Genomic DNA, 109,114 nt, shown 5'->3' with positions numbered 1-109,114 from the left:
ATATTTGGTACATCAATGAAATGTATCCCTTCTTTGGTGCAATCACAAGAACAGATTCAAATTTAGTCAAATCAGGTAAAATCATGTTTCTTCCAAATATTTGTTTTACTAGAGATCAAAGTTGATAATCAACAAATAAAGAATTCTCATTAATACCAAAATCTTCCCTCGTTTGATTAAAAGATAAAAATTGACCTTCCTTAAAACAATCTCCTAAGTTTTTTATACCTTTAGATTTCCAATGTAATAAGCATTGATTATACATTGAAAAAGGAACAAGTTTGGTTATTATATAATGGTGTTAAAGTCAGTAATTTACCCTTAGAACCTATCATTCTATTTTTCCTCATCCATAACTTCATTAAATGTTTTAGTATAGGCACATTATATTGTTGTAATAAATTTAAATTCCACCAAAACAAAAATTGATGTGTTTCAAATTCAGAAATATTTGCCATCTCAATTTTAGCCCAACTAGGGGGCCATTCCAAGTTCATTAATAAACTAATAAATTTAAATTGAGCTGCCTCATAATAATTTTGAAAATGTGGTAAGCATAATCCCACTAATGCATATTTCCAAGTTAACTTATTCAAAGCTACTCTCGGAAATTTACCCTTCCATAAAAATTCCCTAACCATTTTATTTAAATCTCAACAAAAAAATCTTATTAAGTAAGCACGGAATTGATTGAAACAAATAGTGTATACGTGGAAAAATGTTCATTTTAATTTTATTTACTCTTCCAATTAAATTTATAGGAAGATCCTTCCACTTAATCAAATTAGCTTTCATCTTTTTCAGTAACGGTACATAATTTAATTTATATAAAGATTGATAATTAACATCCACATTTATACCCAAATATTTAATTCAATCAGTCCACTTCAAATTAATAATATTCTTATAAACTGAATAATCTCCTTCATCTATCGGTAAAATTTCACTTTTTTCCCAATTAACTTTATATCCAGACAAAGATCCATATTGTATTAAACATTCCTTCAAATGTAAAAGTGACTGAGCTGGGTTTGTTAAATACACCAATACATCATCAGCAAATAGATTAATTTTATACTCCTCATCTAAAACTCTCATATCTTGTATCTGTGTATTTTGACATATCAACTGTGCTAAAGGTTCAATTACTAATGCAAACAAAGCTGGAGACAAAGAGCAACCTTGTCGAGTTAAACGAGTTAATCTAAAAGGTTCCAAGATCTGACCATTTGTCAATACCCTGGCTATTGGTTTATTGTATAAAGCTTTAATCCAACCAATAAAAGAGGAAGCAAAGTTAAATTTCTCTAAAACTTTAAATAAAAAGTTCCACTCAACTCTATCAAAAGCCTTTTCTGCATCAAGAGATACCACCATCGGATGGTCGGGACACTGTTGATGTTTATTAATGAAACTAATTACTCAAAGAATATTATCTGAAGCATACCTATTCTTTATAAAACCTGTTTGATCAACATGTATCAACTTAGGTAAAAAATTAGTCAATTGATTCGCTAATACTTTAGCTATATTTTATAGTCTACATTCAACAAAGAAATTGGTCTATATGAAGACACCTTTAACGGGTAATTAAGGCACAAGAGCATGATTCAGGTAAATCATAATGTTCCTTAATCTGTCGTAACACATCTCCAAACACTGTAGATAAATCATCATAAAATACCTTATAAAATTAAACCGAAGACCCATCATCACCAGGTGATTTTCCATTCAGCATTTCCAACATAGCCGATTTAATTTCCAAATCAGTAAAAGGAGCCTCCAGCTCCAATATGTCTTCTCCTAGTACCGGTAATTTCAACACCAAAAAAAAAGAGTCAATCGAACCGTTCTCCTGTTTTTCCTCAGAAGTATATAATTTCTTATAAAATGAATAAAACTCATCATTAATCTCACGAGGTTTGTAAGTAATAGTCAAATTCCATCTAACTGGATTATTAACCCTTGATACCGGTTCTTTCTTTAACTGCCTTGCAAGTACCTTATGTGCTTTCTCACCCCATTCATAATAACGCTGTTTAGATCTATTAATCAAACATTCAAATTGATAAGATTGCAATCTGGATTTTCAATCTAGTCAACTCTATCTTCTGATTTTCTGTCGCATCTCTCTGAAATTCCTTTTCTAATTGATCAATCTGTTTCTCTAATTCAAGACCCTCGGTCAAATAGTTCTTTTTAACCTTAGAGGTATAACTAATTATTTGACCTCTCAAGTAAGCTATCATAGCATCCCACAATATAAATTTACTCTGAACAGAATTAACATTTTCTTCCAAAAAGAGATTAATTTGTTTCTTAACAAATTCAATAAATTCTGCTTTTTTTAACAACATCGTATTGAATCTCCAACGATAAGCTACACAAACTTTTGCAAAACTCTCATAAGTAAAATACAACAAGGAATGATCTGAAATTATCCTACTTTTATATTCGGCTTGCAATATTTTCCCCTGTAAATGTGCCGATACTAAAAAAAAGTCAATTCTAGAAAAAGATTCATGTCTAAATGAATAAAAAGAAAAATCCTTCTCTTTTGGGTCAAGTCGTCGCCAGATGTCCACTAAATTAAAATCTTTCATCAAAGCTCAAATTTGAATTGCCATTTTAGATTTTTTTTAAATTTTTTGGAAATTTATCTAGTAAAGGTTGCAAAACACAATTAAAATCTCCTCCAACCAAAACATTTTCATTAGCTTGTCCCAAAAGCAGAAATGCATGTGAAATAAATACTTCAACATCCACATTCGGTGCATAAATATTAAGTGAAGTCCAAAATTCATTAAAAATCTTACAATTCAACTTAAGAATACGTCTTGCATTCATTTCCATTGATTGTAATTCAAAAGATAAATTTTAATGTATCAAAATTGCTACTCCCTTAGCTTTAGAATTAAATGAAGAAAAAAAAACATGTCCAACCCAATCCCTCTTCAATTTTATACTTTCTTTTTCATTCAAATGCATCTCCTGTAAAAAAGCAATATCAATCTTCATCTTTTTAATGTAAGCCAAAACTCACTTACGCTTGATCAGATTATTTAATCCTTGAACATTAAAGGTGGCAAATTTCAAATTCGACATATCTGATATAATTACTAAATACCAAAAATAGTCACAAAATTAATAATAACAAAGAAAAAAAAGAAAAATTTTCTCAAATAAAATATATAGGTCCTCCAAATAGAAATAATATTTGTTAATTAAAAAAAAACAAAAATAATCTACCAAAAGGTAGTAACTCCCAAAATAAAACTGGGTGTGGATTACCCACTAATGCAATCCCCTCTTCCCCAGCCAGCCAGTCAGAAATATTCAGCCTTAAGATTCCAGTCCAGATGGTGAACTAATTTCAAGAGTAGATTAACTCTTTCCATTCCCATTCTTTCCATTTCTGCCATTTTGTCCATTTCCAACTCCATCAGGTTTTCTTTTAGGAGATAATGGTGGACTCTTTCTTTGTCCTCTGACATCCGGTAATGAATTAGCAAAAACCTCATGCTCACTCTCAAAGAAGGGAAACTGATAGTTTCCATAAAACACTTTCAACTCAGCAGGATAACGAAAAGCAAATTTGTAACCTTTATGCCATGAAACATCTTTAACTGAATTAAATTCACGTCGGTTCTGATGATATCTTGACTCAAATCAGGATAGAAGAAAACTCTACTATTCTGGATTATCATTGGAGCTTGTCTTTGTCTTCCATTTTGAACTGCAAGTCGAAGAATTGTCTCTCTATCCAAACAATTCAAACAACGAACTAGCACAGCTCTTGACAGCTGACCAGATAAAGGTGGTCTTCTTAAAGCTCTATGTGCTCTTTCCAATACCAATCCATCAGGAAAGGACTCTTCCCCCAACATTTGGGGAATCCAATTTTTAAAAAATTTAACGGGATCTTGACCTTCTATACCTTCTGGCAAACCCACAATTTTCACATTATTTCTTCTGCTTTGATTTTCCAAATAGTCCATTTTTCTTGTTAACTCTTTTTCCCGGGCTCCTAAATCTTTAACTGATTTTTCCACCTTCACTACTGTTTCTGTATTGAATTGTACCTGTTGTTTACATTCAGAAAAAGAAGCTTCAAATTTTTTGAAGTTTTTGCCTTTTTCTTTAACTTCTGCCTTAACCACATTTAAGTCTGAAATTATATCAGTATTCATTTGAACCACCTGATTCAATTGACCAGAAATAACATCCAGATAAGAAGCAATACCTTCAAGCATCATATAAACAGGCTGAAGTGCAGTTTGGAATGCAGGATCCAGTTCCATGATTTGTAACTCACTTCCTTCCAGCTCTTCTTCCATTTCCTGTACAGTGGCAGAATAAGGTAAGTCCTCTTCTTCTTGCTTTTCCAAAGGTAGCATTCTGATCGTTTTGATGCGGGTTTGGACACCCAACGATGACTCCCCGACTTCCTCAGGGGGTTGTCACTGTTGTCCCCCCGCAGACCATTTTTTTATAAAATTACGGAATTCTCCGTAGTTAACAGCGCCACCCAAGCGCATAGTCACTGTAGACTGCGTGTCTGCCGTCAGGATCTTCTTCCTCCGCACTCCTGTCTCTTCCAATGGGAGAGTTCTTTGTAGCAGGCCTCCAGAGTCATGCCCGATTTCTCGGGAGCGTGCTCCTTCCTCCGCAGAACAGGTCGAACCAGCGCCATCTTGAGACTGGTGAGTAACTGTTACCTTAGGTTTTGAAGCTTGGGGATCGCTGAAAACGGATCCGAGGCTGTTCCAGGTTGTTTAGGCCCCAATTCTTCTGCACTTCGAAACTATATTTTCTTTTGTAACTGAGACTTAGTTTTTTTTACATTAGTAGCCATAATAGCTCACCAAAATATCAAACTAAAAATTAAAGTTTTAAAATTAAATATAAAGGGTTAAAAAACGGGCATTTATAAATCTGACCAGAGAGGGCAGGGATTACACGTCTGATCTTTACACCATCTTTCCACGCCCCATGTTCTCCTCTTTCTATAATGATTTTTCTTTTTCCCCGGGAGTCAGGGGTTATATTTGTTAGTTTCTGATGACTGCATGTATTTTCATGGTTTGACCACAACCCATAAAATGGAGAATAGTAATTCTTATTCTTCTGGCATTTTGGGGAAGGAAGGATTTATTATTATTAAATCTTTTTTTTGTTAGCTTTTTTAATAAGGTTTGTATTTTGAATAAGTGAAGTGATTTTGGATTGCAGATGATGACATCTCAGACCAATTTATGGGAATTCTTCCTGAACAGGAATATATGATAATAACTTGTTAAAATCTAAAGATGAAAATAATGGGTAAAACAGTTAAGATATTGAGTTTTAATATTAATGGGATTAATGGACACATAAAAAGAAAGAGGTTTTATCACATATCAAGAAATTAGTAGATATTGCTTTTTTTACAAAAGACTCCCTTAACTGAAAATGAACATTTAAAATTGAAAAGAGATTGGATAGGCCAGGTATCTTACTTTACAATTAATTCTAAAGCAAGAGGAGTGGTATTTTTATTTTTAAAAAATTACCAGTTAAAATTCAAGATGTAATTACAGACCTGGCAGGAAAGTACCTTATAATTGGATAATTTCAAATATTTTCTGAAGAATGAAATTTATTGCACCGAATTTAGATGATCAGAAATTTATACAGGATACTTTTAAAAAATTTAGTTAATATCCATGAAAATGTTGTGGTGGATGGTGATTTTAATGTTTGTCTAGAACCTATATTGGATAACTCTTCAAGAAGTATAGTGAAATCAAAGATGGCTAAAACATTATTATCTTTAATGAAAGATTTTAATTTAATGGATATAAGGAGAAAAATGTATCCTAAGGATCGGGATTATTCTTTTTATTCTAGCAGGTTTGATACATATTCTAGAATTGTTTTTTTCTTGCTTTCTGCTCAAAATTAATCAAGAGTTATTGGTGTGGATTATAAGCTTAGATTAATATCTGATCATTCTTCTCTTCTGATTGAGTTGGAATTTGCAGGAAAACAACATTCATCTTATAGATGGAGATTGAATTCTTTATTATTGAAAAGACCAGATTTCTGTTTATTTATAAGATAACATATTCAGTTGTTTCATGAAACTAATTTATATTCAGTAGAAAATATGTTTGTTATTTGGGATACATTGAAAGCCTATCTATGAGGGCAAATTATGCTATTATTCAAAACTTAAAAAAGAATATATGAAGGATATAGATAAAATGGAAAAGAAAATAGCTTTATTGGAAAAGGAAATTCAAAAACCATCCTCCGAGAATAAATATAGAACTTCAGTTGATAAAAAATTACAATGTAATACAATGTTAACATATAGAACAGAGAAAATGATATGTTCTAAGCAGAAATATTAAGAGTTAGAGAATTATCACATACAGTTCTGGTTTGGCAATTAAAAGTGGAACAATCCTCTAGAACAATTAATGCAATACAACAGGATAATGATTAAGTGATGCATAAACCACAAAGAATTAATTATGTATTTAAGGAATTTTACAAGAAGTTATATAAGATGAAGAGGCTATTGATGATTATTTGTCACAGTTGTCAATACCGTGTTTAACTCAAGTAAGTTTAGATCAATTAGAGAGTCCTTTCACTGAGCAGGAGGTTTATGATGCACTTACTAGTTTACAAAATGATAAATCTCTGGGTGAAGATGGGTTTCTAGCTGAATTTTTAAAGATTTATTGATTCAATTGTTTATGCAAGTAATAGGACAGGCTTCTAAACAACATTGTCTTCCAGAAACGTTATGATAATTATGGTTATACCTAAAAAAGATATAAATCCATTAAAGCCTACTTCTTATAGACCTATATCTTTGTTAAATGTAGATTATAAAATTGTAGCAAAAGTATTAGTGAATAGGAATAATGAATATCTTCCTGATTTAATAAACATTGGCCAGACAGGCTTTGTTAAAAATAGACGAACTTCAGAGAATATAGCAAGGTTATTAAGTATAATCCATTTAGCTCAGAAGAAAGAAGATTTGAGTCTTATTGTAGCTTTAGATGCAGATAAAAGCTTTTGATAGGTTAGAGTGGGACTTTTTATTTAAGGTGTTAAGTAAATTTGGTTTTGGTGCAAATTTTATAATTTGGATTAAGGTCTTATATAGAAGTCCTAAAACTAAAGTGATAACAAATGGACAAATATCTCAATCTTTTAATTTAAATAGATTTAGTAGGCAGGGGTGTCCTTTATCACCAGCTTTATTTGATTTAGCCATAGAACCACTTGCACAAAAGATCAGAGATAAATCAGTTATAACATAAAATTAGTTTATTTGCAGATGATGTACTAATTTATTTAACTCAACCACAAACATCATTACCAAGACTTTATAGCCAACTGTAAGATTATGGGAAAATTTCAGGATATAAAATAAATTGGGATAAAAGTCAGTTAATGGAACTCATAAAAGGAGATTGTTCACAATGTAGAAAAGCGGTTCATTTTAAATGGACAGAGAAGATTAAATATTTAGGTATACGTATTGATACTAATTTGAAAAAATTATATAAATTAAATTATGTTCCAATATTTAAAAAGGTAGAGGAAGACTTAAAGAAATGGGTAAGTTTACTAAATACGTTAATTGGGAGAGTTAATTGTATTAAGATTAATGTCTTTCCACAAATTCAATATTTATTTAAAACTTTACCTATATTTTTAACTCAAAATTATTTTTCAAAATTTAAATAAGCAAGTTAAGAAATTTCTTTGGAAAGGGAAAATGGTAAGAAAATCATTAGAAAAATTAATATGGAAATTTGAACAAGGAGGACTACAAATTCCCAATTTTAAGAATTATTACAGAGCAGCACAATTAAGGTTTTTAGTTTCTATATTTGATAAAAAAAATTAGACCATCATGGGTGGATATTGAACTAAATAAGATAGGAACAGTTACACCAGTTGAGTTTATTTATAATTGGGATTCTAAATCTAGTGTAATAGATAAGGAAGCTCCAATATTAAAACATTTGTTGAATATTTGGAATAAAGTTAAATTAAAAACTGATGGAAATATTCTTTCACTAAAAACATCATTAATTAATCCCTTATTGATTTTTTCAAAAGCTAATCCTTTTTTAAATATATGGTATTATAAAGGAAGCTCTAAATTTGGGGATTGTTACGATAATAATAGATTGATGTCTTATGATCAATTAATGATTAAATAAAATACATTATTTTGTTATTTTCACTTGAGGGCTTATTTAAGAAAGAAACTCGGATCAGAAATTATTTTAAAAGATCCTTCAAATTTGGAACAAATTATGGTTGATGGAATGATTAAAACATTTATTTCAATTGTATATATATTATTACAAGAACAGATGCCTTAAGTAGGCTTGTTTAATTCAAAAGAAAGATGAGAAAAGCTTGTGTAATGACAAATACTATTAATGTATGATATAGATTACTTCATTATAATTTTTTATACCAACTGTATATTACTCCTCAAAAATTGAGTAGATGGAGATCTAATTTATCGGATTAATGTTTTAGATGTGGAACAGAAATTAGAACTTTTATTTCCACGTGGTCTTGTTCAAAAGCCAACCCCTATTGGGTTTCCATTAGTAAATTTTTGCAGCAGATAATGGGAGTGAACTTTCCTTTAAAACCTGAATTAATTATGTTAGGAAATTTTGAAAGTGTCACTCCTAAATTATTGCTGTCAGATTTTCAATTAAAATTTGTTAAGTTGGTTTTAGTAATAGCAAGGAGATGTGTTGCTTTAACATGGAAATCTGATGTTTCATTAACCTTAGGTAGATGGCATGCTGAGATTCAAAGCTGTATTCCATTAGAAAAAAATACTTTAATTTAAGGGATACATATTCTTTATTTTGCAAATTTGGGATCCGTATGCTAAAATTTAAATTATGATTTTTTTTAAATGTATTTTTCCTGATCAGTGAAGTTTTCCCTGAAGGTATAATAATTTTATGATGTTTTTGAGGTCTCCGAGTGTCAACTGATGCAATCTGATTTAACTATTGGTAATCATTTTATAATGAAATATCACATATTTTAGTTTTGGGATTAGAGTAGTTTAGGGGGAGGGTGGATTAATAAGGGGGTTAGTTTTTATTTGCAGTAGTTAGTTTTATTTGTCTTTTTTCTTTTAGATTTTAGTTTTTTTATATATAGTTTCAGCATATATTTGTTAACATTCTATTATGTTACTATGGTATATTATTATTAATTATGAACTAATCATAACATAAACCTGTGACAGAACATATTTATTACAACCAAAACATCTTTATCTGGAAACAGAAAAAAGGGGGGAGGGAGAGGTGGGCACGTTGACTCACCAATTCCCATTGCTCGAATAATAATCATCAAACTTCGCACAGGTTGTACATTGGTTTGCTAACGTGAGAATTATGTAGTTCAGTGGTGTATCCCCTTCGGATAGTCCAACAGACCATAATCAGTTCAATGAGTCCCCCTTCCACGGCTTTATTAAATCAGCCATGTGTGGGATGTAAGCTGTGACACTCTGCCCCTCTTAATTTGAAGGTTTGTTGCAGAACCTTTCAAAGGTTTCCTCATTACTCCATCCCACCTGGCGGAGGATATCCCATAGAGGGATATCGGCCCTATTTGCTGCCGAAGTCACTGGTGCTCTAGTTGAATGGGACCCAAGCTGAGAAATATCCACTCCAGCCACTCTCATGTCCTCCCACAGCCATATGGCCAATGCCTGGGAGGTATCCCGCTGATGCGGTTTTATATAACATATAAAGTGATATTTCTCAATTAGACTAATATCTTTTGTACATACAACGCATCTTTTAAAATAATCCAACTCACATAATCTTTTATCTTCTCTGTATGCATACAATGAAAATTTTGTCCCAATTCTCCCTTGCCTGTCATGTTTCAAAATGTCTGTAACTTGAATGCTTACACAGATATAGTCCATATGAATGTGAGACAAAGTTTGTACCCTCTTGGCTGATGTCAAAGCCACCAGCATTATCAGCTTATGGGACAGGCTATGCAATTCTAAACAGGAAGTTGGTGACAGTAGCCTTAAATAGTCCAAAACAATTTTAACGTCCCAAATTTCCTTATATCGGGGTACCGGAGAATGCAAGTGGAACACTCCTTTCATAAATAGAGGGTGGTTCATCATCTCATGCTCAGAGTCCTGGAACGTCAAAAAATCAGCCAGTGCACTCTGCTGTATTCACTGCACTGTAGCTGGCCCCCTCCACAGAGAACATATCGGTTAGAAAACTCAGTACGCCTCCGATAGAGGCTGACTGTTCATTCAGTCTGATTTGGGCACAGTACCTTTTCCATTTCCCCACATAGGAAGCATACTGTTTCTGAGTAGACTTTCTCCAAGATGCCCACAGGATGTCCAGAGTTCTAGGCTGCAGAGCATTTATGTCGATCCTTGCTCTCCAGTCCTACAACTTAACAGACTTAAATGAGACAATGGATGAGCTATCTTTGACACCGGTTGTATTACCAGACCTCTGCTTTTTGTGAATACCAACAGACTCCCCACCATAATCCTAAGGAGTACGGGGAACCAACATTCGGAAGGCCATATTGGCACTACTGGCAATCCTAAGGCACCGTCTTCCTGCAACTTATTCAGGCATCTTTCCACCACGAACGGGAGGAATGCATAAAAGTTATATTTTGACCTGTCTAGGGTAAAGGCATCAATGGCCTCCGCTTGGGGATCCGGCAGCCAGGACACAAACCTCAGAACCTAGGCATTAAGCCTAGATGCATATAAATTTATCTCCAACATGTCAAAGATGTCTGCTAGCAGTTTAAAAAATTTCTTACCGAAAGTCCACTCAGTGCTATCATTGAATTTTCTGGACATCAGGTCCCCCTGTATGTTGATCCAACCAGGCAGGTAGGCGGCAGTAACCTAAATGTTTCTTTGAATGCACCAGTGCCAAGTCTCAATGGCTAACTTGTTACAGGAATGAGATTTGAGACTTCCCATATTATTGAGGTAGGCCACAGCTGAAGTGTTATCTAACCTCAGCAGTACATGAATGTCAGCTTCCCTCGCACAGAAAGACTTTAGTGCTAGAAACCCTGCTAGTATTTCCAAATAATTAATGCTTGATTTAGAGGCCTCCCTGAACTCTATGTCTGTCCATCTTCCCCCAGTAGAGACCTTTAGATTCGTGGCTCCCCAATTCATTGGTCAGAGCAGCATGGTTTTATGAAGGGAAAATCATGTCTGACTAATCTTATTGAATTTTTTGAGGATATAACTAGTAGAGTGGATAGGGGAGAACTAGTAGATGTGGTTTACCCGGATTTTCAGAAGGCTTTTGATAAGGTCCCACACAGGAGATTACTATACAAACATAAGGCACATGGTATAGGGGATATGGTATTGAGGTGGATAGAGAATTGGTTGACAGATAGGAAGCAAAGAGTAGGAATAAATGGGTACTTTTCAGAATGGCAGTCAGTTACTAGTGGGGTACCATAAGGCTCAGTGCTCGGACCCCAGTTATTTACGATATATATTAATGATTTAGATGAGGGAATAGAAATCAGCATTTCCAAGTGTGCAGATGACACGAAGCTGGGTGGGATTGTGAGCTGTGTAGAGGCTGTTAAAGAGTGTGCAGGGTGACTTGCACAGATTGGGTGAGTGGGCAAATGCATTATAATGTGGATGTGTGCGTGGTTATCCACTTTGGAGGAAAGAATGGGTGGGCTGAGTACTATCTTAATGGTGTCCAATTAAGAGAGATGCAAAGAGACCTGGGTGTCGCTGTGCATCAGTCATTAAAAGTGGGCAGGCAGGTGCAGCAAGCAGTATAAAAGGCGAATGGTATGTTGGCGTTCATATCAAGAGGATTCGAGTACAGGAGCAGAGAGGTATTGATGCAGTTGTACAGGGCCTTGGTGAGACCTCACCTGGAGTATTGTGTTCAGTTTTGGTCTCCTTATCTGAGGAAGGACATGATTGCCATGGAGGGAATGCAGAAAAGGTTGACCAGATTGATACCAGGGATGGCGGGACTTGCATATGAAGAAAGGCTAGAATGACTGAGCTTGTACTCGCTGGAGTTTAGACGATTAAGAGGAGATTTAATAGAAACGTTCAAAATTCTTAAGGGATTTGACAGGCTAAATGCAGGAAGATTGTTCCCAATGTTGAGCAAGTCTAGAACCAGGGGTCACAGTTTAAGGATAAAGGGGAAGTCCTTTAGGACTGAGATGAGGAAGAATTTTTTCACTCAGAGGGTGGTGAATTTATGGAATTCTCTGCCACAGGAAGTGAGTGAGGCTGATTCCATAGCTCTATTTAAGAGAGAGTTAGATTTAGTACTTGTGACTAGGGGGATCAGGGGGTATGGAGAGAGAGCTAGAATAGGGTATTGAGTGGATGATCAGCCATGATCAAAATGAATGGCAGTGTAGGCTTGAAGGGCCAAATGGCCTACTCCTACACCTATTTTCTATGTTTCTATTAACCTTTGCCACTGGCATCTGACCTAATCTCCAGGTCCACCTTTCATGAGCCCTCTGCAGGCTGTCCTAATCTCTGCCATTTTATCCTCTGGCAGGGTAACTTTCATGTCTTCTGTATCAATAATGAAGCCGAGGAATTTTAACCTCTTAGTAGGCACCATGTACAAGAAACCCCACATGGCTTAATAATCTCGATGTGGCTGCTACTGCCCTTTTAGTTTCCTCAAATGATCTGCCCATGATAAGAGTATCGTCTTGGTAACCCATTACCATGTGCCCCTCTTTCCTGAGCCGAGCAAACACCGGGTTCAGTAACTTGGTAAATGACTGGGTGCCAAGCTCAGCCCATTTGGCAAAGCCTTACACTGCCATAGCTCTTCTTTCCAGGAAAATTTCAAGAACTTCCTGTACTGTGGGCAGATCGCGACCGAATAGTATGCATCTTGCAAATCTATTGAGGCCATGTAATAGCCATCAGCAACACAAAATATATAGTATCCATTTTAAAGTGCCAGTACATGACATGTTCGTTAAGATCCAATAGATCCAGTATCACTCTAGTGCCGCCACTTCTTTTGGGTCACGTGATGATGTTTGATACAAACTCATGTTTTTCATGGCTACAATGTTCAATAACATTTTTCTTTTTTAATGCCATGATTTCGGCATGTGCAGCCTCCGTCAGTTGTGGTCTGCGCATATATGTATATAGACCCTTCCTCCTTATTGGAGGGGTTTTCTGTGAATCATATTCAATTTTATACCCCTTCACTGTCTGCCAAATAGAAGCAACAGTAGTAATATTACACAATCTATCAAAGAATAGCATTAATCAACTGCCAACCGTTAAAGCCTTGCAATTATCAAGTGCACTCAACTATAATTGCGTAGCGTTCACTTCCTCGACCCGCCTTGTCTGCTGGCTGATGCATTCTGGGCCCACCTCCGCAAAGCATTTTGAGCGGGAAAATTCTGCTGCCGCTGTCTTCATGGAGAGCGTTGCCCTAAAAGAGACCTGCTGGCTGTTGCTTGGAGCAGGAAACCGCCTCAGATAACCCACTTAAATTCCCCTGCATACTTGCGATAGGGGTGAAACATAACAGGTTCTCTTGCCTGTGCTCTTGGCCCTCTGACCATGCCAGCCACTGGCTTCTGCTGCTCTTTCAAATCTTTCACCTGTTTGTTGAGATCATCACCAAAAAGAAATTTTGTTACAGGGTTGGATGGTCTGCACAAATGAGCATACCTTACATTTAGTTTGGGCTTAATCAGCTCCTTCCTGAAGGCATTCACTTCAGAGTTTGCATGGGTAACAGCCCCAGAATGTCTTGTTGGGTCTCTGGTAAATCGTGTGAGAGCATTTGTGCAAATGCAGTGATATCTTTAACCAGTGACCCCTGTAGTCTTTGCAATTTCAAGTCTTTTGCCCTTGTGGGAACCTTCAAATTGTCCCATAGAACGGGATTTACCTTAGACACCTCAACTGAGGGCAGTTAACAGGGTGGGGGTACTTCTTGATAGATTCTCCTAAAAAGTATTCAATACCATATAAGTTATTGATCCTGCAATATCATCCTCTAGTGGCTGGCCAATACCCCTCGGTATTGCAGACATCATGACAATAGTTGATATATTCTCTTCCTGGCTGGCCTGAGCAGTGCATGGGGATTTGGGGGACTCAGCCTCTATTACCGGCCCTTCATCATCTTTCCATGCATAATCATTAATGTCCTCCCCCTGCTCTGATGGTGTAGGAAACTTACTCACCATGACCGTCCAATTTATCCTCCAATTTATCCAGACGACACAGAATTTCATTGCTGGTCGAGGACTCTACTCTCTTGCAGGCCTTACTCTCAGACCCCGATCAAGCGGGTGCCTGTCGTGCAAAGACCACACCCTTCTTCAGACTTTTTCTGGCGGTTATTCTTGCCCGCCAAGTGAGCGTGCTGCTCCTCGCAAGTCAACGGATATAATGGCTGCACACATGCAGATGAGATCTCGCATTGGCGAACCAACGTACACTGCAAAGTTATCAAAAGCCTATCAAAGAAGAGATATTAAAATAATGCTTGAAAGAAAGAGGCAGAGTTGGAGAAGCAAAGAGATTTGGTATCCAATAAGCTAAAGGCCTGGCCATCAAGCTCAGAGTACCTTCAGCCCACTATTTACATTCAGCGAAGATTTAAAATATAACAATGAAGAGTATGGCAGTGAACCATTATTGAGAAAGTAAGAAGCAGTTTGCAGAATATAATATTTTCATTTTTAAATAAGAGCATAAATCACAGCAAAATAATAATAATATATTTACAGAATTCTATAAAACAACCTGTTGCAATGCACTAAATTACGGTCAATTTTCTGACAAGGTATTGTCCTTTCATTCATAATATCACAGATAAAGGATAGATTGACCTTGGAAATAATTCAAACTATTTTAATTTCAACAAGAAAGCTTGCTTTTTTAAATATACTGGTAAGTATCCATTGCAGCACAAATTTGCCGTATGAATTCACTGACCATTTTTTGGGTGTCACTGTTTCAGATAACTTTTGATTAACAACCCTTTTAAATAAGTTAAATTCCAGTCGTTTATTTATTTATATTTTGCTTAATCAAAACTAAAAGTAGATCAGTAACATAGACTCCAATAGACAAAATCTGCCCAACTGAAAATGAATGTGATCTTTTACCTTGAATTATGTCTAATGACTTTGTCCTCACAATTTCTGAATCAAGATTTGATTTTAAACCCCATTTATAATTTAGTTTAATCTCCAGTTCAAAATGTAGAGGTTTGTGACGTGTTATAGTACAGATTCTATCACCAATGTGCATATGTACCGATGGTAGTGATGGGCTGAGAGTGTAGCCACACCTTCTGGCAGGTCTCAAAGGATTGCTCTTAGCCAGACCAGGTCATTCTGGACTGGTCCACCTATTTGTGATATGCTCCAGTCTTTTAGTTAATGGTTTGGATCAGCAAGTCTTTGGTTCTTTCCACGCGCGACATTTATTTTGCCACATAATGTTGAAAAGTATCCTAATTCTTTTGCATTCTTTCAATAAAGTAACAGTCGTTTAAGTTTCTTCAGCATACTGTATGTTTAACAATTCCTGGAGATGGTGGGATTCAGATAATTTTACTGCTTTTTCTCATGAATCACAGCAAACATTTTTAAAAAATCAGATATTAAATCATGGATTATTATTTAAAAGAAGCCCAGTGTATTTCATTTTTTAAATCGAGGAATATTCACCAACTAAGTTCCATAAACAGAACGGAATAAAGTGCTTGATTAGAAATAAAATGCAAGTGTTGATTTGACGCCATTGAGAGGTTTTTTTTTGTGGAAATGTGATTTGTTGTCGTTTGAACCCCTTCCTTGTGGGCGGCCCCCCACACAGAGGCTTGGGGCAGGAGTTTAAAGGCAAGTTGGGAACAGCTGGTATCGGACCCGCCTCCAGTCAAGTTCTTCTCAGAGCAGCCCCACTCCGGGCAACATGAGTCGCTCACCCGTGCCTGCTGCGGTCTTTGGATCAAATTCGCACAATGGTCCCAGAAACGCAAAGAGCTAACTCGCTGTTGTTCGGCAGGAGGGTCCAAGGAAGGAGAATGGGCTGCTGGAGGGTCTTAACCCCAACATCTGTCTTCGTTCTGGCCTCCGGTAAGTGAAGAAATAATACACCCTGAAGATTTAAGAGGGTAGGGGTCGTAAATCAGAGCAACTCTTTTCCATCGTTCCCCGCTATTTAACGCAGAAAATGTAACTCCTCGCACTTTTCACAAATGTTTCCAATCCAAGGAAGAATCCTGGGGTTATGATCGTGTTTGGGACGTTCTCAATATTGAGACCAGATTTTTTTACACCGAGACATTTCGGTGCCTTCTCTATTCCCGACACAGGTTCTGCATGTAATAGATCCCGGCAACGGCTGTCCTTGACTTGAGTTCAATCTCCCCAACTCAGAAGGGAACACAAAACAAAGGGGAAGTCTCCCTTTGGAATGACTGCCTGGGGTTTTTTTTTAATGGAATCGTTTCAATGACCGCACTTCGCCTCCGGTTGGGAACATTTGGCCACTTTATCGAACATAAATTGGTCGTTTTTGCCGAATCGGAACGAATACTTGTACTGGTGCACATTTTCTTAAAGTTAAGAAAAAGTAGTGCGATTGCCAGTCGCTCTTTAACGCCTGAGCACAGAGTAAATTACTTCCCGGCAAGCGCCCAATGACTCGAAGTAGGTTATGAGCTCCCGGGGGACCCCAACTTGAAGGCAGAAACTTCAAGCTGTTGCTTTAATCAATACAGATCCCAAATTCACCGGACTTGATGGATTATGTAAATATCTGCAAACAAAACATCCAAATTATGATTTAAAAGAGCAGGTAGTTTTTTTTAATGGGGGGGGGGGGCGGGAAAATCAATGTATCAATTTTACAATGGAGATCTGCATTGTGTGAGCCAGTCACCAATTCCAAACCAATGGTACCCGTTCGCGATGGAGAGATGAAATCAACCGAGTCACTTCCACTTTGCTCATTTCGGCAATATCAGGGTGGATTAATTTTTTGCTGGATTCCCTGGGTTTGGCCAAAGGGTTGACAAATCTTGGCGATGTGCCCTTGATGCTGTCGTTTCAATGGTTGAAGGCAGGGACCTTCGAAGTCGGAAAAAAAAACTAAAATAACTTACTTTTGCCCTCTACCATATCTTTGCAAGATATCCAAATCGTTTACATATTTATCATGGTATGAAATGTTTTCATTTGGTTTGCTCCCACTAAACTAAATGAACGTTCTTTTCACAGATTTAAAATGTAAGATGTAAACAATTAATATTTTGTACTTTCTCAAATTAGTCTGATTTCCATACCTTCTCTGTGTCCTATGAATAAGATTCACTTTAATTATTATTTCAGATGATTACATGATATATAACAATTTAATACCGTTATTAACATAACAAAGAGTAATTAAAGATTACAATAGGGGAATTAAAGAACCTCACCCCCATTTCTTTGAAGTATGTTTCTTTCCAGATCTTCCCCAACCCCTCACTATCACCTATAACTTTAAATTTCCACGTCAAACCAAATATTTTTATTTTCATCTATCTGCATACTTAACCTGCCTGCTTGACCACTTCCCAGGACTGGTTCCATCTTTATTGGGTGAAAGGCATATTGATGTGGAAAATAGACTTGGACATTTTATACAAAGCCTCTCCTTCTCTTCTCCAATTCAATTATCTTTAGGGGAATCTATTTTGGACAATTATGATCTTCAATTTGTCATTTCTGCACAGTTCAATATTTCTCAGAGAAATAGCTATGATTTTCTAGAAGAATTCATCACGGTGGGGGGGGGGGGGAAGAAGTAATATAGTTAAGACTTTAATATTGATGTTCAAAAATAATAATCAAAATTCAACAAGATGTCTTTGAAACTTCTTATCAGGGAACAGGATGAAATTTCTATCAATAAAGACCTGGAATGTGATAGAGCACCAGCGCTAAGGTTATACTAATCGTGGATCAGCAGGGCAGGTTGAATGACCTATGATTAGCAAAGCAAGTAATTTTAAAGATCCTTTGATGCCAGAAGAAAGGAGACCAATAATAAAAGGACAAACTAAAGGGTTAGTTGAAGCTGTGGAATATGAATTTTAATGGAACCAGGTCACCCAAAGCCAACCAACATGGAGAGAAGAATGAAGAAGCTTAGGATTGGTGACAGTAGAGTGAACAACAAGACTGCAGACTGTGTTAACTTTTCTCCAGTTTTCTCTTTTTTAAAAAAAAATTAAACATACAGCCTGGTAACAGGCCATTTCATTCCACAAGTCTGTTCTGCCCAATTTACACCCAATTAACATTTCATAAGGCATCATCCTTGTAAATCTTCTCTGCATCTTTCTATAGCTTCCCTATTCCTTCCAATCAGAACTGAGCACAGTACTCCAAGAGGGGTCTTGAGTATAGCTGCAAGATTACTTCTTGGCTCCTAAATCCAATTCCTCAATTAATGAAGGCCAATACACCATATGCCTTCTTAACCACAGAATCAACCTGCGCAGCTACTTTGAGCGTCCTATGATCTCTGACCCCAAGATCCCTCTGATCCTCGACACTGCCAAGAGTTTTACTCTTAATACTATATTCTGCCATCATATTTGACCTACCAAAATAAACCACTTCATGCTTATTTGGGTTGAACTCCATCTGCCACTTCTCAGCCCACTTTTGCATCTGATCAATGTCCTACTGTAACCTCTGCACTATCCACAATGTCCTCAGCCTTTGTGTCATCAGCAAACTTGCTAACCCATCCCGCTACTTCCTCATCTAGGTAATTTATAAAAATCATGAAGAGTAAGGGTCCCAGAACAGATCCCTGAGGAATGACACTGACCTCTGTGCAGAATATGACCTGTCTAAAACCACTCTTTCCCTTCTGTGGGCAAGCCAATTCTTGATCCACAAAACAATGTTCCCTTGGATCCCAAGCCTCCTTACTTTCTCAATAAGCCTTGCATGGAGGACCTTATCAAATGCCTCAATGACATCCATATACACAACATCTATTGCTCTTCCTTCATCAATCACATCCTCAAAAAATTCAATCAGGCTCGTAAGGTATGACCTGGCCTTGACAAAGCCAGATTGACTATTCCTAATCATATCATACCTCTCCAAATGTTCATAAATCCTGCCTCTCAGGAACTTCTCCATCAACTTAACAACCAGTGAAGTAAGACTGACTGGTCTATAATTTCCTGGGCTATCTCTACTCCCTTTCTTGAATAAAGGAACAACATCTGCAACCCTACAATCCTCTGGTACCTCGTCTGTCCTCATTGATGATTCAGTGATCATTGCCAGGGGTTTAGCAATCTCCACCCACAATAGCCTGGGGTACATCTCATTTGATCCTGGTGACTTAACCAACTTGATGCTTTCCAAAAGCTCCAGCATATCCTCTCTCTTAATATCTACATATTCAAGCTTTTCAGTCTGCTGCAAGTCATCACTACAATCACCAAGATCCTTTTCCATGGTAAATACTGAAGTAAAGTACCTCTGCTATTTCCTTCAGTTCCATACGCTCTTCCACACTGTCACACTAACCCAGGCCTTCTCATGGTCCCTTCTGGCTCTCCTAATTTCCTTCCTCTTAGCCTTATAATCTTTTAGATCTCTAACATTGCCCAGCTCTCTAAATCTTTTGTAAGCTTTTCTTTTGTTCTTGACTAGATTATTTACAGCCTTTGTGCACCACAGTTCCTGTACCCTACCATAACTTCTCTGTCTCTTTGGACGTACCTATTGCAGAACTCCACACAAATATACCCTGAACATTCACCACATTTCTTCCATTCTTGTCTGAGAACATCTGTTCCCAATTTAAGATTCAAATTTCCTGCCTGATGGTCTCATAATTCCCCTTACTCCAATTAAATGCTTTTGCACCTTGTCTATTCTTATCTCTCTCCAATGCTATTGTAAAGGAGATAGAATTATGATCACCATCTCCAAAATGCTCTCCACTGAGAGATCTGACATCTGACCAGGTTCATTTCCCAATATAAAATCAAGTACAGACTCTCCTCTTGTAGGCTTATCAAGAAACCTTCCTAAACACACCTAACAAACTCTACCCCCAACTAAACCCCTTGCTCTAGGGAGATACCAATTGACATTTGGTAAGTTAAGATCTCCCATCACGACTACATCTATCCAGGATCTGTTTCCCTGTCTGCTCCTCGATATCCCTGTTCCTATTGGGCGGCCTATAAAAAAATTACCCAGGAAAGTTATTGACCCCTTCCTGTTCCTAACCTCCACCCAGAGAGACTCTGTGGACAATCCATCCATGTTGTCTACACTATGTATGATCAACAGTGCCATGCCCTCACCACTTTTGCCTCCCTCCCTGCCTTTCTGAAACATGCAAAACCTGGAATTTGAAGTAACCATTCCTGTCCCTGAGCCATCCAAGTCTCCGTAATGGCTAACACATCATTGCTCCAAGTACTGATCCACACTTTAAGCTCATCCGCTTTGTTCACAATACTCCTTGCGTTAAAACTGACACATCTCAAACCGTCCATCTGAGCGCATCCTTTCTCTATCTCCTGCCTATCCTCCCTCACCCACTGTCCCCAAGCTTTCTCTATTTGTGAGCCAACCTCTTCTTCCCCAGTCTCTTCAGTTCCCACCCTCCAACAATTCTAGTTTAAATTCTCTGCAGTAGCCTTAGCAAACCTCCCTGCAAGGATATTGGTCCCCCGGGATTCAAGTGCAACCTAGCCTTTTTTGTACAGGTCACACCTGCCCAAAAAGAGGTCCCAATGGTCCAGTTATCTGAATCCCTGCCCCCTGCTATCTCTCAGCCATTTATCCTCCATCTCATTCTATACTCACTGTCACTTGGCACAGGCAGTAATCCTGAGATTACTACCTTTGCAGTCCTGCTTCTCAACTTCCTTCTTAACTCACTGTAGTCTTTTTTATTTCAGGACCATTTTCCTATCTATCTCATTGGTACCACGACTTCTGGCTATTCTCCTTCCCACTGCAGGATATCTTGGATGCAATCTGAAACATCCAAGATCCTGGGAGGAAACTACCATCTGAGTTTCTTTCCTGCATCCACGGAATTGCCTGTCTGACCCCCAAACTATAGAGTCCCCTATCACTACTGCCTTCCTCTTCCTTTCCCTACCTTTCTAAGCCACAGGGCCAGACTCTGTGGAAAGAGAATCAGTTTACATTTCAGGTTCTTAATCCTTTGTCAGAGTAATAGCTTTGTCTGTTGGGTCAGTCATGCATGTACAACAAAGGGGAAAACTCATCCTTTTTACCTCTTCTTACCATTCAAAGAAAGCAGTGGTTCATTAATACTTCTTGCAACCAATTGTCCACAATTGTGGTCTCCTCTGCACTGGAGAGATTAAATGGAGATTATATGATTGCTTTACATAACACCTGCATTCAGTCTGTGGGTGTGACCCTGAATTGATAGTTGCCATCAACTTTATTTTCCCCCATCCCACTCCCACCCTGATCCTTCCTATATTTTTACAATGAGTCCCAACATCTTTGAGGGACAGTATCTTATTTGAGCAAGATGCCAGCACCCACATTCAATGTTGACTTCTCCATCTTTAGGTAATTCTCTTATTTGTGTTTGCCGAGCTGAGGTGGTCATTTTCCTGTCCTCAGTTTTTCCTCTTTCTGTTGGAATGGTCTTCCTTGCTGAGCATGTCCTATAGCCTGTAACAGATGAAGAAGCTGCCCATTTTAAGTCATTTGGTCTTGCTACATCAGAGATATTCTGTTTGTTCTCTCTATCCCTACCTCACCTAACAGAAAACTAACTTTCTTTCTGTCCTTTTCATTTCTACCAAAGGTCCCTGGACCTGAAAAGTAGCCTGTTTCTTTTACCAGATGTTAAAATGAAGGGTTGAAAATTTTAATGTCATATAATTAAGTACATTTACACAGGTATAAAGAAAATCTTATTTGCTGCAGTTTACCAGGTACATAAAACTCACTACAATTTAGGAATAATTAGCACACAAAATAGCATGAAGAATAAAAATAAATATAAATGGAAGAAAATAATGCATATTCACTGTTGGCCAGTAGTGCAAAACAATGTGCTGAGCTTATAGTAAAAACAACTATGTTGGAGAAACTCATGAGGTCCAACAGCATACTTAATGACAAAAGTAATGATACATACCAACATTTTGGACTTGAGCCCTTCTTCAAGGTATGAGCAAATTGTAGGCAGGTGCTTCAATAAAATGGTAGGAGGAGGAGCACAGGTCCAAAGGCAAGATGTAATAGGTGGATAAGGGAGGGAGCACACACCGGCAAACAAGGAGAGGCTTTGTGAATGGAGAAGGAAAGGTGAAGAGCTGGAGGAAAGGAGGTGCTCAATTAAGCAATTTTTTTTTTTTTTTAAATAAATTTCCGCCCCGCCCCCCACCCCCAGTCTGCATCTAGTTTATCTGATGTAGAGAAGACTACAACCAGAGCACTGGATGCAGTAGATGACTCACGCAGAGCCACAAGTGAAGTGTTGCCTTGCTTGGAAGGACTGTTTGGGGTCCTGAATGGTGGTGAGAGAGGTGGTGTGTCGGCAAGTGTGGCACTTCCTGCGGTCACAAGGGAAGGTACCAAGGGGGTGATTAGTGGGAAGGAATGAGTGGATGAGAGAGTCATGGAGGGAGCGGTCCCTACAGAAAGTGGAGAGTTAGGAAAGGGGGATCATGTTGTAGGTGACAGAAATTGCAGAGTATAATATGTTGGATGTGGAGGCTGGTGGGTGGTAGGTGAGGTCAAGGGGAATTCTATTTTTGTAGCATTTAGGGGCAGAGGGTGCAAGGACAGATGTGTGGGGAATGGTGTAGATGTGGGTCATGGCCAAGTTGATGGTGGTAGAGATGATACACTGTCAATGACTCCAAAGCCATAGAGTGAGGAACGATAGGATTTATTACACTTTAGACTTGTAGCTGGCCCAAATCCAAGTGCTTGACTGAGGACAGGGAGAGGGTTAAAAGGGAAAAGTTACCAGGGAGCGAGTCACCAGTGAGGGACAGGCCACCTATCCATTGACAGTTATATATACACAATCTTGTATCACCACAAGAGGGAAAGCATGTTTTTGAAGGAGGACATCTTGGATAATCTAGACTGGAAGACCTCATGTTGGGAACAGATGTGATAGAGACGGAAGAATTTGAGAGAAAGGAATAGAATCCTTAACTGGGGTAAAATACAAAAGTCTGCACATACTGTGATTGAAGTAAAAACACAATGCTGGAGAAAATCAGCAGGTCAAACAGTGTACTTTATATAGCAAAGATAATGATACATAACCAACGTTTTGGGCTTGAGCCCTTCAAGGTATGGACAAAATCCTTACAGGGGACCAGATGTGAAGAAGTGTAGTGGAGGTTGTTGTGGTAGTTGGTAGGTTTGTTTAAAAAAAAATGTCTGTAGAAAGCTTGTCTCCCGAGATGGCGATAGCAAGCTAAGAAAAGGGAGAGTGAAGAGATTGTGAAGTTGAGACAGTTGATGGCCAGTTTGAATATTCCTTGAGCATAGTAAAAATAACTGAACTAGAAGCAGAATCAAAACTGTGTGAATGTAGTGGAGTAGAATTTTTACAAAGGAGTAGTTTTATTTGCTGTATTTATCAAGTTTGCACATTGTTTTGGCAAGTCCTTAGTGCTTTATCAATGAAATAATTTTCAGAAACTAGATAACATCAAGAATTATGAAATGACCCACTGTCAAACCAGTTGAATTACTGAATTTGTTTTTGATTGGAATTTTTGCATTTTCAGCATGTTGTTCTATTCTGAATTTTTCAACTATTCCTTTGACTTAAGATATCACTGAAAGATTAACTACCAGGCACTTCATTTGTGTTGTGTACCAGAAAGCTGCAACTGATGTGGTCTACAATAAATGGTTGTGAACGGAGATCCTATTGATGGATTATTTTTTGAATATTTTATTTATAAATTTTCAAACTCTGTTTCCAGTAATTGATCAACAAATTACATTTATCAATTATATACAAAATTCGCTGCTGAGTCTGAGCCATTTTTTCCCTTCCCTCGCCTCTCGTCACGCTCAACAGATCACAATTAAGCGCAACATTCAAGACACCCACAACAAAGGTAGGAATCACATCAGGGATTTGTCACGGTCTGACAGCCAGCACCTAGACTGTTATATTTTTCTTGACTTTACTTGATTGGGATGGAATGGATCCCCCGCCCCTTCTCAGTAGAAGGATAGATGGTAAAGGCAGGGCACTGAGACGTGCAGGTCCACATTATAACTGTTCTCCTATGAGATTTAAGTATGGTCTCAAATTTTTAGGAAGGTGTTAAATTTTTTTCCCTAAATTATAGGAATTTTTTCTCCAGGGGAACACAGCTCTGCATTTCTGTATTCCAGTGCGCAATGCCCAAGAGGGAGTCAGATTTCCAGGTAACTGCTATCCACTTCCTGGCCACTGCCAATGCGATCATCACAAATTGGATTTGGAATTTGGACCGCTTCATCTTAAGCCTTGTGTCCATCATGTTTCCCAATAGGAACAGCTCTGAGCCCTGTGGCCATTCTTTACCTATGATTTTTGTTTCTAGGATTTTGCCTAAATCCACCCAGAAGGGTTTCACCTTGGTACGTGTCCAGGTTGCATGCACAAAGGTTTCTGTCACTGTGCCACATCTGAAGCTTTGGTCTGAAATTTCTGGTTTAGCCTTATTTAATTTTTGCAGTGTCACAGATAGCTAGTGGAGAAAATTATACTGCACCAGCCTATACTGTACATTAATAATCGCAGTCATGCTACTCTGACAGAGGTCTGACCAGCACCACTCATCAATCATTGTTTCTAAGTGTGGTTCCCATATTTGATTTGTGAAGGCCTGATTTAGGGCCTTCTGCTTGGAGTAAGAAATACATCACTGAAGTGAACTTCCATGTGTTCCCCTTTTGAATCAGGGTCTCTATGTCACTGCACATCAGTAAGGTCATGGATGGACCTAATCTGTCCCTCAGGATGGATCATATCTGAAGGTAGCAGAGGAACATTTTATTTGATGAGTCATATTTATTTCTGAATTGATCAAATGACATTAGTTGTCCCAACTCGTAACACCTGACCCCCTTTAGGCACCAGGTGTCCTGGATCTTGTTGTCCATCGTCAATGTCACTAATCTATTTGGAGTTAGGGGCATTTTGGGGACACCTCTACTTTAGACCCTACATATTGATTAATTTTGTTCCATATAGAAATTGTGTTTTAATAAGGGGCTGTCTTTTTTGCCAGATAGTAGTTTAGTATCCCACATAAATAAAGTCTCCTACTACCTTTTCACCCACCATCTGCAGGCCAAGATGGTACACTTCCACCCTCAAATAGTAAGGTGATATACATTGTCTGGGCTGCTCAATAATATTTCTTAAAGTCCAGTAACCTTAAACTGCCCAGACTGAAGCCCCAGGTTAATTTTTCCCAGAGACCCTGACTACCTTTCCATTTCCCAGAAACCTTCTAACATGTGAATGTAAATTCTGAAAGAATCCCCAGGGCAGTGCCATGGGCAGAGGTACTGGAAGAGGTACTGAAGCCTCAGCAACACATTCATTTTAACACAGTTGACCCTGCCCACCATTATGATAGTCCACTATCAAATAGGTCATCCTCCTATTTAAGTCCTCATCAATTCTACTGAGCAAGGGGGTATAGCTTAGCTTTTATAAATTATTTAGGTTATTATCCACCCTAACTCCTAAATCAGTGGTTCTCAACCTTTTTCTTTCCACTCACATACCACTTTAATTAATCCCTATGCCACCGGTGCTCTGCGATTAGTAAGGGATTGCTTAAAGTGGTAAGTGAGTGGGAGGGGAAGGTTGAGAATCACTGCTCTAGACTCAACTGTTACTGAAATATTTTGCTTGAGAAAAATTGTCATTGGCCCATTTCCTTTGGAGTTATGCAATCGTGCACATAATGAGTCAATTAGGGATGATTAAAACAGTGGTTTTCAAACTTTTTCTTTCCACTCACATACCACCTTAAGCAATCCCTTACTAATCACAGAACACCAATGGCACAGAGAATACTTAAAGTGGTACATGAGTGGAAAAAGGTTGAGAAATAGATATTTGAGCCCATTTTGCAGCCACTTCAAATGATTATTTTCATGATATTGACTATGATCCCCCTTAGTAATTGGCATGACTTCACTCTTATCCCAATTGATCTTATACCCAGAGACCTCTCCATAGTCTTCTAGAGTAGAATGCAGCCTGGCCAATGAGTTTACTGGGTCTGTCAGATATATCAGCACATCATCAGCAAATAATCCTAAATCCCTTAATGTCTGAATCCTGGCAAATGGCCTCAGCCAATGGCTCCATAGCTAGTATGAATAGAGCTCAAAGTAATGGACACCCTTGTCTACTAGATTTTGACAGTGGGACCAATTTGCCCATTGGTTCCAACTCTAACCTTGGGCGTGTGGTACAATGGCCTTATCCAATTTATAAATGTTGGCCCTAGCCCCAATTTTACCAGCACCTTGAACAAGATGTCCCACTCCAGTCTGTCAAATGCCTTCACTGCATCCAGGGCTACAGTTACAGTTCTTTTATCCTTTGACTGTGCCAGATGCATTCTACTCAGCAGTCTGCTTATGTTGTCCACCACCTGCCTTTTCTTCACAAAGCCCACTTGATCCTTGTTTATTAATTTTGGCAAATGTTTTGCCAATCTATTTGCCAGGGCTTTGGCAAAAATTTAATAATAAGATTGATCTACAAGAGGGCGATGATCCATTCTTCATACAGACCCAGCATTACTTTTTGAAGTTCGTTCAAGTAAAAGTGATCTCAGATATATTGAACAAAAGCATGTGTGTTATGTTTACTAAATACATGCAGCCAGAAAGCTAAGATCATTTGCCAGCACAAATCAGCAAATATTTTCGAAAAGCACATAAGATTTGCAGATGTACTGAAGACGCATGTGCAATTAATAAATGAAATCCAGAGAAAAAGTTTCATCACCACAAAGTATCTTTAATTTTGGATTCATGGTTTTTAATTAAATATGGGTGGATTTTCTTGTCAACATAAAATTAGGTTTCATTCCTTTTACCAGGTTATCTGAGTAACTGTAATTAAGTCAATCCCAGTACCAAGTCCGTAATTACAGTACTCACTACAGATACAAAACCTATGGCCTTTTATGTCTGTGTTAACTCTTTTAGGAACAATCCATTTAATTTCTGTCTCCCGGTGTTTCTCCATATTCCTGTAATTTTGTTCTCAATCAAGTAATGATCTAATCGTTTGAAGACTAACAATGATACTACCTGCATCAACAAGCAGCACAATATATTCCAAATGCTAATAATTAGGTATATCCTTCATTTTTTTCCTCACAGATTCATCTTTCATGTGCAAAAATTATGAATAAAAATAGAGAATGCTGGGAAAACTCAACATGGCAGGCAAATTTCTGTGGAGAGAAAATCAACATTTTCAGGTTGGAACTGTTGATGGTTTTTCTGTCAACAGATGTCGCCTTATCTGCTGAGTTTTAGAATTTCTATTTTTATTTCAGATTTGGAGCATCTACAAATTTGTTAATTTTTCTTAATCTATGTCTCTGATTCTCAGCCCTTCAGTAACAAATGTTCAATTTTATTTAAATAGTCAAGAATTGAATCCTTTAATTCTCCTCAGCTGCCTTCATTTTGGAGAGAAATGTCACATTTGCTCAGTCTAACCAAGTCCTCATCCCTGCAATCAAAACCTTGAAGTCCCTCTAAAGTAGGTGCCAGAATTAGACATAGTATTCTAGTTTGTTCTCCAAATGCTTGGCATTTTCCTGGATTTAAATTTGGGCGTATATCACAGTAACAAGTCCTTGCGGCCCACGAGCCAGTGCTGCCCAATTTACACCCAAATGGCCTACAACACCCAGTGGGAGGAAACTGGAACATCCAGAGGAAACCCACACAGACACGAGGATGATGTACAAACTCCTTACAGACAGCGCAGAATTCAAACCTGGCCCTGATCGCTGGTACTGTAACAGCATTACACCAGTCGTGCTGGCCTGTGTGCCACGGTTAATTCTCAATTGTCAAAATGACCACTTCTGATCATCTCATTGTCACAGCTTGAGATGTCATGGTTTCCAACCCTGCCCTGCCTGGTTCTGTCTCCTATCCAAGATCCACATACCCATTTGGTCATGTTTTCATGTACTCCTGTTCCACCAAATTAGTATGGTTCTTTTCAGCTAGAGTAAGGCCTAAAGAATGAGCTCAGGTCCCCTTGCATAGTTAACCCACAGAGTGGTATGATAGAAGTCAACTGTATATGCTTCTTTATTGACATCAGGTCACTTTCAAAAGCTATACACAATCCTTATGAATACTGCATGACATTCTGTGTATTAACATTCCTCATTCTTCCTACTAAAATACATCGTGTCTCTTCTCCTTGTGAATTTCATCTGTCTTGTTCTATTACATTGTCTTCATATTCATCATGAGAGTTTTATCCCAATGACACCACCAGTCTTCATTTCCAGAATCCAAGCTATTGAAATTTAATTGTAAAAAATCAGTTCAGAATCAGAATTTATTGTTGTGAACAAGTCATGAAATTCGGTGTTTGCAGCAACATCTTAGTGTAAGCATTCATATTATAACTATCCTACATCACTGTAAAAATAAATAAATAAATAGTAATTGTACACGAAAAGTAAGGCAGTGTTTTTTGTTCATTGATTATTCAAGAATCTGATGGCAGTGGGCAAGACGCTGTCCTTGTGCCATTGAGTGCTCACCTTTTGGCTCCTGTCTATTTCCCAGATGGCAGCAGAGTGAAGAGGGCATGGCCTGGGTGGTGGGGGTCTTTGAGGAGAGAGGCTGCTTTTTTCAGACACTGCCTCCTGTAGATGTCATCAATGGAGTGAAGTCCTAGTTGAAGAAGTTTCTAATTTTGAAAACATAATAACCTGGAGATTCCATTGGTTTGCAGTGAAATTTCCCACACAAATCAGCAAAATTGGCCAGACCCATAGAAATGATTGAGAAATAAAAATGACCTCCAAACTACTGGCCTCTACCTTGCGGAGGCCAGGTGGCAGCATTCCTCTTACTTGGGCCTTGAACAGAACTTCACCAAGAAATATCAAGCCACTGTCTCAAGCACTATCACTGGTGTCATCACTTCTGGTCATCTCATTGTCACAGCTTGAGATGTCATTGTTTCCAACCCTGCCCTGCCTGGTTCTGTCTCCTATCCAAGATCCACATACCCATTTGATCTTGTTTTCATGTGCTCCTGTTCCACCAAACTGGTATCAACTTGCCTCAAATCCATTTTGTCACCCCGGTCCAGTTTCTGCCTACCTACATCCATGATACCCTGCATACTCTCCATCACTTCTACAACTTACAGTTCCTGGGATTTGGCTGCCTCATTTTCACCATGGATATTCAATTTCTGTACACCTCCAACTCCCATACTAAAGGTCTCAAAACTCTGTTTCTTTCTCAACAACGGACCCAACCAGTCTCCCTCCACCACCTTCCTCCAACTGGTAGAACTTGTTACCCTCAATACCTTCTCCTTTGACTCATCTCACTTTCTCCAAGACAGAGGGGTAGCTGCATGGATCCCAGCTAAGCCTGCCTTTTTGTTGGCTAAATGGAGCAATCTATACTACAAGCCTGCATTGGCAAGGCTCCTTAACTCTTTCTCCACAACAATGATGAATACGTTGGTGCTGGGTCCTGCATGAGCTTGTCACATTTATCTACTTTGCTGCTATCTATTACCTCAACTTTTGGTTTAGTCCATCTCCTGGGAACACTCTCCCCTGCCTCCATCTCAGGAGACCAACTCTCCACAGATATTTTCTACAAACCTACCAACTTCCACGGTTTCCTCAACTACACCTCTTCACACACAGTCCTCTGTAAGGATCCTATTCCTTTTCTTCAATTCCTCCATTGTATCTGTTCCCAGGATGAGGTTTTCCATTCCAGAACATCTGAGATGTCCTACTTCTTCAAAAACATAGATACTATACCATCAACTCAGTGCTTACCCACATCTCCACTATTTCCTGCACATCTTCCCTGGTTCCCTCCACCCTGAGATGCAATAAGGACAGGATTCTCCTTGTCCTCACCTTTTGCCCCACCATCTTCCTCATCCAACATATTATCCTCCACAATTTCCATTATCTACAATGTGATCCCACCACCAAATACTTCATTCCCTCTGTTTTCTGTAGGAACCACTCCCTCCGAAACTCCCTCATCCACTCATCCCTTCCCACTAATTGCCTTCTCAATACCTACCCCTGTGACTGCAAAAGAAAATCCCTGCTTTATTTGAAAATGGCATGCCACACTTCCTCCCTCACCACTATTCAGGGCCTCAAACTGTCCTTCCCAGTGAAGCAACACATCACCTGTAAATTTACAGGTGTCATCTACTGCATCTGGTGCTCTCGTTATGGCCTCCTCTACATCTGAGGGACTGGACTCAGACTGGGAGATCATTTCATTGAGTACCTTTGCTCCATCCATTGGAATAACGGACACCTCCCAGTGGCCAGCCATTTTAATTCCACACACTGTGCACTGCCAAACTGAGGCTAACTGCAAATTGGAGGATCAACACCTTAAATTGCATTCTGCAACCAAACGTCATTAACATCGATCTCTCTGGTTTCTGTTAAACTCCTCCCTGAAATTCTCTCTTCCCTGTCCCTCTTTCTCCTTTCCTCCAGCTCCCCACCCCCTTCTCTTCCCTCTCCATTCTGAGCTACCCCTTCCCCCCCCCCCCAGGTCTTTTCAGCTTTTTTCTCTTCTACCATCCCACTTAAATCCACCTACGATGCCTCTTACCTGTTAGCCTGAACTCCTCCCCCTACCATTTCCTCCCTCCTCTCCTACCCACGCCTTTTTACTCAGATACCTGCCTGCTTTTTGCTCATACCTCGACAAAGGCTCGGGCTCAAAAGTTTGCTTACCCTTTACTTCCTACTGAGTTTCTCCATCACTTGTGTGTATTCTCTCCAACGTAAATGAAGTTTCAATATTTGTGTTCATTATTATAAAGAACAATAGTCTGGAAACCAAGCCAATCTAATCATTTATCATGATAAGGTTCCTGCTAATTTGTTGACCTGCAAAAAGGTTAATCTTCAGCCAGCTAATTTTTTTTTAAGGTGCCAACAAGGCTCTTGCAAAAGATTTTAAGTATTGCTTCCAAGAAGCTGACTGCTGAATGTCATCTGGTTCCATAGATTATTCAAAGTTAAGTTTCATTCATTTAAAATCAATTTTATCTCCAGGCAATTTTTTAAAGTGCTCCTTGCCTCAATTTATTAAATATTAATAAAAATAAACCAGATGCTATTTTCAAATAAAACAGGGAATATTTCTTTTGAAAGAAAAGTTCTTCAGGGAGGTAAAAGTTCCAAACATCTGTTGGTTCGTGGAAAAGTTTACATCTAGCAATATGCAAATAAGTGTGAGAGGAATCTTGAGAAAATAACTTGCTTCTGAAAACTGAATGAATTTTCCATGCAATTGGTGCCAAGGTCACCTATTGTGTTCAAATGGAAACTCTTAACTTGTACGTTCATAATAAAATATCATGGCCTACAAATCCCAGTCCAGTTTCTCAGAATAATTTAGGCCGTAGGAGGCATCTCATTTGGTGCTGATTTAGCAGCTTCTATTAAATGATGGTATTTCTGAGATATTCCATCCAACACTATAGGAGATTATTACTCCATGCATGGGAATCCTCAACTATACAATGGACAGTGGATCACCTCAGATCATGGTATTATCCTGGATAGAACATTAATCTGATTGAAAGGAAAATGAAAAGCTTTAATTCTTTCCTCCATTCAAGCACCTATTTAGCTTTTTTAAATTTGTTTTTCCATTCTCTAATGCTGCCTCCCACTATCTCTGTAGTCTCGTCAATTCTTGATCTTTCTTTCTTCTTCCTAATACTGTCAATTCATGCGAGGCTATCTCTACTTCAGTCCAGAAATCTGTAGTTGAGGAGTAAAGCATGAAAGTCTGCAGATGCCGAGATTGAAGTAAAAACACAATGCTGGACAAACTCAGCAGGTCAAAGATAAAGATACATGAACAATATTTCTGGCTTGAGCCCTTCATCAAGGTATGAATAAAATGGTGGTGGGGAGAAGCATAGGCAAAAGGTAAAAGGTGGGTTGAGGGAAGGAGGGCACACAAAGGAGGAGGGAGATGGCTTTGTGAATGGGGAGGGAAGGGGGTTGAGAACTGGAGGAAAGGAGACCGGGGGATGGGGAAGAGGGAGAACAGGGAGTGGTCTAGCCGAAACTGGAGAAGTTGATGTTAATGCCATCTGATTGGGGAGTGCCTAGACAGAATATTCAGTGTTGCCCCTCCAATTTACATCTGAGGCCATAGACAGAGACAGATATATCAGTGCGGGAGTGGGGTACAGTATTGAAATGGGTGACCACTGGGAGATCCCTGTCACTGATGCAGACAGAGTGAAAGTGCTCAGCCAAGCTTACCCTCATTCTGCATCCAGTTTCTCCATTGTAGGCCACAATGAGAGCATTGGATGCAGTAGATGACTCCTGCAGATTCACAATGAAATGTTGCTTCACTTGGAAGGACTGTGTGGGGCCCTGAATGGTGGTGAGGGAGGAGTCCAGATTTGTTCATCTGCTTTTAACCATGGCATTTAATCCAGAGCCACAAACAAACCAACAGCCTCCAGTTCCATCTGGGTTGACCCTACCCAATTGTCCTTTCTGTGTGCAATCTGGGAGAGGAACTGAAGAGAACAATGAGAAAATGAAAGAACAAGCAAGTTGCTTGATAGAGAAATGCAGGATCATGGACACAAATAATGAAGAAGAAATGCCTTGTGACACTTTCACTGGATTAACTCCCTACAATGTGTTCTGTGTACAAATTACATTCTGGCATTAAAATTCATATCAACTATTTTCTTGAGTAGATTATCTCAAATTTAATAATTAATTTATGGAGTGAAAAGAGATTATTGACTATTTTTAACATTTGCATTTAAATTTGCAGAATAGTTTGTGCTTGGCAAGCAGAATAATAGCAAGATGTAAACTATTTTGAAATACAACCAACTAAAGAGTTAAAGTTGGAAATACTTTTGACAGCATGCCCTAGATTTCTCAGAAACTTCATTTTTCCAACACCTGCATAAGAAATTGTGAAAGATTTGCGATTTAGTAGCACCCTTCATTACTTCTGGACTTGCCAGATTGTTCCATCTGAGTTCAATTGGCTGGATTCATGGAAGATGCCTCTCTTTGCTCTGGTGTCACAGTCTCGAGATGTATCAATTCTTGGTCTTTGGACTGCAATGAAAACTGTATTCATTCATACTTGGGGCATGAGGAATTCTCTAACATGGAAGGTGGTGGAGATGCTATATATTAAAGAAGCAGATAGAATTCTAGGCACAAAAGCATCAATGGAAGCAGAGGCAGGGAACATAACATAAAGGTAGAGGATTGGCCATAATTGTGTTGAATGGCAGATGATATTTTCTGTCTTTTCTATGAAGTATTTATGGTGTTGTCAGTATATTAACAGAATTTGAGAGGAGTAATTTTAACTTGGGATGGTCTGATTTACCTCTCAGAAATGAATGGAAGACCTCCTGTCATCTTCTGCAGAGTTCATCAGCCACAGCTTTAGGGATGGAAGACAGAAGCAAGGAAATGAACCCCACATTAGGACCTAAGTGATTTTTTTTCCAGGAGCAGGTAGTGTTCTGTCACCAACTCTAAACCAGGCACAGAAACTTTTTGTGTTTTGAGAAGGTTCATTGGCTTGCCAATTTTGCACACAGGTTGAACATTTGCTGCCAGATCTCTTCCGGTGGTGCTGCAAGCTTGTACTCTGGGATATGTCCATTAAAAAATAGTGCTGAAATTCTTAATATACCTTCAATATAAAGTGTTGTCTCTCTGTACTTTCAGGGCAACCCCTCATTAAGTTGAGTTGGCATAGTCCAGGATTATGTTATGCATTGGTATGCTAGCTTCTGTGCAACATGGCCATTTTCTGATGGTGCAGCAGTCAGCACGTAACTGATGCATTAAAGCATTCCTATCTAATAGATCCACGTAGTTCACAAAGCACTTCAGAGTTTTATTATAATGCTCCTTATGGATCCCATTTTGTACGACCATGTTAAAAGAATTCTGTGCAATGATTCCCTCGTGTTGGAAGTTCTGCTGGATAGAGGCAGTGCACCACCTCCAGTTCTTGGAGGTCTCACTGGAACTTCTACACGTGTTTAACAAATTGGCTGCACTTAATGGCATCATAATTTGAACAAAAAAAATCAGCAAATCTTGTAAAACTGGGAAACTCTCAAAAATGAATTATTTGGTCATTTATTATGAAGATTTGAGTTTTCTCAGAGACAGGTAAATATTCTTATTGTCTTGGGTGGAGGAACTCTGTGAAGGATAAATTTCACCTTCTGTCTGTAATCAAGCTGCTTGGTAGATCTTTTCGGTCTTGAGTTTTCTTTATATATAAAGTTCAAGAAAGCATCATGTACACTGCAGAAGATAGGAAGATAAGACCATAAGACATGGGAGCAGAAATGGGCCTTTCAGCTCAAGTCTACCCCACCATATAATGATAAGCTGATCCATTTTGCCCATCAGCACCACTGCCCGGACTTCTTCCCACAACTTTTGATGCCCTGGCTAATCAAGAACCTATCAATCTCTGAATAAAATACACCCATTGACTGCCTCCACAACTGCCTGTGGCAACAAATTCCATAGATTCACCACCCTCTTGCTGAAGAAATATCTCTGTTTTAAGCAGATGCCTTTAAATCCTGAAGTTGTGCCCTCTTGTCCTAGACTGTTTCACCATGGGAAACAACCTTTGTACATCAACCCAGTCCATGCCTTTCAACATTCAAAATGTCTAAATGAGATTCCTCTCCCCCCCCCCTCCCCCATTCTCCTAAACTCCAATGAGTACAGGCCAAGACCCATCAAACATTCCTGGAATCATCCTTATGAACCTCCTCTGAACCCTCTCTAACGTCAGCACATTGTTTCTTAAATGAGGAGCCCAAAACTGCTCATAATACTCCAAGTGAGGTGCATCCAACTGATGTCAGAAAGTTATATTTGTAGGTTTAGACGGCACTTATGAATGAATTGGAAATCTTCAAATGTCACTTTAAATTAAGGTCATGGTCTAATGTCTTTCTGGGACCTTACAAAATCCTGGATGTAGACCATGCACAGGCCATGCCTCTTTGTGGCAACCTTCTTAACATGAACTTTTATCTACACTTGGTTCATTCTTTCCTTTAAGCTTCATCACATCTGCCTGCCTTGATTCCCCCCCACCCCCCTTCACCATTTATGTGACAAGTTATTTTCCATTATTTTGTGCTTTTCTTATGAATTGCAAAGTGGTTTTGGAATTCATTGTGGCAGTGATCCAGTCTCCAGAGGTGAAGAATATTATGTCCATATGGGTCATATTCACTGCCTTCCAATTGTGTAATATCAAGCTCATTATTGTTGACTGATTTAAGTTATAATTAACTTCACAGTCCTTCATAATATGCATTAATTTTAACATAACAATGCTTAGCAGTGAAATTTGATACAGTGGGAAACAGCTATTGCTATTCCAAATTATTGTAATAGATATTGTTTGCAGTTTTCACAATGAATTGTTAAATATGATTCCAAAATACCAGCAAAATGAGAAAGAATGCTATAATCAGTTTAATAAAATCTGAGTAAGGTCAATTTACACTTGCACCAGCATAACTCGAGATGCAAGCTTGGAGTGCACTGAAGTCAGCTGCTTTTTTTTTTCAAATTCTATTAATTTATACATGTTGTTTGCATGCCAGAAAGGACATTCCCTTAGAATTTGGTATTTATTTGTGCCAAATAGTAGGTGGGGTACCACTGGTTATCATCAGAAAATTTAGCTCCCCAAATACCTACATGCTGCTGTTCTTAAAAAAAAAGGTGAAAATACTCTTGTTTAAGGCAAATGAGGAGACAACCTTGCAACTTCCAACAAAGAGTTTCCATAAGCTAAGAGGCAACTTAATAGCAACGTGTATTTGTGTGGCATTTTTAAAGCAACTCAGCCTTTTGGCCAAGATCAAGTGTCATTCTTACAAGAACTAATAATTGGATCTGTGAGGAGTTATAGCCACAACACGGAAGAAGCCAGAAGAGGAAGACACCAGAGAGGATGTTTGAGAGCAGGAGATTGTCTGTTATGAGCTGGCCTGCTGATGCAGGGGTGGATCCTTGCACTTGGAGAACCCATCTAATACCCTTTCCTGCCATAAGCCCATCTCCACCAGTTCTATGAGGATGGCTGCAACAGGAAACTTCTTCAGCAGCACTCAGAATCCGAAATGCTGTCAGGGTGGCAGTGAAGAACATAAGGAAGTGATTGCTATTTTCCTGGGACCTCTTCATGCACAAGGTATTGATGGAATGCCTCAAATTTGAGGCGAAGGATGTCTACTGGCTCCAGTCACTGCAGTATGGCAGAGGTTGCTTCAGGAGTTCCAGGTGAAGCGGAATGTGGTTTCACTCTTGCTTTTCAAGGTGCAGGGTCTCTTCACCATTCTGATGCAGAAGGAAAAAGTGGTAATGGTGCACATGTTCAATCTGGATGTGCTTACCTTCCTTGGCCATTTTGTTGAGGGGACAGGGACCTGTGTGCATGTCAATGCTCTGTTCAGAATCTGGACTAGCAAATGACAATGAAAGTGAAGCTGAGAGAGGACAGCAAAGGGGCCATAATCCTTTCTTTGATGTTTGCCATTAGGGGGAACCCGTGGGTACCTGGTCATTTGGACTGTAAGGACAGCAAACTGTGGACCCTTATGAACAAAGAAGGGAGATTAAATTCACAACTCTAAACGTGTGTAGTGTTAAACACATTACTTGATATGTTAACACTTTACAGTACCTTGGTAAAGTCAAAGCAAATGTGATTTTCCTGCCACATCTCAGAAGCTATCGGAGGTCATCGCGATGGTGTCCCCATTGGTTGTCAGTATGGTCAGGGCAGAACAGTTGTCACTCATCTAATCTGGGCATTCTGCTGCAGGGAAGCAACTTTGCAATCACCAAGGTTAAGGAGATGGTCATGGGATGTCTCCTCATGGTGGTCCTGAAGTACCGCAGAACCCCACGCTATCCAGCTGATCAACATGAACACCTCACAGATGCCAAGTGCAAGGCTGGCCATCTTCCAGCAGCTCCCACCATTACTGGCAACATCCAAGCCAGCATCATAGATAAGGCTGGACAGTCCAACAGTGTCAACAGCAGACTAGACTCCTCCTCCAGACTCGATGCAGACAGTAAAGTATGCACAGCTGGGTAACAACTTCAGCAACCCTGCAGGTGGACCACAGCTGCAGCCCACCTGGCTGAGATCTGACGGCTCAACCAGGTACTGGATAGAATTTGTCTTCATGTTGAAGACTGTCATGGTCAGAACCTCTGATGTTATGCTGGTGTTCTTCTCTGACTACTGTCTCCTTCACACCTCCTGATGCATAAAGGAGGACCAGAGGCCAGCAGGGGACGTGGAAGCTGAATATGAAGTTACTGACCCCAGAGGACGTAGAGGAACGAAAGAAGTAGTACGCTGGTTGGAGAACCGTGAAACCCTTCTTTGACTCCCCATTGACCTGGTGGGAAGTGACCAAAGAGATGTTTAAAAGGTTCTTCATCCTCAAAGGTATTCAGAGAGCAAGGCAGAGATAGCAGGAACTGAAACAACTCCAGAATGACCTGCAGCAACTCCTCCTCCTGCAGTCAAGACGAATGGACATGAGAAAGAAATTCTGAGGTGAAGAACCAGCAACCCTTGCTATTCACCTCAGAATCCTCCAAGATCATCTTCCAATCCCCAGAGTATGAACAGTGGAGCAGGATGAGACGTGTTCACTTTTCTCCTTTTAAAAGGTTCACGGAAGGAGCTCTGTGATTCACAGCCTGAAGGAAGAGAATGGCTCAGTCACATCTTCGCAGATGGGCATTCAGAAGTTTGGCAGATCCTTTTATTCCAGCCTGTACAACACTAAGGCTAGAGACAGAATGGCCTTCCAAAACTTCCTGTTTTCTATCACAGAGGTCTTAGACAACAGCAAGTGGGAATATCTGTATCAGGTAATTACTCTAAGCAAGATGACAGACTCCATCCATTCCTATGGATAAAGTAAGACTCTCAGAAGCTATGGCCCACTGGCTGAGTTGTTCACAGCTCTGGGTCTGGGTGGGCCCAGACCTGCTAGAAGTATACAATGCTATGCTCCTGGCAGGAAGCATGTCAGACTCCATGAGGAAGGGCCTCATCACCCTCATCTTCAAACAAAAGTGAGAGAAGCAGAATATCAGGAATTGGAGACCTATTTCATTGCTAAATGTTGACTACAAAATCCTGTTCAAGGTCATCACCAATCAAATCAAGTTTGCCCTGGGAAGGTAATATACTCAGACTAGACCTGCATGGTTCCAGGCAGAAAGATCTCTGATAACCTTGTGCTGCTCAGGGATACCATCACCTATGTGCGGGACAGAGGGGTGGAAACCTGCCTGGTCAGCTAAGACCAGGAGAAGGCTTTTGACCAGATATCACACACTAACATGATGGACATGAGCTCCAAAATGGGCTTTGCAGAGGGAAACTGGAATTGGATTAAATTGTCCTACACAGACGTCTGTAGTGCAGTCCTATTTGTGTGCTGCATAGAACCCTTCGCAGAATCCATCAGGAAGGATGAGGGCATAGGCGAAGTGACGGTGCCAGGCAGTGGAGGCACTGGGTCAAGGCCTTCCATGATGGAAGATGACATTGGCATTTTCTGTTTGGATACATGATCGGGCTGGAGACTGACCAGCATATGTGGGCATTTTGAGTCCACATCAGACTCCAGGCTAAACCAGAAAAAGAGCGAGGTAATGCTCTTCGGTAAATGGTCTGACCAGCCTACCATCCCCTTTACAGTCAGGTGTGTCTATCTGAAGGTGCTAGGAATCTGGTTTGGAGAGACTGAGATGTGCAACAAGAATTGGTTGAAGCGGATGGCAAAGGTCCACCAAAATTTGGGTCTGTGGTTTTGGTGCTCCCCCTCAATAACAGAGAAGATCTTGGTCATTAGGTCCAAGGTACACTCATTTCTGCTGTACGTGGTGCAGGTATGGCCATGCCACACACCTCTGCCCTGACAGTTACCAGAGCAGTTTTCTGATTCATATGAGGGTCCAAAATGGATAGCTTCCAAAGAAGCACCATGTAAAAGTCACCAAAAAATGGGGGAAAGGGCATATTCAACATGGCTCTCAACGTGATGATCCCCAGTGTGGCATAATGTCCCAGTTAGCTGGACTTTGCCACACCACCTATCTTTCTGGAAAAGTTTTTCCAGAACAATTCATATGGCCACAAGGCCATCAGGCAGTGGTCAGCATGGAACATCCTCCAGAAACTGAGAGACAAGAACCGAAAGATCTGTTTGGGTGGGTCACTCAGCAGCATGTCCAGGAAGCCTCATCACCATGGCTCACAAGCAAGCACCAAGACTTGACCTGGTGGTTGTGAGAGGAGCCCTCCCAGTGAGATCTTTTTTGACAACTGGGACATCAGCCTCCATGTACATTGTCCTCAGGATGGCTGCGGTGGAGTGGAGACAGTTGCCCATTTCAACATTCAGAAAGAGTGTATGGAGAAGGATGCAGGGGTCCTTGTATTGGTTCAGCCCCAGTAGCAGCTTTATGGACTACTGCTGGGCACAGACACTGAGTCTGACCTCCAGAACTGCTGGAAGACCATCAAATCAGTGAAAGAAGCACTTTGGTTTTCCTGAAATCTGTTGGTCTTTCAGCATACTGAGATGTCGGTCCAGGAACGCTGCCGACTAGTGCATTCCAGGCTGCAGGAGTTTGTGCTGAGGGATGCAGTGAGGCTTGGTGCAGCCAGCCAACATGAGGGCGCTGTGGGGAAGGACAACAGTCCAGAACCCTCCCATTACTTGGAACTGAAGGGCTGACATTGAGGGGTAGAAACAGTAAGGTGCTACATTGATGGTAACAGAGAATAAATGTAATAAAGTAAATGTACATTGAAAATCCATAGATATGACTGATATTGAGTGTAAAAATACTTGAACTCTTTTTCTGTTTGTGTATATATATAAAAAAGATTCTAGATGGGATATGTCTAATGACAATGTATAGAAATGGCAAGGTGCCACAGTGGTGGGAATGGTATATTGAGAGAACAATGTAAAATGTACATTGATGAGAATGTATTGATATGATTGACACTATGAATGTAAAAAGTCTTGAATGGTTTTCTTGTTTTGTAAATATAGTAATTTATTGAATAAAGGATATTTTGGAAAGCAAAAAAATTAAAGCAACAAAATATTGCAATGCATTCTACAAGAGCATGGGCTTAATGTTCCAGTAGTTAGTTGGAGGATATTGCTTATCCTATTTGTAATTCAGAGACAGTGGTGGTGTCGAGGCTGGAGGTGAAATAATTTTCCACAGGGTCCGGAATTGTACCTTCTGGGAAACATTATGAACGTGTATTTTAAAATGTCCAAGTACCAAATTCAATCTGCGGTAGCCAGGAAATATATAGCAGTCACATGGAAGTTCAACTTCAAACTAAACATTACACGGTGGAATATGGAAATGCAGAGTTGCATTCCCGTAGAGAAAATCATGTATAATTTAAGGAGGAAATATGACACATTCATTAGAGTGTGGCTACCTCATCTGACATATATTGATATCCAGATATGACTATTCCCCTTTAGAACAAGGGAACTGAAGCAAGCCTTCCCAAGAGAGAAATGATTAGGATCAAGGAAATGGGCCGTGGCACAGATGACTTGCTCTGTTAGCCTTTTTTTTTTCCTTCCTGACCTTTGGTTATTCAGATACTTTGGATTTTTCTCTCTCCTAGGTTTTTTTCCTAGGTTTCTGTAGGGGGTCGTTGACCCCTGACCCCATCGGTATTTGAGTTTTTCATATCTGTATAATTTATATGACTTTATTCTTAGTTGTATCGGGACTGGGGGATGGAAGGGGGTGGGGGTGAGGGGGGGGGGGATAAAAACGGACTCTGTTTTACTGAGGTTGGAAGAGATTGTTTGAATTTGTAGGAGTCCATGAAAACCAAAAATAAAACATTCAAACAAAAAGATGGGAGATGAAATCAAGCTGGGTCCCACCTGAAAACATGTGCGTACTCCTGCTGGAAGAGAAATTGAACCTATATGTGCAATACACAAAAGTGCTGGAGAAGCTCAGCTGGTGACACAGCATCCACAGGAAATCAAGTGTATTGCAATACAATCACGGCGGCTGCAGACTTTCCTGTGGAAAGTGATTTTTTTACCCAGGTTATCTTGATCATTTTCAGATGAAATTGTACCTATTTGGAAATTGACCAAGACGCTCCTTTACGCAATTCATATCAGTGGGACTGATGTTTTCCTGGCATTGGCTGTGCATCCAATAAACCTCATAAATTGCCCTTCCAATCTGACATAAATTGGCACTGTTTGATGCAACCTGCTTCCTTTCTATGTACCAGTTCATTGTGGGTGTGGGTGGGTGGGTGGGTGGGGGTGGGGGTGGGTATTCTGTTCCTATGCTATTTTCTTCACATTTATTATTAATTGTCCACTATTACTTTCCCATGGCTGCTATAAAGTGCGTGCGTGCGTTGCATCTGTTACCATGTCCTTCTGTAAATAAAATCCTTCCCTGTCAAAACTGTTTCCTCACTCACAACATCCCTGGCACCAGAATGGCCATCTTCTTCTGTCCCTTCTTAAACATCATTCATAAACTCTGGTACCCAGAAATACACTTAATATTTTGACCAAGGCTTAACCAGTAACATTCTATTTTAAAAAGCAAGATTCTTCTTCAACCCACCTCATCAGTTTTCGCTGCCACTTCAATGATCTAGGAATATTAATTTCCAGGTCCTTTATCTCCTGAGCCTTCCAGAGCCCTCACCCATTTACATAACCCTACTCCTCTGTGTTCTCTCAAAATTCTTGGTGCCACATATTTGTGTGAAACAGCATTTGCCGTGAATCTAAAACTAAGAAATAATAACAGCTGAATAAACCCTATTGTAGCTTCAACTATTTTCTAATAAAGCCTTAGCTCCTTTTAGTGTATCCATGTGGTAGGGTTCCCATGGGATTTAAAGTCTATATGATAATACAAAGAGGTATTGTAAAATAGAACAGATTGGCACTTCTAACAATGCTGAATCAAAATGCCTTTTGATTCTTGGTTTTGAAAGTCAGATGATTTCAATAAAATGGTGATATATCCTTCAAAATTAGCCTTGTGCATGACCCCAGATAGCAGAACGTAATGATTTGATTGTTTTTTTTAATGGAAACCAAATAAGTTGGCAGTTTTATTCAGTGGAAATAAAACACTGAGAGGATGTTTGTCATTTGTTCCTTCTTGATGTGTGACTTTCATTGCTTTCCCATTTCCTTTCACTTTCCCCACATTGCATTTTTCCCTTGTATTCTGCTCCTTTGAAAGCTGTGCAACAAGAAGTACATTGTATAAACTGAGGCTTGAAAAAAAGTTTTTAAAAGGAAAGCAGCAAGATGGCCCTCCGTGGCTTCCCAATATCGTCCTTCTACACTCAGTACATTACCTAAAGAGCAAAGTAGCTCAAACTTTAAAAAGAGGTCAGTAGATTTAGTTGAGTCTTTTTGATGGGAGTAGTTCAAGAATGTGTGGTGTGTGGAGAGAGGGAAAGGAATTAGGGGATGTTTGGAATCTGTGTTCTTTTGCATTTATAGAAATTAGAACATTATATGGGCCCTGCAGTCCACATGGTTGAATCAACCAAATGTGTCCATTTTTCCTGTGTATGTGTTTTGCATTATGTGCTTAGCCTATGCAGCAGAATCTTGCTTCCCCTATCTTGGACTTTATTGCTATTGGACCAAGACCTCACACCATCATGACTTTGTGGTGGATTTATACAACCATAAAAGGAATTCTGACATATCTTCGAATCCTCAGAATCTGGTATGGAAGTAAGTCATCCTCGATCTTGAAGAACTGGCAAAGATTTAATCTTGAACTAAATATTGGGTTTTTTTTTAAACCTTGCTGACTGAGAAGGACTCTCCTCATATTCGGCTGCCGATGAAAGTTCGTCTTCATCCTTAGTTTTGACATGATGGAATGCAAGCCTTGGACCTAACTGATAGAACAACTTTCAGTGATGACTGGTGTCAACAGGTGATGTGAAAATATAATTGCCCTGACATTTTATTTTCTATCTGCTCAGAGGCCGAGCTATAAGCCAATGCTGACTTGTTCACTGAAACTTGTGAGAGGCTTTGCACTCAATGTCCACAAGGCAAAAGTGCTCTGCCAAGCAACTTCCCCTGGAGTACAGTACCCTCTCTACACCACCACCCCCTCCCCAGCCATAACGGCCCTGAGAAGTGCAGATGACTTCTCGTATCTCAGGAGCTACCTCTCAGCGAGGATGGACATTGATGATGACATTCACCATCTGCTTCAATGTGCCAGCACAGACTTTCATCAATGGACATAAAACCTGTTTGATGTCAAATTTTGCACAACTCTTAAGCTGCCAGGAAACATTGATCCTTGCCTCCTTCTGAGGCCCAGGAAATTTCTGCAAACTTCCCCAAATTCACTGGAAGGAAATGTTAATCAACATCAATGTCCTCTCCTGGCCAACATCCTCAACATTGATTAAACTCACTCAACTGTGTTGTGCTGGATGTCATTACTATGCCTAACGCCTGACTCCCAAGGCATACATTCCATTCTATGCCCTGTTACAAGGGATTGCAAACCGACATGAAAAGATTTCAGGATATGCTCAGTCTAGTTGAAGGAATGCAGCAACCCCACTAATTTCCTCGAAGTGGAGAAAGAGCATTTGGAATAGTAATCGAGAAGCTAAAGTCGGTGTTTTCAGCTATACACAAAAGCCCTGTGTAAATGGCAAAAGGAGTCCATCATCTCTCAAATACCTGACCACCTGGCCCATCTTCTGCCCCAGTTGTGGAAGAGACTGAATCGATGCATTAACTGCAACAATGACCCCAGAACCTCCCAAATCAAATTAAAAGCAAGTTTTCCCTGAGCCTGAATGTCTGCCCAAGAAGAGGAATAGTGTATAGGGGCAATGAGAGGAAAGAATTTCTAAAGTATTTTAAACACTTTTTAGCACAGTATGGTTCTGTCCAAAAAGAAAAAAATGAGAATTATTTATTTTCATGTGTACTAAGATCCAGAGAAAAACTTTGTTTTACATACTATCCAGGCAAGTCAACATTGACTTCAGGAAACAGGGTAGAGCACACACCACTGTCTTTTTTAATGGTGCTGAAGTGGAGCTGGTAGCGAGCTTCAAGATTTTCGGAATAAATATCACCAATAACCTGTCCTGGTCCGATCACATTGACGTGACATCCAAGAAAGTATACCAAAACCTCTACTTCCTTCAGAATCTATCCCAGCTTGGTATGAGAACTGCTCTGCCCTAGACCACAAGAAACCACAGACTGTTATAAACACAGACCAAGCCATCGTACAAACTAACCTCTATTCCAACGACTCCATCTCAGGCATTACATACACATACAAACTTCGGCAGCGTTTTCCTTACGCCAAGACAAAAATAAGGAAACTAGGTTACAAATTGTGCCCTTAAGAAAATTAAAGAAATGGAAATTAGCATTTCTAACATGTGCAAAGTACAATATCCTGTTATTATCTGCGGTTGCCAATTTAAGTAATTTGGCACAATTCCTCCTAAGAACTAATAGAACCAAGAATTAACTTAACCACAGGAAGTAACTCAAATAAAGCAACTTTTGCCTGACAGTTAATACACAGAACTGGAATGACCACAATTCCCAAACAGAATACTGTTGTTAAATATATATCTGATGAAGGAAATAAAATAGGCTGAAGTTATTCCCGTGACATCTTCCTGTCAATACCCAGCCAAATTTCCATTGACTCAAGAAAGAACATTCTGATTTGCTTAAGTTTATAGATATTAATGCATCTTTTTTTATGTCATCTTCATATCCCAGAAATTACCAATAACTAGTTGCTTTGCTTTAAAAGTCAGAAAATTGCTTTAGGAGTTTGAGATAGACAATAGACAATAGGAGCTGGAGTAGGCCATTTGGCCCGTCGGGCCAGCACCGCCATTTTAGATCATGGCTGATCATTACCATCAGTACCCCTTTCCAGCCTTATCCCCATAACCCTTAACTCCGTTACCCACAAGAGTCTTATCTAACTCTCTTTTGAACATAGTCAGCGAATCCGCCTCTACCACCCTCTGTGGCAGAGCATTCCACAGATTCACACTTCTCTGGGTAAAAAAATGCTTTCTCATCTCCGCCCTAAAGGGCCTACCCTGTATTCTTAAACTATGCCCTCTAGTCCTCGTCTCCCCCATCATTGGGAACAAGTAATCAGACTTCACCTTGTCTCTCCCCCTGATGATTTTATATACCTCAATCATGTCCCCCCTCATCCTTCTAAACTCCAATGGATACAAGTCCAGTTTTTCTAGCCTTGCTGCATAAGACAACCCTGCCATCCCTGGAACTAACCTTGTAAACCTGCGCTGCACACCCTCTATAGCTAGTATGTCCTTCCTCAAGTTTGGAGACCAGAACTGGATGCAATACTCCAGGTGGGGTCTCACCAGGGCCCTGTATAACTGCAGAAGGGCGTCTCTGTTCCTATACTCCAATCCCCTCTTTATGAAAGCCAACATTCCATTTGCCTTCTTCACAGCTTTCTGAACCTGCATGCTAGCCTTCAGTGACCAGTGAACAAGTACACCCAGATCCATTTGCACTTCCCCACTCCCTAGCTTGTCTCCATTTAAATAATACTCAGCTTTCCTATTACTTCCCCCAAAATGAATAACCTCACATTTGTTCACATTGAAATTCATCTTCCATTTAGCCGCCCACTCCTCCAGCCTGTCCAAGTCCCTCTGCATTTTCCTTACATCCTCCTCACACCCCACACCGCCACCCAGTTTCGTGTCATCTGCAAATTTGCTCATGTTATTCACAATCCCCTCATCCAAATCATCAACATAAACTACAAACAACTGAGGACCCAACACCGATCCCTGAGGCACTCCACTCGTCACATCCTGCCATTCTGAAAAAGACCCATTCACTCCAACCCTTTGTTTCCTATCTCTTAACCAATTTCCTATCCATGTCAGTACCTTACCTCCAATACCATGCTCCCTGATCTTGCCCACTAGACTCCCGTGCAGTACCTTATCAAAGGCCTTCTGGAAGTCCAAATACACCACATCCACTGGCTCTCCCGAGTCCACCCTCTTTGTCACATCCTCAAAAAATTCCAGAAGGTTAGTCAAGCATGACTTACCCTTAAGGAATCCATGCTGACTAGCCCTTATTACTGACTAAGTGTTCTGCTATTTCTCCTTTTATGATGGACTCCAATATCTTCCCCACCACTGATGTCAGGCTAACCGGTCTATAATTTCCCGTTTTCTCCCTCCCTCCTTTCTTAAAAAGCGAAGGAGTGGGACTTCCAGGCTTTGGCTCATCAGGCTTTGGCGTAAGCAGGCGTAGAGAAAGACCTTCCTAGGTAAAGTGCATTGTGAGTACCCTACCATAAAAAGGCTGAGCCATGTCCATGGGGTTGGTGCTATGCTCAAGTTGCCAGATGTGGGAGCCATGGGTGACCTCCACCCTCCCAAAAGACCATATTTGTGCCAGGTGCAAGGAGGTGGGGTTCCTTAGGGGCCGAGTTGAGGTACTGGAGCTCCAACTAGATGACCTTAGGCTCACCAGTGAGTGTGAGGAGGTTGGTGACAAGACCATAAACATTTCCACAGGACATACCTGTAGGGGATGTAATGAGACACAAGCATTTAGGAAAAAAATTAAAGAAATGGAGATGCAGCTAGATGATCTGAGGCTAATCAGAGAGAGTGAGGAATTTATTGATTCAACACTCAGGGAAGTGCTTACCCCTGGATTGGGGGGGTCAGGAAAGTGGACTACTGTCAGGAGTGGGGCAAAGTTGCTAGCTCTGTGGAGAGCACCCCAGTGGCTACAGATCTTAGCAACGAATATACAGTATTGGATGAAGTAGGGGGAGATAACCTGCCAGAGGTAGCGCCAAAGGAGACAGTGGTACGGAAGGAGAAGAAGGGGAACAAGGTGGTCATTGGGGACTCCATCGTTAGGGGAACGGACAGAAGATTCTGCGAACCTGACAAGTGTTCCCGTATGGTGTGTTGCCTCCCAGGAGCCAGGGTACGTGACGTCTCGGATAGGGTTCAGAGTATCCTGGGGGGGGGAAGGAGACCGGCCAGAGGTCCTGATACACGTGTGCACAAATGACATAGATAGATTGAAGGAGGAGATCCTGAAGAGAGACTACCGTGAGCTCGGAAGGAGGTTGAGAAGCAGGACCTCCAGGATTGTAATCTCGGGGCTGCTTCCTGTACTGTGCGAGGGTGGGGACAAGAATAATAAAATCAAGAGGTTAAACGTGTGGCTGAGGGAATGGTGCAGAGTGCAGGGATTCAGGTTCATTGACCATTGGGATCTCTTCTGGGGAAGACGGGACCTAGACAGGAGGGATGGTTTACACCTGAATGCGAAGGGGGCCAATATACTGGCAGTTAGGTTTAATAAAGCTGTCGGAGCTGATTTAAACTAATTTGGCAGGGGGAAGGGAACAGGACTGATAGGGAAGTAGATAGGAGAGAGAATATAGGGGTGGTTCCGATAGACGGTGAAACAATAAGGAATAAGGGAGCTAAAAGTGATAGGAGAATAAGAACGAATGCACCAAGAACCAAGGTGGAGGGAGAAAGGAGGTATGGCATCAAGGTATTGTGTATGAATGCAAGGAGTGTAAGGAATAAAATGGATGAGCTTGAGGCGCAAATGGCAATGGGAGGTTATGACATTGTCGGAATAACGGAGACATGGCTGCGGGAAGGGCAGGATTGGGAAATAAATGTTCCAGGGTACATGTCCTTTAGAAAGGACAGAAAGTTAAGAAGAGGAGGTGGGGTAGCTCTGTTGGTAAGAAATGAGATTCAGGCATTTGAAAGGAAGGACATTGAAACAGGTGAGATAGAGTCTGTTTGGATTGAATTAAGAAATTGCAAGGGCAAGAGGAATATAATGGGGGTCATTTACAGGCCTCCGAAAAGTAGCTCAGATATCGGTAGTAGTATAAATCAGGAATTAAGAGTGGCATGTCAAAGTGGTAGCAATACGGTAGTTATGGGGGACTTCAACATGAAGGTGGACTGGGATAATCAGACGGGGGCAGGAACACAAGAGAGCGAGTTTATAGAATGTCTACGAGATACTTTCTTGGAACAGCTAGTGGAGGAACCTACCAGGGGGAAGTCGATTCTGGACTGGGTGCTGTGCAGCGACGCAGACTTAATAAGTGACCTTGATGTAGGGGAGCCATTAGGGAATAGTGACCATGGTATGGTTACTTTTAAGCTACAATTAGAAAGGGAAATGGAAAGGAAGTCGGAAGCATCTGTACTTCAGTTAAATAAAGGGAATTTTGCAGCTATGAGGGAGGAGCTATCCAAAATAAAATGGGAAGATACACTAGCTGGGAGGACAACTGGGGAAAAATGGCAGGTTTTTATGGACATTTTTCACAGGATTCAGGACAAATTTATTCCAAAGTGGAGGAAAGGCTCTAGGAGATGCAAATGGAAGCCTTGGCTAACTAAGGAAATCAAGTGCATGATCAAGTCCAAAGGGAGTCATTATAAGATAGCGAAGCGGAGTGGGAAATTAGAGGATTGGGAAACCTTCATAGAACATCAGAGGGTAACTAAGAAAGCCATAAGAGACGGGAAAATGAAGTACGAGAGGAAATTAGCAGATAATATTGCGGAGGATAGCAAAAGCTTTTTTAAGTATGTGAAGAGGAAGAAATTGGTTCGGTCTAAAATTGGCCCTTTGAAAATGGGCAAGGGTGAAATTATTACCGGAAACAAGGAGATGGCAGAGGAATTTAACAAATACTTTGCAACTGTCTTCACCAAGGAGGATATAGGTTATAGTCAGTTAGAGGGTAGTGGTCATGCGGTACCAAGAGACTTGGGGAACTTTACTGGGGAGGTAGGGGATCTAATGGATCTCCGGATCCAGAAGCAGGAGGTTATGAGTAAATTGTTGGGACTGAGGGCTGATAAATCCCCAGGGCCTGATGGGCTGCATCCTAGGGTGCTTAAAGAGGTGGCTGTGGAAATTGTGGAGGCACTGGTCGACATTTTCCAAAGTTCCATAGATTCTGGGGAGGTCCCTGAGGATTGGAGAGTCCATTAGACTTGTATTGCATGATAATTGTGTGATCCATCAAGTGTGCAGAATATATGATGTGCGGATATGGGCTAAGATGAGATGTCAAAACCATCATCTTTATGAATCATCAGAACTTTGGCTAATATTTAATTTGGGGGAAAAATGCTTTATAGGGGATCTACTATAGTTTCATATAGTATACAAAGACAGGAAATTCCCAACTGTAAGATTGTTATTCCTGGCAATTTCATTTACTGAAGGCAAATAAGCAATAGGAGAAAAGTTCTGCCAGAAATCTTGGAGGTACCAAACTGTACTGTCCAGATTAACATCAATTGACAAATCTAATCTGGGAATTTGAGACCAGAGAAAGGATTTTTAAAATAATTTTTTCCAAGATTCTCTGGAATCTCACTTAGTCGAGAAGATACATGGACTAATTTGACTCTATTAGTTCTTAGGGGAGATATGATGAAGTAGCAATTAAATTACCTCTCTGGCAGCCAGGTTTTGGATTGTTGATCCAGAGACAGAAAATTTAAATCCCAGCTGGCATATTCAAATAATTAAATGGACCTGGAATTAAAAATGACCCTAACAGTAATTGTTAAACTATCAAAAACAATCTTGTACACTAATGTCCTTTAGGGAAGAAAATTTAAACAAATTTATCAGGTCTCCTTGATGCCTGATTCAGACCCACCAATGTGACTCTTAACTTCTTCCTCAGTCAGAGGAATTGTGGGTAAACAATAAATTCTGGCCCTTCCAGTGAACCCTACATTCTGTGACCAAATAATAAAAACAATGCTAATTACATATGCCTTATAATTTGGCCTGTATTGTATTTATTAGAACCATAGAACATTACAGCACAGAAACAGGCCCTTTGACCAATCTATTCCATGCCAAACTATTATTTTGCCTGGTCCTGGTGACCTACACCCAGACCACAGCCCTCCATACATCTCTCATCCATGTACCTATCCAAATCTTTACTAAATGTCAAAATCGAGCCACATCAACCACCTCTGTTGGCAGCTTGTTTCACATTCTCACTACTCTCTGCATGAAGAAGTTCCCTTTATTATTCCCTTTAAACATTTCCCTTTTCACTTTTAATTTGAATCAATGCATGAAAGAGGATATCTGCCCAGAAGTGAACACCAGTTCGCAGGACCTTTTTGAGCTTAACATTCTTCTGCACTTACCTAAAAATTGTTGATCAGCCTATTTCCATGATGTGTATTAAAACTGGATAATTTTTGTTCATGGTATCAATACTGATTTGTCCCCAATTTCATTGATGGGAATTGGGTTATAATATGATTGTTTGCACTGTGACACTGCCAGAAAACACCTAATTTCATGACTTGTTCATGACAATAAATTCTGATTCTGAATCACAAGCTTATTTTTAATATGACAGATGGTACCTTGGTGCATGAAATCTTTTCCAGTAGTCCATCGGGATAGGAGATCACTTGTTTTCATTCTAGTGGAGGTTGCCTTTATATGACTTCTTTTACAGTAACATGAGGGCAACCAATACACTGCAACTACCACAAGGGATTGACAAGCGAGGTTGTGAGGCAGCTGGTGATATCAGCTAACATTTATTACTGATTTGATATCAAAATGTCCTGTGATGATTCACCTCTCACAATGGGTGTGATAAGCTAGAGAAATAAAAGAATTCCAGATACTAGAACATTGAATGAACAAAGAGAACCCGGAGGGACTTGGCAGATCAGGCAGCATCCATGACTAGAAATAGTCAGTTAACATTTGGTTGATGTTATTGTCCCAAAATATACTTCGATGATGTGACTGCCAAAGTTGAATAGCTGAACATGTGTGGAAAATGTGATTGTAATGCTCGATTTAGTGGCAGATGTGAAAGTGCAGTCGAGCAAATTTGATGTTAGTTCAAGTTTATTATCATCTGCCTGTTCACATACATCCCAGTGAAACAGTTTCTCTCCGGTCCACACGATACTCAGTACACAACAATCTCTCAAACAAATATTGCTAGCTGGATGGCTGAATGGAGAGTGGAGTCTCAAAGCCACACTTCCTTAAATACCAGTCATTATAAGAGTGCAGCTGCCCTTCATTTCCCTCTGGGTCAGATGCAGCCACAGGTAATCCACTTTCTTTTCCAGAGATTGTACATTTGCAAGTAAAATGGCCAGGAGTGTGAGCCGGTTTGAGTCCTGCACAAATGCCGACGCACTTAGCTTGCTTCTGTTTCCTTGCCCACCATTTCCGTTGGCCTCTTCCCAAGTTTCAGTAGCAGTCTTCAGCTTGTTGTTGGGGCTCGCTGCCTTCATTAAATTATATTCGCACAGTACCTTCATGATCTGTCCTCTAGCTTGGAGGAGCTGCAGGTTCAGGATCTTGATTAACAGATATTGTTGTGGATGGGAATGTATTGCAGGGAACATTTTTGAGGCTAATGACATGGTTGTTGAGCGGTAGGATTTGAAGATGTCCTTGTTGACACCATCAAATCCTTCCTCCACAGCATAAAGACCTGAGGACCCAGCTCAGGTCATCACAGGCAAAATCTTCCCCACCAGCGAGAGCATTTACAGGGAATGCTGCTCTCCGAGAGCAGCAGCAATCAACAAGAATCCACATCACCCAGCACAAGCTCTGTTTTTGCTGCTCACATCAAAAAAGAGGTATAGATGCCACAAGATCTGCACCACCAGGTTCAGGAACAGCTGCTACCCCTCCACCATCAGACTCCTCAACAAAATATATTTTTAACACAGCTCCTGTGTTCCGGGGATTATTCCCATTTTCCCAGAACACGTGCTGCGTAAAAAGTTCAGAACTGGAATGAGGGAGCCATTTCAGTTCCGACTTTTTTCCTCCTAGACCTCGTCATTTTCCCAGAACGCCTGCAGTTTAAACTGCACTGCAGGCATTCTGGGACCAACTTGGGTCAAAGTGTATTGTGTACCCTAATTTTCTTTGCATATTTGTAATTATTTCAGTGCTCCCTGATCTCTCCCATAGCCCACTGTCCTGCCGGTCTGCTGCCTGCTCTCTGCTGCTGTTGGTCGTTAACCCTAACCCCACACCTAATCCTAACCAGAAACCGAACCATAGCCCTAACCCTATCTCAAATCTCACACCTAACCCTAAGGTGTGAATCTAAGGTCACACACTATGCAGACAATAAACTTACTCCAGGACCTATCAAAATGCACAACTGATCCCACTAAAAGGTAGAAACATGGGCAGGGTAATGAAACATGGGCCAATCAAAAGTGGCAGCTTATAGTGACACAGAACCTCTGAGAGAGGAGACCAGTGAAGAGAGATGATTATCCTGCTGCCTGCATATTGACAAACTAATCTGAACCCTACCAAGTCTGCCAGATTATGAGCAAACTGGTCTGTGGGCTTGTCCTCTTTGAATAGTCTGAAGCCCACTGACCCGCTCCCCCACCAACAGCCCCCAACGATAGATAGCAGTGATTAGTAAAGGATTACTTAAAGTGGTATGTGAGTTGAAAGAAAAAGTTTGAAATCCACTTCTTTTGATCAATATTTGCAGTAGATTTTCCCATGCTCTTTTATAAATTGTGTGTGTATGTACGCTCTTCTATTAATTGTTGTGTTTTAATAAAAATAATGTTTGATTGCAAACCCTTGTGTCCAGACTCATCTCTCGTGGACCTGACACTTTCTATCACAGCAATGACCAATGTAACTGTCAGAGTATATTATCACTCTAATTTTAACCTGGCCTATAAAACCGGGGGGATATTTTTGAGCTACACTTTGGGAGAAACATGTGGGTCTAACATGTTGTTGAATACGGTCTATTATACATGACATTAGACACAGATGCTAATACTGTTGAATTACACATCCCGCCCCTTTTATTTGTGGTATGCTGTCTAAAATCATGGACAGAAATGGAGATTTGCAGTTTTGGGTGTTCTTATGTGAACAACCAATGCCGGGATATCAGAGACGGTAAGTTTGTGTATAAAAAAAATCATGTGACTCATTTAAGAACATTTAATTTTGCACATTATTAAGTTTTTTCTCTGTATTGCACAGACAGTTTGTTTACATTTTTTTTGTTTACATGTGTACGTATCTTCTTGAGTACAATTTTTTGCACTACCAATAAGTGGTCATTCTTCCTTGACCACAGGAAAAAGAATCTCAGGGTTGTATGTGATGACAAGTATGTACTGTGACAATAAATCTGAATTTTACTTTGCTCCTGTGTATGAGGTCATTCTATTTCTTGCAGCATTGCGTAAATATCTTTGCATTGACATTCACCGAGTCCTCACTGTGGACTGAGGACACTCTTTTGAGCCCTTGTGAGAACAGGACTTTGTCAGATAGATTGTTGAATATGAGGTTGGAAAATTGGGCTAATCATTTTTGCCTGTGCTTTGTCATAGTTTTGATTAGTCTTCCTAATTCTATGTAACATCTTCCATCTGTGACACTCCCTTAACAAGTGAAAGCACGGCCATGCACAGCTGAAATTGACTTTAGTTGGTGTTTTCTGCCGTGAAATTGAACTTCATAGATATCCATTGGCTGAATGTGCAATTCAAGCTTAATGTAACTTTACAGTTTTATCCAATTTAATACTCTTATGCTTTTTAACTCCCAGTATTTATATTTTGGTAGTTGCCTTGGGATGTTTATCTCACTATGAAATATTTGGAGTATTTTAAACCAACATACCTGGGAGTAGAACATGGAAGATCAGCTCTAATTTTCCATTATTTAGCTTGGCTTTTCCCAAACCATCTCCAGTTGCTGGCATGCTATCTGTTCAAAGTAATAAAGTTCCCAGAGTAGGGTGACCATGGAAGATGAAGGCTCAGTGAGGAAGTTGTTTTAGCAGCTGAAATTTAAACAGCTACAATGCATACAGGAGAAATGCAAAAAAAAACAAATCTGCAAGTAATTACCATAGATCCTACTGAAGTGCATTTTGACAACATTTACACGGATACAGATGTGTTAGAACCACAGTCAGAGGAGCATCATGTGTTTAATCAGGTTTACTCAGTGTAAAATTGATTTGTGGTTTGAAGAACCTAGGGAAGTAATTTGCTTATATATTCCCCTACCATTGCTTCCCCCCCCCCCACCCCCACTCTTATATTCTACAGCACCTCTGTCCCCATCTTTAAATCCTGTTCTCTCTTTTTCCTGAATCTAGCCTTCTGCCTTCCCTTCCCTTTCTCTCTCGCTTATCATAAACACCTTGTTCACTCTTTTCTCCATTCTGATCCCCTCCCTTGTAACTGCTCCCATCTGCCTATTCCAAACCCCTTCCTAATCTGAAACTTTTTAAAAATCTGCATGTCTAAGGCCTTGGCACAGAAAGGGTGAAGGCAAGAGGTGTATAATGCAGCCTGAACATCAGGGTTGACACAAAGATAGAGGTGAGAAAGATTAGGTATCCGGATTCCTTCATTCTCAATCTGTCCAAGCCTATTGGTGACCAACATGAAGCTTATGGTCCTGGCTGTTCCCACCATTCAACATTGTCTTTCATTTGGAGTGTGACATCTTCTGCAAGAAATAGAAATGTGGTACATTGAATTCAGCAATGTTATGAAGTATTGGACAGCTGATTGCAGTTATAAAGTGTTAGAGAAATTAGTTAGTCTGTGAGAGTGCGCTGGAACCTTTGAGAGCTAATTGTTGGCAAGGGAATAATGTGAATGTGGTGAATGGGACATTATCTCAAGTGGGGGCTGCCACTGATGGGATATATTTGATTCTTGTTTGCTGATGCTTGGTCAGTGAACTTCTGTGGTTCTACAATGGGGTTACAGATCCATAGTGATCCTTTGCACCATTTGTTCCCACTGTCTTCTTCCTTTGTGCCATTTCTTTACGCACGACATTTCTCCCACTTTTCATATCATTCCTTAAGCCCTCAATGTTTCATCCAACAACCTCAGAGCCTACTGTCTGTATTGCACAATTTTTCATGTTTTTCCAGAGAAGCTTAATTTACCTCCCAAGAAACTTCACATGCCTCTCAAGAAAAATGCAGCAAGCCAGATTTGATAGTGTGCACAAATATGAGGATTCAGATTTGACTTAGCCCCTCAACTCTGCATTTTTTTCTAGATGCAGTAACCTTTCACCCTCTTGCTCATGGAGTATCTACCTCTGTCTTCAAATACTCCAAGATTCTGCTTCTCAATCTTTTGACTAATTCCAAAAGGTCACAACTTTCTGAAATAAATAAAAATCATAACCTATTAAATAGGTTAAACCTTATTTTTAAACAGGGATCCCTAGGTCTAATTTCTGCCACAAGAGAAAACCTTTTTCTCCATATTCACCCTATCAATATGTCCCAGGATCTTGTACATTTCAATCAACTTCCCCTCTCTCACTCTTCTAATTTCTATCTGATACAAATCCTAGCCTGTCTAATCTTTTCTATAGCACATCCCACTCCTTTCAGGTATTAGTCCAGTAAACTGTTTCCAACACATTAATGTTGGTTCAAATATATGAAGGCCAATATTTTGCATTGTCACCCCAATGCTCTGCATTGCTGAGTTTTGTTCTCACTTCTTACAATAAACAGTTACATTTTTCAAACTTTCCAACTTAACTTGCTGTACCTGCGTACTTATATTTTGTAAATCGTGCACTTCGCCATCTAGATCTCTCTGCATCTCACACTGTAGGCCAGTTTTAACTGCTGCAAACCACCTACTTTCTTGCCCGACTCACCCAATGAAACACACAATGAATGAAAAGCAGAGATTGGTTTATGAATGTTGTCTGCATGACACTGGGTCCAGTCCCTACAATTAATTCAAAGCTAATAGATACTCGAGATGGCAGAGATGGCAGAAGTCGACAGCATCGAGTCCACGCTGCTGAAGATCCAGCTGCGCTGGGTGGGTCACGTCTCCAGAATGGAGGACCATCGCCTTCCCAAGATCGTGTTATATGGCGAGCTCTCCACTGGCCACCGTGACAGAGGTGCACCAAGAAATCTCTTGGTGCCTGCCACATTGACCACCGCCAGTGGGCTGATATCACCTCAAACCGTGCATCTTGGCGCCTCACAGTTTGGCGGGCAGCAACCTCCTTTGAAGAAGACCGCAGAGCCCACCTCACTGACAAAAGGCAAAGGAGGAAAAACCCAACACCCAACCCCAACCCACCAATTTTCCCCTGCAGCTGCTGCAACCGTGTCTGCCTGTCCCGCATCGGACTTGTCAGCCACAAACGAGCCTGCAGCTGACGTGGACTTTTACCCCCTCCATAAATCTTCGTCCGCGAAGACAAGCCAAAGAATAGATATCACTGCAGGTGATAAATGAATGAAAAATTGTATGTATATTGTTTTACGGAGACAAATAATCCTGTGGGCGGGGGAATTATAATGGCAATATTGTTTATTGTTATACTGCAATTTAATAAGTATTTTAGTAAATTTATATATTTAACAGGGGGATTAGAAAAGTTGTTCTAAGAGCAATACAAAGGTAAATGCAGGAAATAAATGCACTTATTTGTCACTTAATATATGTACATTGGGTTGGATAAGTCTTGCACTTTTAGTAAAGAGTATGTTTATATAAACTTTGGCAACAATCCCATTTTCATGTTTTTGTTTCGAAACATAATCCACGATTAGATTTGGCTTATGAAAGGAAGGCATGAGTTCAATTTTAGTTGGAAAAAATGAACTGTCTTTAATCAGTTTTATTTCACTCTAACACTGTCTCATCCAAAGTTTTTGAAGTTTATATTTTGATGTTTTGGATTTGCCTCAGTAACATCTGGAACTTTTTCATAAATGCACAATCATTCCTTTTATGTTCGTGCAGCTTTATTAAAATCACTGAAAGCTTAATTTGCAAAGCATCATCTGGATTTAATTAGAGTTAATATGAATGATGTGGCAGTCAGAATGCAGCGGTAGTAGTAGGAGTGGGGGAGGGGTTGGAACATTTTACACCGAGAGTTAATGTTCCTTCTGACAAAATACTATAATCTAATTTAGTCAATCTTGCACTCTCATGCTGTTTCAAGTTCCTCTTAGAAACTGCTGATGTAAAACTGTCTGATTTCCTCACAAGAAGAAGATTGAACCAAGCAAGGAACAAGTAGAGTGATACAGACAAATGCAGTTAAGAGGTTGAATTGATTTTTAAATTTGACTTATATATTAAAAAAAAAATTTAGACATACAGCATGGTAACAGGTCCTTCTGGTCCATGACCCACTGCCACCCAAAATTCCCCAATTAACCTACAACCCCGGTACATTTTGAAGGGTGGGAGGAAACCAGAGTACCTGGAGGAATCCCATGTAGATAGAACATACAAATTCGTTACAGACATTGCTGGATTCGAAACCAAATCACTGGTGCTGTAATAACGTTCACACTGTTTTCCATTGGTGGGAAATCAGCTCACACCTGCTTTGCACTGTATTCATTTCCTTTTCCATTAATATCCTCACCCCCTGTTTGAGAAGGACAAGCAGGCGAGACGACCCCACAGGACGGTGACGATGGAGGCGGAGCAGTGAGGGTCTCTGAGGCTGAAGAACACCTAGGCGGTGTGCTGTTGGTGTCTCTAGGTGAGAAACCCATGCAGGCTGTAAGCTGCTGGCGACTGCAGTCAAGGTACTATCACCAGACTGAGAATGGCTGAAGGGGACCAGGTGTTGGAACTGAGATGCTGAGGGCTTCCAGATCATATCAGAGGTTTGGATCTGGAGCTCGGGTTGCCGATGGTTTGGACTGAAGGCTGTGTGGTTGTAGAGGCTGCCCGAGTGCTGGAGGTGAACCCATAATGCTCAGTGACTCCGGTGAGGTGGGGGGGGGGGGTGGGGGACTCTCTTTTGCTTCTCTTTCTCTGACTGTAATGGATGCCAGACAATTTGTGCTGATGGCAAATCTTTGTTTGCCTTACAGTAAATGAAAGGAAATTGTGTAATAACTCATTTTTTTTTGTTTTATTGCATGACAATAAAAGAATCTTAAATCTCACAAAAAGCCAGTCTATTTTATCAAGTACCCATTTATCTTTTTCTGTTGACGTCAATGTAAAGGAAAATGTGGCCACTTGATAAAATAGGATGGTCATTCGTTAAAGGGTCTTTTTTTGGCATAAATCCAATTTTAGCCCCAAGTGTTTTGATAAAAGATTAGCAGATTTGGAATGCAAACTGGTTTTTTTATTCGTTGTTATGGGCTTCTACTGAAAAAGTCCCGGGAGTTTTGTTATGTTTAATAATTCAAATGGTTTTTGATATTGATAATGTCAATATCATCCCTTTATCCTGAAGGTGCCTAAAGCTTTATTAAATTGGAAGTTCACTTTTTTAAATATTGGAATCATCCATTGTATGCTCAATGTAAAACTCTACATTATATGTTGTTGGATAAATACTGCAAATTTTGATTTGATTTGAGTAGATGACTTTGGATTTTTTAATGTTATCTAAGATACCAACATATTTCCTATTAACTTTATAAAAGTATATTTTTCAAATCTATGGTGTCCATTTTCTAAATAATTTTAGGTACAACTTCGACTCAATCACTTTCTAATCCGCCTATTCTCAAATTTCCTTTTCTCTGTTTTTCCTTCTGCTCCCTTGCTGCCGAGGGTAGGGGCAGGTGTAAAATGTACCATTTAAGTTAACGTTGACCTTTAAAACTACATCATTTTCTCCTTCCCCTTCTGCTTTTGTGTTACAATCCTGTTCATTTTAATGGACTCATAATTGCGAAAGCTTAAATGCAAATATCATTGAGAGTTTTTTCATACAAAAAGATTCAGGTCCTGTAAAGCATGTTGGTGTAGGAATCAGAAGCTCCAAAACTGTGCCATGGAATTAGGGGTCATCTCTGGAAGTGCTCATAGGGAGAGGGGAGTGATATAGGGGAAGTTGCAAATCACAGTGCAAATCTGACTCTCTGCTAGCTTTTGAATGGCACACAAAAAGTGCCTCACTGTGATACCAATAAATAATTCTAGTTCTAAATCGATTGGATTGATTAGCTAGCTGGGATAGCACCTGCTGCTGCCATTGGGTATCAGGTAAGGCCTGTAATTTGTGTAGAGGAAGGAGAAGCCTGACAATAAAAATCTTAGCCCTGCCTGAACTGTGTGACCTCATCTCGTCCCTGACATCTTCTGCCTTCTACGGGACCCTGGGGTGGGGGGGGGGGGGGGGGTGAAAGAGATTATCTCTCGAAAGGGTGAGCAGGCCTTCAGGGTTACCATCTTCCTAGAATATCAGTGGAGACACCAATGGCTCTCCTATGTCCAGGTGGTCAGCTTCTCTGCTACTGCCACTACCCTGTGCAGCTTTTTTAAAATGTGCTGCTTAAGTGCTTCACCCACCCTGCTTGGCAGGATCAACCTGTCATTTCATTGCTGGGTCCAATGATGCCAGCTAACTCTTGCTGCCAATGTGACTGCTGCTCCCGACCCATGGACAACAGTTGAGTTAGGCATGGAGATGTAGTTATTAAATCTGGAAGTGGGCACATGGTGCATGATGTTTGGGAGGCTCTTGTTTAAAATCTATTCTGTTGCAGATGCTCAGGGACTGTGTGTGGATTTCTTGTTTCTGGAAGTTTGTAATTCTTTGTTTTGCAGTTTTAAATTCCCTTGTCATTGCAAATTTCTTGGAGACAAACTTATGCAAGTGGTGCGACTATACTAACCCAATATGCGAAGACAAAGTGTGTTACAGCAATTGTACACTGAATTCTTATTGTGTGAGCTCAGAGGAAATATGTGTAGCTATATGGTAAGTGTTGCCTGTAGTTTCAGATTTGTTGCACTGAATGCCTTTTGTTTGTATAATCTGAAGTTATGACGTGTCAATTCCCACAAATGGAAATGGAACTTCCCTGTCACAGACAGTCTTGTTCTTTGTCAGCCCAAGGCTTTTATCTGTCAACATTCCTTTTCATTGTTATGGTTGACCTGTGATGAAGGACTGCTATTCAAGTGGCTAACATTTTCTGAAATTTAAAGTACTGGTAGCTACTTTCTCCAGAATATTTTTACAATAGAAACTAAAGGCTCAAGTAAGGGGTTTTAAAAAAGGCCCAATATCCCCACTAAAGTACATTAATCACATATTGAATTTGGTTTTGGAAACTGCTGTTATCAGAATGTGAAACACAAAAAATAATAATTAGTTGCTGCAGATTAAAATGTTCCATTGTACCAAAGTGTTTCAAACGCTAAAATGATCATTTAGTAGTTTCAGCACACATGGAAATTCTTAATATTGGAAAATAAAGCTCTTAAGAATTTACAGTTTTTAAATTTATCTCCTGAAAGTTTGAAACGATATAAATTGAGGGCTTCAGATTTTTGTTTTCGATGTAATGAGCAGAAGGGTACATTTTTGCATTCAGTTTGGGCATGTGATAAGATTAAAGGTTTTTGGGCTAACTGAAGAGACTGTTCGCAGGAAATCTTGAAAATATATTTTTCTCTAGACACAAAGTTTTTTTTTAAAATTGGGGACCTTACTGTAATGGCTTAGATAAATTTCAAATGGCATTTTTGAGATTGGCTTTAGCTGTAGCAAAGAAATGTTTGTTTCATGGAAAGATCAGATGGAGCTTACCTTACAAAGGTGGCAATCAGATTTGAGGCCATGCATTCCAATGGAGAAGATAACTTGTAACTTAAGAGATCAATATTATAGATTTTAAAAGATTTGGAGCCCATATTTGGATTATTTTAATTTGAAAATCTGAAACTGGTCGTGTGCGGCTGGATCTCCACATTGAATACTAAATAAATGGTTGAAGTTGTTCTCCTTGTCTCTTTTTTTTGATGGGGAATAGGAGGGTAGATTTAGGTTAAGGGGAGGGGTAGAGGGGGTGTGGGGGGAGGGGGAGGTTGTAGATTTTAAAAATTTTAGCTTCTATAGCTTTTCTTTCTATGTAACCATGTAAATTGCTTTTTGATAATTTGTTAATTTTAATTCTGTAATGGTTATTACTTTATTGACTAATAAATAAAATATTTTTTAATTATAATTTTATGAATTTGTACCAAATGACACCAGTTAAAGGTATTTTCTGAATTCAATATTCTCAGTAGGATTTGCAATTTAGTAGTAGTCGAGCCCAACGCATAGATCCAGCTGTCATTTTGGATGACAACGGGAAAAGCAGAGGCAGAGAAAGGAAGAATCACTCCCATTTCACCTTCTGTGTTCTAACGTATGTTACTATGAGATAAGGGGTGAATAATCTCAGTAAAGATTTGCAAATTGTGTATGGCTGCCATATGCAACTGAGTTCAATTGAAGGGCAAAGCACAGATGTTAATATGGTGGTTGGGATTTTCCATATTTTCATTTTAATTTTTTTCATATTCATGATTTAATCATGTTGCTGTCATTGCTACTCCATAACTAATACCAGGAGAGGCCCAGCAAATGTTGATTTGTAGAAAAGCAATTTTTGCTTCCACTTACTTTCTTTCTAATGAGCAACCTTTATTGTGCAAGTATTTCATTTAACAGTTAATTCTTTGCTGTGTTTCTTTCAAATGATTAAATTACTTTTACCTTCCCAAAGAAAAGTACCAAATCTTCATGCTGTACACATGTTCCCCTCCCTTTTGATTTCATTTGGAAAGAACAATGCCGGCAAAAAAAAGTGGAAAGGCAACCATTTTGGAGAATGGCTGTGTGATAGTACAGATTCTATCACCAATGTATCTATGGACAGATTGGAGTGTAGGATGATTGTGATTGGCTGAGAGTGTAGCCACGCCTACTGGCAGGTCTTAAAGGGTTGCTCCTAGCCACACCAGGTCATTCTGGACTGGTCGACCAACATGTGATATGCTCCAGTCTTCTAGTTAATAAAAGCCTTGGTTTGGATCAACAAGTCTTTGATTTTTTTTTGACGCGCTCTACAGGCAGTACATGCAGAAATTCAGCAACATGATCTAGGGTGAAATGCTCTCCTGTATCATGGTAAATCTTTTTGCTTCACCTCTCAGATTTGCCCCAGAACCACTGCAGTAAGAAATCCCACACAAAGCTCTTGCACTAATTGCCTTCTATTTGCAAATGTATCTCAATAACCTGGCACAAACATTTCCTTGAGATTTGCAAATGAGTAAAAGCAAATCGTGTGAACTTTTCAATTCATATTTCCGTGATATTTGAATAAACTTTTGCCTTTACTCACAGGAGGAAGAACAATGAATCTACAAGTGTACAAACTATGTGTCACTATCCCCATTTACCAGTGGAGGACATGATAATCACAACTTACAATACAACAGTTTGCCTCATGACAGAACAGCCTATTGGGAAAGGGATGGTGTATGTCTGTGGCTGTACTAATGAACAGGAATGTAATGATAAACTTATTTTCGAAGCTGAACTAAATGGTGAGTTTTTTTTATTCCGAGGAAGTATTTTTCCTGCCCACTTTGTTCCATAAATTGCATTTGTCTTTCTCTTGTTCCATGCCTCCTTTCTCAATGAGAAAACTAACAAATTCCTACAAGACAACTGATAAATGAGCAGATGAAAGATTAATATATTTGTTAATTTTGTAATCCTATCTTCATGTCATTTACCAGGGATTAAACTGTGCTGTGTATCCGTGTAAATGCAGGATAATATTGCACTTTTGAGGGATACGCATTTACAACAACTTGAACTTCACCATTAAAATTATCCAAGACTTAATGCAAAAGCATTATTAAACAAAGTTGACTGAGCCTTATAAATGAATGTTAGAGCTAATAAAAGAGAAAGTCTAAGAGGAATGTGCAAAGGAAACAATAGAGCTTGGGCCTTGTCAACTAAAAATCACAGACAATGACAATAACTTCAAAGGTAGGCAAGAGGCTAAAACTGGATGAACATGGAAATCTCAGAGGGTTGTAAAACTGGAGGAGATACTAAGAAGGAAGAGGTCAGATCATAGGGGTGTTTTTAAAAAAAAATGAGGATGGTAATTTTGAAAATAAGACGTGATTTAACCAGGAGACCGCATGGATCAGCTGGCAGAGAGCTGTTGACTGAATGGAACAGGGTGAGATTGACATTAGCAGTAGAACTCCCTCAATTCTACTGAGGCCAAGAGTTTATTGAAAAGACAAGCTCAGAGCTTTACTGTCAATTAAATGTTGACATTTTCTTCCTCTCAATCCCTTCTACCAACTTGCATATAAAAATATTGTTATAAGGAAGTGTTTTGAGTAAGTTTAGAATTCACAAAGGAAAGAGAGCAAAGATTTCTCTCATTTCTAGCTGCATGCCATTAATTTCAAATTATGTCCACTCACAAAATGTTTCGTTCATGATAAAGCTTTTTATTAACCCTTTCCCTGAACTTGATTTCTGGCATATTGATATTCTCCAGGATTTGTTCAGACTGTTTGTGTGGCTAAAGTCATTCTACTTATCAAAAGTGGAAAGAAAAATTAAATGCAGCCTACTGCTTTAGACTGTTTACCATATACAATTTTATAGATTGATTGAATGTAGGCTCTTATTGAACTCCACTTTTCAATGCTTCAATCCTCTCGAAATAATGTGCCCTCTAAATGCAACTTGCATCGAAGAAGAAATGACAGCATATCCCACTGTTAACTGGAGATACCATTCTAAACATTGATCTGTGAAATAATTGTTTTATTTCTTTAAGAATGAATGGTAGAACCACAAGCTGGAACACCATCATGTGGTGACTTCTGAGTTCCCAATCCAAATGATATTCTCACAGAGCACATGAAATTGTATTTCGTTATTGAAATATTGAACACTGTAAGAAATGAGATGCATTTTTCAAATAAAATAAAATAAATCAAGAAATGAAAGTGATTTTTCTCCTATATGCCCTTATCTTTGGCTTGGCTTCGCGGATGAAGATTTATGGAGGGGGTAAAAAGTCCACGTCAGCTGCAGGCTCGTTTGTGGCTGACAAGTCCGATGCTGGACAGGCAGATACGGTTGCAGCAGTTGCAAGGGAAAATTGGTTGGTTGGGGTTGGGTGTTGGGTTCTCCCTCCTTTGCCTTTTGTCAGTGAGGTGGGCTCTGCGGTCTTCTTCAAAGGAGGTTGCTGCCCGCCAAACTGTGAGGCGCCAAGATGCACGGTTTGAGGCGATATCAGCCCACTGGCGGTGGTCAATGTGGCAGGCACCAAGAGATTTCTTTAGGCAGTCCTTGTACCTTTTCTTTGGTGCACCTCTGTCACGGTGGCCTATATGCCCTTATAATTGCACTGAAATAAATCCCAATGTACATACTGTATTTAACAGGATAACTTGTTACTGTCTACTTTAAATAATTGAAAATTAACAGAACTGAGAATAAGTATAAAACTATTTCAATGGTTGGTGGTCCTTTAATTATGTCAATAAAATTGTGTGTATCAGGTACAGAATTCATGACCGCTATGCATTGTCTGCCATTGGTTTTGTACTTGAGGATTATTGTACGAGGTTTGTTCTGGAATTGTGTTCTTTCTCAAAGTGCAATTGCTGTTATGAGCCTAAGAAGGTTTTCCTCAAAATCAGATTTCACTCATTTTTGGGTAATAAATAGATGTTTCAGCTCCGATCCAACTGGGATATTGTCTAAATTAGTGATGGTTAACTTTTTTTAAAAAATTGCAAGCAGTATTTGCTCCCTTTTCTCTATTATTAAACACTGCCTGTGCATTTCCTGACAGCAGTTGTATACAGAGCTTGTAACTACTGCATCATACCCTCACTGAGCACAATGTACTGTGCAGGGAGCCTAATATTGGTTTCCTAAAACACTTCAATTCATGTTGACTAGATTGCTTACTACAGGGGTTTCTTCTGCCTTTACTGTGAATTTTTAAATCCCGTTTACGCCAGATTGGATCATGGAGGATGATACGCCTTGCTGATGCCAATTTGTACCTGACTGATGTGTTAGCCATCAGAAGTGCCCATTTCAATTTCCCAACCAGCCATTTGTCCACCAGAAGTCGTATTAATATACTAATAACACAAAACAAGGCCACTTATCCTATCATTGCAAAAAGAGCTGTACAGATTAGTTTCCTGATCTTGTTTTGTTATAGGCAAGACCATGTGTTGAATTTTCACTGCATTTAAAAAGCTTCTGGATCCTGCCTTCAGGTAGTGAGCCCCCATCATTCTCGGACCAAAAAATTGTCCTCGGCTCCAAACAAATTTCAGTGAAATGATGTCAATAAAATTACGTGCAACACTTTATGATCTTGTCAGGTACAGAATTCAGGACTGTCGTGCATTGTCTGCCAATTAATTTAGCCAATATGCCTTGCTTTGTTACAGAGTTTCTATTTCTGTGAAGACTTATTTAGAAAACTATACAGCACGTAAGAACAAGTAAATAAATAGGCCACTTATATCACACACTGAGTCCATTGGATTTATTGTGGACTGGACGTTTTTATTTCCCTCCAGCGGCAAACTCATCCACCATCAAAGTTTACCCCCTGGGCCAGGGGTTTCTTGTCAAAAGACAGAATGGTATTTCATCTCATTGTAAGAAAGTGGGCAACATCATGAGATGAGGAACAAAATAGAGAACCAAAGCAAATACTAATAAGCCAACAATCTGAATGATATAAACTCTGGATGTTAGATGGGATGAGTGATGATGAGATAAACAATGCCAATGTTGAAGGTATGCTGTATAGAGTTATTTTGTCCCCTCTGGGAAGAACAAAATGTAATGGTGCTCTGTGGATTCAGAAGTAAAATTTAATTCACTGAGATAACATGCTAAAACAAATTTGATTCATGATTTACCCATTAAAATATGGCACTCCAATTTCGAGGTGATTGTATTTTATTTAATGATTACAATTTTTCTCTTCTTCCAGACTATCCCATACCACAAAACAATGAGGTCATACCTGTAGCCATACTGAGCCTTCTTCCACCTCTCCTTATTGCTTTCATGGTAACAATGGCATTTTATTTGTTTCGCACTCGACAACAAAGAAAAGTGACCAAAGAGTGGCCAGAGGTAGAGCACCGAAATCTAACTAGGGCAGTTGATAGAAAATCTGGCGAGTACGAGGGAAAGTGTTCCGTGGAGACTGATGATGGTCATTCTGACATCAGCGCAACATGTGCTAACAACATCAACCATAATACAGAACTCTTACCCATTGAACTGGATGGCATAGTTGGGAAAGGTAGATTTGCAGAAGTATGGAGAGCAAAGCTCAAACACAGCACTTCAGGGCAATATGAAACTGTTGCAGTGAAAATCTTTCCTTGTGAAGAATATACATCGTGGAGAAGTGAAAAAAAGATTTTTTCAGATGTTGATCTCAAACATGAGAGTGTGCTTCAGTTTCTGACGGCTGAGGAAAGAGGAAGAGGAGTAGAAAAACAATATTGGCTTATTACAGCCTATCACAGCATGGGCAATTTGCAAGACTTCCTCACTAATCACATTCTGACCTGGAGGGAGATGTATGTGATGACCGGATCCCTGGTTAATGGGATTGCTCACCTCCACAGTGATTACACAGCTTGCGGATCCCCAAAGATTCCTATATCCCACAGAGACATAAAGAGCACAAATGTACTAGTTAGCAACAAAAAGGAATGCATATTGTGTGACTTTGGGCTGGCATTGAGGCTTGACCCATCTCTGACAGCTGATGACTTTGCCAATAGTGGCCAGGTGAGTCTCATATGATACATATGAAGAGATGAAGTGATACTGTATGCCATGTCAGTTCCGGTGTGAACAAGATGATAATTATTATCATGAAGCAGCAGAAATGGCTTTTAAAATATATTTTTATTCCTGTACTTTTTGGGGGAAAAAAAGTTACTTATGAAAGCATAACAATGAGTTTGTATCTTTTTTTAAAAAATCTTTATGCTTTCAGTTTTGCATTGTAGGGACTTTGAAGTTTACATTTGAACAAAACAATAAAGCAGCACTAAATCTCCAAAAATATGAGTATTGTGCATTTCCCTCGTTAAGCTTATTGACAGATGTTCTGGAGGGCAAAAAGCAATTCCAGTGCTTCAGGGGCTGAGGTATATTTAGTACCATAATTGTTCTGTAGTCATAATTCTTACTGACCATCATCCTTCCTCTCTTGAAAGCAATTCTATTACTTTCATATGACTTATGCTCTGGGACTCCTTCCACTCCACAGCATCCCCAGTGGTGGTTTATTATCCAAGTCCAGAAATTTTTAGATCATTATTTGCACATGCTCGGTCTGTCTCTCACTCTCTCACCAGTCCCCTTCACCTTGGTTCTCTAAGGCAAACTGTCACTTCTTAACATAAAACCACACAACGCATAAGCCAACCATTCTATATCAATCAAGAGGCCATTTTTATGTAGAAACGTGGAAAAAAGTTGTTTTTTAAAAAAATTCTGTTCTTGAAGGCGCAACCAATAAATCTTGATTCTGTCTTTATGTATTTTCCTTGTACATATACCATCTAAGAATCAATAGTGGGTAGTCTTCAGAAATGGGGACCTTGGATGCCTTTGGCAGGTATATTAAGAGCAAAAGTATAACAAGGGACAAAATTGGTCCCATTGAAAATCGGAGTGGTCAGCTTTGTATGGAGCCAAAAGAGATGGGGGAGATCTTAATTTTTTTTTTCTCCATCAGTATTCAACCAGGAAATGGGCACAGAGTGGTAGGGAAGCAAGTAAAACAAGTAGTGAGGTCATGGAACCTGTGCAGATTTAAAAGGAGGAAATGCTTGCTGTCTTAAAGCAAATAAAGGTGGATAAATCCCCAGGACCTAACAAGATATTCCCTCAGACCTAATATTTAAAATATCCTTAGCCATGGGTGTGGTGCCAGATTGGAGGTTAGCTCACGTTATTCCATTGTTTAAAAAAGGCTCCAAAAGTAACCCTGGAAATTCTAAGTAGGGAAATTATTGGAAGGTGTTCTTAGAGATCAGATTTACAATTATTTCAATAGCCAGGGACTGATTAGGGATACTCAGCTTGGCTTTGTGCATGGTAGGTTGTGTTTAACCAATATTATAAAGATGTTTGAGGACTTTATCAGAAAAGTTGGCTAAGGAAAAGCTGTGGATGTTGTCTACGTGGACTTTAGTAAGGCCTTTGACAAGTCCCACATTGGAGGCTAGTCAGGAAGGTTCAGACACTGGGTATTCATTGGTGAAGTAGTGAATGGGATTTGATAATGGCTGGATGGGAGAAGCCTGGAGTAGTGATAGAAGATTGCTCTTAGATTGGAGGCCTGTGACACCTCAGGGATTGGTACTGGACCATTGGTTTTTGTAATCTATATCAATGATATAGATGATAATGTGGTAAATGAATCAGCAAGTTTGCAGATGACACAAAGATTAGAGGTGTTGTGGATAATGAAGGTTTTCAAAGCTTGCAGAGGGATATGGACTAGGTAGTAAAATGGACTGAAAAATAGCAGATGGAGTTTAGTGCAGACAAGTGTGAGGTGTTGCATTTTGGAAAGACAAACCAAGAGAGAATAGTAAATGGTACAGTAAATGGTAGGGCACTGAGGAGTGCGGTAGAACAGAGGGACTTGGGAATATAGATACACAATTCCCTGAAAGTGGTTTCACACATGGATAGGGTTGTAAAGAGAGCTTTTGGCATGTTTGCTTTCATAAATCAAAGTATTGAGTATAGGAGCTGGGATGTTATTGTAAAGTTGTATAAGACATTGGTGAGGCCAAATTTGAAGTATTATGTGCAGCTTTGGTCAACAAACTACAGGAAATGTATCAGTGAGATGGAAAGAGTGCAGAGAAGATTTACCAGGTTGTTGCCCAGACTTCAGGAACTGAGTTACAGGGAAAGGTTAAATGGGATAAGACTTTATTCCCTGGATCATAGAAGAATGAGGGGAAATTTACTAGAGGTATTTAAAATTATGAGGGGGATAGACAGACTAAATGTAGATAGGCTTTTTCCACTGAGGGTTGGTGAGATACAAACCAGAGGACAAGGGTTAAGGCTGAAAGGGGAGAAGATTGGGGGGAAACATAAGGGGGAACAACTCATGGAGAGTGGTGGGAATGTGGAATGAGCTTCTAGCTGAAGTGGTAAATGCGGGCTCAATTTTAACATTTAAGAAGAATTTGGACAGGTACATGGATGGGAGAGGTATGAGGCAGTCAGTGGGACTAAGAAAAAAATGGTTCAGCACAGACTAGTGGGGCCAAGGTTGTCGGTTTATGAGCAGTAATTGTTCTGTGGGTCATGATTGGGGCATTGACATTTGTTTTCCCCCTGTTTCCTTCAATGTTTTAATTTTGTTTACAACAATAGATTGGCATGGTAAACACAACACTCTTACAGTGCCAGGGACTGGGGTTCGAATCCAGCACTGTCTGTAAGGAACTTGTAAGTTTTCCCTGCGTCCGCATGGGTTTCCTCTGGGTGCTTTGGTTTCCTCCCACCATTCAAAACGTAAAGGGGTTGTAGGTCAATTGGGTGTAATTGGGCAGCATGGGCTTGTAGGCCAAAAGGGCCTATTACTGTGCTACATGTTGTTACAAGATCAAACCAGCAACCACAAAGAAGGCATATCACACAGGGGTAAAGATGAACAATTACTTTATTAACAAAAAATTCACCTTCAAACTTTAATTCAAAAAATTCCCCCCCCCCCTTTTATAACAACACCCTCTGGTTACTATGCAAATTTCTACAACAATGTAAAACTAATAAATTCCCCAGCCAAAATATAACAATGTAATTAAAGTCTAAGTTATGTTTCCAACCAGCCCACAGAAAAACTTAGACACAAAACAAACACAAAACACACAAGACTCACAAAACTTTGATCTCAACTGAAGCAAAGGTCATAAACAAAATTCAGTTTGTTTGGTAAGCTGAAGCAAAAAGATCTTTGAGAGAGAGAGATAGCACAAAATTTGAAGTTGACTTGTGTTGCTTGCAGAGAGAGGAACAATGGCTTGGCCCGGATCCTTCTGGCTGCCTTCGGAATGTTCATCCTTTTTGAAATCCCAACATTCTAAACTGTCCTTCAGACCATGATTCATGCTCTGGGCCTTCTTCCACTCCACAGCATCCCCAGTGGTGGTTTATCATCCAAGTCCAGAAATTTTTAGATCATTATTTGCACATGCTCAGTCTGTCTCCCACTCTCTCAGCAGTCCACCTTCACCTTGGCTCTCTAAGGCGAACTGTCACTTTTTAACATAAAACCACACAACACATAAGCCAATACACAACACAGAACTCTGTAACAATGTCTAAAAGAAATGATTAAAACTGTTGCATGAAATACATTTCTCATAAATTAAAGAGATCATCCTTCAAATGCTTCAATTTCTATTTTAGTTGAATAAAGATCAATTGAAAAACTTTTGCGGACAAACAAGTAGGATGACTGTTCCAATGTGAGAAACCATTTTTGTTTGCAGAAAACAATAAAATGACAGGAGAAGGTTACGAGAGTAGAGATTTCCCAAAGTTCACTCGTGCTTAAAGAAGTAAATATGTGGAATTAAAGGAAATGTCCTAATTTGGAAAAAAGGGGGAGGGGTGAGGGTGGGAGATGATAGGTGGAGGGGGGAGGAGTCGAGGCTAGGTGGAGAGAGAAAGGAAGTAGGAACTAGATCTCTGCTATTCCTATATTATTCATGAGATTTTATTTATTCTATTCAGCTCTATTCTTTATTTACAATGAAGTTGAAATTATTTAATTCCATTAATGTAGAAAAATTCCACAAGGCCCTTTAGAGTGGAATTTTTTGCTTAAATGGACCAAACCAAAGAATGAAATATTAGGAGGGGTGACAAATTGCTCCATTGTAAAGATAACTGTATAGGAAAGCCTTAAAGAGAAAGGAAGACGGAGAAAAAGAGAGCTGTAGAGAAAGAACTTCCAAAGACATGAACACTGATAATGAAACAAAGAATGTACAATGTTGGAACCTGAGAAATGGGAGTTTGGGAATAGGGATGCCATTGTCAATAAAAGTAAGTTAGTACATAATTAAAATTGGGGAATGAGAACCCGATAATTTTTGTTTAATTAAATTGATCTTTATTCTCATTCCAGGTATTGTTCTGCTGGATTGACGCTCTTTTAGTTCTAAATACATTGTCTGCTTTTCAAATTTTTATCTTTCCATTCCCTTGTTATCTAAGACTACTTTATCTGTTATAATTATTGTTATATGGATAACTATAATGTCTGAAAATCATTATTTTGTTTTTCCTGAATTTCATCTACTAGTTTTCTGTTTCATGTTTTCTGGGATAATTCCCTGCTTAACTTCTTGAACTTGGCCTTTTTCCAATTAAGGGCTTAGGAATGTTTCCTCTCCTTTTCACTTTAGTTATACACCAGTGGTCATTGTTGAGATATGAATTCACAATCACTGCCTATTTTTAGAGCCTTTTCCCCCATAGAAGCCTTTTGTCACAGACTGACTTTAGATTCACAAGAATTTGGGTTTAAATTTATTCTTGAGATGCAGGCCTGGATGACATTTATGGCAAGCTGGTTCTTATTACACATCTCTTAACTGCCTGAAAAGGAGGGGACATTTCTTCATCTAGAGCAGCAGCTCAGTTCATCAAAATGTTTTCATGCCCTACTATAATTCATAATGAAGATGCTTAATGTGAGTCAGTACTATTGATTTAGCAGGTTTTCTACCTTGCTTTAGGTCTTGCCTTTAGAAATAATACCACACAACATATTGCATTTGTAGCACAGAAACAGGACACCCAATGTAATGGGTGCAAGCTGGCATTGCAAAAAATACTCCTCCTGACTTTCTTCATCCAACCCATTCAATTATAGAAAGTTTATAACACGGAAGAGTCTATTCTGTTCATCATGTAACTGTCTGCTGAACCCAAACTAATTGCACCTTCTAACACTTGGCTTCCAACCTTGAAGGTCATGCCCCTTTTAGACGTACACCACAGTAATAGGCCCTTTTGGCCCGCGAGATCATGCCACCCAACGGTACTTAGGCCAAGTGCTCAGCCCCATGGAGCTGCATAGGCAACAACATTCTCATCATAATATCACCTGTTGTCTATTTTTATGCTTTGTATTCAGAGCCAATTTTGGATCCAATTTGCATGATCCTTTAGATCAGTGGTTTTCAAACTGCCCCACTAAACTCACATTCCACCTTAACAGATCCCTATGTCATTGGTGCTCTGTGATTAGTAAGGGATTGCTTGAGGTGGTATGTGAGTGGGAAGGGAAGAATGAGAACCACTGCTCTAGACTCAATTGTTACTGAAATATTTTGCTTGAGAAAAATTGTCATTGGCCCATTTCCTTTGGAGTGATGAAACCATGCACATCACGAGTCAATTAGGTACGATTAAAACAGTGGTTTTCAAACTTTTCCTTCTCACTTACATACCACCTTAAGCAATCCCTTACTAATCACAGAGGAGTTATGGCATGGGAATGCTTAGGGTGGCATGTGAATTTAGGGGGAGCAGTGTGAAAACCACTGCTTTAGATCCTTTGTAACATTTCCTCCATTACCGAACCTTGTTAATTCCTCAAAAATTTCAGTCAGGTTAGTCTGAAATAACCTCCCTACACTGATTGTCCCTATTCATTTACGATTATTAAACTGGAACTTTATACTATCCAGGCTCAGCTCGGCATGATGGGGCAGGGGAGGGGGCATTCGCGGGCCAAGGCCCCCAAAATGAGTTATTGCATTAGTATCACCTCCCCCCGCTGATTGAGTTTTCAAATGGCAGTTTGTATTCTCTCCCCTCCGCGAATACCCTAATTCCCCCCACCCGATGAGACTTGTTTTGATGCCAACTCTGATACTATCCCTCAGAAAGGATTCCAATCATTTCCCCACCACCAAATACATTTAACTGTCTTGAAATTACCTGGTTATTTTTTTCCTTTGTAAGCAATGATATAACGTTAACAGCCAACATATCAATAATTACCATTGTCTGTTGTTCAACTCCTCGCCCCTTAAATTAGTGATTCTCAACCTTTTTCTTTCCACTCACATCCCACTTTGAATATTCCCTATGCCATAGGTGCTCTGTGATTAGTAAGGGATTGCTTAAGGTGGTATGTGGATGAAAAGAAAATGTTTGAAAACTACTGTTTTTAATCGTACCAAATTGATTTGTTACATGCACAGTTTTATAACTCCAAAGGAAATGGGCAAAATATTTCAGTAACAATTGGGTCGAGAGCAGTAATTCTCAACCTTCCCTTCCCACTCATATACCATCTTAAGCAATCCCTTACTAATCACAGAGCACCAATGGCATAGGGATTACATAAAGTGGTACATGTGTGGAAAGAAAAAGGTTGTGAACCATTGCACCTTGAATCCTGGTATGGATAACTTGATATACTGTCATTTTATCCCCAGTTTTCAATTCAGTCCATACTATTTTTATTAAATGAAGTTTTACAGTAAAGTTTAAAGTTCAAAGTATTTCTTTGAAATACGGATATTTATTCATGCTCAAAGAATTAATCAAGTACAAACTTCCATTATCCACAATTTAAGACCACAGAACATTTGCATAATGAACTGTATTATTTATATCAATTGCCTCCTCTCATTACTTTTTCTCAATTATCGTTTTCTTCAATTTTTCAGCTGAAGAGTCATAATTATTGTTTTACACAGTGTAATCTCGTTGAAGGCACTATGTAATCAGATTTTAAATTCAAATTGTGACTTGGTATGAAGCATTTCAGTATGGAGCAGTAGAGACTATGGGGAGAGCTGAAAGAGGTTTCCAAAATTACAAAGGGCATAGTTAGAGTGGTTGGAAAGTGATTTTTTTTTTTCCCTCACAGAGTTATCTAAAGCTACAAGGCATAGACAGAGGGTAAAGGATCATTGGGTTCAAGGGGATCGGGGAAAACCTTTTCAGGGTAACTTTTCATTCAGTGGTTACTTGGAATCCAAGATGCACTGCCTGAATGGAGTCAGGTTCTCTGACGACATCTAATGAATTTCTAGATGAGCACTTGGATGACCAACACAATACAAACCCAAACAAAAGTGGGAACAAGATCTAAACATAAAGATAAATAAGATTAGTTTACATAGGTCCTTGATGGTTGGCATGGATATCATGTCAAAGGGTTCGTTTCTACGCTTTATGGCTGTTATCTTCAGGATCCTCCGCAAAACAAAAAAATCTTGCGATGCAAAGAAACAAAGATCGAGAAAATAATGATCCTTCAAGGAAAAAATGATGTTTAACCACCATTCTGGAAATTGTTACTGAAGCCAAAATATTTGATTTTTATTTGAAATTTATTGTGATTACTGATATTATGACATTCAATGATCAATGATTATGATATTGAATAGGTTGGCACTGCCAGATACATGGCTCCCGAAGTTCTCGAATCTCGTGTTAACCTGGAAGATCTTGAGGCGTTTAAACAGATGGATATATACTCAATGGCCTTGGTATTGTGGGAGATGGCATCTCGGTGTGAGGTCATTGGAGGTAAGATTAACGTCAGTTTAGAAAATGCTATTTTTTTTTGAAAAATTAATACAGTAAAACTGGTCTCAGGAATTCAAGCAACTGGCAAAATAATAATGGAAAATAAATAGGTAAAAAAAAATACAGGTTTAAATTAGGCGCATCTTGCTGATAGTTCGCCAATCCACACAACAAGCAATCTCAAGCAAACGGAAAATGCATTTATCCAGCATTTACCAATTGCCATAGGTGCCAGATACCAGGGGTTTTTACTGCTATACAAGTACAAATCCCAAACAAGAACAATATTCTACTCTGAAGCAAAACACAATCTGCTGGAGGAGGTTGAGCAACATCAGATGGAGAAAAAGATACTATTTTGTTGCAGATCCCAGTGTGTCTCCATTCATCTATGGACATCAGTCCTTCATCCCAAATTGTCTTTATCCAACCGTAATTAAAGGTCTGGCATCTCTCATGGTTTTTGAGAATCAAATGGCGGTATTAGTATATTTTCATGCTGTTCACCACTTTGGTTTTCCTATGATATCATATTTCAACTCTCAATAAACTCAGATTAGTTTTGAATACAGGTATATCTATAAATATGTCCTACTCTGTTGAACATGCTTCTAAAGCTTTTTGTGATTTTATTTAATACACGATTTAGATCTTCCCAAAACTTTTCCACTTTCTCACATGCCCAAATTGCATGTACTGTTGTTCCCGATTCCTTCTTACAGTGAAAACATCTATCTGATACTGATGGATCCCATTTATTTAACTTTTGGGGCATGATATATAACCTGTGTAAGCAATTATACTGTATCATGCGTAACCTTGTGTTTATTGTACTTCTCATAGTTCCAGAGCAAAGCTTTTCCCATTTTTCATTTTTTATCTTTATGTTTAGATCTTGTTCCCACTTTTGTTTGGGTTTACAGCTTATTTCATCGTTCTCTTTCTCTTGCAGCTTGATGTACATGTTTGTTATAAATCTTTTAATTATCATTGTGTCTGTAATCACATATTCAAGGCTGCTTCCTTCTGGTAATCTCAGCCTGCTTCCCAATTTTATCCTTCAAGTAGATTTTCAGTTGGTGGTATGCAAACATTGTAGCATGAGTTATTCCATATTTGTACTTCATTTGTTCAAAAGATAATAAATTATTTGCCAAAAAACAATTTTCTATTCTTTTGATCCCTTTTCTCTCCCATTCCCTAAAGTAAAGGTCATCTATTGTGAAAGGGATTAGTTGATTTTGCATCAATATTAATTTTGGTAGTTGGTAATTTGTTTTTTTCCTTTCTACGTGAATCTTCTTCCACATGTTGAGCAGATGGTGCAGTACTGGTGAACAATATACCAAAAAATCCAGAGGTCTTTCTTCTAAGTAATATAAGAAGTAAAGAACTAGGCCTCAATTTGGATGAAGCACAAAAAAGATTTATTATGATAGCCTTAGCTGTAGCATAAAAATGTATAATGTCAACCTGGAAATCAGAAGAGAGCCTGAGAGTACAGCAATGGTACATAGAATTGAATAAATGTATTCCATTGGAAAAAATACATATAATTAAAAAAATTAATGTCACAGTATTCAAACAAATTTGGGAACCATACATGTCACACAACAGAGAGGGCCTACCACGGACCTCCACCCCCTAAAATGACAGAATGAGAAGATGAAATGAACTGACCCCAGTGTATAAAAGTAGATGACACAATTTTCTTGTTTATTTTCATTGTGTGATGACATTGTTTAATGGGTTTATTGTATTGTTCATGTTGAACGTTTAGTGGGTAGGGAGGAGGTTGGGAAGGAGGGAGGGAAGGGAGGGGGAAAAGGGGAGAAAATGAAACTGTGTATATTCAAGAGGGAAATGTTTGTGTGTATTTTGGTTAATCTGGTTCATAGTGTGAAAATGTTTTTAAAAATTTTAAAAATGCTTCTAAAGCAGAACCACAGTTGATCTAATGGCAATCAAACAGATTCTACCAGTACTACTGAATATGCCCTAAAAACCAACATTGAGGTTTATTTATAGTATTAAACTGTACTGATTGGTTCAGTTACCAGCTGCTTTTCGTCAGCAAAAAGCCGGCCTCATTATTTACACAGGATAGGGGCTTCCTGTGGATAGCCCCCCCACCAAAAAAAACACAGATACCATGATGCTGCTGGCAATGACCCCTTCCATGCTATCAGAATTTTGGTGTAAGTCACTGGATTGTTTCTGGAATAAAAACAAATATTCAGCAGATCAAGTAGCACGTGCAAAAGGAGAAACTGCGTTGGTGCCCCAGATCAAGTATAGTATAGACCAACTTGATCTGTGAGAAGTGAGAGCTATACCAGCAGTGATGAAGGCGGCAGCGGCAAGAACGACGGCAGCGGCGGCGGAGGAGGACATCTGAGAGGATGAATTCATCTGGAGTGAACCGGCCTACTGACACGAGGGTGGATTGGATCCATGCAGATTGGAGAGCCAGTCTTACACCCTATCCAGCTGTATGTCCACCTCCTCTAGTTCAACAAAGATGGCTGCTGCAGGAAACCCTTCCTCAGTCAGCACTCAGGATCCACAACACTGTCAGGGTGACAGTAAAGGACCTTAGCGAGGGGTCACCATTCTCCTAGGACCTCTTCATGTGCAAGGTCTTGATGGAGTGCCTCAAGTTCGAAGCAAAAGACATTGATTGCCTCCAGGATGGCGTGGACAGCAGTCATTTTGATGTGACTTTCATTGCCTTGTCAGGATGACAGAGTGCCAGGAGAAGGGGAACATATCTCCACTCTTGCTGTACAGAGTGCAGGCGCTCTTCACCCTTCCGACATAGAGGAGCAGGTTATAACAGTACACATGTTTAACCTGCATGTGCCAACTGTAGATATCCTTACCTTCCTTGCGTGTTATGTCGAGGGGACAGGGACCTGTGTGGATGTCAAGGATACACTTGGAATTTGGACCAGCAAGTACCAAATAAAGCTGAAGGAAGTTGGCCAAGGGGCCATAATCCACACTTTCCTTCCCCCACCCCACCCATGTTTGCCTTTGGAAGGAACAGTGGGTATCTGGTCTATTCCAGACAGCCCACAGTTTGCAGACATGTGGTGGCCCAATGCAGTGTGGTCATCTGTAAAACCTGCAAAAAGATGCTCACCAGACCAAGGACGGTGAAGAGAGCAAGTGCTGTAACCTGTGCGGTGAGGCAGGCCACCTCTACAAGGCCTACCCAAAATGGGTTGTCACTTTCACTCAAGCAGCAAGGGAGCAAGGGGCCAAATCCACCCCCCAACAAAGTCATCACCCACAAAATCGCAACAAGAAACAAGGCTCACAGAGTCTCAGAGACTATGGTGCCAGAGACTAGGAACAGAGGAGGAGATGAGACCCCAGGAACAACAAACCACCAGACCCTAGCCATAAGTGTGGAGGCCCCAGCAGAGGAGGGGGAAATGCAATGGAAGTGAAAGCCATGGAGGGGGAATGGCAGATGGTGGGCAACAGGAAAAAGGAGCAGAAGCCATCAAGAAGGAAACAGGCATGAGCAACAACAACCCAGGGACAGAAAAGGGTAAAGGTGCAAGCCAAGCCAGCAGCTCCTCGGCATTGGAGGAGGAAGCCGGCGTGAACGATGGACACTGACAAAGGAAGGGGAAGGAGGGAGTGTGGAAAAAAAGGAAGAAGGCGGACTACAACCAGGCAGCGACCCCCAGGCCCAAGAGACTGTGAGCAAGGCAAAGGCTGACGGTCCCCTGTCTTGGGAATCTGGGAGCAGTGGAAGGCATCTCCCCTCTCCTAAGCTCCAGGAGACTGGGAAGCAGAGTAGAGGTAGCCATTCTCCCCCCCCCCCCCCCCACCACCACCCCAGCTCCAACAGACCGGAAACAGCACAGATGCCATGGCCCCCTAGCCATGGGAGAACATTGACCCAAGAAATGGAGGAGCAGGAGCATGGCCAGGATCCCTCCCCCCCCACCCCCCCACCCCAGTGACACCACCAGCGGGGCCCCGAGGAGACTCCGGTCCCAGAAAAGGAGGGGCACACTTTGTTCCTGAGCCCAAGGTTGGTACTGACGTTCACCCAAACCGTGGGCATTTGGGTTCAGACTGATGAACACTAACTGTAGAAAAATAAATTGCAGACTGTGGACTCCAAAGAACCAAAATGGACATTACACTTGGTACTCTTAGCGTGTGTAGTGTTAAGTGAACTACACGACATGTAAATGTTTTGCAGTACTTGAATAAAATTAAAATTGATGGCATGTATTTACAAGAGTGTGGGCTGCCACACTTCCAAAACGATTGGAGGTGGTCGCGATGGTGGCCCCACAGGTAGTCGGTGTGGTTGGGGGGAATGATTGCTGCGCATCTGGGCTGGGGATTTAACTGCAGGGAGACAACTTCACAATCACAGAGGTGAAGGAGATAGTTGGGGGCGTCTCCTTGTGGTGGACTGATCAATGTGTACCTTCCACCCAAACAGGGCAAGAGGCTGGCCATTTTCCAGCAGCTCCCATCATTGTTAGCGACATCCACACCAGTTGTCCTGGCCGCGGACTACAACTGCATCACGGATGAGGCTGGATGATCCGGCAGTGCTGACAGCAGACTAGACAGTTCCTCCAAACTCCTGATGGAGATGATAAAGGATGCACAGCTCTGTGATGCCTTCAGCAACCCCGCAGGTGGAGCACAGCTACAGCCCACCTGGTCAAGATCAGACAGCTCGAGCCATTCCTGGATAGAATTAGTCTTTGTGTTGAAGGGTGTCACAGTCAGAACCACTGACGCCACGCAGGTATTCTTCTCTGACCACTGCCTCCTTCGCACCTCCTGTCACCTGCAGGAGGACCAGAAGGCAGGGGGGCGTGGAAGCTGAACGTGAAGTTGCTGACCCCAGAGAATATAGAGGAGCTAAAGAAGTAATACGCCAGTTGGAGATCCATGAGACCCTGCTTTGACTCTCAGTGACCTGGTGGGAAGCAACCAAGGAGGTCATTGAGGATCTTTGTCTTCAATGGTATTCAGAGGCAGGGCAGAGAGAGAGGGAGCTGAGCCAACTCCAGACTGACTTACAAAACCTCCTCCTTCTGCAGTCAAGAAGGGTGGGTGTGAGGGAGGAACTCCGAGAGGTGAAGAACCAGCAAGCCATGCTATTCACCTCAGAATCCTCCCAGATCATCTTCCAATCCCCAGAGTCCAAATAGTGGAGCAGGACGAGACATACTCACGTTTATGCTTCAAAAAGGTTTACAGAGGGAGTCTGAAGGAAGAGGATGGCTCAGTCACGTCCTCACAGATGGGCAGTTCAGAAGATTGGCATTGACCTCCCAAAACCACCTGTCCTCTGTCATGGAGGTCTTAGATGACAGCATGAGGGATTTTCTGGATCAGCCAATTACTATAAAGGAGTTGACAGACTCCATCAGTTCCTTTAAGACTCCTGGAGGCGATGGCCTACCAGCTGAATTGTACATGGCTGTGTGGAACTAGATGGGCCAGGACCTGCTGGAAGTGCACATCTCCAAGCTCCTGGCAGGAAGCATGTCAGACTCCATGAAGAAGGACATCATCACCCTCACCTGCAAAAAGGGGGAGGAAGAGGATATCAGGAATTGAAGAGCTATTTCTCAGCTAAATGTGAACCACAAAACCCTGTCCAAGGCCATCACCAACTGAGTCAAGTGTGACTCAGTGGACAGGTGATCCACCCTGACCAGACCTGCACTGTTCTGGGCAGGAAGATCTTTGATAGCCTTCTGCTGCTTGGATACCATTGCCTATGTGCAGGATGAATTTCTGCCTGGTCAGCCTGGACTAGGAGAAGGGTTTTGACCAGGTTTCACACATGCACACGGTGGAGGTACTTTCCAAAATAGGCTTTAGGGTGGGAATTCTGAATTGGATTAAACTGCTCTACACAGACATTTGTAGTGCAGTCCAAATCAACATGTGGGAGACTGATAACTTCCCCATTAAGTCTGGAGTTAGGCAAAGCTGCCCTCTATCTCAAATCTTATTTGGGAGTTGTATAGAGCCCTTTGCCAAAGACACCAGGAAGGAGTAGGGCATAAGAAGAGTGATGTGGCCATCCAGTGGATGTGCCAAGGTCAAGGCCTCCTTGAACATGAATGGCATCATGGTCTTCTGTTCAGATACACAATCGGTCTGGAGACTGACCAGCAAAAGTGGGCAATTGAGTCTGCATCAGACACCAGATTCAACCAAAACAAGAGTGAGGCAATGCTCTTTGGTAACTGGCCCAACCGGTCCACCATTCTCTTCACAATCACGACTGACTACCTGAAGGTGCTGGGAATCTAGTCTGGAGGGGATGAAGTGTGCAGTAAAAATTGGTCAGAGCAGATTGCTAAGGTCCACCAAAAATTGGTACTGTGGTTGCTGCGCTCCCTCTTGGTAACTGGGAAAAACCTAGTGATCAGATATGAGGTGTTTTTGGTGCTGCTTGCTGTAAGTGGTGAAGGTGTGGCCCATACCCCACACCATAGTGTGGTTCACATATGGTTGTCACCAGAGCAGTGTTCCGATTCATTTGGGGCTCCAAAATGGACAGGGTCAGAAGAAGCGCCATGTACAAGCCACTATAAAGTGGGGGCAAGATTGTACCCAGTGTGGCACTCATCCTGATGACCACCTCTGTGTGGCTGCATCAGGCTGTGCATGGAACCAAGGTACAAGAGCATGAAGTGCCGCTATGTGCTGAGGTTCTTCTTGTCCTGAGTGTTGCAAAGGATAGGCCTGGCCTAATTGCCACAGAACGCCCCAGCTTGCTGGACTGTGCCACACAACCTATCTTTTGTGGAAAAGTTCTTCCAGGACAACACCTTTGACCACGGGGCCATTAGAAAGTGGTCAGCATGGGACGACCTGCAGAAACTGAGGGAGGAAAATGGAATGGATCCAGTGAGATGGTTCCCTGAGCAGACCATCCAGGTTAACTGGCAGAATGCCTCATCGCCAGGGCTCCCTAACAAGCACCAGGTCTTGGCCTGGCTGGTGGTGAGAGGAGCCCTCCCAGTGAGATCCTTCCTGTATGACCGGAACACCACTCTCAACACATGCCATCCTTGGGACAGCTGTGGTGGGGTAGAGACTGTTGCCCACCTTTTTGCTGAATGCAGATTTGCAAGGAGGGTGTGGAGAAGAATGCAGGGGCTCTGTCACGTTTCATCCCCAGCGACAGCTTAACAGAAGTCTCCCTGATTTATGGACTGTTTCCGGGGACACATTCTGAGTCCTACATCCAGAACTGCTGGAAGACCATCAACTTGGTAAAGGACACCCTTTGGTTGACCCCAAACCTTTTGGTCTTTCAGCACCCTGAGATGTTGGTCCGGAAATGCTGCCGCCTGGGACATTCCAGGCGGCAGGATGACATGCTGAGGGATGCACTGAGGCTTGGTGCAACCAACACAAGGGCGCACTGGGGAAGGAGTCCCCCCATTACCAGGCTCTTAGGAGCTGACACTGAGGGCAAGCTTTTTAAACCAACCAGAGGGGGTAGTAACAACAAGGCGCCACAGGGGTGGTGACTGAGTATTAAGGCAACAATGTTAAACATGAAATGTACATTGATGGGATGACTGACACAAAGTAAAAAGTTTCTGAACAGTTTTTGCTGTACTGTAAATAACTTGCTCGATACGAGATGACAGACATTACATAAAAGTTTAGAGCAAATTTTGTAAATACCTTAAATAGATTGAAACTACAAATATAAAGTGTGGAATGGTTTTTGGTTAATAAAGTTTTGGAAAAAAACCTCTTCATCAGAACTGGCATCAGAAGAGGAGGAAAAGAATGTAAGTCTATAGCTCAGAGTTCTTCCTAAACATTCCTAAATATGGCTTCCTCCTTTTCGTCTCCTCCAGAGAATTGCCACTGTATTCCCAATGACAATAAAGTTTGTTTTATTGTTTAATGCAAGAGATTCAATGGCCCATGGACACATTTTGGCTTATTGATTTTTCAATATATGGACATTATGGTAAGACCAGTATTCATTGTCCACGTCAAATTGCACTTGAAAGAGCGGTGCTCAATCTGTTGTAGGTCTTCTGGTAATTGATGTCTACAATGATGTTGAGGAGAGAGTTAGACCCAGCAACAATAAGTGCTATCCAGTGCTTTCAACCATCATCCGCTTGAATCAAATTGGCTTGTTTATTGGTAGGGATCTTAGGTGGATACACGCCATCATCCACTTGCCATTTCTGGCTAAACTTGGTTGCAGACAGGAAATTGGTTATACCTCTTTGGATCCATGATTTTGAGTGTCTCAGTGTTGTATAAGCAGATGGAATTAGTTATATTTACATCATGGTCTGCACAGATGTTGTGGGCTGAAGGGCCTGTTATTGTGCTGTACCATGGACAGGGTCAGAAGAAATGCCATGTACAAGCCACTGTAAAATGGGGCAAGATTGTACCCAGTGTGGCATTCATCCTGATGACCACCTCTGTGTGGCTGCATCAGGCTGTGCGTGGAATCATTTCCATGAAAACCTATGCAAGATATATAGTGGATCTGAACAGCTATAATCAATTTTCTGTCTGGTGGGGAAATGTAAAAGCTATTGTGCATACGTTGCATGTAGCATTGAGCAGTTGATCGACAATGTAAGCGTAATATAGAATAGAATTAAAGGGTGTATTTCACAGGAAAGCTGGACTCCAGAAAAAAATGTGTATTGTTCATATGGTTCACATGTAGTGTATACTTCCTGTCCTTTGGCAGGCAAATATTTGATAATATCTTCAAATTGAATTAACAGTAGTAAATTTGCATTTTACGTGCTAAGTAATATTATTTTAAATGCAAGTATTATTATAATGAAATATTATTTTGGTACATACCAATCTTATCACATGCAATTTGGTTCTTTATTTATTGAATCCAGCTGGGCTCTAGTTCATTGTGAACTTATTTGTGCCTAAACTATAATTATACCTTTGCTCTGTCTACTGCATTAATAGGGACCTCTCCGTGGCCAACCATTTTAATTCCACACACTATTCCCACATCGACTTGTCTCTTCGTGGCCTTGTGAACTGCCAAACCGAGGCCACCCGCAAATTGGAGGAACAGCACCTAATATTCCGCCTGGGCACTCTCCAAGAGCAGACGTCATTAACACTGACTTCACCAGATTCCATTTAACCCTTCCCCAGTATTTGCCTCTGTCTCCTATCCTCCAGCTCCCCACCCTCTTCTCTTCCCTCTCCACTCAGAGGTATCCCCTCCCCCCATCACCTCCCTGCTTTTTTCTCTACCACCCTCCCATCTATATTCACCTTCTTACATGTTGGCTTGTACTCCTCCCTCTGCCCCTTTCTTCCTCCTTTCTTCTCCCCACCCTTTTCTATTCAGGCCCTTGGCTGCTTTTTTTTGCTCATACATTAGTTATCCTTTACTTCCTATAGATGATGTCTTTCTCCAGCACTTTTGTGTATTGCACTATAATTAAATATGTTAGCTCATTAGTGACATCTTGAGGTATCATGATATTAGAACAACCCAGCCAAGGAGCTGCACCTCCCAAGTAAAAATTGTACAAATAAACACGATGATTGAGTGATGGGAACAACACAATGAGAGCCTACCTCTCCTGACCCTGCATGGGCTGACAGCAATATGACAGCTCCCACTAACCTGGGCACACATTGGCTGCTAACATTTGGCTGTATGTGAATGTGACTGTTCTTTATAGAAATTGACTGTCAGAGGCACTTGCTGATCTACAGATCTTTGGTGATGTAAATGCAAGGAGCAGTGAGTGAACAAAAGGGGTTAGTGTCCCTCTGGGCAGCAGCTAAAAAGTGGGGAAAGTAGTTATTGTCAGTAAGAATTAATTTAAGTATTACAATTATCATTGATCTTTTATAAATTTAGACATACAGCGTAGTAACAGGCCCTTTCGGCCCACGAGCCCACGCCAGCCAATTACACCGAGTGACCTACCATGTATGCAAGGAAACCAGAGCCCCCAGGGAAATCCCTGGGGAGTATGTGCAAACAGCATGGGATTTGAACTGCAGTCCCAATCGCTGATGCTGTAACAGCTTTGCACTAACAGTAACACTAACCTTGCCACCCAGTGTTGCAGTCATGGGTCAGTAGCATGAATAGGAGCAGACTGAACACACCATCCTGAGGTGCGCCAGTGCTCCGCATGGTTGTGCTTGAAGAACTGCTGCCAACCTGGACAGACTGTAGTCTTAACATTGGGAAGTCCAGAATCCAGTTACAGAGAGGGGTATCGAGTCCCAACGAGAACAGTTTCTCTGCCAGCCTCTCGGGTATGATCGTATTAAACGCCAGGTTAAGGAAATATCTCCATTGGATATTTCCTTAACCTACATTTTACTTTATCATAGCTGTATGAATATAAATTCACAAGTATCCAAAATTTAATAGTTTTAGTACCTTACTGAAACATTTTTAGAAATCCTCTTCTGCCTATGGCTCCAACACAAGTGGAGCTGCTGCATTGGAGCTCCAGTGAACAGGAATTTGATCCTGCCCTGCCCACTCTGCGACCACATGGGCTTCCTTCACGTGATCCAGTTTCTGCTCAGAAATGGGTCAGCTCTGGATCAGTGTAAATGAGTGGTGGACGGTAGGTGCAGACTCAGTGGGCCAAAGGACCAGTTTCCAGGCTGCATTATGCCACGATTCTGGCTCTTCAACAATTACAAGACTTACCTCTTGAGGGCCTTTTATCATAAATGGTTCACAGGTGCTGGCAGCCCCTTGAGCACCTCAGATAAATGGCTGCTGTTATGATTGAGCCTTGCTGTTGTTTTGACAGGATGATCTCGTGTGATATCATGCATGTATGTACATAATGGGTTTTTAAGAATGTTAGATATTGCAGAAGGCTGGCAGGATTTAGATGAGCAAAAGATGTCATTTTAGGCGGTGAGCCAAAAATCCTCATCTGTAAACTGATTAATGTTGAGAATCAAATGTGTTCTAATTTTCCATGAGATAATTATTTTTCCATCAGCTTCATTGACAGCGGGCAAGATCTGTTCCCCATTTGCTATATTTTTAAAAGAGCCAATTGATCTTGTATATTTCCAGATGTCTGTCCTTCTAAACTAACATCCTTACAGATATCAAGCATTTTGGTTATAATGTAAAAAGACAAAAGAAAAATACACTTAAAATTTTCATATTTTTAAATAAACTGGAGTGAATTTCCCTTGCACAACTCACATCACTGCTACAGTCCACAGAGCATTCACTCCCTTATGTGGTCTAGTATCTGGCACTTATGGGGATTGGTAGATGCTGGATAAGCGAGTTTTCCAGTTGCTTGAGACTCACTTTTACAATGCCTAACGAATACACCTGCATTAAGAATAAACGGGTTTGAAAGACAAAAATACGATACTTAAACTGAACAAAATTTACTTCCGTGAATATACAAACCTTGAAGCATTTTACTTGATTTTCGGTCACATTCTTTGAAAATATTTTATTGTCATTGCATCTACAGGTTCTTCCCCTCCATGGAACTGCGCAAAAGATGAACAATAACATTATAAGTAATTAACACCTCTTTCCCCCCCCCCCCCCAAGTTTACAGATAAAGCTTTACTAATATACTTAGTAAGAGTCTTTATCTTGTTATTGGTATATTATTAAGAAGAAATAAGGAGATACTTTAAGAGAGTCACTGAAACAGCAAGCAGCATCAACCAACTCTTCATCTTGGGCAACACAACTTTATTCAAACAGCTGCTTTGACCAAAGTGTGACAGATTATCTTATATTTTATATTATGTATAGATATGTTTTTGGAAGATAAATTGTGGGGTTTTTAGTTAGGTCACACTTCAAAACAGATCTCATTTAAAATGCCAGAGCTTGGTTCAAGCCAGACAGCCCAGGTTCCGAGTGCCTTTGCAAAAAACTTTGAAGAATGTCTATAGAAACTTCACAAGTAGGTATTCATTGGACATGTTGTGGAGTTTTGGAAAGCAACAGATGAATGGACTCGAAGATGAGGTCCAGTGCCGTGGTCTGTCTGAGTGCAGGGTGCTGTTCTAAGAGGGTCATGTGGTTTTCTCTGAGAGAGAGAGAGAGAATTCAGTTGTGCGGTTCAGCAACAGGAGCTGGGACTGGATCATGACAAGCTGGCAAGCTTGTGGAAAAACCCCATTTTGAAGACAGGTTGTGAATTCTTGGTTAAGCCTGTTCAAAGCCCTTGTGGTCCATTCAAGAGGAGACGGCTGGCTGTATAATGTTTCACTCGAAATAAGGAAACAGAAAAGGAACTCTGTGGTGACCAGAAAGAAAGAGGTTATCATCTGGAAAACCCTGATGGGACAAGTTTCTTCAGCAAACACTGAAATGGCTGATCAGAAGGAATCAGTTGTGGGTATCCAACAAGCAATAAATCTCTCTCTCTGAAAACTGACAAGAACCATTTACCTTTCAAGCACCAAAGCCTGGTGAAATTCGTGAATGTTAAATTCTGTGCACAGTGTAAGAATTGCCTGCAACCAGTCAATGTGGAGGAATGAGAAGTGAGATGGGACTGTGAATCAAAGAACTTTTCTGAACTTGTAGACACATTACATACACACGCGCTTAGAATTAGAAGGGGCTTGAGTTAGGTTAAGGTAATAGTAATAAGTTAAAGTTTGATCCTGGTTTGATGTTTAAAGATAATTAAAAGCAACTTTTGTTTATGTAACCATTTGTCTTGGTGAATTTCTATTGGTGCTGGGTTTTGGGGGTCCTCTTGGCTCAGAACAAAAGCATCATCCAGGCATTCCATTAGCTGAATATTTGCTCCAATTTTCACCAAAGGTTTATGTGTTTCATCAAAGAAAAATTACTTTTACAATTTTAAACTTTTTTTTTGTTTATTCTAATTTTTATTCATTTATTTCCTTGATTTTTATTTGGTTTTTTGAGGTTGCCAGTTGCTTGAATTCTGGATGAGGAGTTTTATGGGTATTTGTATTTTGCATACATAAAGCATGTCACAGTCAGTGGACTACTTTTGAAATGCAGTTACTCCTACAATGAGGAAAATGCATAGAATGAAAGAGTTGCATTTATACAATAGTTTTACAACGCTTTCTGGATTTCCCGAAGGACTTGACAGACAATGAACTATGTCACAATGTGCTCATTGTAAAAGGAAATAAGTTGCATAACAAAGACTCTCAAATTAATGAGTGAGGAAATTAGCAAACTTTCTGTCTCTGATGGAGTTAGGCATGGGTGAGAAGGAGTGTTGGGCAGGATCTCGCAGAAATCCTTGTTCTCTTGGTCCTGATTCTATTCCCACTTTCTCATTCATCCAAGCAGATCGGTTGGGCCACACTTTAGAACGTCAATTCCAGTAAAATAACTGCAAGAGTTCAACAATCCCTTAGACCTCATTAATGTATAGACTAGCTTATAATTATGGGGCATTTTACAGCATTTCAGGAAAATTATGAATTATGATGCAGTGCAGTCTTGAAACAAAATGTGTCCGATAGAAGCAATCCAAATATAATACTTCATGAGAACTGCATTTCATTTTAAACACTAAATGCTTTTATCGTCTTGAGAACACTATTATTTTGTCACGATAACCCATTGAAACAGCTGTTCTTCCCTGGCTGGCCTTTTATCTTCATCTGCAGCTAAAGTGAAAGAGTCAAATGTCAAGAGACATTGCACGTACTTGTACATGTGAATCTAATTGGCATGAAGCCTGGGATTTGTGGTTGAACAGTTCAAAGCAATTATTCTTACGGGGGCACTATAAAGGTTTTTTTTTCAAAAAGACAAGGAACAATAGAACCCACTAAGTTGGTATATATTTTGTGTTTTTCTTTAATATTGCCATTTTTTCCATAAATATGATGTTCTAAGGGAACATTGGAATGAATATGTACGGATGCCCTTGCCAATGGTCTATATCCTTATATCCCCTGGCTCTTCATCTGCTTCCCTAAATACCCCTTAAGATGTTTTTTTTTTAAAATCACATCTGCTTCCACCGCATTCCGTGATAGTGCATTCCTGGCAAAAAAAATATATTTTCTCACAAACGACGTTCCCCCCTAATTTTTAGTAGTCTGTGTGCGCAAAAATCTTATATTGTGCAATTTTTTTCCCCCGTGACAAAAATATGTGCGCACTGAATGCCTGTGCGAATGTAAACTTGAAATTGTTTCAAGATAATTTTGGCACAGCCTATCTCTCATGGCTATTAAAATTGTATTGGCAGGTTTGAATATAATACAAGTAATGATTGCATTCTACAAAGCCAGGTTATAGCTCACGGATGTAGCTCCTGGGCTGTAGCTCGAAACTTGCAGAAGAAAGAAGATGCACATGCCGGTAGAGCATATTCAACACTGAGTTTATTCATGGTCAGCTTTGTCTTTTATAGTGAGCTCGGCCACGTCACAGCTGAGGTGTGGCTTGAGCAGGCTGGCCACCGATTGGTTGGTTCCAGCATCCGAGCCCTGATTGTGCCCCCTGGAATCCACCGGCGGTGATTGGCCAGTTTCATCGTTCCACTGACAGCCTTTCGAAATGGGTGTCTCAGCCCAAGGTCTTGTGGTTGCCTTGTTCGATGGCCATTTCCGGTGTTGGCCCGAGGCTTGTGCTGCGGGCCACTACACAACCCCCCCAGAACTGGTGATTAGGACAGAGTTCTTAGGAGCCTGACCCTTGTGCACAGGGGTGATGGGCTGGTCAGAATACAAGTAAGCCAGTTTCAACCGGTTGATGGTAAAAGTCTCCTCTCTTCCACCAATGGCCAGAACACAGATGGAGCCATTGTTTCTTATGAGATGGTATGGTTCCTCGCAAGGTCTCTGGGGAGGTGGCTGGTGTGCCCTGCGCCAAACAAATACATAATTACAATCAGCCAAGTCCTTGGGGATATACGTGTGGGGCTAACCGTGGGGTCTCAACTTGGTGGAGGCCAGGGTGCCTAGATGCTCATGAAGCCAGGACAGTGTGTTTGCTGGAGGCTCCCAAGTCCTCAGGGGTTGTTACAAATTTGCCCAGTATGACTAGGGGTGCGCCATAGAGCAACTCAGCAGAGGATGCCTCGAGGTCCATCTTGGGTGTGGTTCGAATTCCCAACAGGACCAAGGGAAGCTCATCAGGCCAGTTAGGTCCAGTTAGCCTTGCCATTAAAGCCTCCTTGAAGTGTCTGTGGAACCTCTCCCCCAATCCATTGGCCTGCGGGTGATACGCTGTGGTGTGATGGAGATGGATCTCCAGGGTGTGGGCTAAGGTGATCTACAAACTAGAAGTGAGGTGTTCGGAAACCTTGAAACGTGCTACCCAAGTGTTGAATAGGGCCCATGCGCATGCCTCTGTGGAAGCCTCCAATAGTGGCACCCACCTGGTCAACTAGTGAGAGGAGGTAGCGTGAGCCTCTGGACACAGGTAGGGCCCTCACAATGAAAATGTGTATGTGTCTGAACTGGCAATGTGCAGGCTCAAATTTCTGTGGGGGGGGGCTTGGAGTGGGTCTGAATTTTGGACTACTGGAAGTGAGTACAAGCCCATAGCGCGACCTCTTTGTGGAGGCCATGTTACGTACCTGCTCGCCATCATCTTAACAGTAGTCCTGATGGCGGGGTGAGCCAACTTATGGACTGAGTCGAACACTCACCTCCTCCATGTGGCTGGAACAACAGGACAAGATTTAAATGTCGCAGAGCAATGTGCGATTGCCGGGGGTGTCTGGTATAGGCTGGTGAGTGCTGTCCGGTATGCACCTGTCGATGCCAGAGTAAGGATCATGTACTGCCGAGATAGCCGGCCCAGATAGGGCGTTGGCCACGACAGTACAATCCTATCATAATGATGGCACCTGTCTTATTGCTGAGCTCTATCATATTGCCTCACAGGATAAGCTCTTAAGGATGTCTTCTCTGTGCAGTCCTGACGTTCTCCCCAATCAGTAGTGCAACTCCTTCACCTCTTTGGCATTGCACAGGAAATAGCTAAACACTGGAACATTGAGCTGTCAGTTTTGCCCTTCTGTTATTCATCTCTGTAATGAATATAACATCATAGTTCCACACACTGATTCAAGGTCTACTTTCATCTATCGGATCCATAATACTTTTTGCATTGAAGTGAATGCACTTCAGCTATTTATTCCACTGCGTTCATCAGTCTGGCCATGCCTGTACTCAGTTTCAGACCCAGCTGACCTAACATCATCTGCCAAATTCTTCCACCTTTTTGCTCTGAATCCCCAAACCTTTCTTTACCCATGTAAGTTTAAACCCTCCCTAACAGTGTGATTTTCAAATTCATTATTGAATAGTAAAGTGGGAAAGAAAATCAGGCAGGTTATAAAGCAAGCAAGTACTTAGGTATTTGGGTGCCTGCCTACATTTTGCTCATGCCTTGATGAAGGCCTCAAGCCCAAAATGTTGGTTGTGTCTTTAACTTTGCTATACAAGGTATGCTGTTTGACCTGCTGTGTTTCTCCATCATTTTGTTTTTACGTCAATCTCAAACACAAAACTCTGCAGACATCAAGTACTACATTATCGGAGTAACACTGAAAAATTACCTAAATAGATTAAGACTGTTTTAGCTTCTAGAAGACCCCAAATAACTTGTATTTAGCTATATTTAACCACTAACATTGACCAATAATTTTATTTAAAAGGATTTCTCAGTGTTTTGTAAATATTTGCCTCATATGCAGCGACATTCATGCATATCCACTATAATCTCATTCTAACTTTTCTTACAGAAGTGAAATGTTATGAATCACCATTTAGCTCAAAGGTTCGTGAACATCCATGCGTTGAGAGTATGAGGGACATTGTACTACGAGACAGAGGCCGCCCTGAAATACCCAGCAACTGGCGAGTGCATAAAGTAAGTGAAGACTGAGAGTGAAATGAATGAATGAAGTGGAGTAAGATGCTAACACTTCACTAACTTCCCTTTTAAAATAAAGACATTCAGATACCATTCAGTGCCTTGGATTTAAAAAAAAATAATTCCAGACTGTATTTTCCATATCTTCTTCTTCTTTGGCTTGGCTTCGCGGACGAAGATTTATGGAGGGGGTAAAAAGTCCACGTCAGCTGCAGGCTCGTTTGTGGCTGACAAGTCCGATGCGGGACAGGCAGACACGATTGCAGCGGTTGCAAGGGAAAATTGGTTGGTTGGGATTGGGTGTTGGGTTTTTCCTCCTTTGCCTTTTGTCAGTGAGGTGGGCTCTGCGGTCTTCTTCAAAGGAGGTTGCTGCCCGCCAAACTGTGAGGCGCCAAGATGCACGGTTTGAGGCGTTATCAGCCCACTGGCGGTGGTCAATGTGGCAGGCACCAAGAGATTTCTTTAGGCAGTCCTTGTACCTTTTCTTTGGTGCACCTCTGTCACGGTGGCCAGTGGAGAGCTCGCCATATAATACGATCTTGGGAAGGCGATGGTCCTCCATTCTGGAGACGTGACCCATCCAGCGCAGCTGGATCTTCATAAGCGTGGACTCGATGCTGTCGACCTCTGCCATCTCGAGTACTTCGACGTTAGGGGTGTAAGCGCTCCAATGGATGTTGAGGATGGAGCGTAGACAACGCTGGTGGAAGCGTTCTAGGAGCCGTAGGTGGTGCCGGTAGAGGACCCATGATTCGGAGCCGAACAGGAGTGTGGGTATGACAACGGCTCTGTATACGCTTATCTTTGTGAGGTTTTTCAGTTGGTTGTTTTTCCAGACTCTTTTGTGTAGTCTTCCAAAGGCGCTATTTGCCTTGGCGAGTCTGTTGTCTATCTCATTGTCGATCCTTGCATCTGATGAAATGGTGCAGCCGAGATAGGTAAACTGGTTGACCGTTTTGAGTTTTGTGTGCCCGATGGAGATGTGGGGGGGCTGGTAGTCATGGTGGGGAGCTGGCTGATGGAGGACCTCAGTTTTCTTCAGGCTGACTTCCAGGCCAAACATTTTGGCAGTTTCCGCAAAGCAGGACGTCAAGCGCTGAAGAGCTGGCTCTGAATGGGCAACTAAAGCGGCATCATCTGCAAAGAGTAGTTCACGGACAAGTTTCTCTTGTGTCTTGGTGTGAGCTTGCAGGCGCCTCAGATTGAAGAGACTGCCATCCGTGCGGTACCGGATGTAAACAGCGTCTTCATTGTTGGGGTCTTTCATGGCTTGGTTCAGCATCATGCTGAAGAAGATTGAAAAGAGGGTTGGTGCCAGAACACAGCCTTGCTTCACGCCATTGTTAATGGAGAAGGGTTCAGAGAGCTCATTGCTGTATCTGACCCGACCTTGTTGGTTTTCGTGCAGTTGGATAATCATGTTGAGGAACTTTGGGGGACATCCGATGCACTCTAGTATTTGCCAAAGCCCTTTCCTGCTCACGGTGTCGAAGGCTTTGGTGAGGTCAACAAAGGTGATGTAGAGTCCTTTGTTTTGTTCTCTGCACTTTTCTTGGAGCTGTCTGAGGGCAAAGACCATGTCAGTGGTTCCTCTGTTTGCGCGAAAGCCGCACTGTGATTCTGGGAGAATATTCTCGGCGACACTAGGTATTATTCTATTTAGTAGAATCCTAGCGAAGATTTTGCCTGCAATGGAGAGCAACGTGATTCCCCTGTAGTTTGAGCAGTCTGATTTCTCACCTTTGTTTTTGTACAGGGTGATGATGGTGGCATCACGAAGATCCTGAGGCAGTTTACCTTGGTCCCAACAAAGCTTGAAAAACTCATGCAGTTTGGCATGCAGAGTTTTGCCGCCAGCCTTCCAGACTTCTGGGGGGATTCCATCCATACCTGCTGCTTTGCCACTTTTCAGTTGTTCGATTGCCTTATATGTCTCATCCAGGGTGGGAACCTCATCCAGCTCTAGCCTTAGGGGCTGTTGAGGGAGCTGGAGCAGGGCGGAATCTTGGACTGAGCGGTTGGCACTGAAAAGAGATTGGAAGTGTTCTGACCATCGGTTGAGGATGGAGATCTTGTCGCTGAGGAGGACTTTGCCGTCTGAGCTGCGCAGCGGGCTTTGGACTTGGGGTGAGGGGCCGTACACAGCCTTTAGAGCCTCGTAGAAACCCCTGAAGTCGCCAATGTCCGCGCTGAGCTGTGTTCGTTTGGCGAGGCTAGTCCACCACTCATTTTGGATCTCCCGGAGTTTGCGCTGAAGATGGCTGTGCAGTAAAATCTCCAACATTCTGCACCTATGAGGATTGCGGATGTTGGATATGCAAATTTTCCATTTGACTGAGACAATGCCTAACTAATACTCCTGCATTAACAATAAACAATTTAAAAGACAAAAGATAGTGGAAAATGTAAGGAAAATTGAAAAAAAAAGCAGTAATCCTTAATTATGTAATCAGGCAATTCCAGAAACTTACAAAATTTAAAATCGAACCCTGACCACTGGTGCTGTAACTGTGTTGCATGAACCAAGGCACTAACTGTGCCGCTGTCATAATTAACCCCCACCCCCACCTCCCACCCAGATAAAGCCTGACTAGTATACTTAATACAAATAAAGATAGAGACTCTTACTAGGCAGGGATAAGGTAACACTTTGGGAGAGTCACCCCAGCGGCGAGCGGTCGGCTCTTCATCCTGGGTGCTGTCATTTTATTCAACCTTCAATCAAAGAGCTGCATGACCGGGGCGTTCTGCTGGCAGAATGTTTGCTCCCATTTTCACCAAGGGGCTGTGTGTTGACTTGGAAAACATTTAGTTTTACGGCTCTAAACTTTTAATTATTTTAATTTTATTTATTTCCTCGATTTTTTTTTAAACCAGTTGGTTGGATTGCCAATTGCTTGAATTCTGGATACTGGAGATTTTACTGTATTATAGAATTAGTGTACTTATCAACACAAGCCTATTCATTCATTAATTTTAATATTTGTTTAGAAATATGGTAACCCATTTCAAAAATTATCTCAAAATATGATTTTCCATGAAAATCTACATCTTTGCATGATTATTCCAGAAAGATTCTTAAAGAGGAAAATCCTGACTTGATTTCATCATCTTCTAAGAGCACATTTTAGTTAATAAAAAAATATACTGCAGGCTTTGGTGAGCAAGTTCAACTTGGTGGGGCATTTCAGAATCTGCACAATGGTAGCACAGATGTTGATTCCGTGATTACATTTATGGTGGGGGTGTCACCTTCATTTGGGAATCCGAACATTTGCAGTACATGCAATCTGTCTTCCATGATTATGAGTCCCAGATAGTCAAATCTTTCAAATTTTAAAATACCTTCTTCCCATTCCACATGGTACGGAGCATGACATTTCCAAGGTGAACTTTGCGACAGAGGGTTTCAACTCAGAACATGGACTGACCATTTCTACCCATGGATTCTGTCTGACCTGCTGAGTTCCTCGAGGAATTCTATCACTGCTTTGAGCACTTTCTGCTGAGTTGATACAGCCCAGAAATGTTCCAATACATTTGATGCTCCCATTTCCATATTAGCTTCCTCTGATGCAACTGGTATGGTTCGAGCAACATAACACATATATATTAGAGACATAAACACCTGAATAAGGAGCAAAATGAAGTGCTTTTCTTGAACCCAGACTCCTTTCCGATTGATTTTTTTTTAAAATTTGCATCCCGTCTTTTTATTCCTCATTACATCTTTTTTTTGATCTTCGACAATTATTCAATTTTCATTTGAATGCTACCATCAATTTCCCCCCCCCCATACATTTTAGATTCCAACAAATATGTTGTGTAAAAATAAAGTTTTCTTCTGATGGTTCTAGCTTCTTTGCTCATCGTAAAGTTGTGTTTTTAGCAGGTGTGCATAATTTTGCTGCCCCTCTTGCCAGCTTCTGCTTTTTTAATGTTAATTTATATTTATTTTCTCTCTTCTATTTCATCAATATTTTAGACATGCAAATCAATGAATTTTAGCTTATTCTGATTTGTGCCAGCTTATTTTTCTTCAATTTAAAAACACAAAATGCTGGAAACACTCAGCAATTCAGGCAGGACCTTGAAGAGAGAAAGCGAATTAATGTTTTAAATCAATGATCTTGAATTAGAACATATACAAGATATTTTTTTTTTGCCAGTGGAGGATTTCTTTTTACATCTGATACCAAGTCCAATGGATAAAAGTTCATTGCAATTAAAATAATGATTTGTTGAAAATATGCCCATTTGGAACCAGTCAAACCAGATCATGAGTCCATAATTGTGCTGTTCTGTGTGAGCAAGATTTCATTGCATTAATTACAATTTGCTGGTTTCTGAAGATTTATTTTGTCCCAAATTTGCAAATTTACTTTAAAATAAGCCATCTTAAGAGAAATAGTTTATGTATAGGACATCGCTGTGCCATTTACAATTATTACACCCATTTAAGACATTCATGGTCACCGAGTCGGGTGAAACAACAGCTCTGGTTCCTTTCTCGTGGATACTATTTACCTGCTGGGTGTGTCCAGCATTTTCTTTTTGTTTGGGTTTTCAGCAGCTGCATGTTTTTTGGGAGTGTCTGAAGATCTGGATTGCTCCTGTTGTTTTTGGAGTTTTATCCTGTTGTATGGGCAGTATTCTTGGGGCACAATGCACATTAGAATTAATATCACAACTGGAGGTAAATACTAATGTAATTGAATGTTAGTCTAAATAAACTGTAGATGATATTTGTTAACCAAAAGTTTAAGGCTCCAGACCTCTTTGCAACCTGGCCAAATCTAATCAAAAGAGCTGAAATGCAGCCGTGAAATGATGGTAGCGGCCTTTGACATCAAGGCAGCAATTAACCAACTGTGGCATTAAAAAGCATTGGTGAAAAGAATTTTTTGAGAACTATGAATAAACTTATCCACTGCCTGAAGCAGATGAGCTCCGATATCCAGCTCAATGGTAGGCCATTGCTGTAGGTGCTCCTGTGGAAGCATCCATCTCAGGCCATCTTGAGTTGCTCAAACAGTGCTCTTTCCTCCAAGATATAATCAGGTGCAGGTACATTTGCTGATAATGCAGTAAATGATTTATTTTACTTTTATTTTATTCACAGTCACTCTGAAAATGCAGGTTTAGGTGTCCCCTACACACCTGCATGCAACAATATACCATACTCTCCATAATGTTTGGGACAAAGACACCTTTTTCCCCTGGGCTCCAGTTTTAAAATTTGTAATCATACTATTCATATGTATTTAAAATGCACATTCCAGATTTTATCAAGGTTATTTGTATACATTAATCATGAAGAAATTATAGCTTTTTTTTTTATATACAGTGCCCTCATATCAGTGCACTATAAAGTTTGGGACATTTGGCTTCACAGGTTTTTGTGAGTACTCAGGTTGGTTAATTGGTACAGATGAAAGAGTGTTTGGCTTAAATTGTACAATTACAAATTTAAAACTCTGGATCACAAGGGCAAATAAAGGAGGAAAAAAAAGTCTCTTTGTCCCAAACATTATCGGAGGGTGCTGTATATGCAACATTCAGGCACATGCTGCAACCAGGTCAGAAATGTTCCCAGTGTTCATCCCCACTACAATGGTGGAGGTCCCATTGAATTGTGCTCTTGTTAATTCTGCAGTGGCTTTTCCAAGAGACCCCATAGACAAAATATGACCTGCATTTTATAGTTTGAGTGACTCTCCTCCAGAACAAAAGCAGCAGCTGCATGGAAATGGAACCTTCCACGGGTTCCTCTCCACATACTATCCATATATTATTCTAGGGCAGCACAGTTGACGTAGCAATTAGGGCAATACCTTTACAGCATCAGGGTTTGAGTCCTTTGCTCTCTGTAAGGAGTTTGTATGTTCTCCCCATGTCTGTTTGAGTTTTCCCCGGGGGCTCTGATTTCCTCCCAGCATTCAAAATGTACCGGGGGTGTGGGTTAATTGGGTGTAAATTGGGCAACATGGTATGGTGGGTCGAAAAGGCCTGCTTCCTTGCGGTATGTCTAAATTTTTTTTAAATAACTTGGGAAATGTATCACAGTTTCCTCATTTTTGGTTGATTCTAAACCTTGCAACTCCTTACCCAGTACCACTGTGGGAACATCTTCAGCCAGGTACATAGAATCTATCCCAGAAGGCAGTACACCAACATTTTCTCAAGAAGTTAGGAAAATAAGTTTAAATTTGCTAGCAAGATCAACATTTATTATTTATCTCTTGTGTTGGCCTCACCAATGCATTCATTTGTTTTAAATGGGGTTGTTACATGACATCACTGACTGGTGGAACAGGCTTTATAACTTAATCTTTGGTCTATGTACCCTACAATGTCCACTTCTTGACCCCATCATGTTTAAACCAATTAAAATGATCCAGGGAAAAGTATTTTGAGATCCTTATCTTCTATTTTTAAAAAAGCTCCTTTGTTCAGTGAAAACATTGTCGACCCATGAGGCCTTGATTACACCACTTAAGAGAAGCTCAAGAAATATCTTACAGCCATGACATGAAATTATTTTAGATAGTTCTGTAGACATTTGTTGCATCATTTAACCCTAAACAATAGTCTGTTAACTCATTAAAATTTTATTATCTGTAATCATGGCTGTAGAATTAAATACTGTGTCAGAGGCACTGTGACCCCCAGGTTTCTTATTAATGAGGGTTATTGGAATTATTACAAGTAATTTTTAGATTTTTTAATGATACAGCATGGTAGAAGCCAATTTTAGCCTCACACCAATTATGGGGGGTGGAGGAAACCAGAGGACCCAGGAAAAACCCATGCAGTTCACAGGGAGAACGTACAAACCTCTTGCAGTAACACCATTAGTGCAGTGGTTAACATGACGCTACTAAAGTGCCAGTGACCTTGGTTTAAAGCAGCCTGTCCATAAGGAATTTGTGTGTTCTCCCCATGCCTGCATGGGCTTCCCCTGGGTGCTCCAGTTTCCTCCTATATTCCAAAGATATACAGGCTTCATAAGATCATCGGTCACATGGAAGTACTTGGGCAGGAAGGGCATTTTACTCTGGTTTATTTCTTAATTAGAAAAAAAATTAAATAGATGATTATATGATTAGTATTATTGCTCTGTGGCAACCCCGATATATTTTTATTGTTCCTTGTACAGGGCATGCACTTCCTGTGTGACACTATTGTTGAGTGTTGGGACCATGACCCAGAGGCACGTTTAACAGCCCACTGTGTGGCTGAAAGGATCAATATTCTGGTACAAATGAACTGTGAAGATGTTCTCAATAACAATTCAGCCATTGAAGCAGGAAAGGAAGCAAATTCTGAGCCCTTAAACCTTGGAAGCACTTGTGAAGATAAAAATATTCAAGTCGTCACAGATGTGTGAACAAACTCGAACTCCAAGAGAAGCATGAATTTTGATATCTGTGCATGAAAATGACATGCAACTAACCACCAAAGATTTTTAAAAAAGCATGTCAGATCAACAAAAGCTCTTAAGATGATGCATTATTTGTAATAACTTCATCTGATGAGATCATAAAGTCCGTTGGACTCCAGATCAGCGCACCTTTAATCAAAATGGAAGCTTGTTCGTGCAGCAATTTGAAACGCACTAGACTGGTGATATCAAGATTTCCTGTTGAATACTAATATTCTCTGAATTAGGAAAAGAATCTTGACAGTACAATGGCTAGAGATTATGTACTTTCTTCTCTAGTATATTAATCACATTATATGCACAACTGGCTCTCCATAAGACATTAAATTATAGTCCAAATAAATCTAAATTTATACCAAGTAATAATGATTAGATAAAGTGAAGCATAATCAATATCAAAAGGATCCATTGTTGTTGCACGTCATTTTTCATGTATAAAAGTATTAGTTGTCCATTATTGGGATTCATTTCTTTAGCATGAATTTTGATTTTTAGAATGAAAGTAGTGGATCAGCATGTTGAACTTGATTTGTAGACATAACAGTTCAATGACAAAGAAAATGAGGCAGAGCACAATTTACTGACAGTCATTTTGTGTTGGCATCCATGGCACCTTGCATTTCTAATCTTAATTATCTGACATTTTCAGCAAGAATTTGCAAAACTCATTTGTACATTTGTTTCATAAAACCTTGAAAATGATATTGCTCTTAAATGAATGTATGTGGCTGATCTGTGACCCTCATGAGTATCAAGATTAAGTCAAATCATTTGAACGACTTAAGCATGAAATTTATACATCCAGAAATAAATTTATTTTTTAGATTGCTTTCCCAAAAATATTTTAGTACTAAATTTTCCTTCAGAAGATTAAAACATTTAATTGTAATGTGAAGATACTCATGCTATATCAAATTTATATTTGTTTGTACATATTTACATGAATTCAAAAGACAGTGAAATCCAGATGTATAAAGTCAGGATTCACATCCAACCCCTAGTATCCAGCACCTATGGGGATTGGTAAATTCTGGATATGTGAATTTCCTAGTTGCTGGAGATTACATGCAACATGATTGGCAAACGGCGAGGCATGCTAATTTTAAACTTCCGGTTTTTTTACCTATTTATTTTCTGTGATTTCTTTTTGCCGGTTGCTTGGATTTTGGATAACAAGCATTTTACTATTAAATGTAAAATGTTTATTTTTCATTACTTTAAAAATGAAGGAATGCCATTTATCATTTGCATACTATTAAGCCATTCTTAAGTGGTCACTGTCTGAGCTGTCCACACAAATCAACTTTAGTAAGGTCGCTAAACAGCAATTACAAGGTAAAATGGTTACATTCTATTCCTAGTGAAATATTACAGCTGCCAGTAATGAAATCATATAAAAATGTCATGCTCTTTGAGATCAGTGGAGCGCAGAGAATATCATGTTATGAAATGCAAAAATGCCCACAGGCACTGAAAATGCGCATCTACACGTACTGCTCTGCATTTTTTTTAATTTAAAAAGATGAAAATTAGGAACAATCAATGATTTCTCTAAACATGGTCCACAGTGCAACCACCACAAGAATTTATGTTATATCCTAAATATTTAACAAGGTCGTTTTAAGTAAATGAGTCGATGCGCTGAAGAGAAACTCTGATTACAAGTTTGCTGAAGAGAGTTGCAATTCCTCGGAAATCAAATAGTGCATATTATCATGGTCAGTAAATTTGATGGTGTCACATTAAAGGTAGAAAAAAAAGGGTGTAAAGAATTCCAGGAGGCAACAAAGAATAAATGCAGGTTAAGTTTGTAGCCAGATTTGGCAAATGGATGAAAAATCAGAAAAGTTTGGCAGAAAAATAAAAATGAAAATCTAAGAAAAAGTACCAACCTGGAATGTTCACAGACTATTTCCATCCATGGGTACTGCCTGAAACACCGAGTCCTTTCTTTATTCTTGGTTCTTCCAATATCAGAAAAGTGCTGAGACTAGCTAGAGTTCCAAAATCCAAAGGGATCTGATGCATAATTTGCAAAAGGTTAGTGTGCAAACACACAAATAATATAAGGGAAATTAAAAGAAAGTTCTTTACTGCTATGGAAATTGAATACAAGAAGGTAAGATATGCTTCGCTTATATTAGTGATTGGAATACTAAATATGGTATTGGTCTCTTAATTTAAGGTGTTTCAGTGATTTATTAGACTCATACCTGGAATAGGTAGATGGTCTTAAGACAGGCTGGGCTTATCTCCACTGAAGTTTTGTAGTACATCAGAGAGACATCACAGAAACAGGCCCTTCAGTCCAGTGAGTCTATTCCAATCATCAAGACCCGATTTTACATTACTTTTTTAATCTTCCCACATTGATAAATAACTTGATTGAACCATACATAATCCCGATGGGTCTGGACAAAATGGATGTGGGGATGATGGTTCCTCTTGTGGGAGAATCTTGAGCCAGGAATCAATTCTTAAAAATGTTGACCCTTTAAGGGAGATGAAGCAAACCTTTCCTCCCTCAGAGGCTTGAGAATTGTGGAAGTGTAAGAAGATTATAATTTTTTTTAAGGCAGAGGTTGAGAGATACTAAGTAAGCAAGGTGCAATTTACTACAGCAAGACAGGAACACAGAGGAGGATACCATCAAATCATACATGACAGACCACACTGATCTTGTTCTTGATTTATAAGTCTGAAATGACAAAGATAACAGCTAAAGCACTATGGCCTATCCAATTTCATCTCTTCATGGGACAATTGACAGAAATAATTAGTTGGCCTGGATCATCTATTGATAGCAATAGATGCCAATATACCTTGAGGACCAGTCATGTGGATGGTAATGCTGGGCTACAAGTAGTGCCACTGTTCTGTGGGAAGTTTGCTGCTCTGTGTGGGTCCCCTCTTGATGCTATGGTTTCCTCCCACAATGTAAGATATGGGAGTTGAGGGGTTAATTGGCCACTATGTAGGTGAGTGAAAGAGCAGGGAGTAGGAGATGGAGGGGAGTAGAGAAGAATAAAAAATGAGATTCATCTGGTATTAAGTGTAAATAAGTAATTGATGACTGCCAGTGTGGGCTGAAGTTTCTGTTAAAACCATTGTTATGACTATAGCCCCTTTTCCACTGGCGTCCCAGTTAACTGGCTGTGCAGTGCCCTGGGATTGGAAGCCCTTTGTTCCATTTCCACTGGGCTACCCTTAACTAGGACATTTAATTGCTTTTTCATTGAACACATCTGATCCCCAGGGATCAGAGTGTTCTACCATCAAATAGAATGGGTGACTTTCTGCTGACCCTGGTGCAAAATGATGTCATTTGATACCAGCATTCAGACAATGTTCCTTTTCCACTAGACCCTGTCCCAGTAAATTCCCAGTTAATTCCTGGGACAGGGTCCCAGTAAAAAGAGGCTTATGTTTATTGTAAAGTGTTGCCAGTGGGTGAAGTCAAACTAGTCTCAGTATGATATTTGCCCATTGAAATAAATACCAGCTCAAGAAAAGGTTCTGGAGTTTTTGGGAACGGCTGAAGAAATAGTCTTAGCATGAATCACTGTTGACAGAAGTTCAAGAATGCCACTCCTTTCAAAGATAATTGTTGCTTTTAAATTCACTCATTCAAACTTTAAAGGTATTTTTTTAAACTTGCCATTTTTCTATCAAGTAGGAATCTGCTGCAAACTTATAATTCCACATTCACTGTTCTCTGTCTTTCAGCCTTGAGCTCTGGCTCTGTGATAAGGCACTAACTTGTAGGAGAAAAATGGCAGTCAGCAATGGGCGTATCAAGAATGCATAGTCCTCAAGTAGGTGCATCATTCGGCGATGTTAATTCGTCAGAATAGAACTTGAAAACAAACAATATTTTAAGAGGATGCCTTCAATCTTTAGCTAAAGGTCAGAAACGCACTCTGTCGCTACACTTGTCATTTGTAGCTTTCGCCTTTTTTCCCCCATTAGCAGAGAATTTTGATCTTCCTTTGAAACTAGGTTTCTGTGTGTTGCTTCCCCGTTTCTTTTTAAATGTCGTGAATGACCCCCTTTCTCCATGTGCAGAACGGATAACAGATTTATTCACAAGTTACTGCTGCTAAAAATATCCATCTAATGCATTTAACATATTGTGCTGTGATGAATTTGCTTTTGATACAGTATTTGTGAGAGAAGAACCATTAGCATGTACATAACATCCCATTACATCGTTTTTGCAAATAGATATGGCAACACGTTTTTCACTTTGTTTTCATTCATATGGAAGTGTATCACCTTTTAAGCTATTTTTCAGTGTGATTTCTTGCTTGTTTTTTTTTAAACAATTGTAGTTGGAAGATCTTCATTACACCAGCAAAAATAAAGCATTAAATGATCCCAATATCAAATAAGGTGCGGAATTAATAGTTCCAGGTGGATAACATTTGCTAAAATAATTGGTGAATAGATTCATTATTGTACACGTTGCATCAGAAATTAATGATGAATGGGTAAGGAATGAGTGAATGAGTCATAAGGCAAGAATTTAGGCAAATAACACGGACAAGATGACCATGCATCCCTAGCTCAAATTGCAATTAGTCAAATAACTCTGCACTTGTTACTTTCTATATATGCCGTTATCATTTTAAAAAAATGTATTAAAGCTGCTGCAGTGATTTTGAGAATGTGGATTATTAATGTGCTACAGTTACATGATTCACTGGAGAGTACGAAGGGTTATTCAGCCCTTTATATCTGTTGGTGATATACTGGTCAGTAACGCAATTAAAGGATTTGAGTTCGATAGTGAACCATGAGAATTAAGCTCACATGCCTTACTATATTCTGAATCCTGAGATTTATGTTACTTTCTCGGCTTATATTATGCGCCTGTAATAGGTAAAATCAAAACTAATTAGACTATATTTGTGAAATTCACAGAGTTTTATTTGCTTTACATTGAAACATTATTAAAAATTAATGTTTTCATGTATAATGGGATAGTTAACTATATATGGTTAAACCTTTTGGCCTGTTTTATATTTTAATCTAATAAATACACTTTAGCATGCTGTCTATGTTACATTTTATTAAAGAGATCTCATTCTTATAATGCTTTAGTGAAAACCGAAGGTTATAGCTAAATAAAAGTTGATTGAGATCTTCATCAGCTTTCTTATACATCTGAAATAAGTTATATATTTTCTGATGTTACGGAGTCCAGAGGACCCCCAAAACCAGCAGCAATGATATGCACCACAACACAGGGTTACTTCAACAAAAAAGTTGTTTATAATTATGTTTGAACAAGAAAACAGAATTGAACTTTAACTTATTACTTAACCTACCTAACTACTTAATCCACCCTCCCTCCCCCCCCCCCCCTCCATCTAACACTGAGCGTCGGTGTGTGTAGAGTATATTTAAGATTAGATAAATTCTTTGGATTACAGTCCAATCTCACTGGATGCAGACAATCCTTATACTGTGCACAGAAGTTAGCATTAACAAAGTTCACCAGTCTTTGGTGCTTAACAGGCAAATGATTACCACTCAGGAGGGTTGTTGCTGGTTTTCAGAGATTCCTTTTCCAGGACATCCGCAACTGATTCCTTCTCAATCAGTCTTGCTGACGAAACTTGCCCCCTTCAGGGTTCTCCAGATGATCCTTTTTCTTTCAGGTCACCTTTCAGACCGCCAGTCTTCTCCTTTGACCAGACAGCCTTCCAAAGTTTGCCGAGCTTTGTCCTTCTGAAAATAATTTCTGTCACTCCTCTCTCTGTTTCACACCCGTCCTCTCTGAGAGCAAAACTGTTTTCCTCTGCCTTCAAAGATCCTTCTCCCAGGCAAGCTGCTGTCGATACTTTGTTGCCTTCTGGAAAAGTCCTGCAAATATTGTTTTCAAATGTGTGTGTGCAAGCTGCTCTAACAATTTAGTGACACCCTTATTCTCGATTAAAAATATTTTAAATTCAAGGAACCCAATTAGCAAACTAAAACCATTGGGTGACAAGATCTTGGTGTACAAGATCTGCATAGGTAGGATTTACAACAGGAGAAGAATGGAATCTTGACTAGGAGAGCAATCAAGTCTGGAGGCGACAAAAGCAACAGAAGATCTGAAGTGGGTGTGGAAATAGTCACTTTTTGGCAGATTATTAAGGTGAAGATTCTGACTTCTGATCGATGAGGTTGAATAGTCTTGCTGAATGAACACCACTCCCTTTCTGCATACTGCTCTCCATCTTCTCCAATGCAAAATCCAATTATTTCATTCATCACCCTCCCTCTGTCTTCAAACCACCGTTTTCCTGTCTTAATTCCCACCTGTTGTGTGTGGAGGAAAAAAATGGCCTGTCTGAAATGTATTGCGAGAGGTCATGTGTCCTAAGACTTATTCGGAAATCACATCACCTGTCAATCATGGTTTGACTCTAGCTACCCATTAGAGCACACCTTGCCATTGGCTAATTTAAATCACCTCGGGTCATTATTGGCTCGAAGCACAGATTAGAACTGTTTGTAACAACCACACGCAGCACATTCTCTCTCTCTCTGCCTTGTGGTCCAAGCCCTGGACATCGCTCCATGCCAGCTCACTACTGTGGACATCACTGGAAGTGTCACAGCTAAGGTGTGCACTACACTGAAGCTGAGCCTTAGTTCTGTGATAGATCAATATTTGCAGAGAGCCACACCCCAGTTGGTACAGGGAACCAGGAATGTATAAGAATCTCTGTTTGTAGTGTGTGTTCTCAAATATGTGAGCATGTCGACTATAGGTTCACTATTGTCAAAGACCGACTTGGGTCTGAAGTGAATGCCTATATCATTGCTTAAGTGAAATGGTAATCGAGTAACATTTAACATTCTCCCATTTGTCTACGTGCGTTAATTAAAGTTACATGTGATTGTAACACTTGTGTCCAGACGTCTCTCTGTGAGTATCACTGAATGTAATACTCTTCTCAACACAAAACCACCTCCCTAAGTAGAAGGTCCTAAATTAATGAAAATGCACAAACTATCTCTGAAAATAAAAACATAATGGAGACCAGGACTAAACTACCACAATGTTAATGATAAAAATTTAGATTAGGGCCCCAATATGTAAAATTCTTAAAATGTTAGAAATATAACAAAACCAGAAATTACTATGACTGTGGGGAACCTTAACTTGCTGAGAATGTCAGTGTCATGGCTAAATTCTGAGTATGGAAATTAATTTTCTAAAAACAGAAAATTGTTGAAATGATCACCAGAATTAAAGAGAAAGAACTACACTTGTTACAAAAAACCTTTACAACAAACTCAAGTCAAACAATAAGTATATACAATGGGAAGGCAATTTGAGATTCTAGGGACAATTAAAATAATAGAAACATTATTTTCAGAGAGACTTAAGATAATCCAAGATATTAAAAAAGGGGAGGTGCTGCCAGAGCTGCTGCAATGGCAGTGCTGTCGCTGGTGCGGACCCGGCAGAGTGGGGAGCAGACACGACACTTCTCCACAGGGACAATATGCCAATGGCTTCGTACAGGCTTTAAACAGCCTGTTCAAGCTCCTGACGGTGTTTTATTTAAAACCCTGCAACAGTGGGGTCTGCACCGAAGGTATCTCAGGGGGCTACAGACTCCAGGGTAGCAGTGGACCAGTAGGGCACCAGAAATGGGGAGAAATACCCCTGATGCTACCCTGTGGTAGAAGCATAGGTGAGAACTCTACAGGAAGGGAAGAGTCATGTGATGCGGTAGGGGATGGGACACAGAATCCTGACCCTCTGGGAATTTACTTAAAAAGGTCTGGTTAAGAAATGTTTTAAAATCACAAGGTGACCATGGCAGTAGACCAGGGAAGGGCTCACACAGACTGCAAGCTGCTGGAGACTGGCTCATGGGAACCAGATTCAAGAGGATACTGAGGGCAAGAGAGGCTCCTGAAGGCTTCCTAATCGTATCTGAGGTTTGGATCTGGGGCTCACGTTGCCAACAGATAAAAGTGGGGTCTGTGTGGCTGCAGGTGAATCCACAGACAGAGTGACTCTGAAGAGATTCTCTTCTGCTTCTCTTTCTCTTACTGTAAAGGGCACTGGGCAACACTAATGGTGACTCTTTGTTGACCTTACAGCAAACTAAGAGAATTTTTTTGAGTCATTTTATATTTTTGCTTTTATTACATAATAATCTTGAAATGGAGAAAATTCAAGTGATTTAGTCAGAGCTCACATTTGCCAGACTATTTTATGACTTGATTGACAACCATTGCTATTAATCCTCACCAATTATTCAGAAATACCCCAGGTCATAAAACAAAATATGGAGCAGGCCAATATGAAAATAACCTATTTCCTTAACAACCTGGTCAATAACCAGGGGCATACATTTATGGTAACGTAGGATTTGACAGGCTGAGTGGTGGGTTCACTGAATGGAATTCAGTCTAAAAGCATTGGTGAAGGTGTAACCCCTCACCTTACTTGAAAAAGTACCTCATTACTCTTTTAATGTGTGAGAACCTTGAGTGCTAAATTACTCTTTCATGACTAACATTAACACACTGGGTCAATTAAAGCCTCCCCCTATGCTGATGGTTTTTATAATTTCACGATACAGAAGCAAAATTTGAAATGTTTAATCCCACACTGACGAATGGCCTTTCAGTCAGAGTGAAAATTGGCTAGGGAAATCGCTGAGTACAATATAGGAATTATTTTGAATGATTACCTCCTCGTGCTTTCATGACACTGACTGAAAACAGGTTTCTCTCCCCCCCCACCCCCCCCCCCAAAAGTCCCAAGGCCATGCCAATCAAAACAAAAGAGCCATTTAGCCATATTTTAGTGACACCCTTATTCTCGATTAAAAATAAACCCATGCTGTGTGCAAATTTGGGGACTCAACTATATAAGCATTTTGCTTTCTTTTTTTTAAAATTTTTTATTTTTCACACCATAAATCACATTAGCCATGATATACACTTTTTCTTTTTCACACATATACAGTGACTTTTTCTCCCCCCCCCCCTCCCTCCTCCCAAGCCACCCCCCCACCCCCCCCTCATCCATTTTAGGTATACAATCTAGGTTGCATTAAACCCGTCAGACAATGTTGTCATTCAACAAAAATACACCAGAAATTCTACTGAGTCCATTCTTTTCTTTCCTTCTCCTTCCATCAACTTAGGTAATGTTTGCTTTCTTAAAGCTACTACACAAAGCAAAAAAAAAATGTTGATATTTACTGACTAATTTGTTTATGTTTCAGTCGATTATATCAACTATGAAGATTGATTAGAAGGAATGCCGACTCATGAAATAGTTTATTTATAGAAAAAGCTGGAAATCCTCTGTAAGACAGGAAGCATCTATCGGCCATGATAGAAAGCAGAGTTTCAGGTCAGAAACTTAAGGGTTTTGATTCAACGCTCATTAATGAGAAACACAAAACTGCACTTTACACAGATGTTCCCTGAGTGGCTGAGTATTTCAGCATTTATTTAATTTATTTCAGATTTACAGAATGTCAAGTTATTTTGTGATTAAAACTCTAATGTGATTAGGATTTCATGTCTAATTTAGCCCACAATGGAATTAAAATTGCATTTAGGTTGAGCATATTTTTCCCAGCAAGCAGTGCAAAGCAATTCGATGGCA

General features: G+C 40.2%; 1 protein-coding gene and 1 long non-coding RNA gene across 2 annotated transcripts; one reads left to right on the top strand and one right to left on the bottom strand.

Annotated features, from left to right (window-relative positions):
- Positions 1–16,029: 16,029 nt before the first annotated feature.
- On the top strand, positions 16,030–100,323 carry tgfbr2l (transforming growth factor beta receptor-like). Its single transcript, XM_069935285.1, has 7 exons — positions 16,030–16,206; positions 60,271–60,424; positions 62,846–63,048; positions 66,513–67,327; positions 74,998–75,139; positions 91,903–92,030; positions 99,193–100,323. The coding sequence occupies exons 1-7, from the start codon at positions 16,092–16,094 to the stop codon at positions 99,421–99,423; spliced, it is 1,788 nt and encodes a 595-aa protein (XP_069791386.1). The 5' UTR covers positions 16,030–16,091; the 3' UTR covers positions 99,424–100,323.
- LOC138760151 (uncharacterized) lies at positions 34,579–50,341 on the bottom strand. Its single transcript, XR_011355469.1, has 3 exons — positions 50,319–50,341; positions 50,108–50,191; positions 34,579–34,748 (listed from the first exon to the last, which is right to left on the bottom strand). It is a non-coding gene; the product is annotated as an uncharacterized lncRNA (long non-coding RNA).
- Positions 100,324–109,114: the final 8,791 nt, after the last annotated feature.

Source organism: Narcine bancroftii, chromosome 4 (genome assembly GCF_036971445.1).
Source record: "Narcine bancroftii isolate sNarBan1 chromosome 4, sNarBan1.hap1, whole genome shotgun sequence".
Lineage (NCBI taxonomy): Eukaryota > Metazoa > Chordata > Chondrichthyes > Torpediniformes > Narcinidae > Narcine > Narcine bancroftii.
Note: the sequence above shows the minus strand (reverse complement) of the source record. Positions and strands in the feature narration are given on the sequence as shown.

Bases quoted from the DNA above. Each gene is read 5' to 3' on its own strand.
- tgfbr2l (XM_069935285.1), top strand. From the start codon at position 16,092: ATGGTCCCAGAAACGCAAAGAGCTAACTCGCTGTTGTTCGGCAGGAGG. The intron at 16,207-60,270 runs GTAAGTGAAGAA...TTTGTTTTGCAG, and splicing joins TGTCTTCGTTCTGGCCTCCG to TTTTAAATTCCCTTGTCATT. The intron at 75,140-91,902 runs GTAAGATTAACG...CTTTTCTTACAG, and splicing joins TCGGTGTGAGGTCATTGGAG to AAGTGAAATGTTATGAATCA.